Here is a 144,179-nt window from a genome sequence, read left to right as displayed (position 1 = left end):
AAATCAAACGATAGGTATTCTGGCATATAGAAACTTTAAATAAAGCTGCACAGCATGGCTCAGTTTATGTATGCCTCATGTTAATTTAATACCAGTCAAGACTGGTGATGTCCAAAATGAAATCCCCCTCTCTTTTAAAATTGTGCCTTGCAGTACAGACAAAACGTATTCTCATTTTTAAAAAATATTTTAGGATAAAAAAGATTTATTTAAATTTAATTATTCTAATAATCATTGCTCTCAGTTCTTATTGGATGGTGGAAGGACAGGATTGGTCTTGAGTTAGCAATATCATCTGTGATATAATTGGAGTTGTAGGGAGATTTAACTCTATATCACTAATGTAAAAATATCAGGTGAAATCAAGAAAAACCTATTCATTAGGACCCTATATTCCTTCATCATTCCCCCCCGCCCCCGCTCCCAGATTGTAGGGGAGTATAGGCTTTTGGAGGAAACCCTGGTGGCATAATGGTTAAGAGCTATGGCTGCTAACCAAAAGGTTGGCAGTTCAAATCCACCAGGTTCTCCTTGGAAACCTTGGAAATCCTGGTGGCGTAGTGGTTAAGTGTTACAGCTGCTAACCAAAAAAGTCAGCAGTTTGAATCCACCAGTCACTCCTTGGAAACTATGGGGCAGTTCTACTCTGTCCTATAGGGTCGCTATGAGTCAGAATCAACTTGATGGCAATGGGTGGTTTGATTTTGGGTTTATAGGGTTTTGGGAACAGTTGGGACCAGAATTTGTTTATCCTTGGTCAAAGGCTCAACTAGCCAGATTTGGAAGGAGAAATAGGGTAAGAAATAAGACGAAGAAAAATTAAGTTGATGTTTAGAACTTACTGAAGATGAAAAACAGATGGGCGGAGTTCAGACTTGAGACAGAAATGAGTTTAAATCCAAGAAGCCACGCATAGGGTAGGCCAGATTGTTTAACTGTACAGAGTTGGAGTAGATCTTTCTGCTCCTTGTTCCCAGTAACAGTTTCAGTCTAAGAAAACAATATAAAATCACGTTTCAGTAATTCTATTTCCCAGAAACTGAGAGGGATGGAAATCAGGAGGATTGTAGGTGAGCAAAGGAAACAATTTTCTAAAACGACCATGACTATCTGGACTTCTACAGAAATATCCCAGGAGCAATGGTGCTATTCATGCATCATTTTTCAGACTTTCATTTGTACACCCCAATAGGAATGACTACTAAAATTTTAATTCTGTGCTTGATTTACCAACATTTTAAAGTAACAACCTGTGTTGTATAGAACATCACTCACATTACAGTAGCCAATGAAAGAAAGTGTTAATGACACTAATATTATAATAGTAAAATTCATAGAATTTGCTACTTGGAGGATTAGGTAACCCAAGGTAATTTACACCTTTTCCTTCCTCATGTATTCTTGTTTTTAACTATCTGCTGCACTTTAAGGCAGCCAAGAAAGATTTATTCCTGTAATTTTCTTTAAACTGTTCATATATCTTTCTTAAGCTATAAGAAGAGCCTACACTGAAGTTGGTTTTATGAACAAAGCCTTATTCTTGTCATGTTACGTTTTATTGTTAATATATAAAACTTTAATGAAGATACATCATTCTTTTTATTTGCTAGACTACAAGCTTTACTAGCTTTTATTGTATTTTTGTGGGCCTATGTTTTGTCTGATTGCTTTTTGATGTCATGTCACCAAAGGGCTATTCAAATGAAGAGGGTGGCCTCTAGTCTGAAAGCAACAGACAGGAGAAATTGACCTCACGTTTTAATCAGCCCTTTAGTCTTTGTCAAGTATTTAGCATAAAGTTCATCTAGAATGTCGTTGTTACTTGCTGTTGAGTCGATTCCAACTTACGGTGACTCCATGTATTTCAGAGTAGAACTCTAAAAAGTTTTCAAGACTGTGACTTTTCAGAACCAGATCACCAGGCCTTGCTTCCCAAGTGCATCGGGGTGGATTTGAACCACCAACCTTTCAGTTAGTAGTCCAGTGTTTAACCATTCATGCCATCCAGGGGCTCCCAGAATAGCAATACTAAATTATTAATTAGAAATAAAATAGATTCTTTTGGAAATGTTCTTTCCAAACTGCTAATTAGAAAAGTATATTTATGGCATTTTTTATAATAGAAGCATAAAAATAAAAAAACCCAAACCCATGGCCATCCAGTCGATCCTGACTCATAGCGACCCTGTAGTACAGAGTAGAACTGCCCCATAGCGTTTCCAAGGACCAGCTGGTGGATTTGAAATGCCAAACTTTTGGTTACTGCCAAGCTCTTAACCAATATGCAACCAGGGCTATCCAGGTTTAAAAAGTAATAAAAATAAATCCATCAACATGTTAGAAATACCGCATTTTTACACAAATAACACACGCCTTCTATGTTTGTTTGCCAACCACTCCCTCTCCCCGTGAGGTATTTTTGTAAGCTCCGCTATGCCAGTTTTTTTTTTTACATGTTGCTGTAAATAAAATTAGCATAGCACACTTACGAAAATACCTCACGGAGGGAGAGAACAGTTGGCAAGCAAACCTAGGTGTGCCGTTATCTGTGAAAAAGTATGATAGGTGCTGTGAATATATACAGTTTTACTTTCTATTGTATATTCTTCGGTGTTTTCAAATTTTCTGCACGGTACATATATTACTGCATTTATAAACAGGAAGACTATTCTGTAAAATATTAATTTTTTCACTTATAAAAAGAATATATTACTGTCAACATTTGTTTTAAACTTTTCCATTATTTGGGGTATATTTGATCAAACAACTTAATAATTTTTAATTGTGTGTTTAGAAGGGCAGATACCTCTCTAATTATAGAGAAAGCACCTACATTAGGTCACTATATTACTTTTGGTGGGTATTGTATTGTTCTAGTAAACATGAAATGATCTTCTGTTATGTGTTCCCACTCACCACTAGATTATAAACCTCTTAATTCCAAGGGTTCTGTAATATGGTACTTCTAATTATTTCCGACAAGGTCCTAACACAATAGTAAATGTATTACTTGTCCTTTAACTGGTTGATCAGTACAGCTTAGTGCTTAACCTCACAGGATTTGGGGCCAGATACACCTGGACTAAATGCAATTATTAAAATAAAACAAAAACAGGCTAAATAAAGAATTAAAGCATTCAAGAAATTAAAACAAAATAAATCTAAATTTAAAGGAAAGAAATTATACAGGTAGCAAAAATGAACACAGAAGAAAACAAACAAAAAAAATACAGAGATAATTGACAGAATCTAAGCAGGAATTATAAACAAATGAAAAAAGATATGAAGCCCAAGAACACAGGATTAGGCATAGAAAACTTAGACAAAACTATAGCTCCATTAGTATTCCTACGGTGGAGATCTAGGGAGCTGTTGCCTAGAAATATTAAAATGGGTTTATGCCAGTTGCTGCTGAGTCAATTCCAACCCATGGCACTGTGAGCATGGACTGATCACGTCTGAAATGTAAACAAAATAGGGAAATAACGGTAAGGTGTTTTAAATCATAAAATATTACTATTGTAAACTTTATGCCAGTATATTTGAAAGCTTACAGTAAGTGGAATTTTTTGAAGCGTATAAATTATTCTAATCCACTGAAGAATGACAATATGTGATTGGCCCCCACAATGCTAGATAAACTTGAGTAAGTGTTCAGAATTTCTCCCCATGTGCTCCCCACAAATAATCAAAGAAAACCACTTAATTCCTCTCTAGGCTAGACAGATTTATAGAAAACTTCGGTTAAATTTGTAAGGAACAAATAATTTCTATGTTATGCAAAAGAAGAACAGCAACAAAGTGAATGAGGAGATAATTACCTCAACATCAAACCTGAGTCACAAGGGTATAAGAAAGGAAAATTATAGAATGAACACAAATGCTGAAACCTTAAATAAAACCTAAACACTTTAGTTCAACAGTGTATCAAAGAAAATTTACTCTGAACAAATTGGGTCTAGTTTGAGAATTCAGGTGTGGTTAAAAAACAAGCAAACAAACGACATAAAAATCAGTTGCTGTAGGGTCAGTCCCAATTCATGGTGACCCCGTGTGTGTCAGAATAGAACTGTGCTCCATAGGGTTTTCAATGAAACATTTTTTCTCAGATAGATCACTAGGTCTTTCTTCCAGGACCCCCTGGGTTAACTCCAATCTCCAACCTTTTTGTTAGCAGTCAAGCCTGTTAACCTTTTGCATCACCCAGGGACTCCTTTGGTGTGCTGCTTGTTGTGTGCTAGAAGTTAATTCTGATTCACAGCGACAGAGTATAACAGTCCCATAGGTTTTCTTAGACTGTAATCCTTACAGAAGCAGATCACCAGGTCTTTTCTCCCGTGGAGCCACTGGTGGGTTTGGATCAACCAACTTTCTGTTAGCAAATGAGCACTTAACTATTGCTCCACCAGGGCTCCTTGGTATGGTTACTAAGCCAAACCAAACCTATCACCGTGGAGTCGATTCTGACTCACTGTGACCTTATAGAACAGAATAGAACTGCCCCATAGGATTTCCAAAGAGCAGCTTCAAAATGGAAGACCTGAACTGCCGACTTTTTGGTTAGCAGCTGAGCTCTTAACCACTGCACAAATCTGTTCATGTTATTCATTATGTTAGATAAAAGGTGAGAAAAACACAGCCATCCTAATGTATGAAGATTTGCTTTCATAAAATTAATTATTCCGTTATGAGATAATCTAGGAAGAGAAGGAAAAGTTCTTGACCTGCTGAAATTCCTATCATGATATTTAATAATGAAACTTTAGGAGTATTCCCGATTGGTTGCAAAACAAGAAAAGCACACCCCTACCCTTGCTTCTTTTTACTGTTATACAAGTTGTTGTAATCAGTGCAAAGGGGAGAGGGTGTATGTTTTAGAAAGCAGAAAAGCCATTTTCATTATATCGGATGAAATGATTATCTAATAAAACCCCAGTATATTAATTTTAATGGATAAAACATTGACATGTCAATAGCATTTCCATATTCCAGCAACAACTCATTAGAAAAACTAATAATAGAACAGATACCTTCACAATAGCAATAAAAACTATATGATTCAGAGAAATAGATTTAACAAAAAAAAAAAATTTTTTTTGGTAAGGAGAAACTTTTAAAATGTTATTGAAAATCAAAAAAGCAGAATGAATGAACGCAAGAACATATAGCCTATTAAAGGGTGAGAATACGTTAAAGATTCAAATTCTCACGTGATTAAAACACACGTTCGATGAAACCCCAATAAAAATCCCAACAGGCTGCTTTGTGGAAGTTGATTGGTGGATTCTACAACTCACATGGAATTAAAAGCACAAGAAGAGCAAAGACAATTTTGAATGCTAGGAAAAAAGTGGAGGAAATATTGTTAAAATATATAAAGATTTATCTTCTAGTTGTAGAAAGTTGAATATAGCACTGGAAATATGACATAGGAGTCCCTGGGTAGTGAAAATGATTAAAGAACCGGGCTGCTAACTGAACAGTTGGCAGTTCCAGTGCACTCAGAGGCTCCTGGGAAGAAAGGTTCAGTGATCTACTTCTAAAAAATCAGCCATTGAAACCCCCAGGGAAAGCAGTTCTATTTTTGATACACATGAGGTCACCATGAATCCGAATTGACTGGGCAGCCACTGGTTTTAAAGTGTCATAGAAAAATAGATTAATGCAATAAAATAGCCAAGAAAAAGACTCAAACATCCATGTAGTATTGTTGCATAATAGAAGTGACATTAATAAATGAGAGGGAAATTTAGTTAGTACTTGGTATTGTTTCAATTGGCTTTTCATATAAAAAGGCAACATCGAATTAGAAGAATGGAGTAATACTATTTCACATCTTGTCCCAAGAGTATCAGCCTTTGTTATGAAGGAATTTATACCTAGAATAGAAACAAACAAAAATGGACATGTAAGAAACCAATATTTTAATTAAAATCTGAATAATTTTTCATTTGCATATGACCACTGATAGTGAGATTTCTACATTATCACAATTATCTATTTAAAAACCAAACCCAGTGCCGTCGAGGCGATTCTGACTCATAGCGACCCTATGGCTTTAATTGTCAAAAATTAGATTTTTCCCACTACTTTTTTCCAAACTGGAGATAAATGGAAATCTAAAATTCTTAATTCACTTCTCTATACAGTTATAGACTTCCACTTATCAACCATGTTAGAGAAATAAATGTAGTTATTGAAAATATTCTCGTTTCTTTCTGTTGTCATGTTATATCATGTCACTGAGGTTTCACAGGTCTTGAAACCTCATGGTCTTTAAAACGAATGGGTAGCAGGGATTTTGGTTATTATTATTAACATTGGAACTTCCTCTTGAATTCCTCTCTGTCTTCCAGACTGTTGATGAGGGTAAAATAAATGAGTGCCTCCTCTCTACATTCCACTGGCATAAATTCTTGCCTTTTTGAGGTGATTGTCACTATTTTCAAGATGAATTTAACAAGCTATTTTCCTGTTAAGTTTACAGAACAAACATCAAATCTTCATTCAGTTGTAATGGGGCCTATGAGTTTATTTAAAGCTATGAAGAAGAAAATGTTAAATCCCACTATTAGATAGCTTGCTAATAGTTGATTATCATGGGCAGATTATCAAAGTTGGTTTTGAAAGAAAGACTGGAAAAAAATTTGTTTGTAAATATACAATATTTTTAGCTAAAATACACTGGTCGCATTGTTTCCTCATGCTGCACGTTGCTCATCTATACACAACATATAGGTATTGTATTTCTTTTCTGAACATTTGGTGGTTTGTGTTATCCAGATACTGCATTTTTAAGGCAAGGGAAGCATCTGGAAACCCAGAGGACATAAAGCATCCTGGAGAGCTCAACGGAGCTTTCTTGGGGGATTAGGCAAGCCTTCTCTGTTAGTTCGTCTAGCAACAAGCATTTCCAAATGCCCAAGGTGCATCTCATGGGAACTGTGTCAATTTCAGCTATTGGTCCCAACTATTACAGCACTAAGGAAAGATCTAAAGAGAGAGAGCGGGGAGGACAGAGCGAGAGAAGGAAGGAAGGAATGGAGGGAGGGAGGAGAAGGAAGGAAGGAAGGAAGGAAGGAAGGAAGGAAGGAAGGAAGGAAGGAAGGAAGGAAGGAAGGAAGGAAGGAAGGAAGGAAGGAAGGAAGGAAGGAAGGAAGGAAGGAAGGAAGGAAGGAAGGAAGGAAGGAAGGAAGGAAGGAAGGAAGGAAGGAAGGAAGGAAGGAAGGAAGGAAGGAAGGAAGGAAGGAAGGAAGGAAGGAGATACAAGAACTGAACCAAGTCCTTTTAGTACTTCCTCTATTACTCCTCTACTTTTTTTGTTCCAAGTTTGTGACTAGTGTTTCCTTCAATCATCTTTGTCAGTTTTCTCTCTTTTTCAAATCAATAAGCAGTGATTTTATCAGCTAAATAAATCAATGGTTAGAAACAAAATGATGATCAACCATCATTGTCACTCTCCATACGGTTTTATAATGGATTTAACCACTGATGTCTGATTTTGGTTCAAGATATTTTCTTGTACATTTCACATTTAATCTGTGCTACTTTTGTTTATTTGTTTGGCGTCTATGTAATGGTTACCAGGTTTTTAGATATGGATAGTGATTTCCATACATTGTAGAAAATAGACAACTGTATGCCTTGTTAGCACTGAGTTAAAAAATAAGCACATTTATGATTATCATTTGAAAGAATGCTGTATTTTTCAAAGAGTCTCCAGTACAATGTAGTGGTTAAAATGTCAGGTTTCAGTTACTTGTGGGTTCAAACTTCTGCTTTGCCCTGACTAGCTGCTATGTGATATTAGAATCTAAGCAACATGGAAACAAAAATATTTTCTCCTCTCTTTCTAATTCCTAAAGCAATGCCTGTTTCATATATATATATATATACATATGTGTATATATATATGTGGTGCTCGTAGTTAAGCACTTGGCAGCTAACCAAAGGCTGGCTGTTTGAACCCACCCAACAGCTCTAGAGGAGAAAGATGTGATGATCTGTTTCCATAAAGATTACAGACAAGAAAACCCTGTGGAGCAGTTATATTGTGTAACACATGGGGTCACTATGAGTTCAAACTGACTTGACTGCACCCAACGACAAGTTTATGATGTACTATTTTATTTCTCCAAAACTCTGGTGGTGTGGTGGTTAAGAGCTACAGTTGCTAATCAAAAGGTCAGCAGTTCAAATTCACCAGGTGCTCCTTGGAAACCATATGGGGGTATTCTACTCTGACCTATAGGGCCTCTATGAGTCAGAATTTACTGGATGGCAGTGGTTTCGGGATTTTTTGTTTTTTATTTCTTTCTCATTATGGATTTTTTGCTGAACACACTTCTGAAGCAAGAATATGGTTCTAAATATGAGGGAAATATTATTTAGCACAAATCCATGTGATAAAATTGCTTCTAGAAAAGAGAGCGTTAGGACCATTGGGTCTAATTTTAATAATACAGAAGGACAATAATAGAGGAGACACAGGTGCTAAGTGATCTGATAAAAATTTTTTTGCCAAAAGCTAGATAAAAGGCTTTCAAAGGTGGTTACTATTATTTATGTTTATTTGCTTAAAATTTACATTTGAGACTAAGACATACTCTATTTTGAAATCATTTCTTCCTATTTATAAAAGAAAAATTTGGAGAAAAATTGTATTTGATGTTTGAAAGAATCTCTTAAAGCATATTATCTTTAAGCTGTACATTTAACATTTTTCCTACCCAGTGAATCTAATAGCAGATTTTAGTCTTATTTTCTATACCATACTACGTATCAAAAATATTTCTGACTGTGTGGAATGTATAACCATGTGTGGTTTTAACAGACAACATACACAAACCAGGCTTGTAATTATATGATATTAAAAAGAGACAATTGTGAAATATTGCTATAATTAATGTATGGAAGGTACTGTATGGTTACAGTGCAGAAATAATATGGAAAAATCACCATAATATCCATGGTTTACCCATGATTTATCTTTATTATAACATATGGTAATGGTAAGCTGGTTTCCAATAACTAGGCAGAAAAAAGGTAGATGTCAAGCACTCATATTATACAGTAGTTGGTAAAAAAAATTGGTATCGATGGATGCAAGCACAAATTTCTGTATCATGCTTATAAAAGCATTATGAACTTAATTGCATAATTATATAATATCTATTATATAATTATATATTACTTAATATATAATTATATAATAGACTGCTAAAAGTCACAGGACAAATAAAATTTAAACCCACCTGATAGGAACCAGCTAATGGGACTAGCAATCTACTTCACTAAGCTTAGAAGAAAAGAACTGTATTTATCGCCTTCCTTTTTTCCCTCTTATTATAGTGGTTACTGCATTTTGCAATAATGTCTTATACAGAGGATTAAAAAAGCATTGCTATATCTTGACACAGGCTTTTCACATTTATTTCTTGAATAATACAAGATTACATATTTATTCCATACATTTCAAATTAGCCCTGTACTTAATCAATATTATTACCAAATAATGTAAACAAATAGGGGGCAAGGGTGGTCTATAAAATATTTGTCCAGTAGTAAATCAAGGCTACAAGGACACTTGTTTGTGTCACAACTGTTCTGGGGATTGAAAAATATAAGAGTCTCCTCTGTGTATTTGTAATCAGAAGCATGGCCTTATGTAGGTTCATGGTTTGGAGGTATACTCTGTGATTCCAAAAAGTTAGCTCCAAGCTTCTTAGGGTACATAACAGACAGAAATAAAAAGCTTTTCCTGAAGAAATGTTACCTTAACCCAGGACAAGAAAGCAGAATGCTAAATTAAAAAAAGAAAGCCACGGGATAATGATACACTTACAGATTCACGTGTATTTAGTAAACATATGAAAATATACATGGAAAAGATAAACACAAGTAATCTGGCTAATGTTAGGGAAAAAAAGGGCAGAAATGGGATCTGAATAGATGACAGGTCTCAACTGTATCTATGTTACTTTAATTTTTACAAAGAGAAAAGTTCTTTAATATAAGTAGATCTATTATATTTGAGAGAGTTGGATTCTGGGTACATGAGGGTCTCACTATTGTCTCTTGTCATTCCTGAAAAAATATCACATTTAGGAAAAGAAATAGGGATGAGGGATTTCTGGATGAGAAATATTGATTGGAAAAGAGAAAGATGACAATGTGAAAATTCAATCTTAAGAATATTTTATGGTACATAAAATGGTTAATTCGGATTACAACACAGGCTAATCTGCAGTGATTAATAAAATGGGATGATGTAATAAAATGGAGAAGTCAGTAAATCTAGGTTCAAAATGAGCTGAAAGACTTATGAAAAAAAATTATGCATAGTTTGCCTCAATTTTCTTATCTGTAAAATGGGCTAATTAAATCTGTGTTGCCACATGGAGTTGTGTGACTTAAACATGATAATAAATTGACGGTAATTTGTAAAAAGAAAAAATAATGTAATTGAATATATATAAATGGAATCCTATGGTACTTAGGGTGCCTAGCTCACTTAACTTGTTGATTAGCAGAGAATTATCTTTACAATCAGAGTTTTTATTATACGAGGATCTGTATCTATACCATATCTATGTACATACTTATATCTATACCTATATGTGGTACAGTGGTTAAGCACTTGGCTGCTAACCAAAAGGTTGGCAGTTCGAATCCACAGGCCACACCTTGGAAACCCTATGGGGCAGTTCTACCCTGTCCTATAGGGTTGCTATAAGTTGGAATTGACTCCATGGCAGTGGGCTTTTGTTTGTTTTTTGTTAATATTCTTTAACTGCACTTTCATGTGAGAAAGATTTAATAATTGACATTTATTTGATTTAAGCTATCTGGTTCAATTAAAAAGTTTATACTATTTTAATTCTATTTAAAATTTAGTTTTGATAACCTGTAGCATTTAAGTCTCTTTGTAATATCTATGTAACTGTGTAATTAAATATATACCCACTTTTTGAAACTGAAACAAACCCAAATATTAATTCCTTTGGCTCATGGTTGTTAAATTATATGTACATAGTGAACCTAAAGGACAGAGTAGAACTGCCCCATAGAGTTTCCAAGGAGTGCCTGATAGATTCTTACTGCCGACCTTTTGGTTAGCAGCTGTACCGCTTAACCAGTATGACACCAGGGTTTACTGTGTACTTACTCGCTGTCGAGTCGATTCTGACTTATAGTGACCCTACAGGAGAGAGTAGAACTGCCCCATACAATTTCCAAGGAGTGCCTGGTGGATTCAAACTGCCAACTTTTTAGTTAGCAGCCATAGCTCTTAACCACTACACCACTAGGGTTCCCAATCTATATAGTACATTGAAATTACATAGGCTTGCTCCACCAGACTGAGTCCAGTACAACTAGATGATGCATGGCTACCACCACTGACTCTCCTGACAGGGATCACAATAGAGGGCCCCAGACAGAGCTGAAGAAAAATGTAGAACAAAACTCTAACTCAAAAAAAAAAAAAGGACCAGACTTACTGGCCTGACAGAGACTAGAGAAACCCCGAGAGTATGGCTCCTGGACACCCTTTTAGCTCAGAATGAAGTCATTCCCGAGGTTCACCCTTTATCCAAAGATTAAAAAAAAAAAAAATCACCATCAAGTTGATTCAGACTGATAGTGAATCTATAGGCCTGGTGGATTCAAACAGCTAACCTTTTGGTTAGCAGCTATAGCACTTAACCAGTACGCCATCACAGTTTCCATCCAAAGATTAGACAGGCCCATAAAACAAAACGAGCCTAAAGGGGCACACCATCCCAGGGGCAAGGACTAGAAGGCAGGAGGGGAAAGGACAGCTGGTAATAGGGAACCCAAGGTCAAGAAGGGAGATTGTTGACATGTCATGGGATTGTTAACCAATGTTATGAAACAATACGTGTCCTGTTTAACGAGAAGCTAGTTTGTTCTGTAAACCTTTATGTAAAGTAAAATTAAAAAAAAAGAAATTACATAGGTATGAATTACTAGATTCTGTAAAAATATGATTCAAAACTGAGTTCTGCAAGTATTCCCAACATAGCTAACACAGAAGAAAATCCATGTTCTACTCAGCAGCATCGCCGTATTTTTTCACTAGCCAAAACTCAGAACAAGGTAATCTTTGTAAAAGCAACAACTCCAGTTTAAAATGAGGAAAGAAAGATAGAAGGCATGTGGTTACATAAAGTTTTGAAAGAAAAGGCATTTCTTTATCAAGAAGGAGATTGGAAGAGTAACGTCATTTTCAAAAAGTTTCATTGTGGTTTTCAAATAATTTTAATCCACAGTCAGTTTTACTGTACACATTTTAAATATCCTCTGACTCTTCAATCAGAATTTATCAAATGCCTGAAGTATCTGTTTCCGGTTTGGAATAGCAAATAATTGAAACCCTTAACAACAAAAACGATAGCAGCAAGATATTTTGATTAAAGCAGGTTATGATGATTCCTTGCTCTTCTAAGTGTGAAAAGTTTATTGGAATTCTATCCTTTTGCAGTGGATGAGTTAATTTACAGACTGCCCATTTTTACATAGTTTTGTTGTTGTTAGGTGCCCTAGAGTTGGTTCTGATTCCTAGCAACCCCATGTGCAACAGAAGCAAACGCTGTCCCGTGCTGCGCCATCCTCACAGTCATTGCTGTTTAAGCCCACTGTTGCAACCATTGTGTCCATTTATCTCATTGAGGGTCTTCCAGTTTTTTGCTGATGCTCTACCTTACCAAGCATGATTTCCTTCTCCAGGGACTGGTCCCCCCATAACATGTCCAAAATACGTGAGAGGAAGTCTCACCATCTTTGTTTCTAAGGGGCACCCTGGCTGTACTTCTTCCAAGACAGATTTGTTCAATTTTCTGGCAATCCAGGGTACATGCAATATTCTTAGCCCATATCATAATTCAAAGACATCAGTTCTTCTTCAGTCTCCCTTATTCATTGTCCAGCTTTCACCATGCATAAGAGGTAATTGAAAATATCAGGGCTTAGGTCAGCACTCCTTAGTCCTCAAAGTGGTATCTTTGCTTTTCAACTCTTTAAAGAGGTTGTTTTCACCTGATTTGTCCAATGCAATATATTGTTTGATTTCTTACTTTGACAAATATTGATTGTGGACCCAAGTAAAGTGAAATCCTTGACAACTTCAATCTTTTCTCCTTTTATGATGATGTTGCTTATTGGTCCAGTTGTGAGAATTTTCATTTTCTTTATGTTGAGATTGTAATACATACTGAAGGTTTTAGTCTTTGATCTTCATCAGTAGGTGCTTCAAGTCCTCTTCACTTTCAGCAAGCAAAGTTGTGTCATCTGCATATCACAGGTTGTTAATGAGTCTTCCTTCAATCCTTTTGCTGTGTTCTTCTTCATATAATCTAGTTTCACAGATTATTTCCTCAGCATACAGACTGAATAAGTATGGTGAAAGGATATAGCCTTGACATACATCTTTCTTGATTTTAAACCATGCAGTATCCGCTTGCTCTCTTCAAACGACTGCCTCTTGGTCTATGTATAAGGTTCCCCATTAGAACAATTAAGTGTTCTAGAATTCCCATTCTTCACAATGTTATCCATAGTTTGTCATGATGCACACAGTCGAATGCCTTTGCATAGTCAATAAAACACAGGTAAATATGTTTCTCATATTCTCTAATTTCAGCCAAAATCCATCTGACATCAGCAATGATTTCCCTCCTTCCAGGAGTCAATTAGAGGAGTTTGATTTAATTTATGTCAGTTAAACCCCTCTAATTGACTCCTATACTAATAATTGACTCCTATACCAAAGATCATAAAGATAGTGCAGGACCAGGCAGTGTTTTCTTCTGTCATACATAAGGTCTACGTGAGTCAGAGCCAAATTGACTGCATCTAATAACAACAAATCGACTCCTATTGTTCTATATAATGTTTTCTATCTTTTTGATTATTTCTTAGTCTTACTAACCTTCGTTTTTGCATTCCTCTCCCTTAAATGTTATATAGATGTTCAATAAGTATTTCTTCAATAAAAAATTAAAAATATCACAAGCAGAATAGATCATCATATTCCTTCCTTTCATCCTATCTCCCTGCTTCTCTTGTATGTTATGGACAGTAGTAGATATCCATTTTCCCATAAACATAGCACATATTTATGGAGCGTTTGTCATAGATAATATCAATCTACTCACAAGGCATAAAAATAATAAAATGTAATCTTTGCCTTGTGCAAGTCATATTTTAGAATTGGAAATGTATACAAACTAATTAATAATATTCTAATAAATTAATTGACGTTAATTTAAACATCTTGGTAAAGGTATTTTTAGGTCCTTGTTTTTTCTAGGAGGTCCAACTTTATGGAAAAAAAAAAAAAGAAAGAAAAAAAGCCATGTTATTTGCATGAGAATATTAGTAAGGAACATGCAGTCAAAAAGGTGTGGAAGTCTGCCTTAGTTGCCTAGTGCTACCATAACAAAAATAACACAAGTGGGTGGTTTCAAAGAATAGAAATTTATTTTCTCATGGTTTAGGAGGCTAGAAGTCCAAACCAGGGTCTCAGCCATGTTGATTCATTTTATAGGCCTCGCTCCTAGTTTCCAGTGACTCCAGGCAATCTTTGACATTGCTTTGTTTGTAAACTGGTACTCACGAGACATCTGTATTCCCCCTTTGTATCTCTTCTGGGCTTTTTATAACTCACAAGTAACTCAGATTAGGATCAGCCCTATTCTGGCATGCCCTAACAAAAGCAAACCCTATTTTCAAACAGGATCACGTCCATCCTTGCAGGGCTTAAGACTTCAATACATATTTTAGGGGCACACAACTGAACCCATAACAACTACTGTTTCCTCTATTAAACCATTCCTCTGTTCAGGCCATGAAGTTTTTGTGTGTGTGTGTGTGTGTGTCCCAGGAATTAGCATAGAATTTGGCAAGTAAAACCATTCATAAATATACATTAAATTTACTGACAATGTACACATGAAAGAAACAAAGTCATGAAAAAGTGCTGTGAGTTCAGTTGAGGTTGAACATCATAATATGGTAGTAAAACATATTTTGAGTAGAAAATAGGTGGAAGTAAGATGTACTTCAATTTAACATTATTTATAATTCACAAAGTAAAATAAACCTTGGCTACCTATCTGTTAATTACTATAATCCCTAAACTATCTAATTAGGAAATTATCACTAGATGATTATTTCAAAGAAAAATAAGACTTAAAGACAATTAAAAATGTGATCAGAAGTAATACTGTTTTGCTTTTGCATTTCTACGTCTTTTTCCTCTCCTTGACTTACCTTGTATCTTTTTACTTCTCCTGTCACTTTCAGATTAGTTAAAATGTGACCTAGATAATTATTCATTCAACTTAATTGAACATCACTTTAATACACTGTCTCCTACTTTTCTAATTTCCTTATACTTGTTAGAAATAGTTATGAAACCACTGCAAAATGTAGACTCATTTCCTCAAATTTTGTAATTACCTTTCAGGGAGATATTAGAAGTGTGAAAATATTCATTTTAAAAGATAAATATACAGAAAGTGGAGAACAACTTAAAATGAGAGCCTAATGGATGTTTCTATATATATGTATATATATATTTTTAAAATTTTTATTGTGCTTTAAGTGAAAGTTTACAAATCAAGTCAGTCTCTCATACAAGATCTTATACACACTTTGCTAAGCACCCTTTGTTGCTCTGCCCCTAATAAGACAGCACACTCCTTCTCTCTACCCAGTATTCCTATGTCCATTCAGCCAGTTTCTGTCCCCCTCTGCCTTCTCATCTCCCCTCCAGACAGGAGCTGCCCACATAGTCTCATGTGTCTGCTTGAGCCAAGAAGCTCACTCCTGACCAGTATCATTTGCTATCCAGTCTAATCCCTGTCTGAAGAGGTGGCTTTGGGAATGGTTCCAGTCTTGGGCTAACAGAATGTCTGGGGGGCCATGACCTCCAGGGTCCTTCTAGTCACAGTCAGACCATTAACTCTGGTTTTTTTATGAGAATTTGAGGTCTGCATCACACTGCTCTCCTGCTCCATAAGGGATTCTCTGTTGTGTTCCCTGTCAGGGCAATCATTGGTTGTAGTCAGGCACTATCTAGTTCCTCTGGTTTCAGGCTGCTGTAGTCTCTGATTTATATGGCCCTTTCTGTCTCTTGGGCTCATAATTACTTTGTGTCTTTAGTGTTCTTCATTCTTCGTAACTCCAGGTGGGTTGAGACCAATTTATGTATCTTAGATAGCTGCTTACTAGTGTTTAAAACCCCAGATGCCACTCACCAAAGTGGGATGCAGAATGTTTTCCTAATAGACTTTCTTATGCCAATTGATTTGATGTCCCATGAAACCATGGTCCCCAAACCTCTGCCCCTGCTATGCTGGCCTTTGGAAAAAAAAAAAAAAATGAAGCATTCGGTTTATTCAGGAAACTTGTTTGCTTTTGGTTTTGTCCAGTTATGCTGACCTCTTCTGCATTTTGTGTTGTCTTTCCCTTCACCTAAAATAGTTCTTATCTACTATCTAATTAGTGAATACCCCTCTCCCACCCTCCCTCCCCAATCTCTAAACCATCAAAGAATATTTTCTTCTATGTTTAAACTATTTCTTGAGTTCTTATAATAGTGGTCTCATACAATATTTGTCCCTTTGCAATTTACTAATTTCGCTCAGCATAATGCTTTCCAGATTCCTCCATGTTATGAAATGTTTCATGGATTAATCATTGATCTTTATTGATGCATAGTATTCCATTGTGTGAATATACCATAATATATTGATCCATTCATCCATTGATGGGCACCTTGGTTGCTTCCATCTTTTTGCTATCGTAAACAGTGCTGCAGTGAACATGGGTCTGCATATATCTGTTCATGTAAAGGCTCTTATTTCTCTAGGATATATTCCAGGGAGTGGGATTGCTGGATCTTATGGTAGTTCTATTTCTAGTTTTTTAAATAAGTGCCAAAATGATTTCCAAAGTGGTTGTACCATTTTACATTCCTACTAGCCATGTATAAGTGTTCCAGTTTCTGCACAACCTCTCCAACATTTATTACTTCTTGTTTTTTTGGATTAATGCCAGCCTTGGTGGAGTGAGATGGAATCTCAGTGTAATTTTGATTTGCATTTCTCTAGTGGCTAATGATCATGAGCATTTCCTCATGTATCTGTTAGCTACCTGAATGTCTTCTTTAGTGAAATGCCTTTTCATATTCTTTGCCCATTTTTTGATTGGGTTGTTTGTCTTTTTGTTGTTGAATTTTTGCAATATCATGTAGATTTTAGAGATCAGGCACTGATCAGAAATGTCATAGCTAAAAACATTTTCCCAGTCTGTTGGTGATCTTTTTACTTTTTTGATGAAGTCTTCAGATGAGCACTGTTATTTGATTTTTAGGAGCTCCCAGTTATCTAGTTTCTCTTCTGGTGTTTGTGCATTGTTAGTAATGTTTCCTATACTCTTTATGCCATGTATTAGGGCTCTGAGCATTGTTGCTATTTTTTCTTCAAAAATCTTTATCGTTTTAGATTTTATATTTAGATCTTTGATCTATTTTGAGTCACTTTTTGTGCATGGTATGAGGTATTGGTCTTGTTTCACTTTTTTGCAGATGGATATCCAGTTATGCCAGCACCATTTGTTAAAAAGACTGTCTTTTCCCCATTTAACTGACTTTGGGCCTTTGTCAAATATTAGCTGTTCCTATCTGGATGGATTTAAGTCTAGATTCTCAATTCTGTCCCATTGGTCTATGTATCTGTTGTTGTACCAGTACCAGGCTATTTTGACTACTGTGGCAGTATAATATGTTCTAAAATTATGTACTGTGAGGCCTCCCACATTGTTCTTCTTTTTCAGTAATGCTTTACTTATCCAGGACCTCTTTCCCCTCCACGTGAAGTTGGTGATTTTTTTCTCCAAGTCATTAAAAAAAGTCATTGGAATTTGGATTGGAATTGCATTATATCTATAGATCACTTTCAGTAGAATAGACGTTTTTACAATGTTGAGACTTCCTATCCATGAGCAAGGAATGTTTTCCCACTTATGGGCATCGTTACGCAGATGACGCAACCTTGCTCGCTGAAAGTGAAAAGGACTCGAAGCACTTACTAATGAAGATCAAAGACCACAGCCTTCAGTATGGATTGCACCTCAACATAAAGAAAACAAAAATCCTCACAACTGGACCAATGAGCAACATCATGATAAATGGAGAAAAGATTGAAGTTGTCACGGATTTCGTTTGCTTGGATCCACAATCAACAGCCATGGAAGCAGCAGTCAAGAAATCAAAAGACGCATTGCATTGAGCAAATCTGCTGAAAATGACCTCTTTAAAGCGTTGAAGAGCAAAGATGTCACCTTGAAGACTAAGGTGCACCTGACCCAAGCCATGGTATTTCCCATCGCATCATATGCATGTCAAAGCTGGACGATGAATAAGGAAGACCGAAGAAGAATTGATGCTTTTGAATTGTGGTGTTGGCAAAGAATATTGAATATACCATGGACTACCAAAAGAATGAACAAACCTGTCTTAGAAGTACAACCAGAATGCTCCTTAGAAACAAGGATGGTGAGACTGCATCTTATATACTTTGGACATGTTGTCAGGAGGGATCAGTCCCTGGAGAAGAACATCATGCTTGGCAGAGTACAAGGTCAGTGGAAAAGACGAAGACCCTTAACAAGGTGGTTTACCACAGTGGCTGCAACGATGAGCTCAAGCATAACGATTGTAAGAGTAGTTCAGGACCGGGCAGTGTTTCGTTCTGTTGTACATAGGGTTGCTATGAGTTGGAACAGACTCGACGGCACCTAACAACAACAACAACAACAACAGGTCTCTTTTGGTTTCTTTCAGTAGTGTCTGTAGTTCTCTTTGTTTATGCCTTTAATGTCTCTGGTTAGATTTATTCCGAAGTATTTTATCTTCCTGGGGGCTATCGTAAATGGTAGTGATTTGGTGATTTCCTCTTTGATGTTCCTTTTGTTAGTGTAGAGGAATCCAACTGATTTTTGTATGTTTATCTTGTATCCTGATGCTCTGCTGAACACTTCTATTAGTTTCAGTAGTTTTCTTGAAGATTCTTTAGGGTTTTCTGTGTATAAGATCATGTCATCTGCAAATAGGGATACTTCTTCTCTACCAGTCTAGGTGCCCTTTATTTTTTTATCTAGCCTAATTTCTGTGGCTAGGACCTCCAGCACAATGTTGAATAACAGTGGTGATAAAGGGCATCCCATTCTCATGGGGACTGCTTTCAGATTCTTTCTATTTAGGATGATGATTGCTGTTGCCTTGTATCCCACCCAGTGCGTCGAGTCGACTCCGACTCATAGAGACCCTATAGGACAGGGTAGAACTGCCCCATAGAGTTTCCAAGGAGTGCCTGGTGGATTCGAACTATCTACATATATGCCCTTTAATATGTTGAGGAATTTTCCTTCTATTCCTATTTTGCTGAGAGTTGTTATCATGAACGGGTGTTGGATGTTGTCCGTTGCCTTTTCTGCATCAGTTGATAAGATCATGTGGTTCCTGTCTTTTATTTATATGATGGATTACATTGATAGTTTTTCTAATGTTGAACCATCCCTGCATACCTGGTGTGAATCCCACTTGGTCATGGTGAATTATTTTTTTTGACATGTTATTGAATTCTATTGGCTAGAATTTTGTTGAGAATTTTTGCATCTAAGTTCATGAGGGATATAGGTCTGTAACTTTCTTTTTTTTGTGGTGTCTTTACCTGGTTTTTGTATCAGGGATATGCTGGCTTCATACAAAGTGTTTGGGAGTATTCTATCCTCTTTTATGCTTTGAAATACTTTTAGTATTAGTTGTGTTAACTCTTCTCTGAAAGTTTGGTAGAAGTCTTCAGTGAAGCTGTCCGGGCTAGGCCTTTTTTTTTTGTTGGGAGTTTTTTGATTACCTTTTCAATCGCTTCTTTGTTATGGGTCTATTTAGTTGTTCTACCTCTGTTTGTGTTAGTTTAGGTAGGTACTATGTTTCTAGAAATTCATCCATTTCTTCTGGGTTTTCAAATTTGTTAGAGTACAATTTTTCTTAGTCATCTGATATGATTCTTTTAATTTCATTTGGGTCTGTTGTGATATGGCCCATCTCATTTCTTATTCGGGTTATTTGCTTCCTCTCCTGTTTTTCTTTTGTCAGTTTGGCTAATGGCTTATCAATTTTATTAATTTTTTCACCAAAGAACCAGCTTTTGGTCTTGTTAACTCTTTCAATTGTTTTTCTGTTCTCTATTTCATTTAATTCTGCTCTAATTTTTATTATTTGCTTTCTTTTGGTGCCTGAGGTTTTCCTTTGTTGTTCTCTTTCTATTTGTTCAAGTTGTAGGTATAATTCTTTGATCATGGCCCTTCCTTCTTTTTTATATGTGCATTTATTGATATTAATTGACCTTTGAGCACTGTTTTTGCTGTGTCCCAAAGGATCTGATAGGAAGTGTTTTCTTTCTCATTGGAGTCTATGAATTTCTTTATTCCATCCTTAATGTCTGTTTTAACTCAGTCATTTTTGAGCCGGGTATTGTTCAGTTTCCAAGTGTTCAATTTCTTTTCCCTTCTTTGACTATTATTGATTTCTACTTTTATGACCTCATGTTTAGAGAATATGCTTTGTAATATTTCGATGTTTTAGATTCTGCTAAGGCTTGCTTTATGACCTAATATGTAGTCTATTCTAGAGAATGTTCCATGTACATTGGAAAAGAAAATATACTTGGCTGCCGTTGGGTGGAACGTTCTGTATATGTCTATGAGGGCAGGTTGGTTGATTGTGGCATTTAGATCTTCAGTGTCTTTACTGATCTTCTTTCTGGATGTCCTGTCCTTCACCAAAAGTGGTGTGTTGATGTCTCCTACTATAATTGTGGTGCTGTCTATCTTACTTTTCAGTGCTGTTAGAGTTTTTTTATGTATCTCACAACCCTGTCATTGGGTGCATAAATATTTAATATGTTTATATCCTCCTGGCATATTGTCCCTTTAATCGTTATATAGTGTCCTTCTTCATCCTTTGTGGTGGAGTTAACTTTAAAGTCTATTTTGTTAGAAATTAATATCGCCACTCCTGCTCTTTTTTGATTGTTGTTTGCTTGATATAATTTTTTCCATCTTTTGGATGTTAGTTTGATTGTGTCTCTAAGTCTAAGGTGTGTCACTTGTAGGCGGCATATTGAAAGATCTTTTTTTGTTGTTGTTTTTTTATTTATTTTACCACTCTCTGTCTCTTTATTTGTGCATTTAGTTCATTTACATTCAGCATAATTATGGATAGGTACGAGTTTAGTGCTGTCATTTTGATGTCTTTTTTTCTGTGTGCTTGACAGTTTCATTTTCCCCAACTGATTTTTTCTGCTGAATAGTTTATCTTTATATATTGTCTTTTACTCTTATTCATTGTAGTTGATTTTGTTTCTGCTGAGTCTCTATTTTTTTCTTGTATTTTATTTTGATGAGTAGGATAGTCTCCTTTGTGGTTATCTTAATATTTACCCTTATTTTTCTAAGTTTAAACATAATTTTTACTTCTTTATATTGCCTTGTCTTCCTCTACATTTGAAAGATCTATGACTTCATTTCTTAGTCCCTCTTTATTGTTTTAATGTTGTCTTCTTTTACATGGTTACATCACTGCTTCCCTGTTTTGATTTTTTTTTTTTTTTTGGTACATTGATTAATTTTTGTGATTTCCCTATCTGGATTGACAGGTGATTGCTTTGCCTAGTGTCTAGTCTTGGGTTGATATCTGATACTGATTTTCTAACCAAAGAACTCCCTTTAGTATTTCTTGTAGTTTTGGTTTGGTTTTGACAAATTCCCTAAACTTCTGTTTACCTGGAGATGTCCTATTTTCGCCTTCATATTTGAGAGTCAATTTTTCTAAATATATGACTGTTAGCTGGCAATTTTTTTCCTTCAGTGCTTTATATAAGTCATCCCACTGCCTTCTTGCCTGCATGGTTTCTTTTGAATAGCCCGAGCTTATTCTTATTGACTCTCCTTTGTAGGCGACTTTTCATTTATCCCTAGCCACACTTAAAATTCTCTCTTTATATTTGGTTTTGGCAAGTTTGGTTACAATATGTCTTGGTGACTTTCTTTTAAGATCTACATTACGCGGAGTTTGAAGAACATCTTATATAGATATCCTTCTCATCTTTCTCAATATGAGGGAAGTTTTCTCCCAATAAATCTTCAACAATTCTCTCTATATTTTCTGTTATCCCTCCCTGCTCTGGTACTTCAATAACTCGTAAGTTATTTCTCTTGATAGAGTCCCACATGATTCTTAGGGTTTCTTCAGTTTTTAAATTCTTTTATCTGATTTTTCTTCAAATGTATTGGTGCCAAGCTCCTTATCTTCAAGGTCTCCAATTCTGCCTTCCACTTGCTCAATTCTGCTCCTCTGACTTTCTATTGAGTTGTCTAATTCTGTAATTTTATTGTTAAACTTCTGAATTTCTGATTGCTGTGTCTCTATGGATTCTTGCACCTTATTAAATTTTTCAGTTTGTTCTTGAGTCACCTTTTTAATTTCTTCAGCTGCTTTATCTGTGTGTTCTTTGGCTTGTTCTACGTATTGCCTGATCTCCTTCCCGATCTCATTCCTCATGTCTTTAAGGTTTCTGTATATTAATCTTTTGTATTCTGCATCTGGTAATTTTGAAGGCACTTTGATCCAGAAGATCCCTTGATTCTTTGTTTTGAGAGCTTGTTGAAGAGATCATGGTTTAGTTCTTTATGTGATTTGATATTGACCGTTGTCTCTGTGCCATCTATGTTATTGTATTAATTTATTTTATGGTTGCTTACTATATCCTAGCTTCTTGCTTTGTTTTGTTTTGATATTTCTAAATAGGTTGCTTGAGTGAGCAAGTTTGATTATTTTTGCCTTTGAAGCTCTAACATCCTGTTGCCATATGGTTAGAGCTGTTACCAGGTGTATGAGAGTAGGAGTCCATTCTTTTTTCTTGTATGGATTCAGCTCAGGTGTCCAGGTAGTTGGCCATCAAGTGTGTGTTACAGGCTCTGTCCTACAGTCTTAGAGGGGAAGAGGTGATTGGTGTACGTACCAGTTTCTGGTTGCAGCAGGGGGTCACACTCTGAAAAGGCTGGGGGCTGACAACCATCCCCCGAGTGTTTGTGAGGAAAACATGTCCCTGTTGCCTAGAGAGCACAGGTTGGCAGGTTCTACAGATGGACATTGGGCACCCAATGCTTTTGGTTTTAAGGACTGGGCAGTACCAGTTATTCTTGGACCCCTGTCACAGGTGGCTGGGTGACCTAAGGGGGACCACCAGTCCTTAGGTCCCTGATGTGGGTAGGTGAGGACCTGTTTAATAGGCAAAATGGTGTCAAACATCAAACACCCACCTCTGCACCACACAACTGAAACAGTTGCAATCTGTCAACAAGGGCCTATTCTTCTGAAATAGTCCCCTACAGGTTCGTGCCAGGGGGAAAGCTATTCAAAGTCCATGGACCCGCTATGCCTGGACAGGAGCTGCTTCTGTCCTGAGCTCCCCAGCTTAGTGGAGCTGGCAGATTATCTTTTCCCCCAACTGTGAATTTATTCCTTCTCCGAGGCCAGGAGAATGGCTCAGAACATGCAACAGAACCTATATCAGGCCCAGGGAAATTGACAACCGCTGGAGCTGGCTTGGGGGCTGGGGGTGCAGTAAAATATACGCAAGTATTTAGCTTTTGCCGAGAGCACCGTTCTTCTCTGGTTCCGGAGGTGTGAGTAGGCTGTGCAGCTGACAGTTTCTGCACGAGGAAACTGTGGCTGAACGCTACTATCAGCCTGCCATAGCTGCTCCCGGGAATGTTGCCCGGGAATCCCGATGATTAAGTTCTACCAGCTCCACTCCGTTTCTGAACTGTCTCTCCCTTCCCTGCCACTCAGTCTGTTTCCTAACTTTGCCTTTGATGTTCAGGGCCACTGGCTTTTCATAAATGTAATCGTTTCACTTGTTTTTTCAGGTCTCTGTTGTCAGAGGGTTCACTGGAAGCATCTTACTACTCTGCCGTCTTGGTCCCCTGCTCCCGAGCTTATTCTTATTGACTCTTCTTTGGAGGTGACTTTTCGTTTATCCCTAGCCACACTTAAAATTCTGTCCTTATATTTGGTTTTGGCAAGTTTGATTATAATATGTCTTGGTGACTTTCTTTTGAGATCTACCTTATGTGGAGTTTGATGAGCATCTTGGATAGATATCTTCTCATCTTTTATGATATCAGGGAAGTTTTCTGCCAACAAATTGTCAACAATTCTCTCTGCATTTTCTGTTATCCCTCCCTGTTCTGGTACTTCAATCACTCATAGGTTATTTCTCTTGATAAAGTTCCATGTGATTCTTAGGGTTTCTTCATTTTATTTAATTCTTTTATCTGATTTGTCTTCAAATAAATTGGTGCCAAGCATTTTATCATTAATCTTACTAATTCTGCCTTCCTTTTCCTCAATTTTGTTCCTCTGACTTTTCTATTGAGTTGTCTAATTCTATAATTTTATTGTTAATCTTCTGTTTTTTTTTTTTTTTATCTCTCCATGGATTCTTGCAGCTTATTAAATTTTTCATTATGTTCTTGAATAACTTTCTTATGTCTTCAACTGTTTTTATCTGTGTGTTCCTTGGCTTGTTCTGCATTTTGTCTGGTCTCGTTCCTGATGTCTTGAAGAGTTCTGTGTATTAGTCTTTGGATTCTACATCTGGTAATTCCAGGTTGACACCTTCAACCAGAAGTTTCCTTGGTTCTTTGCTCTGAGCTTGTTGAAGTGATCATGGTCTGCTTCTTTATGTGATCTGATATTGACTGTTGTCCCAAGCCATCCATAAGTTATTGTATTAATTTATTTTATGTTTGCTTACTGTATCCTAGCTTCTTGCTTTGTTTTCTTTTGATATGCCCAAATAGGCTGCTTGAGTGAGTTAGCTTGATTATTTTCATCTTTGAAGCTCTAATGTCCTGTCACCAGATGGCTAGAGCCGTTACCAGGCATGAGTTTAGGAGTCCATTCACTCTTCTTATATAGATTCAACTCAGGTGTCCAGGCAGTTGGTTATCAAGTGTCTGGTACAGACTCTGTCCTACAGTCTTAGAGGGGCAGAGGTGATTGGTGTAGGCACAAGTATCTTGTTGCAGTAGGGCATCACACTCTGAACAAGGCAGGGGGCTGACAACCATCCCCTGAGAATCTGTGAGGAAAGTACGTTCCTGTTCCCTAGAGCGCACAGGTGTGTGGGTTCTTCAGCTGGACCATGGGCATCTACTGCTTTTGGTTGTAAGGACTGAGAGGTACCAGTTTTCCTTGGACTTTTGTCCCAGGAGGCTAGGTGACATGGGTGGAGCCACTTGTCCTTGGGCCTCTGATGTGGGTAGTTGAGGACCGTGTTCGATAGGCAAAGTGGTGTCAAACATCAAACACCCACCTCTCCACTGTACAACTGAAACAGTTGCAGTCTGCGAACAAGTTGCTATTCTCCTGAAATGGGCCCACACAGGTCCATGCAGGGGTGAGATGTATTCAAAGTCTATGGACCATTTGTGCCTGGATAGGAGCTGCTTCTGTCCTGAGCTTCCCAGCTTAGTGGAGCTGGCAGATTATCTTTTCCCTCAATTGTGAATTTATTCCTTCTCTAAGGGCACTAGAGTGGCCCAGAGTGTACAACAGAACCTATCTCTGGCCCAGAGAAATCGACAGATGTTGAAGTTGGCTTGGGGCATGGGGATACAGTAAAATAAATGCATGTACTTAGCTTTTGCCGAGAGCACCATTCTTCTCTGGTTCCAGATCTGTAACTAGGCCGCACAGCTCGCTGTCTCTCCTTGAGGAAACAGCATCCAGAATGTTACCACCAGGCCCACTGTGGTTACTCCAGGTATTATGCCTGAGGGTTCCTGCCAAACTAGGTCTGGCAACTCCTTTCTGCTTCTGAACCATCTCTCCCTCTCCCTGCTGCTCAGTCCTTTTTCTAACTTTGCCTTTGAGGTTTAGGGCTCCTAGCTTGTCATATATGTAATCATATCACTTGCTTTTTCAGGCCTTTTTTATAAGAGGGATCATCAGATGTGTCTGCCTACTTCACCATCTTGGCCCCACCTCTCTCTTTATATTATTGTAATAATTCCTTTTCATCATTTTTGAAGGTTAATTTTATGAGTCAACTTGGCTAGGCTGGGTGCCTAGTTGTTTGGCCAAACCCTAGTCTGTTTGTGATTATGAAGTAGTTACAAGTGATTAAATCAGATTACTATCTGTAGTGCAAGTAGGCCTAAACCCATCAATTGATGACCCTAAGAGTGAAAAGGGTTTCCCTTGGGTGTGTTATGTCTCCAGACTCTAAACAGACATTATGCCAGAATTCCTTTACTCTTCACTCTTCCAAGAGCCTGACCTATGGATTTGGGGATACAAACCTTCAGAATCTCTAATCTGTCACTTGGCCTATGGATTTTGGATTTGCCATTCTCCCATAATGGTGTGAGTCAATCCTTTGTAAGTAAATCAATTTCTCTCTCTTTATGTATGTATGTATGTATGTGTGTGTATATATATATATATATGTCTCGGAAACCCTGGTGTCATAGTGGTTAAGTGCTATGGCTGCTAACCAAATGATCGTCAGTTCAAATCTGCCAGGCACTCCTTGGAAACTCTATGGGGCAGTTCTACTCTGTCCTATAGGGTCAATATGAGTTGGAATTCACTCGACAGCAACGGATTTTTTATATATATATATATGTCTCACTGATTTTGTTCCTTTAGAGAACACTGACTGAGACATCATTCTTGTATTCAAACATTTGTTTACTGAATGCCTGGCCTGTACCAAGTAATGTACCACTCTGGGCCACTCTCTGACACTTTTTTTAAAATGCATCTTTAGGCAGTAGATTAACCTAAGTGCAAATTTGGGTAAGGTAACTGGGAATTCTATGTTCAGTTCCATTCTTTTCTTCTTCCTCTTGAGAGTGAAACATCAGTTATGGAGAACAGCAGTTCTTTTTCTCTAAGGCTTTAGATTTTTAAAAGCCTAACTCTTTTGGAAAGTATACTCTATTACAGTGCTATCTCAAATTGGCTGTCTAAATCTGCTTAATTTTAGGGCTTAATTTTCAAGCCTATTGTGGTCTTATGCTAAGCACCATCCTCAATTATGAATAGTAAAAGTAAGATGTAGAATGTATAAAATTTAATATTTGTAATGATATATGAAATAAACATTAAATTTTTTATAACATTGAATTTAGCTAGTTATTTCATTGGAAATTCTATTAAAAGCATAGTTGATACTAAGATATTATTCAGTTATTTCTTACAAAAAAGGAAAGTGTTCCAAGCAGAAAGTTACTACTGACAATGTTTGAAAAAATACTTTTGTTATTAAAAAAAACCCGAAACCAAACCCATTGCCATCGAGTCGATTCCGACTCATAGTGACCCTATAGGACAGAGTAGAACTACCCCATAGAGTTTCCAAGGAGCGCCTGGCAGATTCAAACTGCTGACCTTTTGGTTAGCAGCCATAGCACTTAACCACTACGCCACCAGGGTTTCCAACTTTTGTTATAGACAATTTTAAATCAGATGTCCAGAAGTGTTTCAATTTTAATCTTATTCCCAAAAATATATTTACCTGGAAAAACTTGAACATCTGTACACTTGAAAATTTTTAAATAGCATCTTCTAATCTGATTAAAAATCTTCCAAATAAAGAGCTTAATTAGATTTTAAATTGGATTCTTAAAAAATAATAATTTGTTATATTTTTGAAATATTTTATGACATAATTGTGGTTTCTACTACAGTATTTTTATGCAAATAATGTGTGCCTTCTGCATTTGTTTGCCAGCCTCGCCCTCACCCCACCCCACGAGTCACCCTTTCAAGTGTCACCATGCCAGTCCTCTTCCACATGTTGCTTTAAAAAAATTAGCATAGCACAATTACAAAAATACCTCATGGGGTGGGGGAATGGCTGGCAAAAAAAAAAAAAAATGCAGAAAGCGCACATTATTTGTGTAAAAATACAGTGATAGTCTTTGGATGCATAAACAAAAAAGGGATTGTTTTTTAAGGTAAATTATGTATAGGATCTAATAGTCACCAAGAAAAAACACATGGTAATAGGCTTCAATATTCCTAAATCCTAGAGGCACAGGATATTGGCATAATATTTCAGAAATATGTGTTCAGTCTAGAAAATTGTTCTCTCTCTGGTAAGCTTCTACTCATATTTTTAGGGAAAGCACCAGTGTCAGACTGGAATCCCTTAGAAATATAGACAATTTCTATGTCATTTGTTTAGGACTCTGTCACTTACCATTATGTAATAGAATGCCATAAAGTATAAGATATTTGTTTACTTATCTGACTTCCCACTAGAGTGCAGACTTCTCAAGGACAAACCTCTTGTCTTATTTGTCTTTAGATTTCCATTACCTGGAGCCCTGGTGTTGCAGTGGTTAAGAGCTCTTCTGCTAACCAAGAGGTTGGCAGTTCAAATCCATCAGCAGTTCCCTTGAAACCCTGTCGGGGGCTCTACTCTGTGCTATAGGGTTGCTATGAGTTGGAAATGACTCAATGGCAAGGTTTTTGATTTTCTGGGTTCTTTTTGGTAAAGTACCTGGAAAAAATAATTCTTTGAACAGTGAATGGATAAATCCATGACTAATTTGTATAATTGAAGTAGTACATAGCATTGCTGCACAACTTGTCCATAATAAGTCTCTTATTAGGGCAGATTTTTGTAATTGGGTGTGTCATGGATTAAATTGTGCTCTCCCAAAATACGTGTTAACTTGGCTAATCCATGATTCCCAGTTTTCTGTGATTGTCCACCATTTTGTGATCTGGTGTGATTTTCCTTTGTGTTGTAAATCCTACCTCTATGATGTTAATGAGGCAGGATTAGAGACAGTTACGTTAATGTGGCAGGACTCAATCTACAAGATTAGTATGTGTTTTTAGTCAGTATCTTTTGAGATGTAAAAAAGAAAATCGATTGATAGGGGGATCTCATACCACCAAGAAAGCAGCAGTGGGAGCAGAGTGCATCCTTTGGACCTGGGGTTCCTACGCTGAGAAGCTTCTTGTCCAGGGGAAGATTGATACAAGGACCTTTCCCCAGAGCCAACAAAGAGAAAAACCTTCCCCCGGAGGTGGCACCTTGAATTTGGACTTCTAGCCTCCTAGCCTGTGAGAGGATAAATTTCTCTTTGTTAAAGCCATCCACTTGTATTTCTGTTATAGTAAAAACCCACTGCCATCAAGTCGATTCCCACTCATAGTGACCCTATAGGACAGAGTAGAACTGCCCCATAGAATTCCCATATGGTGGATTCAAACTGCTGGCCTCTTGGTTAGCAGCCATAGCACTTAACCACTACACCACCAGGGTTTCTTCTGTTACAGCAGCACTACATAACTAAGACAGGGTTTTTTTTTTTTTTTTTCACCCACTATAAACAATTGGAATCTTCACAGTGTTTGATATAGAGAACTGTAATCGCTGGGTAATATTTACCTGGTTTTAGTCTCAATCTAGACTTTGAGGCCAAACTGCTTAGGATCAAAGTTTATCATTCACTAACTATTATCTAGAAAACATAGCTTTACCTCTCTCACTTATCTTTAATTGAAAAATTCTTATAATAAGTCATATTTTGTAAGAATTTGTTGAAATTGAATGAATTTCCCCATGAAACATGCCTCCCTCTTACCTTGGCTCTTGAGACCTGCTTGGCCAAGGGATCTGCTTGGACCAATAGGCTAATAGCAAGCATGTTTCAAGAAGAGGCTTGAAAAGAGAATATGCATTGGATCTCTTTCTGCTCCTGGAAACATTGCAACTGCTCCCATGTGAATAAGCCTGAACCAACCTGCTGTACATATGACCAAATTGCCCCTGTCAACTCAGATGATAGCCTTTAGCGACTAACAACACCAACCAACATGCATGTGAGTGAGACCACCCTAGACCAATAAACTCTCATCTGATCCACCAGCTGACTGCAGCTGAGACCAACAGAGGCATCTCCCACCTGAGCCTGGCCCAAACTGCTGAATCACAGAAAAGTGAACTAATATGTAATTGTGTTTTTTAAGCCATTACTTGTGGGAGGTATTCTATAGAGCAAAAACTATACTCTATAACATAGTAGTATAGCAAATTTTATAGTACTTTATATAAAAAAAAAAAATTGCTGTCAAGTTGACAGCGTCCCCATGTGTGTTGGAGTAGAACTGTACTCCATAAGGTTTTCAGTGGGTGACTTTTAAGAAGTAATCACCAGGTCTTTCTTCTCAAGGTACCTCTGGTTGGACTCGAACCTCTAACCTTTTGGTTAGCAGCTGGGCACATTAATCATTTGTACTACCCAAGGACTCCATAATCCTTAACATAATGCCTGTAAACTGTAGCTAACTACTCAATCCATGTTAGCTATTGCTACTGGTATTTTTACATCTATCTAAATGACAATTCCTATGGCGTTTTTTTTTTTTAACCAGAAATTTTAAAATGATGAAAAGGTTTTGCTGAGAATAATATGTTTTTCATTTTTAAATGATATTTAGTTATTTTTGTTGCTATATTATAGGTGCTGTGAAAGTCACTTGATGGATATGTGTGTCTGTGAATATTTATATACATAATTATATAAATGAACTTTTTTATCCATCCCCAGATAACCTTCGTCAATGAGATTTTTTAACCTGTATCATTAAGATAATATTTTTGCTGCTCCATAGATTCTCTTCTATTCTCCTCAGCATTGTCTTATTAAAAAATAGATGCTCCTTTTAAAAATATTTTACTGTAGTCTCCACTAATTGACTCCTAATAGGGTCGCTATGAGTCAGAATCAACTCGATGGCACTGGGTTGGTTTTGGAATCCCCAGCAACACTAGGGTGCTTAATAATAGAAGTTCACTATTATAACTTCCCATTCCTTACTGAAGTCTAAAATGCTTATTGTCAGCAACATAATCAGTATTGTATGATAGTACCTTGTCTTAATTTGACAGGCAGAGGGTGGTTTTCTTTAATTAGTACAAATTCAATTAGAGGCCAAAAGAAAAAAAATATTAATTGAATCATATCTTCATCAGTAATAAGTTTGTCAAGGTATATTGGGGCACATCCAAGCTCTCAACTCTAGGCAAGGTCAATGATATTTTTACACAGTAAGTTACAATTTAGTTGAATTAAAAAACATCAGGGGAATTTTTCTGTAACAAAGAGTGGTGTGAACATATATCAGGAAAAAAAAAATTCCTTGCAGGAATTCTGAGATAAAAAATAAATCGGATTTGATCTGTTAGTTATTTTTATTTTTTTAGTGTGTTAGCTATATTTTACTATAAACGCATTGATTTTTCAAAATATTTACATTTTAAACACATTATATGTAACCACAGCCCTTCCAAACTTATTGGTAAAGTCGTACTGAAGAGAAATCTAACCATATATAATTAGGATATAATGCCTTTTTTCCACCACCTGTCTGTCAATTTGTTGTATTGGGGTGGCTTGCATGTTTCTATGATGCTGGAAGCTAAGCCACTGGTATTTTGAACACCAGCAAGGTCACCCATGGTGGACAGGTTTCAGCAGAGCTTCCAGACTAAGACAGGCTAGGAAGAAGGGCGTGCGATCAACTTCTGAAAAAAAAAAAAAAAAAAGGCCAGCGAAATCCTTATGAACATTGCCTGATATAGTTCTGAAAGATGAGCTCCCCAGGCTAGAAGGCACTCAAAATATGACTGGGAAAGATGAGCTGCTTCCTCAATGTAGAGTCCACCTTAATGATGTGGATGGAGTCAAGCTTTTGGGACCTTCATTTGCTGATGTGGCATGACTCAAAATGAGAAGAAACAGCTGCAAACATCCATTAATATTTGGAACATGGAATGTAGGAAATATGAATCTCGGAAGATTAGAAGTCACCGAAAACGAAATGGAACACATAAACATCTTTATCCTAGGCATTAGTGAGCTGAAATGGACTGGTATTGACCATTTTGAGTAAGACAATGCTATGGTCTACTATGCCAGGAATTGACAAATTGAAGAGAAATGGCAGCACATTCATTGCCAAAAAAAAAAAAATTCAAGATCTATCCTGAAGCACAATGCTGTCATTGATAGGATAATATCCACACACCTACAAGGAAAACCAGTTAATTATTCAAATTTAAGCACCAACCACTAATACCAAAGATGAGGAAATTGAAGATTTTTATCAACTTCTGCAGTCTGAAATTGATCAAACATGCAAGCATGATGCACCGATAATTGTTGGTGATTGGAATTTGAAAGTTGGAAACAAAGAAGAAGGATCTGTAGTTGTATACATATGGCCTTGGCGATAGAAACAATGCTAGAGATCATATGATAGAATTTTGCAAGATCATAGACTTATTCCTTGTAAATACCTTTTATCAACAACATAAATGGCAACTATACACGTGCACCTCACCAAACAGAAAGCGCTGGAATCAAATAGATGACATCTGTGGGAAAAGATGATGGAAAAGCTCAATATTATCAGCTATAACAAGGCCAGGAGCCGACTTTTGAACAGACCATCAATTGCTCATACGTAAGTTCAAGTTGAAGCTGAAGAAAATTAAGACAAGTCCAAAACAATAAAAATACGATCTTGAGTGTTGTCTTAGTTATCTAGTGCTACTATAACAGAAATAACACAAGTGGATGGCTTTGACAAACAGAAATTTATTCTCTCACCATTTAAGATGCTGCAAGTCCTAATTCAGTATGCTAGCACCAGAGGAAGGCTTTCTCTCTCTGTTGACTCTAAAGGAAGTTCTTTGTCATCAATCTTCCCCTGGTCTAGGAGATTTTCAGCACAGGTACCCTGGGTCCGAAAGACACGCTCTGCTCCTGGGACTTCTTTCCTGGTGATATGAGGCCCCTCTCCTCTCTGGTTGCTTCTCTCTTTCACAAAGAGAATTTCAAAAGAGATTTACTGAAGATACAATCTCAGAGGTTGCATTGGGAGTTTGATGGAAACCAAAAACATGAAGCCCAGCTATCTGGAGTTTATTCATTGAAGCAGCTTGGGGCAGAGAGACATGTGCAATGAGCTTAGAAGCTTCTGGGACACTACAAATCAGGTCATGTAATTTGTCCTATTTAGAGTTTATAGACTCATCATTATACTGTTTTCAAAAATCAAAAAAAAAAAAAAAAGAAGAAAAGGAAAAGAAAAGAAATTGCTCAGTACTTCCAAAGCTGAATGTAGAATTTTATGTTACAGTGGTGAAACCTTATTACTGAAAGTTGCCTCCCTCTACAAACTTCCAAAAAGTACTAAATAAAGTGAGTTTGGGTTGATTATACTTTGACAGCTAGAACCAGGAGACATTATTTCACAGCTTCTTGAACCATTGCAGTATAGCTGAGCTCATGCTGTCCATGGTGAATTATTAGAAGTCACTCCGTGTGCTCAATTTCAAAGAAAAATGTTCATTTCACCCAACCTCAGTACCATTGCTTTTTTTGGTTTTTATAGTGTCTAACAGATTACATCATGTGGAAATTTATATTGCTGCAAAACTGGCAGGGAAGTACTGAGAAAAGGGTAGATGAGGCAGTTTAAAGCAACTCTGAATGATGCAAAGCTCAATCAAAGGAGGGCACAGGGGGCCCCACTCATTTACTACCTTAGTCTGACCTGTTTAAGACTTGCTTCCATAGATCCCAGGGACAGTGGCAGAAAAAGAGAATAACAGAATTAGCTCCTCTGCACATCATTTATAGGTTATGGCTAATATTTACAGCTAAAATAATTGAAAGGCTTATATGTATTGTTTGAAAGAGGAATCACTGGGTTTATAAAAGAAGGATCAGCCATATTTCAGGAATGATGGATGCTCGTTATGTACAGCTTCAATAATCTGTGATGACATTAGATATACTTTCCAAGTAGTCAAAATTCATTTATTCATTCAACTAATAAAATCCCTGGTGGTGTAAATGGTTAAGTGCTCAGCTGCCAACTGAAAGACCTGGAAATCTGCTTCCATTAAAGATTATAGCTAGGAAAATCCTATGGAGCATTTCTGCTCTGTTGCATGGGGTTCTTATAAGTCAAAAACAAGCCAACAGTACCCTACAGTAGGTGTGGAGTAGTTATTTTGTGCTAAGTACTGTGCAAAATCTAGAAGAGCCTGTAGTGAATAGAGCATGAATCTAATCCTCACACTGCTTATGGTTCAATATAAAGATGAAAGGAAGCAATACTTCACATGCCAAATTAGATCAGTTGTCAGCACAGTATAGAGTGATGGCAATATACCATTCCTGGTCTGTATGCTTTAATAAAAAAGAAAAAGGATGAGGAGGAAGGATTAGGAGGAGGAAGAGAAGGAGAAAAAAAAAAAAAAAAGAAGGAAAAAAGACGTTTACTTGTAAGTTTAGGTAAGACTACCACTGATAATTTCCTGATCCTCAGCCTCTCTATGTATAAAGTGAAGAAAATCTTTTTTGGCACTGCTACCTCACCTGGTAATTTGGTAAAATATGTGAAATACTTAAACTCAAAATTTGCACACTTAATTTAGGTAGTATTATGATATTTTGCAAGTGAACAGGGCTATTTCTTAGTTCTTCATACCAATTAAGGATATTAGTAGAAGTGTCAGAATGCATGCCAGCTGCACAGGATGTGTTAATGCATATGTTTGCTGGAGAATTTATTATCCCCTTTTATAGAGACCGAGAGATAGTTTGTTCTTTCCCTGGTTCACAGTTTCAAAAGGGTCAGCTTCCATATTTTATAGCACCTAGGGGGAATGTTGGTGACACAGTGGCTAAGCCCTCAGCAGCTAACCGAAAGGTGGGCAGTTCAAATCCACCAGTGGCTCTGCAGGAGAAAGATGTGACAATCTGCTCCTATAAAGATTTACAGACTTGAAAACCCTATGGTACAGTTCTACCCTGTTCTACAGAGTCAGTATGAGTCAGAATCAACTCTATGGCAGTAGGTTTTTTAGGGGTAAAAGTGCACATGAGAACAAAATGAAGAACAATTTTTTTTTTTAAAGACTCTCTTCTTTTTTTTATTTTTCAAATTGTAAAAGGAAAGCAGATAATCTTTTATGCAACGCCATGGTTTAAATATATAAAATCATTTAGATGCTGGAAAATTTACTCAACATATTCATTTAGTCTTTTATTAATTCATTCATTAAATGAATATTTATTGCAAACCCACTGTGTTAGTAAATGAGCAAAATTGAAAATAAATTTAAGAAAATTTCTTGCTATGTAGGAGTTTGCAAACTAACCCAGTTTTGATGTCCACCAAGCAGGAATAAAGTGTTGCAAAGGAGCCCTGGTGGCGCGATGGCTAAGTGCTCTCTGCTAAGCAAAAACTCAGCAATTGGAACAAACCCACCAGCCACTCCGCCTAAGAAGAGAACTGGCGATCTGATCCGGTCAAGATTAAAAAGATTACAGCCTAGGAAATCCGATGGGACAGTTGTACTCTGTCCTATGTCACTATGAGTTGGAATCTACTTGACAGGACACAACAACAATAACAACATGGTATTGTGGTTAAGATCAAAGGCTTGGATGCAGACAGAAGGGGTTTGAATTATCCTAGATAGGCAATGTATTAGGGCATTATCTTAGGGAGGCTATTCCACCTCTATAAGATTCAGACTCTTCTAAATGTCAAGGGGGAGTAAAAATAATACATATATTAAAGGGTTGTTGTCAAAATTAAATTAGGTAATAGATGTAAAGTGCTCAACACAGAATTTGACATACAGTAAGTATTTTATAAATGGTAGTTATTATTTTTATATTATGTCAAGCACATATTTAATCTTTTTGTTCTTTATAAAAAGGGACAATCTATTTTAAAATGAAAAATAACATATGAAGATGAGGAAAGATTCAATGTAATGTGAAATATTAGACATACTTTATATAGTTTCAATTGTATTTTTCATTCAGCTGTGAGAGCATGAAAAAATTTTCAGTTACATAACATTACTTTCTTTTGTTTCCTCTTCTATTAATGGCATAACATCTACTCCCCAGCGTTATATAAAAAGTCAATGACATAAGGTTTATAAAGCATTTTACATAATGAAGGGGACAAAAAGATCCTCTTAAGAAAACTGTCTTTGTTTGAAAAAATACTTAAATATTTTGAAGTAGGAGATGAGATATTGAGGACAGGCATCTAAGCCATACCTCCTTCCCCCAATTGTCTGCATGAGCAAATGAAAAGAAACGTTTCTATTTACTCCTGAGAAGGGAGAGAAATAAATAAATAATAAAATAGATAAAGGGAGGAGGGAAAGAACTAATGAATGGGAGGAACAAGATGTAAATACAGTAAAATATTTATATCATTAGATAATGATGATCCTACTTTTTTTGTTGTCATTGCTGTTAATAAAATTCTTAGTTTTCTCCACTTCCACCATGTTATTGATAAGCCAAAACCAAATCAGTTGCCATCGAATCAACTTTGACTCATGGTGACCCCACGTATGTCAGGAAGTACTGTGCTCATTGCTGATTTTTTGGAAGTAGATATCCAGGCCTTTCTTCTGTGACACCTCTGGATGGAATCAAACTGCCAACCTTTTGGTTAGCAGCAGAGCATGTGCACTACCCAGGGTCTTTAGTGATAATAACTGTGCACAATTTTTGAGAACCTTCAATTAATATTTAGAGCTTTCAAAATACCATGCTTCTATGTTGTGATGCCATAAAGATGTAGAAAAAATAATGGAAAAAAGAAATTCAAAAAAATTGAAATGTATGGTTTGATTAGTATGTTCCATCTAGTCTAGTTTGCCTAATGACCTTGAAAAGGGACATTAAATCAATCAGTTATGATTTTGTATTTATGCTGTCAAATCAATAAGTTTTAGATCCTACCTACCTCCTCACCATTGGCTGGATTTAGTATTAACTCCAAAAAAATGCAAGTGTAGTCATATTTATGTATCCACTTTTTTTTACCTAAAATATTTTTAGACAAACCCCAAACTCTTTTAACACATTTGATCTATTCGAACCAAGTTCACCCCCTTTGAATGAATGTAAGCCACTCACTCAAGCACATTCAGCGAGTGCCCTAAAACTTGTTACAGATGATGATACCAAAATTCAATCTGCAAGTCTTCAACATAACTGTGAGATAAATCCTTTTCAGGACTGTTAATTCCTCAGTCTCTTTGCTCCTTTTTTGTTTGCTTGCTTTATTTTGCTGCTTTCTTTGGAACTCAGCCCTAGTTGTTTAACTTCAAATTTAGAATAATCCCTAAGACCACCCCCACTTCTGACATGAATTGCAAGTTTTAGGGTTCTCAAAACCTTACTCAGTCTTGATAATTATCTAGAAGGATTCACAGAACTCACCGAAAGCTGTTATGCAGACAGTTATGGTTTATTACAGTTTAAGTATTCAGATTCAAATCAGCTAAGATAATAAGTGCATAAGACAATGTCCAGAGAAGTACCAAATGCATGGCTTCTGTTGTCTTCTTCCCCTTGGAGTCACAGACAGTAGTGTTACTTTCCCAGTACTAATGTATGGCAGTATGAGTATGGTATTGCCAACCACAGAAGTTCACCTGAGCCTTAGTGTTCAGAGTTTTTGTTAGGGTTCCATCATGTAAATATGATTTATTGTTCAATTGACTGATCTCAGTCTATGTTCTCCAATCTGTCTTGAGGTCATCTGAGACCTTGTGACCCAAGGCCCCAGTGTAAATCACATTGTTGGTCCTTATGGTGTGGCCAGCCCTCACTCTAAAACTATGCAATTTGACCAGCCCCCATTCTAAACCATATTGTTAGACTGTTTGGAGACTCAAGGTCCCCAGGCAAACAAAGACAGTCCTATCAGGCATGATATTCCAAGGTTTTAAAAATTACCTTCCAGAAGATGAGGACAAAGACCAAAGCTCATTTGGGGTAAACTTAAATTCTTTACTACACAGTATTTTATCACACATGCAATGAACTCTGACAATACTTCCACACAAATTCACAAGGACTTACTCAGAAATAGATGAACCAAGAAATGACAGATACTTAGATTCTCTGTACATATTAGTTTACTTTTGGAGTTGGGGATTTGAGAGTAGATAACAGGCAAAATGTTAGCATATGCACCACCAGTTACCAGATGCCGTTGAGTTGATTCTGACTCCTGGGGAAGCTTTGTGTGTTAGAGTAGAATTCTGCTCCACAGGGATTTGAATGGCTGATTTTTCATTCATACGCACCTCTTTGTGGACTTGAACCACCACCTCTTGGTTAGCAGGCAAGCGTGTTTGCTTCACCCAGGGACTCTAGAATATGCATGGATTACAATAAATTTTTCCAGTTAGTTGCCTTATGTTCTCTTCTTTTTCCTAGTGTCATCCTCTATTGAACAAATGAGGTTTTAGAGATCTTTTAACTCAGAATGTGACAGACCAATCCCTCTGCAATAAGGAGAATTAAATAATACACAGAGAACATTGTAAAGCAATCATATCACTATGTGAACTGAAAAACAAATATCTGACCCATCTGTTAATTTTTCTTAAGAAAAGAACATGCTAAAGTGCACAGAACCAAGGATTTCCAACTGTTCAAAGTGAAATATCAAAAGATTTATTCTGTGAAAGATCAAAAGCTGGTTTTAAGAGCTGAAGAAGAGAGAGCTCTTGAATCATAGAAATAAATCAGTAATGCATAAATTTCAAAGATAGTATAAAGAGACAGTGTCAATCTACAGAAAACGTTGTGGGTAATAGTTTAAAATCCATATAGTTGTATATTTCAACTATATCAAGGTTGAATTCAATTTTGGGGAGACAATAAATCCTGAATTTTGATTGTATCAAAAGGAGAAGTTTGAAAATCACTCTTAGGAGTAGATTAATGTGCATTTATTTTTTAATTCGGCTTTTATTTTGAGATAATTATATATGCACATGTAGTTGTAAGAAATAATACAGGGATATTCCTTGTATTCTTTGTGCAATTATCCTCAATGAGAATATATTGCAAAACTATAATACAATATCACAATCAGAATATTGATATTGAAACACTCTGCTAATCTTGTTCAGATTTCCCCAGTTTTACTTGTATTCTTTTGCATGTCTGTGTGTGTGTTTATTTCTCTGCAATTTTATCACATTCATGAATGCACCACTACAGTCAACATACAGAACAATTCCATCACCACAGGCATCTCTCATGTTGTTACCCTTTTGTAACCACACAAACTTCCCTCCCAGTGTCCTTAATCCCTAGTAACCACTAATCTATTCTCCATTTCTACAATATTGTCATTTGAAGAATGTTATATAAATGAAACTATACAGAAAATAAGCTTTTGATATTGGCTTTTTTTTACTTGGCTTAATTCTCTGGCAACTCATTCAAGTTGTTGCACTTTTTATTATTATATGATTCTTTTTATTGCCAAGTGGTATTCCATTCTAGAGATGCAATACAGTGTATTTAACCATTCAGCTATTGAAGGAATCTGCTTTTTTCCCTCTTATTGGCTATTACAAATAAAACTACTATAAGTACTTATGTGCAAGTTTTTGAATAAACATAATTTTCCATTTCTCTGGGGTAAATGAAGAAGAGTGCAATTGGTGGGTTGTAGGGCAATTGCGTATGTAGTTTTATAAGAAGCTGCAAAACTGTTTGCCAGAGTGGCTATACAATTTTACATTTCCACCAGCAATGTATGAAAGATACAATTTCTCTGCATCTTTACCAGTATTTTGGGGCTGTCAATTAAAAAAAGAAAAAAAAAATGTATCCATTCTGGTACAATTGTAGTGATATCTCTTTGTGATTTTAATCTGCATTTTCATCATGGCTTATAAAGGTGAACATATTTTCATGTGCTTATTTGCCATCTGTATATCTTCTTTAGTGAGGCATCTATCCATGTTTTTTGCCCACTTTCTAATTAGATTGTTTCTTTACTACTGAGTTTTGAGATTTCTTTATATAGTCTAGGGGCTAGTCCTTTCTGGATTATGGTTTGCAAATATTTTCTCCCAAATTTAACGTGCATTGTCATCCTGTTAACAGTGTCTTTTCAGATCAAAAGTTTTTTTTTTTATTTTTATGAGACCCAATTTATCATTTTTTCCTGTTATTGTGTTTTTAGTATTATGTCTAAGAACTTTTTGTTTAGTCTTAGATCTTGAAGATTTTCCCCCATGCTTTTTTCTAGAAGTTTTATAGTTTTAGAGTCCCCAAGTGGTGCAAATGGTTTGCTCTTGGCTAATAACCATGTGTCTGTCAGTATGTCATACTGTGGTGGCTTGGGTGTTGCTATGATGCTGGAAGTTATGCCACTGGTATTTCAAATATCTGCTGGGTCACCCACGGTGGACAGGTTTCAGCAGAACTTCCAGACTAAGACAGACTAGGAAGAGGGACCTGGTGGTCTACTTCTGAAAAGAACTGGGCAATGAAAACCTTAAGAATAGCAGTGAAGCATTGTCTGGTATAGTGCCAGAAGATGAACCCCTCAGGTTGGAAGGCACTCAAACTATGACTGGGGAAGAGCTGGCTCCTCAAAGTAGAGTCAATCTTAATGATGTGGGTGGAGTAAAGCTTTTGGGAAATATATTTGCTGATGTGGCATGACTCCAGCTGAGAAGAAAAACTGCAAACATCTGTTAATAATCAGAACATGGAATGAAAGAAGTATGGATCTAGGAAAATTGGAAGTCATCAAAAAGAAAATGGAATGCATAAAGATTGATATCCTAGGCATTAGTGAGCTAAAATTGACTGGTATTGGCCATTTTGAATCAAGAAAATCATATGATCTACTATGCTAGGAATGACAAACTGAAGAGGAATGGCATTGCATTCATCATCAAAAAGAACATTTTAAGATCTATCCTGAAGTACAATGCTGTCAGTGATAGGATAATATCCATATACCTACAAGAAGACCAGTTAATACAACTATTGGAATGCGAAAGTCAGAAACAAAGGAGAAGGATTTGCCGTTGGAAAATATGGCCTTGGTGATAGAAAAGATGCCATAGATTGAATGAAAGAATTTTGCAAGACTAATGACTTATTCATTGCAAATAGCTTTTTCAACAACATAAACAGCAACTATACATATGGACCTCACCAGATGGAAAACACAGGATTCAAATCGACTACATCAGTGGAAAGAGACAATGGAGAAACTCAATATTATCAGTCAGAACAATGCCAGGAGCCAACTGTGGAACAGATTATCAATTGCTCATAAGCAAATTCATGTTAAAGCTGAAGAAAATTTAAAAAAGCCCAAGAGAGCCAAAGTACAGTGTTAAGTATATTCCACCTGAATTTAGAGACCGTCTCAAGAAGAGATTTGTCACATTAAACACTAATGACAGAACACCAGATGACTTATTGAATGACATCAAGGACATCATACTTGAAGAAAGCAAGGGGTCATTAAAAAGACAGGAGAGAAAGAAAAGACCAAAATGGATATCAAAAGAGACTCTGAAACTTTCTTGAAGATAGAGTAGATAAAGTGAATAGAAGAAATGACGAAGCAAAAGAGCTGAACAGAAGACTTCAAAGGGTGGCTTGAGAAGACAAAATAAATTATTATAATTAAATGTGTAAAGACCTGGAGTTAGAATACTAAAAGGAAAGAACAAGCTAAGAATTTCTCAAGCTGAAAGAACTGAAGAAAAAATTCAAGCCTCAAGTTGCAATTTTGGAGGATTCTATGGGCAAAATATTGAATGATACAGGAAGCATCAAAAGAAGGAAAGAATGCACAGAGACACAGTACCAAAAAGAACTGCTTGTCATTCAACCATTTCAGGAGGTAACATATGATCAAGAACCCATTGTATTGAAGGAAGAAGTCCAAACTGCACTGAAGGCATTAGGGAAAAACAAGGCACCAGGAATTGATGGAATAGCAATTGAGATGTTTCAAAAACAGATGCAGTGCTGAAGGTGCTCACTCATCTATGCCAAGAAATTTGGAAGACAGCTACCTGGCCAACCAACTGGAAGAGATCCATATTTGTGCCCATTTCCAAAGAAAGGTGATCCATCAGAATGTGGATATTATCGAGCAATATCATTAATATCACAGGCAAGTAAAATTTTTCTGAAGACAATTCAATAAAGGCTGCATCGACAGGAATCTGCTAGAAATTCAAGCCAGATTCAGAAGAGGCTGTGGAACAGGGGTCAGATGGATCTTGGCTAAAGGCAGAGAACACCAGAAAGATGTTTACTTGTGTTTTACTGACTATGCAGAAATGTTCAACTGTGTGGATCATTATAAATTATGGATAACACATTGCGAAGAATGAAAATTTCAGAACACTTAATTGTGCTCATGAAGAACCAGTACATAGAACAAGAGGCAGTTGTTCAAAAGAAAAAAAGAGGATACCATCTGGTTTAAAATCAGGAAAGATATGGGTCAGGGTTGTATCCTTTCCCGATGCTTATTCAATCTGAATGCAAAGCAAATAATCTGAGAAGCTGGACTATATAAAGAAGAACGGGGTGTCAAGACTGAGGAAGATTCATTAACAACCTGTGTTATGCAGATGGCACCACCTTGCTGGATGAAAGTGAAGAGAACTTGAAGCACTTACTGATAAAGATCAAAGACTACAGCCTTAATTATGGGTTACAACTTAACATAAAGAAAACAAAAATCCTCACAACTACACCAATACGCAACATTATGATAAACTGAGAAAAGATTGAAGTTGTCAAGAATTTCAATTTACTTTGATCCACAATCAACACCCATCGTAGCCAAACTCAAACCAAACCCAGTGCCGTCGAGTCGATTCTGACTCATAGCAACCCTATAGTACAGAGTAGAACTGCCCCATAGAGTTTCCAAGGAGTGCCTGGCGGATTTGAACTTCCGACCCTTTGGTTAGCAGCTGTAGCACTTAACCACTATGCCACCAGGGTTTCCCCCATGGTAGCAGCAGTCAGTAAATTAAGGGACTTAATTCATTAGGAAAATCTACCTCAAAAGGCTCTTTAATGGGTTGAAAAGCAAAAATGTCACTTTGAGGATTAAGTTTTGCCTGAACCAAGCCATGTTATTTTCAATCACCTCATATGCATGTGAAAGCTGGACAATGAATAAGGAAGACTGGAGAACAATTGATGTCTTTGATTTATGGTCTTGACAAAGAATATTGAATATACCGTTGACAGCCAGAAGAATGAATAAGTCTGTTTTGGAAGAAGTACAGCCAGAGTGCTCCTTGGAAGTGAGGCTGGCTAGACTTTGTCTCACATACTTTGGCCGTGTTAACAGGAGGGGTCAGTTCCTGGAGAAGGACATCAAGCTTGGTCAGGTAGAGGGTCAGCAAAAAAGAGGAAGACCCTCTACAGGTAGATTGACACAGTGGCTGCAACAAAGGGCTCAAACGTAGCAAGGATTGTGAGGATGGTTCAGGATGGGACAGTGTTTTGTTCTATGGTACATATGGTTGCTATGATTCGGAACTGACTCTAGGGCATCTAAGAACAACAACAGTACTAAGCAAAAGTTTAGCAGTTCAAACCCCGAATGGTACCATAGAAGAAAGTCTTGGCGATCTGCTTCCATAAAGATTACACCCAAGAAAACCCTATGGAGCTTTCTACTCTTTAATACATGAGGTCTCCGTGAGTCAGAACAGCAACTGAACAGCAATGGCTTTTGTTTGTTCTTTTTTTTTTTTTTTTTTATAAGTTATATTTAAAGCCTTGATCAATTTGAGTTAATTTTTGTATGAAGCTTGAGACTTGAGTCAAAGTTTGTGTGTGTTTGGATGTCAAATTTCTCTAACACTTTTATTTAAAAGGCTATCCTCCCATCATTGAATTACTTTTGCTACTTTATCAAAAATCAGTTAGACATATATGGGTGGGTGTCTATATCTGTTTGTATCTCAGTCATCTAGAGCTGCTATAACAGAAATGCCACAAGTGAATGTCTTTAACAAAGAGAAGTTTATTTCCTCACAGTAAAGTAAGCTAAAAGCCCAAATTCAGGGCATCAGGTCCCGGGGGGAAGGCTTTCTCTCTCTGTAGGCCTTCTCATCAATGTTCTCCCAGACTAGGAGCTTCTCCACTCAGGGGCCCCGGTCTGAAGGACACTCTCTGCTCCCGGCAGTGCTTTCTTGGTGGTATGAGGTCCCCCCCCCAACCCCGCCCTTTTTGCTTCCGTTTCCTTTTTATCTCTTGAGAGATAAAAGGTGGTACAGGCCACACCCCAGGGAAACTCCCTTTACATTGGCCTGGGCAAGGGTGTTACAATCCCACCCTAATCCTTTTTAACATAAAATTAGAATCACAAAATGAAGGACAACCACAGGATACTGGGAACCACGGCCTAATCAAGTTGGGAGACACAATTCAATCCATGACAGTTTGTTTTATTGTGTTCCATTGATCTATGTATCTGTCCCTACCAATAGTGCACTATCTTGATTACTATAGCTCTATAGCAACACTTAACATCAGTTAGAGAGATTCTTTCCACTTAATTCTTCTTTTTCAAGATTATTGTAGTTTTTCTAGGGCTTGTGCCTTTCCATATAAATTTTAGAATAAGATTGTCTATGTCTGTAAAAGAAATCTTGCTGATATTTGGATAGGAATTGATCAACAGGGAATATTAAAATATTTACAATGTTAAGTCTTCTAATCCCTGAACATGATATTTTAATAACATGCATATTTTAATATTAATATTATGGTTTAAAAAAGTATTTGTATTATGTCGCAATATTCTGCATACCGTATGAGAAGCACTAAATATGTCCCATATTTTTAAGTTAATTTAGTTCTCATAATGTCACTGTGAAAAAGGGAAGACTCTTAACACTTGCATTTTGCAGATGACAAAATGGAGATATATATCGTAATGTAATTGCCCAAATTTATGTGATGGTGTAGTTATAGCATTAGATAAAGTTATCCTCAATGCAAAGCCCAGAGATTACATTATTTGGTGTATTGTATCCATATTTTGGAAACAAAATCATGCTGAGAGGTTCTAGAATTACAATCTGTTCCAATTGTTTATTTCTCAAACATGTTTTTAGTATTATTTGTGGTTGGTTGTTTGTCTGCTTGTTTCCCAAAAAACTCAGAATAGAATATTCTAGCATCAGATGCTACTTCTTGTTCAAAAAAAAAAAAGTTTTTTTTTTTTTTTTTTTTTTTAAATTAGGGACTTCATTACTACTTTGGAAAAAAAGTCAGAAAATAAAGGGGATTGACCTAAGCTTTTCAGGGTATACATGTTGACCAAATCAAAACTGATGGTAACTCTAATTACAATGTATACAATTTGTTACAAGTTTACAGATCACAAAAAAAATTAAGACAATATCCCAAAAATTAATTCAGGAAAAAGATCTTTAAGAAGGCCATCTTTTTAAAACTGTTGAAATAATAAGCAAATAATTATAACATCCTGTGTATAAAAAACCTATGTATAAAGTGCAATATAAATGCAAATGTATAACTGTAATTTTGACAGCAGTTTTAAAGTTTACTATACGGGCGTTCCCTGAGTTATGAGCGTTGCACTTACAGACAACTTGAACTTGCCCTTTAATATGATGTAAATTTGCTCTCACTTTGAAACAATTGAACCAACCCCCTACCTGCAGCAGATCCTTCATCAGAGTCACCTCACTTGCTGTACGTCCCATGCAGCTTTTAAATATTGAAAAGGCTTTGAGCCTCCCCTTGCGCTCCCCCCATCTAAGGCTAAATAAGAACCATATGCACCTGTTTTGACTTACAGACACAGGAACAGATCTCGTTCATAACCTGGAGACCGCCTGGATGTACTATTTAAAGATTCTTAAATCTATCTGAAATTAAATAAGGCCTAGAGGAACAATTCAGTTGCCAGTAAAGAACTGCTGTTTGGAAAAAAAAAAAAAAAAAAGTTCCAAATTTTTAATTGTGCTGTTTGAAAAATGCTAAAATGATCATGGGAGTGATCAGTGGGAGACTTCACACAGCAGAAGCTCCGGAAACAGTGTTTAATATTCATTTTAAGGGAGACAAACAGAATTACGGTGCTTTCTATAAAGAAGAGGTTATTCAAGGATAAGGCTATGAGGGTGATGCTGAGCTCTGTTACCTGCATACGGGAAAGCTGAGACCAGGTGTTTCTGCTGGGAATCTCTATGATACCAATTCTGAATATCCTAAAGGGATTCGGGACTCAAGATATGTCACATGTACAGATGCTCAGTAGATATTGCTTATGATATAAAAGGATTAAAAAAAAATCAAGAAAATAAGTTCACGGTATAGGATAATTTTCTATACATTTTTTTATTGAATGCTTTTTTGAAATATTATTTACTTATGATTTCTGATGGTAACACTATAGTCAATATAATTACTGTATTTACAATAGGTAAAACGTCTTAAAGATTACATTTACTTTGTAAGTAATATGCTCATATTTGTATTCATAATTATACTTTATCAAGTGTAAATAATAACCTTCAATATGTGGTTTTAATCATAAGATAAGCAGGTTTTGAAATAGACGTATAAAATAATTAAACTGTAGGTATGCTATTTTTCCATATTTACAGAGGTTTACTGTCTTCACTCAAGAAATGAAAGCTGTTTTGAATTTCATTCAAAAACAGTATTTTATTGAGGACGTATTAAGAGTCAGATACTGTTGTGTGCTAGAATTATGCGGGCAGAAATGACTGGTCTTTTTTCTCAAGATTTGCAGTAAGAGAAAAGGAGATAAGCATTAATTTTTACAAATCACACAAGTAAATGTAAAAGTATGTGTCATGTATTTTATTAAGTACAAAATGATAAGAGCGGCCAACTCTCTTTTGCATGAGGGCAGCCCTGGTCCTTTTCCCATAGAGCTAAGTTTATAGCAGGCCAAAGGTAACAGCTGGTATCCCTACTTTTTCTCCTCAGCAGATACGCACTACACAAAACAACCGAAAAAAATAAGCAAACACTTAAGTTTAGCATAAAAGTAAAACCTGACTTCAAATTCTTATCCTTATTAAAAACCACTCCAGTGTTACCTGAATACTTAATCCCAAGGACTTTCTGATTTGCTTTTCTGGACTGAGCTTCTAACCATAGAATTTGTTTCGACTGGCCAGTGTACTACCAAAAAAAACAAAAAGAAAAATCTGTTGCCTTCCAGGCACTTCCAACTCATAACGACCCTATAGGACATAGTAGAACTGCCCCAGAGGGCCACTGGTGGATTTGAACCGCCGACCGTTTAGTTAGAAGCAGAGCTCTTAACCACTGCACCCACTCCTTGCTCTGTGCCTTAGCCTCAAATTCTCTTTAGGATCAAATCTTTAAATTAGTTGAGTCAATACCACAAGCCACTGAAACACCAGGCTACTTTATCATGTCTCTAGTCAAGCCTCCTCCCAAAACGCAACCTAAGATAGAGTAAAATCAACATTAAAACACATTCTACAATGGGAAGAAAATATAAATACTTTTGCTAATCGGGATCTGTAATATTAGCGATGACTACTGGAAAAAAATTGGAGCTTCTATGTTCAGGAGTGTCCCAATATCCAAATATATGCAAGTCCCCACTGCTTGCAGAAAATGTGGTGTTCAGAATGTATCTGGATTCTATGGCTGCTAACCAAAAAGTCGGCAGTTTGAATCTACCAGCCATTCCTTGGAAACCCTATGGGGCAGTTCTACTCTGTCCTATAGGGTCGCTAGGAGTCAGAATCAACTTGATGGCAACAGTTTTGGTTTTTTTGGTTGACACTTTTAGAAGACTTCAGGGTATCATTTATGTATTGAAGGAGAAATAGATATACCATCCTCTGAGTTGATTATTCAATTTTATTTTCGGCAGATTCTTTAAATATTAGCTCTCAATATCTTCAAGCCGAGCTTTTGATGAGGTCACAGGTGACTCCATGTATTCTGGCATGGTCCTTATATAGTCAAGTTTCTCTGACTTCACATCGTTTGTACCGATTTGTACTATTACTCCCTAGAAGTTGACCTGATGTGGAGAGACACTATCATCTATCTTTGTAGGAAATTAGACCATCAGCACCAGAGGACATTAAAAATAAAGTTAAACAAAGACTCCTCTTCCTGCTGGTTTAGTTATAATTGTCCTAATGGCTGAGAGATGTACTGTAATAATTAGTCCTTAATTCTCTAAATTGAGAGTAAGATTAAGAGTACAGGTGTCCTCCCACAACCTCCTTTCCGACAGACTCAGGCCATTAAAACCACCTAGATGCCAATCAAACCAAACCAAAACAACACCAACAAATAACAATAACAATATGCCATATAATTGGGCTTAAATGCCCTTTACCATTCTATATAGAGCATGACAACTGTCTCACAAATTTCAGGTTGTCAGAATTTCTCCACATTTATAAAGCATCAAAAATCCTGTTGGGTGTAGAATATAGATTTTTGAGGGCCATGTCAAAAGTTAAAGCAGCAGAAAAACATTTTTTAACAACTGACTTCACTTATCAAACAGCAGAACCTGAAAAAGGTCTCTGGCACCTGAAATCATTTAATGTTTTTATAGCAGTGATAAAAATCACTTCAGGTGTTGCTGCAGCAACAGCTTTGAAAGCAATAGAGTTCTGATGTGGAGAAGATCCATCAAAAATAAATCAAACCTTGTTTCATTGGTGCCAAAAGAAGTATGTGTAATGGAAAGTTATAAAGACCAAAATCATGTGCAGGCTTCGGCCCCAACACAGGGCCCTCTTGCCTGAGTATTTCCCAATCAATCACTGTCCCTCTCATTTCTCCCTCCTGGTATTGTCAGGAGACTCACGTGGCTGTAGATTAGAGAAGGTAAGTGCTTTAAGGCTTTGGGAACCTTTCCTAGCATACTATTTTACCACCACATTAAACACACTCTCACACACATACATAGAGGGAGTGCAGGAGAAAGAAAGAGAGGGAGAGAGAGAGAAGTTACTGCAAACTGTTTCAGAGAACTTTTAAGATTTTCCCCAACAACCATATCACTTACCTATCGTTAGGAAGTCAGTAATGTTTATCTAACATCTCTACTAAGTTCTGGTTACTTTAAGTGATCTCATTTAATATTCACAAAGTCCTAGGTATAATCCTGCACAAAATGTTTTCTTAATCTCATTTTGCAGACCAATTACTAAGGCTATAGAAGTCAAATGTTTTACACACACACAAAAAAACTAACAAATGATAAAAGTGGGTTAATATTTCAGAATCTTTGATTTCATATTCTGTGTTATTTCCATTTGAATTTCTACCTCCAAAGTAAACCTTTAAAAACATATATGTAGATATAATGTATGTATTTCCATACATACATATGTAATATCTACATGTATATGTATTTTTAAAGGTTTACTTTGGAGGTTTGTTGTTAGGTGCTGTCAAGTCAGTTCTAATTCATAGGGACCCTATATACTTAGGAAGTAGGGAAGCTAAAAAAAAAAACTATATATATATATGTGTGTGTGTGTGTGTGTGTGTGTGCGTACAGACCCATATATATCTCTATAGGACAGAGTAGAACTGCCCCATAAGTTTCCAAGGAGCGCCTGGTGGATTCAAACTGCCAACCCTTTGGTTAGCAGCTGTAGCATTTAACCACTACCCCACCAGGGTTTCCTGTATCTATATAGCTATTTTAAAAATAGAAATAATTTCTATTTAAAAGTATTTTACCTGAAAAATGAGTGTTGAATTATTTATTTTTGAAATATATTTTTAAATATGTATAAACATAAAATTAGGTGTGCTGTGTATCATAGCTTTAAAAAAACCACAAAAACAAAGCAAATAAGAGTGTATGTGAAGAAATAAATACAAAATTAAAATGGAGCTCAAGTTAACATGACTAAGGATACTACTTGGCTCTAATTAAGTTTACCTCTCACAATGTGACTATGCAGTTCACTGCTAATAGCAGAAATTCATTTGGGCTCCATATGCCTAAATCCATGTTTGACTGTGTGATGCCACAATTGTCCAATATTTTTCTCTCTTTGAACCACATAAAACCTGTGTTTCTCTGTTATGCTGTGCTGTGCTAGCATTTGGACTTTAGTTAGTGTTTGCACATCTGCCTCTTTTCCTTTCATGTTAAAACTGAAACCAAACCCATTGCCATCGAGTTGGTTCTGACTCATAGCGGCCCTATAGCACAGAGTAGAACTGCCCCATGGGGTTTCCAGGGCAGTGATTTTTATGGAAGCAGACTGCCACATCTTTCTTCTGCAGAATGGCTGGCGGGTTTGAACTGTCAACCTTTTGGCTAGCAGCCAAGCACTTAACTACTGTTCCACCAGGGCTCCTTTAATAATAATAATAAAAAAAAAAAACCCTGATAATTGAAGTAGTTCTACTTGCTTCCAATATTATCCTAAACACAGATAATCTGTGATATTTATTGACGGTATCATCTGAATGATTATATAGAATATAATTGATTTTTATAGTCATAATTAAAAGAAAAACATAAAATTAGAAAAAAATCTCCCTGAAGACTCTTAGTCCCCAGAAAATAAATTGAGGGATAATATATGTTCACAGATTCCAGTGTGAGAAAATACTGATACAAGGGAATGAGATATTTAACACACGTGAATTTTTTTAATAACTGATTTTTGCCATTTGTATGGAAATAATTGCTTTACAATTAAATTGGGAGTCTTAATATAAGGTAATTTGTTTGATGATCTAGGCTGATGATTATAAACATCATGTCCAGATATCTTATTATGTATTTGCCATCTACCTCTGACCTAACTTTCCACCATCAACTTCATCCAGCCTTCCACTTTAGATTATGTCTTAGCCAGTGATTCTCAGTGTTGTTTTCACATTAGAACCACCTAAAGAGCTTTAAAAAAAAAATAAAATAACCATACTCAGACTCCATCCCCAGAGATCCTGATTCGACTGGTCAAGGTAGAAGCTAGACATCGACTTCTTTTAAATGGAGCCTTCATAATTTTAATGTACAGCCAGAATTGAGAGCGCCTGCTCTAGTTAATCAGAAAAGTATTTTATCTTAAAAATATGTCATAGTATTTTTGCACATGTTATGTATTTATTTTGGTTGGTGAATCCCCATTCTTAGAGGATACCTCGCATAACCTGAGATGTCCAAGTCAAACATCAGTTCCCTGTGAAGGCTTCCTAGACCAATGTAGGCTAACTTTACTACTCTCTCCTTTCTTTTCTTGTGGCACTTTAATCAAATAATAAAACACATATTATAGGTTTGCAATCCCTTGTGAACATGACTGTACTCCTTTAAGTCCATTAGCATAAATCTGTGTACTGTATGGACCCACAATCCTATTAACATGTACTAGGATGCACCATGGTTTTTTTTTTTTTTTTTTTAATAAATGAGTTAAGAAAGGAAGTAGAAAATATGAGAAGGAAGTAATGAATCAATCCATCTTTCAAAAATACATTGTGCTCTTTTAATCTAGTGCTGTTCTTAGGTTCATTTTGGATGCATAGAGACACCTTGGTCTGCTCTAAATAGGCTGTAGCTACTATACTGTTGCCTCTGTGTACCCTTATTGTCAGTTATCTCATTAGATCAGATTTACACAGGCTTTGCCTCTAGTTTTTTTTTTTTGGTTTTTTTTAAAACAACTATTTTACTTTTTTTGTTGTTGAGAATATATAGAGCAGAACATACACCAATTCAACAATTTCTACGTGTACAATTCAGTGACATTGATTACCGCAATTTTACTCAAATAACATACTGTGCTAATTTTTTTTTACAACAGCATATAAAAAAATTGACATAGTAGAGCTTACAAAAATATCTCGGGGCGGGGGAAAGAAGGGTTGGCAAACAAGTGTAGAAGGCATGCATTGTTTGAGTTAAAATATGGTACACTGTTTAATTCTCACACTTCTTGTTTGAATTATTCCTCCCCCATTAGCATAAACTTCCTGTTCCCTAAGTTTCCTGTGTAATCCTTCTAGTTGCTGTTGTCAATTTTTTCCCAATACTATATACAACATCACAAAATTGGTTACACTAGTATATAATTCTACTTTAGTAGACCGACTCTCTTTTGTTATAAAAGGTATACATCTTTGGTAGTATTTTTACATGGTACATAACTTATTTACATATAACTTATTTACATTTGCTCTTGCGTTCTTTGAAAATGAGATGACTAAAGGTCCGACCATGGATAAGAAGTCATCCTGTGCTAGTGTCTTTTCAAATTGCCCATGGAATTAAAGAACAAAAAAGGGCTTACATACAGAGCTAAATGTCTAATGCTCACCCTTATAAAGAAAGCACATAAAATAATAAATCCACTCAATGTTATCTGTTGAAAGAGCTGTTCTGACCATTCTATTTAAATAGCAACACTCCCCTAATCCTTTTACTCTATAACTTCATTCTCTGTTTAATTTTCTCTATAGTTCTTATCACTACCTGACACACCAAGTATTTTATTTTTTGACTTTTTCACTGCACTAGAATATATTCATAAAGCCATGGACTCTTTTTTTTCTCTTTTGTACATTGCTATATTCCCGGTGCCTTCAATAGTGCCTGACACAGACTAAGTATTCAGGAAATTATTGTTGTTTTAAAATACAAAACATTTTTGTCCTATAAATCAAATATTATTTAGGAATTATATTCTATTTATGGATAAGTATCATAAACAGAGAATTGGTACCCACAGGGCCAATTATGTCAAGTTAAGCTTTAAATTATCAGCATTGTCTTTATTACTCTGTACTAGCTGATGTTCATGGATGACTATCTTACTTGTTAAATATAATTATTTACAGAATCTCAACTGTTAAGTCTTATTATACCAATTCTTTCTTCCCTTATTTGTGACATTTATTATTAGCATTTTTTAATTCTTAATACCTCATATCTTCCTTATTTTCCTGGGAACAGTCAGGGGCAAGATGGAGCCAAAGAGTTGTGAAACTGAGGTTGGATTTCATACACAAAACAGGCCCTGTAAATATTTACATTTACAAGACTTAGAGTACAATACTGAGACAACAGGTTATTGTGTATCCTTTCATGCTACTGATCTGAAAAAGCTGTTGCAAACGCAGGGAAATTCCCCACTGTCATCTCCAGGACTCTGGCTTTGATCAACATGGTGATCAACATTGGTACAGGATGTGCAGTGAGATATAACATGCAAATTTAAATTGGAAAAAAATGAGTAAAAGGGGTTTTTAAGAGACACAAGATATTTTAAAATCATTAATTTAAAATTAAAGAGATAATTTTAAGGTCTGTATAAGTGAGATAGTCTTAGACCCAAACTTTTCCCTATCCTACCACCAGTTTGATTAATCATAAAAAATCCCATTGAGGACCACTTATGCCATCATCAAGAAAGATTTCAAATTGGATATTTGAGGAGATTTGCGATAAGCATGTTGTGAATACCCAATAATTCTTCCAAATAACCCACAGAAATTTCGTATTTAAAAAGATGATACGTAATGTTTAATTTTTTTTTTTTAATATTACAGCATCATTAAGAAAAGTTGACTATAAAAAATTTCACAAAACAGTATTTCTAAACTATGGTAAAGGTAAGCCCACATAAAAGAATAAAAAATTTACTTGTCAGGAGAAGGTATTTCAGGGTTTTTTTTTTTTTTTTTGCAGAATTCAAACGGACTAATTGTCAATGTGTATGAGGTTTTTCAGCACTGGGTTTTTTTTTAATGGGATTTTTCAGATGAATCGATAAAATATTTGCTTCCGAAGGTGTCAGCAGGGACACTGTATTAGTAATCTACTGTTGTATAACAAATTGCCTCAAAAGTAATCAGCCTAAAAAAAAACATTCCTCATCTCGCTGATACTGTGTTTCAAATCCTTGGGGTCAGGTGAATGGGAACATCTCAGCTGGATAGTTCTGGCTCAGGGACGCTCACGAGATTTCAGTAGAGCTGTTGGCCAGGGCTGAGGTCATACGGAGCCATATGAATGCTCAACTGGGACTAGCAGGCTTGCTTTCCATCCACCCATGTGTTTCTGGCAGGTTTTGTTGCCCAGAGACCATTCACTGGCATGTAGACTGCTCCTTAGGTATGCTGAATGTCCTCATGACAGGGCAGCTGGCTTTCTTCAGAGAAAGAGAGGCTTGCAACTAATACAGAAAACACACTGTCTTCTATAATACAATCTTAGAAGTTACATACCATCTCTTCTGTCATATTCTCTTGGTCACATACACTAGGCTGGTATAAAGTGGGATGGAAAAAAAATTTGTTGCTGTTCAGTGGATTCCGACTCATAGCAATCCTATGGCACAGAGTAGAACTGTCCCACAGAGTTTCCAAAGCTGTAAATCCTTATGGAAGCAGACTGCCACATCTTTCTCCCATGGGACTGCTGGTGAGTTCAAACCACCAACCTTTCAGTTAGAAGCAGAACACCTAACCACAGTACCACCAGGGCTTCTTGGATGGACAAACACAAGGGTATAAACACCAGGAATGGGGAAAATTGGGGGCCATCTTGGAGGCTGGCTGCTATAGACATTATTTACATCTTAACTGGATAATTCTCATTTAGCAGGACTATCTTGTGTATGCGAGGATGATAAGCATTTCTATCCACCCTTTCTCCTGCACTTTGCTCATAAAACTAAATTCCAGTCATTTTGAAAACAAGAGATGCCCCCTTACATTTCCAGAATCCTTCCACTGAGGAGCAATATCTGAAATAGAGGTATCTCTTATTTACAGAGGCTGCTTGTTAAAAAGGAGTCTCTCTAAGCCTATTAGAAATGCAAGAGAAGTTTGTGAATTAGTCAGCAGATCCTTATTTAGAGGCAAGCCAGCCAGCTTGAGCTCCCCGTGTCAAGGTGCATCTGAGTGTATGTAAGGTGATTCATTGTGACAGCAAGAATGTCTACTTATGTGCATAAAAAAATAGCTCACTGAATTTGTAATAGGATACCCTATACATGCAGGGCTTGAAGATATACTCCTGTATAGCAATGTTTGTGTCCATTTTGCCATTCTTCTTCATCAAACAGTGTTAGTGGGGAGACCCTCAATTCAACCTAATGTAACAAAGCTATGATCATGAAATCAATAAGTCCTTAGCCTGTTCAAATTCTATTTACAAGTGTCTTTACCACCGCAGAGTCTACAGACTGCAAATTCTTCATCACTTTTAAAACAAATAAAAGATCAGAGATTAAGTTTGTTTTGCTCTATAAAGAATGATAAAACAAAAAGTCAATTATTTCAGATTTATTGTGCAAGTAACACAATCTTATCCCTTGTTGTATGTTTGCTTTCAGAATGCCAAAAAGCTCCATCAATTATTTATTCATTCATTTATTTATTCATTTATTCAGAGTTGAATGACTGTATTGAGCACACTAACTACTTTAGAAACATGTGCTAGATACCAAGAATGATACAGAGATAAATCTGATCTGGATGCTGCCCTCAAGGGGTCCATATAAAGAATATGCATAATTTTCAGTAATGACAGAGAAATTATCATTTTATTTATTCAAAGTCTAGATGAAGTAAAATACAGATTAAAATCATTCCCAGATATCACACTACCCTGAAAGACCAAATAGACATAAAGCTGAAATTCTCTTAGAGCTTTCAATATTCAGGCACATGAAAGGAAGCAACTAACGATTCAATAACGATGGATGCATAGGCCAAATTAAATGTTGTTTTGGTTTTAGTGGATGTTCTTTGTGACATTAGGTTGATTTAAAATGATGTTGCTCAAAATAGAGTTTTGCATGTGATTTTAAAGGACAGCAATTCATTGGTGTGCTAGAACCACCAAGTACCTCTTAAAAGAGCTAATTGTGAAATATTTAGGAATTTTGCCAGTTGGATGGAATCATAATTGTACCTTGAAATCAACCTTGGTGAGAATATTTATACCACGAAAGTCATTAAATGTTATGAACTTGGGACTTTTTATGTTTTTAATTCCTCATGAAGTGCTGGTTGTTAAACATTTACCAGTACACCACCGTAGCAAACTTCTGGTCCTATGTTAGTGACTAAAAATAAGGTAAGACCATTCTAGGATCACGCTCAGCATCATTTCACTTTCTCAAGTTTCATGGTAAGGCTATGACCTGACCAGCCAAAAGGTTGATAATTTTCAGTCCAGAAGAGCAAAGCTTTCCAATACCATCCAGGCTCCATATCTGGGGGAATATTACGCTTTAGAAAATCAATTTGGTTTCTCATGAAAGAGAATTCTCAATAAAATTGTCTCTTTCATCCTCATTGAGTCTGATAAACAATCTGTCAATTTCAGATATACGGCGATGGAAAAAACAAAACAGTAGGAAAAATTGGGGGATGAATATTTGTGTAGAACAAATTTTACCTTTTCTTTTTTAGGTAGAAAGTAAAGATTATGATTGCTGCTGCAATATAGGGCTCAAAATATTAGAGAATTAGGTACTATTGTTATAAAACATAGAATTTTACTTTTTTAAAAAATTTTATTGATAAGTTACTGGGCCCTTGACAGAAACTGTATGTCTTATGTCAGGAGTTACAAGATGCAAGCTTATGAATGTACATTTATTCAAAACTATCTCATACATTTATTTCTCTAAGCAATCAAATTACTTTTTTCTTCATAAGCTTTGAAAATAAAGCAAAAAAGGAAATGTTTGCCAACAACTATATTATGATTTTAAGACTTTATTGATACACATGGGTCAGAAAATTTTAGTTCATGGTTCCCAGAGTGGAAATAGCTCTGGAAGGCTACATATAGTATACACAAAAAGATATACATATTATCCTGCATGTGCACTGCCAAAATGTTTCATCTGCACACAACGGGTGAGTTCCAGTTGCTGGGGGAGACATAGCTTTCTAATTTACTTACTTTCATGGCTTTCAGAATTTGGTACACTGAAGTCTTTTGTATCGGATGTTTAAATTTTATGAAGTATTGGAAAAATTTTAAGTGATGTAGGAATACTCAACCCAACAAGCTTTTTAATAAAATTATTACTCCCTAAACTCAGACTTGAGAAAAATAGATGACCATGGACAGGATAGATACTAGCAAACCAAGTTATTGAACATTTACCCTATTTCTTGCCCAAAAGCATTTAAGATTTTATTGCACATGAAATAGAGCACATATTAAATATTGATTTCTAACCAGAACCTAATTAACAATCTTAAAATTTTCATTCCAACTAATAATAGCATCCTTCTATGTATCATTGTCATGGCAATTGTACCATATTTTTAAAGGATGATTTAAGTAATACAGTAAAACAATTGCTACCATTTATAATGTTGGCATTTATATAAAATATGGTTACCTTACAAATATCATTATATTCCTTCAGAACTATCCTATTCAGCATGCTGCATTGGAAATTTTCTTCATATTATTCCCCCCTCCTCCACAACACACAGTACGCTTCACATCCCTCTATGTATAAGGGAATCCACCCGGCAGCTCTGTGGGAGAAAGAGCTGACAATCTTCTCCTGTAAAGGTCATAGCCTAGAAAACCCTAGGAGGCAGTTCTACTCTGTCCCATGGGTCAGTTGGATTCAAAATCAGCTCCGTTAACACCTAATAACAAAAAAAGGGACTGTGTATAATTCATGTCGTATAGTCAGACCCTAACAGTCCCTGATACATCATATTATGCATGTCTTCATAAAATGTATAAAACAGGCAATATGATTTTAGACTTTGTACCATAAATTCTGGACAAATGTTCAGTATTTGTACCTTGCCCAATGGCAATTTTCTAAGAGTAATCAGCATCACTTTCTAGACAAGTTTATAGGACTTCACTTAGGCAAAATAAGTCAGGGGGAGTGATACCCTTGTAGCTGCCTATAAACTTGATTAAATCAGAGTTCAGTGTCTTTTTTCTTTATTTTTGACCCTATATGGTACGATTCTATTCATAAGGTTTTCACTGGCCAATGTTTTTAGAAGTAGATCACAAGGTACTTCTTCGTGAGGTACAATACTGTCAGTGATAGGATAACTTCTATACACTTACAAGAAAGACCAGTTAATATAACTATTATTCATATTTACAAACAAACCACTAATGCCAATGACGAAGAAATTGAAGATATCTGTAGTTTGAAATTGATCCCAACCATGCAATCAAAATGCACCGACAATTCCTGGTATTGGAATACAAAAGTTGGAAATGAAGAAGGATCAGTAGTTGGAAATTATGGCCGTGGTGATAAAAAACACACCGGAGATTGCATGATAGAATTTTGCAAGACCAACAACTTTGTCATTGCAGATAAGTTTTCTCAGCAACATAAATGGCAACTGTACACGTGGGTCTCGCAAGAAGGAAAACACAGGAATTAAAATGACTACATCTGTGGAAAGAAACAACGGAAAATCTCAATATCATCAGTCAGAGTAAGGCCAGAGACTGCAGAACAGACCATCAGTTAGTCCTATGCAAGTTCAGGTTAAAAGCTGAAGAAAATTAGAACAAGTCCACGAAAGTCAAAGTACGACTTTGAATTTATCTCACCTGAATTTAGAGACCACTTCAACAATAGATTTGACGCATTGAACAATAATGACTGAAGACAAGTTGACTTGTGGGATGACATCAAGGATTTCACACATGAAGAAGGCAAACAGTCATTAAAAATAAAGGAAAGAGAAGACCAAAATGTATGTCAAAAGAGACCTTGGAACTTGCTCTTGAAGATAGAGTAATTAAAGTGAATGGAAGAAATAATCACATAAAAAAGCCGAACAGAAGATTTCAAAGGGCAGCTCAAGAAGACAAAGTATAATGAAGTGCGCAAAGACCTAGAGTTAGAAAACCAAAAGGCAAGAACACACTTGGTATTTCTCAAGTTGAAAAAACTGAAGAAAAAAAGTAAAGCCTCGAGTTGCAATATGAAGGATTCTATGGGCAGGAAGCATCTAAAGAAGATGAAAGGTATACATAGAAGATGAAATTACAATTCCCAATTTTCAAAAACTGAAGATAGAGGTTAAGTAATTTGTCCATGGTTAGTCAGCTAGTTAAGTGTCATAGTTGGGAATACCAGGCTGTGTGATTCCAAATGGCCATGCCCTTTATACCAATGGACCAGAGCTGGTGAAAATCATTCTCGACCCCAGTATGTATGCTTTCTAAATTTGCCACTTAATGAATTAGACTCTAAGTCTAAGGTCATAGCACAAACTGAAAGTTAAACATTATTTTGTCTGGAGACTAAATTAAATATATATATACATATACATATATATATACATATATATATATATACATCTTGCACTGATCAAAGAAGGGCTACAGAGACCATGCAAAGATTTTTGTTTTAGTGAAGGTAAGTAAATAGTACTAAGATTATATTGCAATAAACTGATATAAATTGCAAACTAAAAGCATTATGTTAACTCTGATGGTTCCTGTAATTCTATTCATTGTTCAGTAAAAATTATTTACATGGATTTTTTTTTTGTGAGTATAGTTATTACCTCATGATAAGAGCTAATAAGACAAGAAATCACTAGAAGAGTTTTGAAACTCATTTTCTTGTTTACTAACTCATTATATTCAATAAGAGCCATACCTTAATTATTTTGTTTTACTGCCTTCCACATTTATAGATAGAGCTGACACTGGCCCAATTAATGGCATACATCTTTGAATGGAAATGTGGAAGACATCCTCTTTATTGGATTTAATACTTATATATGTAAACTTTTCTGCAGTTACCTTTTTTCCATAAAAAACTTATTAGACATTTCCAGATGGAAATAATTGGCTAATTTATTTGGAATAAGCAATGGTAATTTAAAAGTAGGCATTTAGGCTAGTGAGTTTATAGTGCTTCAGCAAATTTTTCCTTTTCTCTTTCTCCCCATTTTTACTTCTTTCATTCTTTTGTTATTCTTCCCCCCCCCCATTCGTTTTCCTGTGTTTCCCAATGGCTAACACCTGAGGTTTCTGTAAGGAAATAATAAGTATTGCTGATAGCATATGTTGTTGTTGTTGTTAGGTGCCATAGAGTCAGGTCTGACTCACAGTGACCCTATGTACAACAGAACAAAACATTCCCCAATCCTGCATCATTCTCACAATCATTGCTATGTTTGAGGCCATTGTTGCAGTCACTGTGTCAATCCATCTTTTTCACTGACCCTCTACTTTACCAAACATGATGTCCTTCTCCAGGGACTGATTCCTCCTGATAACATGTCCAAATTAAGTGAGACAAAGTCTCACCATCCTTGCTTCTAAGGAGCATTCTGGCTATACATCTTCCAAGACAGATTTGTTCTTTCTTCTAGCAGTCCATGGTATATTCATTATTCCTTTCCAATACCATAATCCACATGCACCAATTCTTTTTCGGTCTTCCTTATTCAGCGTCTGGCTTTCACATACATATCAAGCAATAGAAAATACCATGGCTTAGGTCAAGAGCGCCTTAGCCCTTAAATTGACATCTTTGTTTTTCAACACTTTAAAGAGGTATTTTGAAGCATATTTGCTCAATGCGATACATTGTTTGATTTCTTGACCACCACTTGCATGGGCATTGATAGTGGATACAAGTAAAATGAAATTCTTGACAACTTCACTATTTTCTCCATTTATCCTGATGTTGCTTGTTGGTCCAGTTGTGAGGATTTTGGTTTTCTTTATCTTGAGGTGTAACTCATACTGAAGGCTGTGGTCTTTGATATTCATCAGTAAGTGCTCTAAGTACTCTTCACTTTTAGTAAGCAAGGTTGTGTTGTCTGCATATTGCAGATTGTTAATGAGTCTTCCTATTCAATCCTGATGCCACATTCTTCTTTGTATAGTCTGGCTTCTCATATTATTTGCTCAACATGCAGACTGAATAAGTATTGTGAAAGGATACAATCCTGATGCACACTTTTCCTGACTTTAAACCACAGACTATTCCCTTGTTCTGTTTGAATGACTGCCTCTTTGTCTAAGTACAGGTAGCACATGAACAAAATTACATGTTCTGGAATTCCCATTCTTCACAATGTTATGCATAAATTGTTATGATCCACACAGTCGAATACCTTTGGATAGTCAATGAAACACAGGTAAACATCTTTTTGGTATTTTCTGTTTTCAGAGAATACCAAAGATCCATCTGACATCAGCAGTGTTATCCCTCATTCCAAGTCCTTTTCTGAATTCGGCTTGACTTTCTGGCAGTTACCTGTTGATGTACTGCTGAAAACATTTTTTAATTATCTTTAGCAAAATTATACTTGCATGTGATATTAATGATATTGTTCAATTATTTCTGCATTTTGTTGGATCACCTTTCTTTGGAATGGCACAAATATGGATCTCTTCCAGTTGGCTCGCCAGGTAGCTGTCTTCCAAATTTCTTTGTATAGAAGAGTGAGGGCTTCCAGCATGGAATCTGTTTGTTGAAACATCTCAGTTGATATTCCATCAATTTCTGGAGTCTTGTTTTTTGCCAACCCCTTCAGTGCAGCTTGGACTTCTTCCTCCAACACCACTGGTTCTTGATCATATGCTACCTCCTGAAATGATTGAACATCTACCAATTCTTTTAGTTGTCTGCCTCTTGGTCTAAGCACAGGCAGCACATGAGCACAATTAAGTGTTCTGGAATTCTCATCCTTTGCAATGTTATCCATAATTTGTTATGATCCACACAGTCAAATGCCTTTGCATAGTCAATAAAACTTAGGTAAACATCTTTCGGGTATTCTCTGCTTTCAGCCAGGATCCATCTGACTTCAGCAATGATATCTCTCATTTGACATCCTCTTCTGAATCCAGCATATATTGCTGGTAGTTCCACATCAAAGTACTGCTACGACCATTTTTGAATGATCTTCAGCAAAATTTTACTTGTGTGTGAGATTAATTAATTATATTGTTCAATTATTTCTGCATTCTGTTGGATCACCTTTCTTCGGGATGGGCACAAATATGGATCCTTTCCAGCTGGCTGGCCAAGTAGCTGTCTTCCAAATTTCTTGGCATAGGTGGTTGAGCACCTCCAGCACTGCATTCATTGGTTGAACCATCTCAGTTAGTATTCCATCAATTCCTGGAGTCTTGTTTTTCACCAGTGCCTTCAGTGCAGCTTGGACTTCTTCCTTCAATACCACTGGTTATCGATCATATGCTACCTTCTGAAATGGTTGAACATCAAAAAATTCTTCTTGGTACAGTGACTGTGTGTATTCCTTTCATCTTTTTATGCTTCTTGCTTCATTCAGTATTTTGCCCGTAGGAGCCTTCAAAAATACAACTCAAAGCTTGAATTTTTTTCTTCAGTTTTTTCAGCTTGAGAAATACCAAGTGTATTCTTCCCTTTTGATTTTCTAACTCCACATATTTGCACATTTTATTATAATGCTTTTCTTTGTCTACTCGAGCTGCCCTTTGAAATCTTCTGTTCAGCTCTTTTACTTCATCATTTCTTCCATTTGCTTTAACTATTATTTAAATTTGAGAGCAAGTTTCAGTCTCATCTGATATCCATTTTGGTCTTTTCTTTCTTTTCCATCTTTTTAATGATCTTTTGCTTTCTTCATGTATGCTGTCCTTGATGCCATCTTACAACTCATCCGGTGTTTGGCCATAGTGTTCAATGCATCAAACCTATTCTTGAGATGGTCTCCAAATTTAGGTGGGATATACGCAAGGTCGTGTTTTGGTTCCCGTGGACTTGTATTAATTTTCTTCAGCTTCACCTTGAACTTGCATATGAGCAACTAAGAAGTAGGAAATAGCTGGAAGATATCTGAAATAAGGCATAAATTAAAACTTCACTGCTTTTAATTTCCACATGGATGATCCAGTGTCAACACCATTTATTTACTTTCTGCTGTGTACAGGGCTTCCTCTGTAGTCCGACACCTCTAAGACTTTCCAGTGTTTGGGAGAACATTTATTTCTTTATTCATTCAACAAGCATTTATTAACATATTTCAGGCACTTGCTTGAGGGATACACAGTTGAATAAGGTACTTTTCTTAAGGAGATTATATCCCATTTTAAAAGATGAACACATAAAGAAATAGACTATCATACAGTAAGTCAAATGCTATAAAAAGGCAAGAACCAAGTGTGTGTACAGCTTAGGTATTCAAGCGGATGACTTGGTATAGTTGAAACTGTGCTTTACAAAGTAACTTTTGACCTGGTGCTTGAAAATTAAATAGGCTTTCCCAAGATCAGACAGAGGAAATATCATACTCAAATAACTATAGTAATCAAAGAAATTACTTTGTTCAGCAATGTTTGAGAAATGCAGAAAGACTAAGTAACAGGTCAATGATAAGATATTGGACTATAGAAAGAGAGGTTCCACCAGATTGAGGAGAATCTTACATGTCCCACTAAGAGTTTCCATTTAGTTCTGTAACTATTATGGAGCCCCTCCCCTGCTTTTTTTATATAGTGCGTTAGACATTCACCATGAGTTAGCTATGTAAAGTAGTCATATTTCAATACTACTGAACGTACCTACTTATTTGGATAGAATAAAACACTTTAATCCAGACTTTTAAAACATAAAAATAAATGTATTGGGTTTAATGAAGAAAGGAGTGGGTAGGAACTGCCAAACTCTTATTTACCCATCACTTTTTTTTAATACCAAGGTAAGGCATTCTTTAAGATCTGGAAGTTCCCTCTTGACTGCATGACTTACTATGTTACTTCCCTGTACACATTAAGCCTTCTTCTGCTACAATGGGTGTTCAGATTTTTTTATGGTTTAATAATCGTGAACATCTTTTCAAATGTTTATTGGCTGCTTGGGTGTTCTCTTTGGTGAAGGCTCCATTCATGTCCTTTGCCTATCTTGTGATTGTGTTGTTTGTCTTTTGTTGTTGTTGTTGTTGAGCTGTTGCAGTTTTCTATAGGTTTTAGAGATTAGACCCTTTCCAGATAAATCATTCCCAAAGATTTTTTTCTCAATATGTAGATTGTCTATTTACTCTTTTAATAAAGTCATTTGATGAGCCTAAGTGTTTAATTTTTATGAGGTCCCATGTATCTATTTTGTCTTTTTCTATTTGTGTTTTGTTGTAATGTTTGTTATCCTATTTTTACAAAGATTATATCCCATAGTTTTCTCCTTGTGTCCAGGAATTTTATAGTTTTAGGTTTAACATTTAGGACTTTGATTAAGGCATAATTTTCTTAACTAGATCTTGAGTGGAAAATGTAAAATCTGTCTTTAGTATTGTCCATATAACAAATACTAGAATTATCATGTGTCCCTCAAGCTCTTCCAAATCAATTTTAAAAGTCCCAGCTCTCTTAACTTTTCATATACAAGCAAAATAATTTGTAGCAAAGTTGTAGCTTACAAAATTCAGTGTTTCATTGTCTCTGAAAGCAAATAGTCTCTGTAGGAAAAAAAAAGTGTTAGTCTTTAAGACTGTAGGGGTGAAAAAGAAGAAAAATCACTACATGAATTTTGTCTAATCATTGACATTTTAGATTTAAATTGCTAATTCCCTAGAGGAATTTCAAGTAATATGGAAGGAATGGCTAAAATTAGATCATACCAGAGCAATTTCACTTATGCTTATTCTAAGGAAGTAATTTTATATTTAAACTCAATTTTCATAACAATTTTTTTTTTTAATTCTATGTTACTATTGGAGAAACTTTTGTGGGGGGATGTTACTATTGGAGAAACTTTTGTACTCACTTTTCAACCTGTTGCTACAGCCTAGTGATTTTATTTTTGTCCACTCTGAACTGATCAAAAAATTATTATTGTGCAGGCCTGTACATACTGTATACCCACCATTAGAAGAAGCAGTTTAATATTCTTGTGCAGTTACATGAGAGCTGAATATTAAGGGTGAAAGCGTGTGGATTTATGCCCACAGGTTAGACATTGTGTTGACCTAAGTAATTTGGGAATCTGTACCCCAGAGTAATTATGCAATCATATAGATATTGCAGTCCAGTCAATTCTAATTCATAGTCACCCTATAGGAGAGAGTAGAACTGCCCCCATAGGGTTGCCAAGGAGAGGTTGGTGGATTCAAACTGCCTTTGTTTTGGTTAGCAGCCAGGCTCTTAACCCTTGCTCCACCAGGTCTCTATTAAGGAGGCAGTTATTCCACACAGAAGGACTGATATCAAAATATTATGAGTTTTAAAATTATAAACATGTTTGTACACATATTTTAGGCTGATTTCCCTAACTATGACCATCCATTTATCCATTTAGACAGTTCTAAAGATTTAGATTGAGTCTACACAGCCTCTGTGGGAGGCTCTAGATAAAGAAGGCACATACATGCATAGGATGAGTGAGAATGCTACCCAGTAATTTTTAACTTAAATATATATATTTTAATTGTGTAAATGCATATGTAACAAAACATTTGCCATTTCAACATTCTTCACATGTACAATTCAGTGATATTAAATTAGGCTCATCGTGTTGTCATTCTTTGGGTAAAGTTTCTAAAATGCAGACTAATAAAGCACATTGCAAAGCCGTTCAGATGCAGCCAGATGCAAGGAATCTATTTAGTCATCTCCAGATTTATAAGGAGTGAATTTTCTCATAAATGTGTGCTCCAAGGACAGAGTGGAAGACTAAAGAAGGAGAAGTGTCTTATTTCTTGTTGATGCTTGAGGAAGTTTCTTTTATGTCTGGAAGCAATTTCTTGTAACTAGGGAGGCAGTATGCACATGGGTTAGACCGTGGATTAAAGCCTGTGCTTTGAACTGAAGCTCTGCTTCTCACTTATTAGTTCTGTGACACTGGTTGATTACTTAACAGATTCTTGTTTCAAAACTACAAAATCTGGATAATTATAGTAAGTTACTTCGAGGAGAAAGTCCTGGTTCTTTTCGGTGAATAACGACAGTCTGGGCACTAAGGGTATGATGTCAGGTTTTTATCATATTGCATCACTGGTGTGATGACAGACCTACTAGGTAATTTCATTATACAGATCTAGAAAGGATTCACATTATTTTAAAATCATGAGTTAACAGTGGCATTTCCAATGCTCTTCTAATATCACACCACTCCTTTATTTCTTAGATTCTATAATATACATCAGTTTCTCCAATATGGAATATGTCAATTTAACAGAAAAATATCATAATCCTAATTCTGTACATATGCTTAATATTGTTTGAAAAATTAGTTAAATTTAGATAGAATTAAAAGAAATACAAATCCATAATCATAGCCTTAGCATTTAACATATTGCTTTGAATGACTGATATAAAAAAGATAAAAATCATTAAGGACACAGAAGATCTTAACAGCCAAAATTATCAAAATTGATTGAAGTGACATAAATTGAATATTGGGCCTAATTATGGTAGAATCACTTTTTTGAATTTACATGGAACATTAAAAAAAATAGATCATATGCACATCCACAAAGAATCCACAATAAAATTGAAAATTTTGAAGTGATTTGGAGTACATAATTAAACTAGATGCTTTATGATTCCATCTTAAGATGGTTAAAAAAAAAACTAGCAAATAAAATTAAAAAAAATAAAAAATAAGGAAAAAATAAATGTAAGAACAGAAATAAATAACAAATAACTTCAGTAACATACTATATTTGCTTTTCCTTCTTCCCTGCCTAACTTCCCTGACTCTTGATTCCATGATATGGGGTTGTTCAATGAAATCTTAGCATGTAAGTTTTCCTATTCATTTCTGGCTCCTAGGAATATAATTATATTATATATTAAATATAATTATATTGCTGAATATGCAACTCGATTTTATGGGTAAATTTTGTGAGAAGTGGGCTCTTTTAACATTCTGTCCAATGGATGCCACATGCCACATTGGTGGAACTTGAGAATGTGGTCATAGAGGTTTCAGCAAATACAGAAGTCAACATCCTAGTGTTTTTTATGGGTCAAAACTGGATCTAAAGAAATCTTTTGTGTGCACTTTATTAAAAGAGACAGTTAAACTGCCACAGTTAGTGTCAGAAGTGAGGACAGTCTTGCTGACTGTGTTCCCACTAACATTGTAGATGTCCTAACTTTTGCAAGTATCAGGACACTTAATCGGTCATGTGTGAATGCGTATAGGAAGATATCGTAGGGCAGAATATTGGAAGCACAGACTTTTCCGGGAAATATAAACCATAAGATAACTGTTGCTATTGCTGGTCGGTGCCTTTGAGTCATAGTGACTCTATGTACAACAGAATGAAACATTCCCAGTCCTGTGCCATCCTCACAATCACTGCTATGTTTGAGCCTATTGTTGCACCCACTGTGTCAGTCCATTTCATTGAGGGTCTTCCTCTTTTTTACTGACCCACTACTTTACCAAGCATGATTCCCCCTGAAAACATGTCCAAAGTACCTGAGAGGAAGTCTTGCCATCCTTGCTTCTAAGGAGCACCCTGACTGTACTTCTGCCAAGGCAGATTTGTTCATTCTTCTTCATTACCATCGATTCTTGATCACATGCTACCTCCTGAAATGGGAGAACATTGACCAATTCTTTTTGGTACTGTGACTCTACGTATGCCTTCCATCTTCTTTTGATGCTTCCTGAAGTGTTCAACAATTTTCCTATAGAATCCTTCAATATTGCAATTCAAGGCTTTAATTTTTTCTTTCGCTCGTTCTTTCAACTTGAGAAATGCTGAGTGTGTTCTTCCCTTTTGGTTTTCTAACTCCAGGTCTTTGCACATTTCATTATAATGCTTTACTTCTTCTTGTCAAGTTGCCCTTTGAAATCTTCTGTTCAGCTCTTTTACTTCATCATTTCTTCACTTTAGCAACTCTATTTTCAAGGCCAAGTTTCAGTCTCTTCTAATATCTATTTTTATCTTTTCTTTCTTTTTAATAACCTTTTGCTTTTTTTTTTCAATTGTGATTTAAGTGAAGGTTTACACAGCAAATTAGTTTTTCATCTAGTTTTGCTGGACTCAGTCTGGTGGAGGTTTTGGTAGTTGTGGTTCATTAGTCCTTTGAACTAATCTTTCACTTATGTCTTTGGTGTTCTTCATTCTCCCTTGCTGAATGTGGGGTGGGAACAGTGGAGTATCTTAGATGGCAACTCACAAGCTTTTAAAACCCCAGAAGCTACTCACCAAAGTAGAATGCAGAACAATTTCTTTTATGAGCTATGTCATGCCAATTGAGCTAGCTGTCCACCAAGATCATGGTCCCAGCCCTAAGCACAGTAATTTGGTCCTCAGGGAGTTTGGATGTGTTTGTGAAGCTTCCAAGACTTTGCCTTGCTTAGGTTGTGCTGACATACCCAGTATTGTGTACTGTTATCATTTACCAAAGTTACCACTTATCTGTTATCTGGTTAATGTTTTTTCCTCTTCACCCTCCCTTCCCTCATAACCATCATAGACTGTTTCTTTCTGTGTGTAAATCTTTTCACAAGTATTTATAATAGTGGTCTCATACAGTACTTCTCCTTTTATGATTGACTTATTTCACTTACCGTGATACCCTCCAAATTTATCCGTGTTTTGAAGATTCATGATTGTTCTTTATCAGTGTGTAGTATTCCACTGTGTGTATGTACTATAGTTTATCCATTCATCTGTTGATGTGAAGTTAGGTCATTCCTATCTTTTTGCTATTGTGAATAATGCTGCAATGAACATGAATGTGCATATGTCTGTTCATGTGATGGCTCTTATTTCTCTAAGATATATTCATAGGAGTGGGATTGCTGGATCAATGGTATTTCTATTTCTAGCTTTTTAAAGAAGCGCCATATCATTTTCCAAATGGTTACACCATTTTGCATTTCCACCAGCAGTACATAAGAGTTCCTATCTCCCCATAGCCTTGCCAACATTTTGTATTTTCTGTTTTTTTGATTTGTGCCATTAATGTTGGGGTATGATGGTAAAAAAAAAAAAAAAAAAAAAATTTTTTTTTTTTTTTTTAAAGATGATACCTTGTTGTAGTTTTGATTTGCATTTCTCCCTAATGGCTAGTGATCATGAGCATTTCCTCATTTGTCTGTTAGCCACCTGAATGTCTTCTTTGGTAATGTGACTGTTGATATCCTTTGCCCATTTTTTAATTGGAGCTTTTGTCTTTTTGTTGTAGAGGTGTTGGATTTTCTTATAGATTTTAAAGATTAGACCTTTGTCAGATATGTCATAGCCAAATTTTTTTCTCCAGTCTATAGGTTTTCATCTTAATCTTTTGGTGAAATCTTTTGATGAGCATAAATGTTTAATTTTTAGAAGACCACAGTTATCTAGCTTATCTTTTGGTGTTTGCATTGTATTAATTATGGTTTGTATCCTATTTATGCTGTGTATCAGGGTCTCTATCATTAACCCTATTTTTTCTTCTATGATCTTTATAGTTTTTTGTTTTATATTTAGTTCTTTGATCCATTTTGAATTAGTTTTTGTGCGTGGTGTGAGGTACGGGTCCTGTTTTATTTTTTGACAGGTGGATATCCAGTTTTGCCAGCACCATTTGTAAAAAAAGGCTGTCTTTTCCCCATTTAACAGAATTGGGGCCTTTGTTGAAGATCAGGTGATCATAGGTGGATGGGTTTATAGCTGGGTTTTTTATTCTGTTCTGTTGGTCAATGTGTCTATCATTGTACCAGTACGAGGCTATTTTGACTACAGAAGCTGTATGAATCTGTTGCTTTTGAGTCCATTCCGACTAATAGCTACCCTATAGAAACCCATAAGCTTTACAAGGAGCAGCTGGTGGATTTGAACTGCTGACCTTTGTTCAGCAGCTGAGCTCTTCATTATTGAGCCACCAGGGCTTCCCATAGCTGTATAGTAGGTCCTGAAGTCAGGTAGTGCCAGGCCTCCTACTTTATTCTTCAATAGTACTTTACTTTTCTTGGGTGTCTTTCCTTTTCCATATAAAGTTAGTGATTACTTTTCCCATCTTCATAAAGAATGCTGTTGGTGTTTGCATCATGACTGCATTGTATTTGTACATTGCTTTGGGCAGAATTGACATTTTCACAATTTCGAGTCTACCTATCCATGAGCATGGTATATTTTCCCATTTTTGTAGGTTCATTTGGTTTCTTGCAGTAGTGTTACATAGTTTGCTTTGTAGATGCTTTTACCTAATTGGTTAGATTTATTGCTAAATACTTTATTTTTTTAGGGGCTATAATAAATGGTATTACTTTCCTGATTTCCCTTTCATAGTTCTCTTCATTGGTGTATGGGAGTCCAACTGAGTTTTGTATGTTGATCTTGTATCCTGCTTCTCTGCTGAATCTTTCTTTTAGTTCCAGTAGTTTTCTTGTGTAGTTCTTTAGGTTTTCTATGTATAGTATCATATTATCCACGATTAGGAATACTTTTGCTTCTTCCCTACCAATTTGGATACTCTTTATTTCTTTTTCAGGCCTTAGACAGGACTTCCAGCACAGTGTTAAATAGGAATGGTGATAAACAGCATCCTTCTCTTGTTGCTGTCCTCAAGGGGAATGTTTTCAGCCTCTCCATTGAGAATGATGTTGGCTGTTTTGTATAGATGCCCTTTAATATGCTGAGGAATTTCCTTCCTATTCCTTTTTTATTGAGAGTTTTTTTTTTTTAATCAACAATAGGAGTTGGACTTTATCAAACACCTTTTCTGTGTTGATTGAGATGATCATGTGATTCTTTTGTTGTATTTATGTGGTGGATTATGTTGATTGATTTTCTAATGTTGAACCATCCTCACATACCTGGTATGAATTCCACTTGGTCATGGTGTATATATACATATATTTTTGATATGATGCTGAATTCTATTGGCTAGAATTTTGTTGAGAATTTTTTCATCTGTATTCATGAGAGATATTGATCTGTAATTTTCCTCTTTTAAAAAAAATTTTTTTTGTGGTGTTTTTGCCTGATTTTAGTATCAGGGTTATGGTGGCTGCATAGAATTAATTTGGAAGTATCCTTTCCTTTGCTATATTCTGAAATAGTTTGAATAGTACTGGTATGACCTCTTCTCTGAATGTTTGGTAGAATTCTTCAGTGAAGCCATCTGTGTCAGGGCTTTTTGTTGTTGTTGTTGTTGGAAGCTATTTTTTTTATTACCTTTTCAATTTCTTCTTTTGTTATGGGTCTGTTCAGATTTTCTACCTCAGTTTGTGTTAGTGTAGATATGTTTCTAGAAATTTGAACATTTCTTCTAGTTTTCAAATTTGTTGGAGTATAGTTTTTCATAGTACTCTGCTATGATCCTTTTTATTTCAGTTGGATCTGTTGTAATGTCTCCCATTTCATTTCTTATTTGGGACAATTTGGCCAATGGTTTGTTGACCCTTTCAAAGAACCAACTTTTGGTTTTGTTGATTTTTTCTAATGTTTCCCTATCCTCTAATTCATTTATTTCCGCTCTGATCTTTATTATTTCATTTCTTCTGGTGGCTATGCCTTCTTTTACTGTTCTCTTTCTATTTGTTTGAGTTGTGTAGCTAATGTTTTGATTTGGTCCCTTTTTTTTTGATGTGTGCATCTATTGCTATAAATTGACTTCTGAGCACTGCCTTTGCTTTTCCCAAAGGTTTTGGTATGATGTGTTTTCATTCTCGTTTGATTCTAGGAATTTTTTTGAGGCCATCTTTGATTTCTTGTATTACCCAGTGGTTTTTAAGCAGGGTGTTGTTCATTTTTCCATGTATATGATTTATTTTCATTTCTCTTCTTGCTGTTAATTTCTACTTTCATGGTGTGATCAAAGATGCTTTGTATTATCTCAGTGTTTTGGATTTTGTTGAGGGTTGCTCTGTGACCTATTCTGGAGAAAGCTCCATTTGTATTGGAAAATAATATATACTTTGCTGCCATTGCAGGAATGTTCTATATATGTCTATGATTTCAAGTTGGGGCATTTGTGGCACAAACTGGAATTAATGGGGTAGGGTCCCAGAGTCCAGTAGACTGTACCAGTGCTGCTTGCGGGCATGGTGCTTGGAGGGAAGGGAGAGGATGTGATGTGCAGAGATAAGTGGCTGAGAGACAGACACGAAAGGAACAAAAGCAAAAAGAGAAGAGAAATAGTAAATAAAATTGTGACATGGTGGGATTAGGAGTTGAGGGTGGGTTCAGACCTGGGAAGGACATGTGCCAGTGGCTCTTTAGCTGAGCAGTGTGGCCCAGCCCTTCAAGAAGGGGCAGAGAGAGCACACTGAGCTAGGTGGGCAGGAACAGAAAAGGAAAGGAGAGAGAGAGAGAAGAAACAGAAAAGAAACTAAAAAAATATGGCACTGAGGGAGCTGGCCAGTGGGGGTGGCTTGGAGCCAGGAAGGCCATGTTCTGGTGGCTCTCTAGTCAAGTGGTATAGAATGGCCAGGGATGGCACATGGGGCTAGGTGGGCAGGAGAAAGGAAATGAGGAATAGAGAGATAAGAAAATATATGTACATGGGGCTGAAGGAGCTGGCTAGTGGGGGCAGCACAGACTTGGAGAGGCCATGTTCTGGTGGCTGTCTAGATGAGTGGTATAACACATCCCATCAAGAAGGGTCAGGGGCAGTGCATGGGGCTAGATGGGAGGGAGAAAGTAAAGGAAAGGAGGGAGAGAGAGAGAAGAAACAACAACAATAGCAAAATATGGCACTGAGGGAGCTGGCTGGTGGGGGTGATGCAGACCCGGGGAGGCCATGTACAGGTGGCTCTCTAGCCAAGCAGTGCAACACGGCCTATAAAAAGCGGTTGTTTTCTGTCTGCTTTTTGTTTGTTTTTAGAGAGAAATGATTGGCCCTCAACCTTACATAAATTAAAACCAAAGCAACTATAAGAAGAAATATTTGGGACACCAAGTGAAAATTAAGGCAAAAAGCAGTTGTTAAGAGCTATGGCAAGCTATTGCTACTAACAAAAAGGCGGGAAGTTCAAATCCACCAGTGGCTCCTTGGAAACTCTGGGGTATTCTACTCTGTCCTGTAGAGTCACTATAATTCAGAATCAACATGACGGCAATGGGTTTTTTTTTAGTTTAATCAAAATTAATTACAGAAGAGTAACCATGTCAAAAATATATCTGAAAACCTGTAGAGGTTGCCAAAGCAATAGCCAATGGAAAATATAGACGAACAGTTTTTTTTTTTTTTTTTTCTGTTTATAAAAGTAAATGAACCTCACTGTTGTAGGTGAAGTTGAGTTGGTTCCTATTCATAGTGACCTTATGTTTAACAGAACAAAGTACTGCCCAGTCCTTTGCCATCCTCATAATCACTACTATGATTGAGCCCATTGTTGCAGACACTGTGTCAGTCCGTCTTGTTGAGGGTATTCCTCTTTTTCTTTGACCCTATACTTTGCTGAGCATGATCTCCTTCTCCAGGGATTGGTCCCTTTTGATGACATGTCCAAAACAAGTGAGACAAAGTTTCACCATCCTTGCTTCTTAGGAGCATTTTGGTAGTATTTCTTCTAAGACTGACCTGTGTCTTTTCTGGCAGGTCACAGTCTATGCAAAATTATTCCCCAGCACCACAGTTTGAATGCATCAATTCTTCTTCTGCCTTCATTATCCAGCTTTCACTTGCATATAAGGCAATTGAAAATACCATGGCTTTGATCAGGTGCACCTTAGTCCTCAAGGTGACATCTTTCTGTTTTCACACTTTAAAGGTCCTTTGCATCTGATTTGCCCACTGCAATATGTCATTTGATTTCTTGATTGCTGCTTCCATAGGTGTTGATTGTCGATCCAAGTAAAATCAAATAATTGGGAGCATCAATATTAAAAGAGCCTTGTATCTCCAAAACTTGTAGAAATAAAAATAAGGAAACATTCTTCAGAAAGAGTGGTAAAAATATTTAACTCATAAATTGTTTCACAAACAGTAGAATTGACAAATGATTTTGAGAGTTAGTTCTTTGACAAAAAAAAAAAAAAAAATCCTCTTCCCAGTATATTTAAGAAAAAGGTTTAAAAAAAAAAAACAAGTATATAAAATCAGGGAGCAGATCTAATCACAATAAGGCATAAGCTGAAAAATCTATAAAATACTTCATGAAGATATATGTTATTAATTTGAGTAGAATACAGAAAAATAATCTTTTTTTTTTATTGTACTGAGCTTCAAGTGAACGTTTACAAATCAAGTCAGACTGTCACATATAAGTTTATATACACCTTACTCCATACTCCCACTTGCTCTCCCCCTAATGAGTCAGCCCTTCCAGTCTCTCCTTTCGTGACAATTTTGCCAGCTTCCAACTCTCTCTATCCTCCCATCCCCCCTCCAGACAGGAGATGCCAACACAGTCTCAAGTGTCCACCTGATATCATTAGCTCACTCTTCATCAGCATCTCTCTCCTACCCACTGTCCAGTCCCTTTCATGTCTGATGAGTTGTCTTCGGGAATGGTTCCTGTCCTGTGCCAACAGAAGGTTTGGGGACCATGACCGACGGGATTCCTCTAGTCTCAGTCAGACCATTAAGTATGGTCTTTTTGTGAGAATTTGGGGTCTGCATCCCACTGATCTCCTGCTCCCTCAGGGGTTCTCTGTTGTGCTCCCTATCAGGGCAGTCATTGGTAGTGGCAGGGCACCATCTAGTTCTTCTGGTCTCAGGATGATGTAGGTCTCTGGTTCAAGTGACCCTTTCTGTCTCTTGGGATTGTAATTACCTTGGGTCCTTGGTGTTCTTCATTCTGCTTTGATCCAGGTGGGTTGAGACCAATTGATGCATCTTAGATGGCCGCTTGTTAGCATTTAAGACCCCAGACGCCACATTTCAAAGTGGGATGCAGAATGTTTTCGTAATAGAATTATTTTGCCAATTGACTTAGAAGTCCCCTTAAACCATGGTCCCCAAACCTCTGCCCTTGCTCCGCTGACCTTTGAAGCATTCATTTTATCCCAGAAACTTCTTTGCTTTTGGTCCAGTCCAGTTGAGCTGACCTTCCATGTATTGAGTATTGTCCTTCTCTTCACCTAAAGCAGTTCTTATCTACTAACTAATCAGTAAAAAGCCCTCTCCCAACCTCCCTCCCCTCTTCGTAACCACAGAAGTATGTGTTCTTCTCAATTTATACTATTTCTCAAGATCTTATAATAGTGGTCTTATACAATATTTGTCCTTTTGCCTCTGACTAATTTCGCTCAGCATAATGCCTTCCAGGTTCCTCCATGTTATGAAATGTTTCACAGATTCATCACTGTTCTTTATCAATGTGTAGTATTCCCTTGTGTGAATATACCACAATTTATAACGATATAAATTTCTAAACTTGGACCAAGGGAGATAAACAGCAAATAAACTTGAGAAATAGAGAAGTCTATTGTCAAAGTCAAAATCAAATTCAAACAAAAGAAAATATCCCTGCAAATATCTACAGGACTAGACAGTTTCATTGGTCTTTTCATTGTTTTCAAACATTAATTTCTCTACCATTGCCATGTGGACCATTCCAGGACAAAAGTAAAATAAAAAACTCCCGTATCACTTTATAAAAATCACCACCATGATAGAATATAAAAGTCCTGATAGAATATGAAAACACAATATGTCTCATGAATATAAAGTAATTTTTTAAAATAATATAATGGAAATAAAGTGCTGCACAGAACAACGACCATCAGTGAGAGTATAATTGATTTGGCAATATACAACACTACCGTAACCATGTTCTTTCTCTATAATGCAGTTTTTCCACTCCTGGACTTTTAATCAAAGGAAATAATCAAAGATGCCTAAAAATATTAAAGTATGATGTGTTTGTAATAATAGTGATAAATTGGAGCTAATCAAGATCTCCCACACTATATTGTCTAAAATGAGCATGTCTTTGTTAGAAACATTAGAAGCAATTAGCAATAATTACATACTCAAAAAAATTGTATATTTTATAATTAGAAATAATCATTAAATATTTTAATGTTTTCATTTCCAGCTATAATACCTTTATACTTGAGGTGACATGTTGATAACTGGGAGAGTACGGGAATTGTTTTTTTTTTTGTTTTTAATTTTTATTGAGCTTTAAGTGAAAGTTTACAAACCAAGTCAGTCTCTCACGCAAAAACTTATATACACCTTATATACTCCTAGTTGCTCTCCTTCTAATGAGACAGCACACTCCTTCCCTACACTTTCTATTTTCGTGTCCCTTTGGCCAGCTTCTGCCCCCCTCTGCCCTCTCATCTCTTCTCAAGACAGGAGCTGCACACATAGTCTCATGTGTCTACTTGATCCAAGGAGGTCACTCTTCACAGGTATCATTTTCTATCCCATAGCCCAGTCCAATCCCTGTCTGAAAAGTTGGCTTTGGGAATGGTTCCTATCTTGGGCTAACAGGTTATGTGGGGAGCATAAACTCTGGGGTCCTTCTGGTCTCAGTCAGACCATTAAGTCTGATCTTTTTACAAGAATTTGGGGTCTGCATGCCACTGCTCTTCTGCTCCCTCAGGGGTTCTCTGTTGTGTTCCATGTCAGGGCAGTCATCAGTTGTAGCCAGGCATCATCTAGTTCTTCTGGTCCCCAGGGTGATATAGTCTCTGGTTTATGTGTCCCTTTCTCTCTCTTGAGTTCATAATTACCTTGTGTCTTTGGTGTTCTTCATTCTCCTTTGCTCCAGGTGGGTTAAGACCTATTGATTCATCTTAGATGGCCGCTTACTAGCATTTAAGACCCCAGACACCACTTTCCAAAGTGGGATGCAGAATGTTTTCTTAATACATTTTATTACGTCAATTGACTTAGATGTCCCCTGATACCATGGCCCCAAAATCCTGCCCCTGCTACACTGGCCTTCAAAGAGTTCAGTTTATTCAGGAAACTTCTTTGCTTTCGTTTAGTCCAATTGTGCTGACCTCTACTGTATTGCGTGTTGTTTTTTTCCTTCACCTAAAATAGTTCTTATCTACTATCTGATTAGTGAAAACCCCTCTCCCTCCCTCCCTCCCTCCCTCCTCCCCTCCCTCCCCAATCTCATAACCATCAAAGAATTTTTTCTTCTCTGTTTAAACAATTTTTCGAGTTCTTATAATAGTGGTCTCATACAATATTTGTCCTTTTGCAACTAATTTCACTCAGCATAATGCCTTCCAGATTCCTCCATGTTTTGAAATGTTTCACAGATTCATCATTGTTCTTTATCGATGCATAGTATTTCATTATGTGAGTATACCATATTTATTTACCCGTTCATCCCTTGATGGGCACCTTGGTTGCTTCCATCTTTTTGCTATCGTAAACAATGCTGCAATGAATATGGGTGTGCATATATCTGTTGGTGTAAAGGCTCTTATTTCTCTAGGATATATTCCAAGGAGTGGGATTGCTGGACTGAAAGGTAGTTCTATTTCTAGCTTTTTAAGGAAGTGCCAAGTTGATTTCCAAATTGTTGTACCATTTTGCTTTCCCATCACAAGTGTATAAGTGTTCCAGTCTCTCCCCAACCTCTCCAACATTTATTATTTTGTGTTTTCTGGGTTAATGCCAGCACAATGTTGAATAAGAGTGGTGATAAAGGGCATCCTTGTCTGGTTCCTGATCTCAAGGCGAATGCTTTTAGACTCTCTCCATTTATGATGATGTTGGCTGTTGAATTTGTTTAAATGGCCTTTACTATGTTGAGGAATTTTCCTTCTATTCCTATTTTGCTGAGAGTTTTTAATGATGGATGGGTGTTGAACTTTGTCAAATGCCTTTTCTGCATCGATTGATAAGATCATGTGGTTCTTTTATTTATATGATGGATTACATTAGTTGTTTTTCTAATAGTGAACCATCTCACTTGGTAATGGTGAATTACTTTTTTGATATGTTGTTGAATTTTATTGGCTAGAATTTTGTTGAGGATTTTTGCATCTAAGTTCATGAGGGACATAGGTCTGTAATTTTCTTTCTTTTTTTTGTGCTGTTTTTACCTGGTTTTGGTATCGGGGACATGCTGGCTTTATAGAATGAGTTTGGGAGTGTTCCATCCTTTTCTATAACTCTGAAATACCCTTAGTAGTAGAGGTGTTAACTCTTCTCTGAATGTTTGGTAGAACTCTACAGTGAAGCTGTCTGGGCCAGAGCTTTTTTTGTTGTTGGGAGTTTTTAAATTACCTTTTTGATCTCTTCTTATGGGTCTGTTTAGTTGTTCTACCTCTTTTTTTGTTAGTTTATGCAGGTAGTGTGTTTCTAGGATTCATCCATTTCTTCTAGGTTTTCAAATTTATTAGAGTACAATTTTTCACAGTAACCTGATATAATTCTTTCAATTTCAATTGGGTTTGTTGTAATATTGCCCATCTCATTTCTTTTCAGGTTATTTGCTTCCTCTCCTCTTTTTCCTTTGTCAATTTGGCCAGTGTTTTATCAGTTTTGTTAATTTTGTCAAAGAACCACCTTTTGGTCTTGTTAACTCTTTCAATTGTTTTTCTGTCCTCTATTTCATTTAATTCCGCTCTAAATTTTATTATTTGTTTTCTTCTGGTGCCTGAGGGTTTCTTTTGTTGCTCTTCTTGTATTTGTTCAAGTTGTAGGAATAATTCTTTGATTTTGACCCTTTCTCATTTTTGGATGCGTGCATTTATTGATATAAATTGACATCTGAGCACTGCTTTTGCTGTGTCCTAAAGGTTCTGATACGAAGTGTTTTCATTCTCATTGGATTCTATGAATTTCTTTATTCGATGTCTTCTATAACCCAGTCGTCTTTGAGTAGGGTATTGTTCAGTTTCCAAGTGTTTGATTTCTTTTCCGTCCTTTCCCTGTTATTGATTTCCACTTTTATGGCCTTATGGTCAGAGAAGATGATCTGTAATATTTTGATGTTTTGGATTCTGCTAAGGCTTGCTTTATGACCTAATATGTGGTCTATCCTAGAGAATGTTCCATGTACACTAGAATAGAAAGAATACTTGGCTGCTGTTGGGTGTGGCGTTCTGTATATGTCTATGAGGTCAAGTTGATTGATTGTGGCATTGAGATCTTCCGTGTCTGTAATGAGCTTCTTTCTGGATGTTCTGTCTTTCACCGAAAGTGGTGTGTTGAAGTCTCCTACATAATTGTGGTGCGGTCTACCTCACTTTTCAATGCTGTTAGAGTTTGTTTTATGTATCTTTCAGCACTGTCATTGGGTACATAAATATTTAATATAGTTATATTCTACTGGTATATTGTCCTTCTCATACATAGTGTCCTACCTTACCCTTTGTGGTGGATTTAACTCTAAAGTCTATTTTGTCAGAAATTAATATTGCCACTCCTGCTTTTTTGTTTTTTATTGTTGTTTACTTGATGTGTTTTTTTCCATCCTTTGAGTTTTAGTATTTGTGTCTCTAAGTCTAAGGTGTGTCTCTTATAGGCAGCATATAGACGGACCATGTTTTTTTTAATCCATTCTGCCACTCTCTGTCTTTTTATTGGTGCATTTAGTCCATTTACATTCAACATAATTATGGATAAGTATGAGTGTAGTGCTGTCATTTCGATGCCTTTTTCTGTGTATTGTTGACAGTTTCTTTTTCCCACTAAATTTTTTTTGTGCTGAGTAGCTTATCTTTGTATAATGTCTTTTCCTCTTATTCGTTGTAGTTGATTTTGTTTCTGCTGAGTCTCTATATATTTTTCTTGTATTTTATTTTGATAAGTAGGATTTTTGGCCTCATTTGTGGTTACCTTAATACTTACCTCTATTTTTCTAAGTTTAAACCTAACTTTTCTTTCTTTATATTGCCTTGTGTTCTTCTCCATATGAAAGATCTATGACTACATTTCTTAGTTCCCTGTTTTTTGTTTGAATGTTTTCTTCTTTTACATAATAACATTGCTGTTTCCCTGTTTTGAGCATTTTTTTAATCTTGATTTATTTTTGTGATTTCCCTCTCTGGGTTGACATCTGATTGCTCTGTCCAGTGTTCTAGCCTTGGGTTGATATCTGATATCAACCAGAGAACTCCCTTTAGTGTTTCTTGTATTTTTTATTTGGTTTTTATGAATTCCCTAGACTTCCGTTTATCCAGAAATGTCCTAATTTTGCCTTCATATTTGATAGACAGTTTTGCTGGATACGTGATTCTTCACTGGCAATTTTTTTTCCTTCAATACTTTATATAAGTCATCCCACTGCCTTCTTGCCTGCATGGTTTCTGCTGAATAGTCCAAGCTTATTCTTAGTGACTCTCATTTTTTGGTGACTTTTTGTTTATCCTTAGCTGCTATTAAAATTCTCTATCTTTGGTTTTGGCAAGTTTGATTATAATGTTTGTTGTGAATTTCTTTTAAGATCTACCGTATATGGAGTTCGATGAGCATCTTGGGTAGATATCTTCTCATCTTTCGTGATATCAGGGAAGTTTTCTGCCAACAAACATTCAACAATTCTCTCTGTATTTTCTGTTCTCGCTCCCTGTTCTGGTACTCCAATCACTGGTAGGTTATTTCTCTTCATAGAGTCACACATGATTCTCAGCATTTTTTCATTTTTTAAAACGCTTTTATCTGATATTTCTTCAAGTGTATCCGTTGCGAGTGCTTTATCTTCAGTCTCACCAATTCTGCCTTCCATTTGCTCAATTCTGCTCCTCTCATTCTCTATTGAGTTGTCTAATTCTGTAATTTTATTGTTAATCTTCTGAATTTCTCTTTTCTGTCTCTCTATGGATTCTTGCAGCTTTTTAAATTTTTCATTATGTTCTTGAATAACATTTTTAATTTCTTCAGCTCCTTTATTTGTGTGTTCTTGGCTTTTTCTGTGTATTGCCTGATCTTGTTCCTGATGTCTTGAAGAGTTCTGTAAATTAATCTTTTGTATTCTGTATCTGGTAATTCCAGGAAGGCACTTTCATCCAGAAGATCCCTTGATTCTTTGTTTTGAGAGCTTGTTGAATCGATCATGGTCTGCTTCTTTATGTGATTTGATATGGACTGTTTTCTCTGAGCCATCTATAAGTTATTGTATTAGTTTATTTTATGTTTGCTTACTGTACCCTAGCTTCTTGGTTTATTTTGTTTCGATATGCGCAAATAGGTTGCTTGAGTGAGCTAGCTTGATTATTTTCATTCTTTGAAGCTCTAATGTCCTGTCACCAGATGGCTAGAGCTGTTACCATGTACATGAGCCTAGGAGTCCATTCACTTTTGTTATATGGATTCAGCTTAGGTGTCCAGGTAGTTGGTCATCAAGTGTGTGGTACAGGCTCTGTCCTACAGTCTTAGGGGGGCAGAGGTGATTGGTGTAGGTACAGGTATCTGGTTCAGCAGGGGGTCACGGTCTGAACAAGGCAGGGGGCTGACAACTGTCCCCCAAGTTTCTGTGAGGAAAGAGTGTCCATGTTCCCTAAAGTACACAGGTGGGTCAGTTCTAAGGACAGACCTTGAACACCCAATGCTTTTGGTTGTAAGGATTATGTGGTACCAGTTATCCTTGGACCCCAGTTGCAGGTGGCTAGGTGACCTGAGTGGAGCCAGCAGTCCTTAGGCCACTGATTTGGGTAGGTGAGGACCCTGTTTAATAGGCAAAGAAGTGTCAAATATCAAACACCCACCTCTCCACCACGCAGCTGAAACAGTTGCAGTCTGCCAACAAGGGCCTATTCTCCTGAAATAGGCCTGCACAGGTCCATGCAGCAGGGAAAGGTGTTCAAAGTCCATGGACCCCCCTATGCCTGGACAGGAGCTGCTTCTGTCCTGAGCTCCCCAGCTTAGTGGAGCTGGCAGATTATCTTTTCCCCCAATTTTTAATTTATCCCTTCTCCAAGGCCAGGAGAATGGCTCAGGTAGTGCAACAGGACCTATCTCAGGCCCAGGGAAATCAGCAGCCACTGAAGCCAGCTTTGGAGTGGCAGGCGTGGTAAAATATATGCAAGTACTTAGCTTTTGCCAAGTGCGCTGTTTTTCTCTGGTTCTGGAGGTGTGAGTAGGCTGTGCAGCTGGCTGCTTCTCCCTGAGGAAACTGTGGCCAAATGCTACCACCAGCCCACTGTAGCTCCTCCTGGGAATGGTGCCTGGGGGTTCCTGGGAATTCAGGTCAGACAAGTCTTCTCTGCTTCTGAACCATCTCTCCCTCCCCCACCACTCAGCCCATTTTCTAACTTTGCCTTTGATGTTCAGAGCTTCTAGCTTGTCATAAATGTAATCTTTTCAGTTGTTTTTTCGGGTCTTTGTTGTAAGAGGGTTTACTGGAAGCATCTGACTACTCCACCATCTTGGCCCTGCCCAGGAATTTTTTCTTAATTATAATACATTTATTGATTATTGATTTAAGAATGGAACTGTCTCATGCCTGTCTCCTAATCTCTAATGGCTGCCAGCAATCATTGGCATTTCACTAAGACATCAGTCTTCCAAGTGTGGTTTGCAGAGTAATTATATTCAGATACCTTTTACCTCTTTTCCTGAGTTCATATTTGCACTGATGTTGCAAAAGTAATGGTGGATAAAATTGCTATTAAATTAGCACAAATCAAGGCAGTGCCCCTAAACTGTAGTAGTATCATTGTATTCTTCCTCACCAAACTTGCCAGAAAAAAAAAGTTAAAATTTTCCTTTCACTTAAGATTGCCCTTGAAGAAGCAATAAGATATTAACTTTATTATATCTGGATGCTTGAGTATATGTCTTTAACATTTTTTATGACAAAATGAGAAATATCCTTAAAGTGTTTCTACTGTATACTGAAGTGTGATGGTTGTCTCTCGGGAAAGCACTGTGTGATTTATGACTCGGAACTGACTGAAAGGCAACAGGTTTTTTGTTTTTTTTGGTTTAGCTGAACAAGTTACTTTTTTGTGTGGAACACCATTTTTCCTTAAAATCTAACACATACCTTTTGGTGTTCAGACGTGGATATTTGCCACACATTTTCTGAGCAGGGATAAAAGTGAGACTGTAACTTTATTTTTTCTTTATTTTTGTCAATGATAAAATTTAGGCTTTCAAGTGAAAATTAGAATTAGAATTTTGAAAATTTTTAATCACTGTAGGTTTGACAACTACCTGAGGCTTAAAGGCTTTAGTGATGAAAAAGATGGCAATTTTTAAAAAATACAGCTTTTTGTGACTGTATAGTGAAATGTGCCAAACATTTGGATGAGTTACATAACTCAGTGAACCAATATCTTCCAAATAATCAGTGCCTGTTGTTACAAAATCATGTATGAATGAGAGGTCCATGCAAAATCAATGGATTTTACAGAGCAAAATTAACTGATTGTTTTAGATTCCCCATTGCAACTAACCTTTAAGAAGCTACCACTTGTTGAAATTTCCTATGATATCAATTATCACATTTTAATTCTTCCATGTAATACCCCATTATCACATTTCTGATCCCATATTCATCTGAGTATGGATTTTCCTTATTTACTTCAACTAAAACAATGTATGGTACAGATTGAATGTAGAAACAGACATGACAAATCAACTGTTTTTTATCAAGCCAGGCATTACAGAGATATGAAAATATGTAAAAGAACTCCACTCTTCTCAATAAAATATTTGTTTTGGAAAATATTTATTTTTTATTAAAAAGTTATGTATACCTGCATATAATAATTTTATTATTTTTAATTTTTTTATATGTAAATATTTTTAATTTTTTCAACTTAATTTTAACATGGTAACTATTAATAAATATAGCCACACAAACACCACTTCTTTAGGGTCTTCAGTAATTTTTATAGAGTTTAAAAGGATCCTGAGACCAAAATGTTTGAGAACTACTGCACTAAGTTTTTATTAATACAGTTATTAGTAGTTTATAATATTGACATTTGCCAGGATCAGAAATTTCCCACAGTTCAGTCAGTGTAGTTGTCCTTGAGAAAGAACACCACATCTGCTTTTTGTGTCTTTGCTAAATTATGGAGCCATAGTCTGTCCTTTCACAGGTGGAATTAAATGAGTGTTCAGTTTCTTATTGAAAAAAGAACAACTCTAATGAGTTTCATATGACTTCAAGAAATGAAGAACATCTAAGTCAGGAATTATTTACCTCTGAAACTTGGACCCATGTCCATTCTGGCCCATCTTCTAGCCCCCGGTTATTTTCTCCTTTTTTAGAATTTAATTTGTGGCAAGTCTCTTCTCTTTTTTTTTTCTCTGTCTCTCTTTCTCTGTCTCTCACCTTTCTCTAACCTCCATTTTGTACCACTCTTTCCATCTCTTTTTTTCTGAAATATCAGTGGATTCAGTTTAAAATGGCCTGTGTGTAAGATCACAGTCTCAGAGCAATATTGGATCATTGGAAACTCTATTTTATGCAGTCCCATTAAGTGGTGGTATAGACAAATCAAATAGCAATAACAACATCATATAATAACTGCTTGATATGAAAATCACATTGTATTGGTTATCTAGTGCTGCTATAACAGAAATACCACAAATGAATGGCTTTAACAAGAGAAATTTATTTCCTCACAGTAAAGTAGGTCAGAAGTCCCAATTCAGGGTGTTGGCTCTGGGGGAAGGCTTTCTCTCTCTGTTGGCTCTGGAGGAAGATTCCTTGTCCTCAAACTTCCCCTGGTCAAGGAGCTTCTGAGGTGCAGGGACCCCAGCTCCAAAAGCTGCACTCTGTTCCTGATGCTGCTTTCTTGGTGGTATGAGTTCCCCCAATCTCTGCTTGCTTCCCTTTCCTTTTATCTCTTGAGAGATAAATAAAAGGTGGTACAGGCCACACCCCAGAGAAACTCCCTTTACATTGGATCAGGGATGTGACCTGGTAGGGGTGTTGCAATCCCAGCCTAATGCTCTCTAACGTAAAATTACAATCACAAAGTAGAGGACAACCTCACAATACTGGGAATCATGGCCTCACCAAATTGATACATACATTTTTGGGGGGACATAATTCAATCTATGACACACATAATCCTACTGAAGCACACAGTAGACCCCTTGATATAGTCTAAGGGACAATCAAGAGTCAAGAATACTTATCCAAGCCTAATTTATAATAGATGCTAATATACAAATACAATATAGAAAATTGGCCAAAAAATACACTTATGCAATGAAATTCAATGAGACTATTGAAAGATACCCTAGGCTAACACAATGTTTACATTTGTGCAAGTGGTAAAACCTTAAGTATGTTCAGAATGTATATATATATATATATATATATATATATATATATATATATAAAGGGCACTAATAAGTGAGGAAAATACACTAAAATGTGGCAATTTGGGGGTAGAATATTTATAAATGTAGTAAATGTGTGCTGCTTTTTAAGTCTGGGGAAAGCGTGATAATAAACAATTCTAAAAGAGAGCAAGACAGTTAATAGTATGCTTCACTCCCCAACTGGAGCTGAGACAATGTTTTACATGGAAACAAAATCCAGGGAGGTAGCTCCTTGTTATCTGGTATGCCTCTGGAGTGTGCTCTTGCAATATGTAGTTTAAATCTTGAGTATTTCAGGATTTTTTTTTAACACAGTTTTTAGTGTGAATTCTGGGCCCTTGCTTTGCATTTCTTTTTCAGGGTCTCCTATTTTTTTTATTATGCGGCAGTTCTACTCTGTCATATAAGGTCAATATGAGTCAGAATTGACTCAACAGCACACAACGACAAACAGCAATGTTATCTATATACTGCTTATACCAGTATTTTCACTTTCTTTTTTTTTTCTTGAATTACTTTTACCTCTGTAGTCTTAATATTTTATGTAAATTTTTTCCCTTGTACCTTCTCTTTTACTTAAAGCATTTGTTGTAGTGGTGGTGGTGGCTATGGTTTTATTTAATCACTCTGTTTCCTCTATTTCATTTATAAAGTGATTTTTAATTTATTTCTAATGAGCTAATGAGTTCTGGCAATTCATTTCCGAGTTTTGAAAATTCTGATTTAGGCTGTTCTTTCTGATGTTATATGATTTTCTTTTCTTTTTTTTGGACATTTTGATTGTGTTTTAGGTGAAAATTTATATAGAAAATTTGTTCCCCATTCAACAATTCATACACAAATTATTCTGTGACATTGGATGCTATCCCTGCAATGTGTCAGCACTCTCCCCATTTCCATGCTGCCTTCCCCATTTCCATCTCTTGAGTTTCCCTGCCCCTCATTGCTTCCCATCTTTGCTTTTGGCAGATGTTGCCATTTGGTCTCGTAGAGATGATTGTCCTAAGGAGCATATTGCTCATGGGTATTATTGTTTATTTTATAGGTCAATCAATTATTCTGCTGAAAGGTGACCTGCAGCAGTAGTTTCTGGTTCAGGTTAAAAGAGTGTCTTAAGGCAATAGTTTTTGGGGTTCCTCCAGTCTTTATCAGTCCAGGAAGTCTGGTCATTTTTATGAACTTGAGTTTTGTTCTACATTTTTCTCCCATTCTAACCAAGACCTTCTATTGTGTCCTAATGAGAGCAGTCTGTAGTGGTAGCTGGGCACCACCTAGCTCTGATCTCTGGCTAGGGGAGGCTATAAGTCCTGTAGACCATTAGTCCTGTGGACTAATTGTTTCCTTGAGTCTTTGGTTTCCTTCACTCACCTTTGCTCCAGATGGGAAGAGACCAGTAGACGTATCTTTGACAGCTTCTTGCAAGCTTTTAAGACCCCAGACACTACTCACCAAACTAGGATATAGGACATTTTCCTTATGAACTATTATGCCAATTGACCTAGATGTCCCCCAAAGACTACGGTCTTTAGCCTTCAAGCTCAGTAACTCAGTCCCATGAGGTATTTGGATATGTGTAAGAAGTTTCCATAACTGTGCCTATGTGCTCTACTACATATGTGAATATATTTGTAGCACATGAGAGAGACCAGTTGATATTGAGTTGATTCTGGTTCATAGTGACCCTATAGGACAGAATAGAACTACCCCATACGGCTTTCAAGGAGTGACTGATGGATTCGAACTGACAATCTTTTGATTAGCAGCCAAACTCTTAACCACTGTGCCACCAGGGCTCCATATATAACATATACAAATATGTGTATACAAATGCTCACAACTATACCTATATATGTACATACATGTACTCCCATATGTTCTCCCACACCTATATAGCATACATCTCTACCTATGTAACTGCTCACAAATTTTTGGTTGTTATTTCTGTTGTTGCAGAATTGTAAATGTTATAGCATTTACTAGAGTTGTCCTATATTCTTCCGTACCCTCAATGTCTTCATTTACCTTGGTCATGTTGTGCTGACTTCCCCCATATTGTGTATTTGCTTCCCCATTCACTAGAATTAGCACATGTCTACTATCTAGTACAGGACCCCTCCTGGCACAGTGGTTAAGTACTCAGGTGATAGCCTAAAGATCGACCATTCAAACCCTCAAGGCCATCAGGCTTGGTAGAGGAGAGGGTTAGCTAAAAAGAGAATGACCCTCAATGAGATCACTTGACACAGTGGCTACAACAGTCGGCTCAAACATAGGAAAGATTGTGAGAATGGCGCAGTACTGGGCAGTGTTTTGCTCTGGTATACATGGGAGTCAGTGTGAGTCGAAACTGACTTGAAGGCACCGAACAATAGCTAATGATTGTGAGTATTTCTTTGTATATTTGTTAGCAGCCTGGATGTCTTCTTTAGTGAAGTGTCTGTTTATGTCCTTTGCCCATTTTTTAAATTAGATTTTTTGTCTTTTCATTGTTGTAGTTATATGGTTTTCTTAATGTGCTATTTTACTTTGAAGCTATGGAACATTATAGTTATGATCTGATTTTTCAACACATCTTTCTTTCATGCTTCCATTTTTTGTAGTGGTGTCATTCTGTTTCTTTTTTTCTTCCTTTTAGCAACTTATGTAGGATTTGGCCTTAGCAGTTTTCAATTGCTCAATTTAATGCAAATGTAGCCTTCTTGAAATTTTAGGAGACACAGTAGTTTTTTCTAACTTTACAGAGCATCCTCCTTTGTTGTTTTCATGCTGTATTAAAAAAAAATACTGCCACTTACTTTCTGAGATTCCCTGACACTGTGGTCCTCTTTTGCCTCTGTTTTTTTTTTTTTTTTTTTCTTGTTCTTCATTTTAATTCTACTCACAACATTTTCTCTTCAGTATTGGGTTTGGTCCTGGAAGGTGTCCTGGTAGTTTAGTTTAAGGAACTAGGGGTTAGGTTGCTCCTGCACTGTCCTACCTTCTAAAGGGTTGAGGAAAACCTTTCCAGTTTCAGCTGCAGTTCTCACAACTGCCTGCCCGGATTAAAAGTTTAAAGCTGGGGAACATCATTAGGGTTCACCTGTTCTCAGCTATCAGATGGTGCCTTGCTTCTATCTGCCTTTCCTACATAGATGCTAGCACTACACCTGCCTTTAGGGCTACTTCTTCTCCCCTTTTGGTGTTCATTGGATTCATTGTCATCTAATTTTGTTTTAAATGTTTCCATGGATTTTGTTTTTTCTATTTTGTTGATCTGTGTGATTTTATATGACAATTCAAACTTTCTCAAAAATGATGCTTCCACTGCCACTTTCCCAAAATCTGCTACAGATAATTTAGATTAACTAGTTAACTTGAGAAATAAAATTTTAGCTCCCGGTCCTTACTCAGGGCATTTCAGTTTATAGAGAAAATTATTTGTGTTCAAATTTCTCTTATCATATTCAATTAATTTATTATAATTCTGTTGTACCTGTCAAGGAAAAATTCATACTGGCCAATATTAAAGCAGACAAGGATGACTTTATTCGGAAGGATTATTGTAAGAGAGAGGAAATTCTAATGGAAAGGAAGGAAGGAATACCACAATAGGAGAAGGGATACTATTGCAGTGGAGAGAGAGAGACCAGCTCCTACTCTGCTGGAAAAGAATTATAAGGTTTTCAAAACAAAGTGAAGATGGGGGAGTGGTCACAGGAATGACTAAGTAATTTACCTTGTTTACAATTAGGGCCATTTGACAAAATATTTTCTTTCTTTGTGATAATGACACCTCAATCCTGGAAGACTCAGAGGGAAGGAGAGAGGATTCTCCGGGTTAGGTACCTGGAGATTGTGAAGTCTGAGGCACAGAGAAAGGTCAGGGAGATATTTAAACTGAGGAAATCATGAAGACTGTCTTGGTCAGGCCTTTGATGCATTACATTATATCTAGGACAATGAAGAAGTATCTTAAGCATATTATTCAATTCATTTCATCTTTTGACACTTTCTCTAGCCAATCAATTAAGACTATGACACTTGAATTTAAATTTACGGCTGCTAATCAAAAGTTCGGCAGTTTGAATCCACCAGGTGCTCCTTGGAAACTCTATGAAACAGTTCTACTCTGCCTTATAGGGTCACTGTGAGTCAGAATCAATTTGATGGCAGCTGGTTTAGTTTTATATTTTATGAAATAATTTTGCTATTAGTAACAAAAAAAAATAATATTCATATCCATTGCTCTTGTAATGCCACTTCTAGGAATTTATCATGAATGCTGTTAAAAATGCATTTAAGTATACAGGTCTAATATTTATTACAACATAATTTTAGACAGTAAAAAAAAAAAAAAAAAAACTAGCTTCATGACCAACAATGGAGTCAGTTAAATGTATAAAGGACAAAGGGTATGTAATTGGGTTGTATGTGGCCGATAAATAAGTCTTGGAAGAATATTTAATAATATGGTTAAAAAAGGATTTATGACATAGCAACTAAAAAACATTTTACCAAACAATATGCACAGTATGATTGGAATTATGTAAAGTAAAATATAAATTTGCATGCGTATGTGAAAAAGATAAGAACAGTATATGACCAAAATGTGTATTATGTTTTTATGTGTTGGAAATTATGAGATATTTTCATTTTCTTCCATATATTTTTCTATATATTCTAAATTTCCCTTAATGACCATGTATTACTTTTATTAAATAAAAACAGAAAGAAATGTTATCATGACAAGCTAAATAAAAGGCCACTATTTTATGGTGTATAACACTTTTTAAAGCCAAAATTAAATGAGAATTCCTCATTAAAAAGTTATCCCAAAGTTGTTTTTCAGATATTATTACTGTAAATATGTAGCCCAACACAACTTCGACATTGTGTTAGATGAGTGGGAACCATTTTCTAAAATGTTTTTAAGGATCTGAACTCATTACAAATAGGCCGCCAAGCTTCTTATTCCTTTTATTTCTTTATATATGATTCTTTTGTAATCCAAATAGGGTAGCAATGACTCCATTCCTGTGTTGACAACACACTACATGGCTGCCATTTGTTACCAACTCCAAACAACCCCCCAACCTCCTACATGAAATATATGAGATTATACAGCAATGTAATGTGGAGGGCCTTGAAGATTTCTGTTTTTAAATGCATGAGCGTCTCCTCAGGTACTCCTCCTTTTTAGGAAAAACAAGGCTGGCCTCCTTTGTTTGACAAGTTTAGAAGTCAGCAGTTTCTTTTAACCTTCTTCACCCAAAGACATAGTCCTCCACTGATAATAAACAGATGTCCTAGAAGAGCCACACACTGTATAATGGATTCTTCTACCTTTGTTACATGGGAAAGATTATAAAATGAGATGAAACGAAAGCCCTATAAATATCCAGTATGAGTGATTTAGAAGAAAACGTAGCGGGCATTTTCTGGGTTATAAGTTTCCCACTCATTAATACTAGATAATAATAGCAAAATTGTTTTTATTCATCATCCTCAAAAGAATCAAAGATCAAACAAGCAGTATGCAGTATAAAACACCTATTCCTTCTGGTTTTCTTATATTCACTTTTTTTTCTCCTGAATGGGCATGTTAGGTGGCATAACCTGCATATAGCTTTTCTGAAAGTAACAGTGGCTAGGCAAATGTTACTGCAACTATGTGGACAGAGAAGCTTACTTGCTACTATTTTATCTAATAATACCTGCTAAAGTTGTTTGTAATCAAGTAATCCTAGGGAAAAGACAGGAACATTTAGGGAGATTATAGGAGAAGGAACCAGGTTATGGTGGTGGTGGTTTGTGGTGGTGGAGGTATGGTTAAACAAAGACTCTAAGTGCAGGTTGTCTGATTTGTGTCCTGATTTCCTCATTAGTGAGTTGTGAGATTTCTGGGAATTGTTATAATCTCTTTAAAGTTTCAGGCTCCCATCTGTAGCAACATACCTCCCTACAAAAAAAAGCATTATGGAGATTCAATGACACATGTATGTAATGACAGGCAATAAGCAAATAGTCATTCAATATTAACCAGTGGTACCAGGGGTGGTACTAATGGTAGTAACAGCTATAGTACCAGTAGAAACATTAAAAGTAGTATTAAGAATTTATTAATCCCCTATACATGATGGACTCTATATTGTTCTTGGGTACCATCAAGTCAATTTTTGACTCATAGTGACACTATGTTACAAAGTAGAACTGCCCCATACAGTTTTTTTAGGCTGTAATCTTTACAGGGCAAGGAGTCCTGGTGGCACAGAGGTTAAAGTGCTAACTGGAAAGGTCATTGTTTTGGCTTTGTAGAGATTTAGAACCTTGAAAACCCTATAGGGGAGTTCTACTCTGTCCTGTATAGTTGCTACCAGTCAGAATCAACTCCAGGGCAAAATTTTTTTTTGTTGTCATTGTTGTTTTCTGTTTTTAATCTTTACAGGAGCAGATCACCAAGTCTTTCTCCTGTGGAGCCACTGGATGGGTTTAAATCATCAGCCTTTCAGTTAGCAGCGTAGTGCTTAACCATTGTGCTACCAGAGCTCCTTTATTAAGTCTATAAGTAATCATGTCATTTAATTCTCAAAGTAAAAAGAAAAAGGCCATTGTCTTGGTTCTTAGGGCTGCTGTCACAAAATACCATAAACTAAAAAACAGAAATTTATTCCCTCAGAGATTTAGAGGCTAGAAGTCCAAATTCAGGGTGTCAGCAGGGCTGTGTTCTCAAGAAGTCTCTAGAGAAATATCTTTCCTTGTCTCTTCCAGCTTCTGGTAGTCCCAGGCATTCCTAGTATGTGCCAGTGTGGCTCCAATCTCTATCTTTGTCTTCACATAACCATATTCCCTCTGTGTCTATTTATCTCTGTGTCTCTTCTCCTCCTCTTATGAGGACATCAGTCATATTGAATTAGTCTACCCTACTACAGTATAATGCGTCTGTCAGTTTGTTGTACTGTGGGGGTTTGTGTGATGCTGTGATGCTGGAAGTTATGCTACCAGTGTTCAAATACTAGCATGGTCACCCATGGAGGACAGGTTTCAGCTGAGCTTCCAGACTAAGACAGGCTAGGAAGAAGGATCCAGCAGTCTACTTCTGAAAAAATTAGCCAGTGAAAACCTTACGAATAGCAGCAGAACATTGTCTGATATAGTGCTGGAAGATGAACCCCTCAGGTTGGAAAGCACTCAAAATATGACTGGGAAAGAGCAGCCTCCTCAAAGTAGAGTCAACCTTAATGACGTGGATGGAGTCAAGCTCTCGGGACCTTCATTTGCTGATGTGGCACAACTCAAAATGAGAAGAAACAGCTGCAAACATCCATTAATAATCAGAAACTGGAATGTGCAAGGTATGAATCCAGGAAATTGGAAACCATCAAAAATGAAATGGAACACAAAAAGATCGATATTCTAGGCATCAGTGAGCTGAAATGAACTGGTATTTGTCATTTTGAATGAGACGATCATATGGTCTAGTATGCAGGAAACAATAACTTGAAAAGGAATGGCATTGCGTTCATCGTCAAAAAGAAGATTTCAAGATGTATCCTGAAGTACAATGCTGTCAGGTGTTAGGACATTATCATTATGCCTACAAGAAAGACCACTTAATATGACTGTTATTCAAATTTACTGACCAACCATTAAGACCAAAGATGAAGAAATTGAAGATTTTTACCAACTTCTGCAGCCTGAAATTGATGGAATTTGCAATCAGGATGCAATGATAATTACTGGTGATTGGAATGCGAAAGTTGGAAACAAAGAAGAAGGATAGGTAGTTGGAAAACACGGCCTTGGCGATAAAAAATATTGCCAGAGATCAAATGATTGAATTTTGCAAGACCATTGACTTCTTTATTGCAATACCTTTTTTCACCAACATAAACAGCAACTATACACATGGACCTCACCAGATGGAATACAGGAATTAAATCGACTACATCTGTGGGAAGAGATAATGGAAAAGCTCCATATCATCAGTCAGAACAAGGCCAGGGACCAACTGTGGATCAGATTATCAATTGCTCATATACAAGTTCAAGTTGAAACTGAAGAAAATTAGAACAAGGTGATGAGAGCCAAAGTATGACCTTGAGTATATCCCACCAAATTTAGAGACCATCTCGAGAATATATTTGACACATTGAACAGTAATGACCAAAGACCAGCCAAGTTGTGGAATGACATCAATGACATCATACAGGAAGACAGCAAGAGGTCATTAAAAAGACAGGAGAGAAAGAAAAGACCTAAATGAATGTTAGCAGAGACTCTGAAACTTGCTCTTAAATGTCAAGTAGATAAAGCAAAAGGAAAAAATGATGAAATAAAGAGCTGAACAGAAGATTACAAAGAGCGACTCAAGAAGACAAAGTAAAGTATTGTGATGAAATGTGCAAAGACCTGGAGATAGAACATGCTCAGCCTTTCTCAAGCTGAAAGAACTGAAGAAAAACTTCAAGCCTCGAGTTGCAGTACTGAAAGATTCTACAGGGAAAATACTAAATGATTCAGGAAGCATCAAAAGAAGATGGAAAGAATACACAGAGTCACTACACCAAAAAGAATTGGTTGATGTTCAAACATTTCGGGAGGTAACCTATGATCAGGAACTGATGTTACTGAAGGAAGAAGTCCAAGCTGCACTGAAGGCATTTGTGAAAACAAAACTCTGGGAATTGACAGAATACCAACTGAGATGTTCTAACAAACGGATATAGTCTTGAAAGTGCTCACTCATCTATGCCAAGAAATTTGGAAGACTGCTACCTGGCCAACCAACTGGAAGAGCTCCATATTTATACTATTTCCAAGAAAGGAGATGCAACGGAATGCAGAAATCATCAAACAATATGATTAATATCACATGCCAGCAAAATTTTGCTGAAGGTTATTCCAAAGCACCTGCAGCAGTATATCAACAGGGAACTGCCAGAAATTCAAGCCGCATTCAGAAGTGAACATGGAACAAGGGATATCATTGCTGATGTCAGATGGATCCTGGCAGAAAGCAGAGAATACCAGAAAGATGCTTACCCATGTTTTATTTACTATGCTATGGCATTTGACTGTGGGGATCATAACAAATTATGGATAACATTGTGGAGAGCTGGAATTCTGGAACACCTAATTGTGCTCATGAAGAATCTGTGCATGGATCAAGTGGCAGTCATTGGAACAGAACAAGGGGATACTGCATGGTTTAAAGTCAGGAAAAGTGTGCTTCAGGGTTCTATCCTTTTATCATACCCATCCAATCTATATGCTGAGCAAGTAATTCAAGAAGCTGGACTATATAAAGAAGAACGGGGCATCAGGATTGGAGGAAGACTCATTAACAGCCTGCGTTCTGCAGATGACACAACCCTGCTTGCTGAAAGTGAAGAGGACTTGAAGCACTTACTGATGAAGGTCAAAGACCACAGCCTTCAGTATGGATTACACCTCAACATAAAGAAACCAAAAATCCTCACAACTGGGCCAATGAGCAACGTCATGATAAACAGAGAAAAGACTGAAGTTGTCAAGGATTTCATTTTACTTGGATCCACAATGAACATCCACGGAAGCAACAGTCAAGAAATCAAAAGCCGTATTATATTGAGCAAATAGGCTGCAAAAGACCTCTTTAAGTGTTGAAAAGCAAAGACGTCACCTTAAAGACCAAGGTGCACCTGACCCAAGCCATGGTATTTTCAAATGTCTCATATGCGTGTGAAAAGTGGACAATGAATAAGGAAGACAGAAGAAGAAATGATGCCTTTGAATTGTGGTGTTGGTAAATAATATTGAGTATACTATAGACTGCCAAAAGAATGAACAAATCTGTCTTGAAAGTACAACCAGAAGCAAGGATGGCCAGACTACATCTTAAACATACTTTGGACATGTTGTCAGGAGGGATCAGTCCCTGGAGAAGGACATCATGCTTGGTAAAGTAGAGGGTCAGCAAAAAAAGAGGAAGACCCTCAAAAAGATGGATTGACACAGTGGCTGCAACAATGGGCTCAAACATAGCAACAACTGACAGGATGGTGCAGGACTGGGCAATGTTTCTTTCCATCGTGCGTAGGGTCGCTACGTGTCAGGACCAACTTGATGGCACCTAACAACAACAACTAACAACAACTCCAGTACAACCTATGTTAACTAGTTTCATTTGTAATGACGCTATTTACAAATAAGGTTACTTTCACAGGTGCTGGGGGTTAGGACTTGAGCATATCCTTTTGGGGGACACAAATCGACCCATAACAGCGATGAAGTGAAGCACTCTAGTTATATTCATTATACAGATGAGGGAAATAAAGATCACTGAGGTTAAGTAATTTGTTTGAGGTCAGAGAATATGCAAATGGAACTGGAGAAAAAATCAGATTTGTTTAGCTGCATATTTACATACAAAACCAGAGTTCAGTTGCAAGCTTTTTCCATCTTCTTATTTTCAAGCTGCTGAATCGTAGATTCAAAATGCCCTATGGAAATAAAATTATGAATATCCAGTACCAAAGAAAATAGCTGTTGATGTCATTAAAAAGGAAACCCTGGTGGCGTAGTGGTTAAGTGCTACAGCTGCTAACCAAGAGGTCGGCAGTTCAAATCCACCAGGCGCTCCTTGGAAACTCTATAGGGCAGTTCTACTCTGTCCTATAGGGTTGCTATGAGTCGGAATCAACTCGACAGCAGTGGAGTGGGGTTATCATTAAAAAAAAAACTGAGCTGAATTAATAAAATCTTCCGCATTTTTAAAGTAATCAATTACATATTTTTAGATGAAAAGTAGTAAGAAAGAGGAATAGAGTACATTTCTTTTTGAGTTACAGCCATTCTTCAAGGAAAATAAATCTCACAACGCTGAATATTAAAAAAAAAAAAAATCCTATGACAAGGTCAAGAAACAACACAAAGTAAAAAACAACAACAGCAAAACCTTTGTATCAGTAATTTACTTGTATTTTAATGTCATTTTTTTTAGTACAAATACTCTTCACATGATGTTTCAACACAACAGATAATCTTGATTTAGGGCTTCCTGCCAAGATGACTTCAGGGTCATCCTGGAAGCAAGCCTGACTTTTTTATACAGGAGGTCCTTACTCACAGAGTTGAAAAACAGTGTATTGCCTGAGTATGGCAGAGACAGTAAAGGATAAGGTTGCAATTGCATGTTTAGGTTTCTTTTTATCCTAATGCTTTTTTTTTACTTGGCCTTTATATATATATATGGTAACCAGTATTGTACTCTATTTATGTCAATGTTCTTGAAATTTTGCAATCTTCCCAGAGTCATTTACCTTCTGCCAGCTATCACAGCTTTAAACCTAAATAATCTTATGTTAAGTTTTCTTCTTTCTTCTTCGAAAGTCAAATGATATAAAAATCTTTAGGAATACTCTGAAGAGTCAGTGTCCCTGGTATGATAATCTGATATAAAACATTAATTCAGATTAGCCACCCCCCCCCCCCCCCACAGTATCATGAGAGAAGACATAATGTCCTGGTAATCTTTATTTAGTGCCATTCCACATTGTTATTTGTGCTGGGTCTAGCTGTCAGCAATAAATAAATTACTCGCCAGATAGTAAATCACAGAACTCTCTTGAGCTCCTCAGAGGAACAAAGCAAAATGATGAATCTGTAGCCCAAAGAAGTTTATTCATAAATATCCATTTTGTTTAAGGCACTTTGAGTCTACTCGATGGAAGATCAGTTTTCTTCTGTAAACCACTGGAAAAGTGTTTACCTGGAAAGAAATACAAGTGAAGTAGTGTTCACTGTCTGATTTCTATTGATTTTTAAGATTTTCTTATGACATTAACTGTATGAAAAGAAAAAGTTTAATTTGTTTTTGAGTGGATATTTTAAGTAAGAGTAAAAAAAAAAATTAAAAATTAGGACAAAAGAAACATTCCTTTCACAAACACACAAATTGAGAGATCATTGATTTTCTTTCTCTCTCAGCTTTTCCCACCTTTAAGAAACATTCCCAGATCTTCTGAGAGAGAAATAGCTCTCATTTATTCATATTTGAAGTGAAAAATAGAGAAAGTACTGGTAGTCAGGGCCATATATCTTAAGTGACTCAGATAATAATTTTAGTAAGTGGCTTTTTCTTTAGAGATTCAAGCCTAGACTGGGAGAAACTAAAAGCCTTTCCTCATTGACAATGTCTGGGCTCACATGGGAAATATATTCTGTCACTGTGAACTTATTCCCAAGTGGGATAAAATTTTCTGACTAGCACTCAGCTTCTTAAAATTCAGTTGACTAGATACAATATTTTATGATTGCAAAGCATAAATCATGTCAGCAAGGCAGTCCTAGATATTACTACAGTATGTTCTAAATTTCTAGGGAAGAGAAACTTATAGAAAAAATTAGAGAGGCATTTGTTTTAAGAAATAGTTTGCTTTAAAGTCTGTGTTATTGATATGTATGATACTTAGAAATAGTTAATGGTGTCATATAAACATCATACGAATTAATTTTGTATATTACATGGCCTAGTGACAATTTTGGAGCCCTGGTGGCACAGTGATTAAGACGTACGGCTGCTAACCAAAAGGTTGGCCGTTCAAGTCCACCAGCTGCTCCTTGGAAACCCCACGGGGCAGCTCTACTCTGTCCTCTAGGGTTGCTACAAGTTGGAGTTGAATTGATGGCAACAGGTTTTGGTTTTTGGAGTAACAACTTAAAAGTTTCCTGGGTTTGTGCTTGGCTAATAACCAAAACCTTTCGGTTAGTAGCCTAAGCTCTTAATTACTGTGCCACCAGGGTTTTTATAGAGTAGCATCACGATGATCAATAGCATAAAATTACTTCAACAATTTTATAAGAGAATTCCTTTAATTTTTTTCAGTCAAACCACCTCTTACTGAAGAGCTCATTATATCCATATTTATATTCATTGTTTTGTACTTCAATTTTTAGCCTGTCTCATCTCCAGAACTTCATTTGCTAAAATCCCTATGTGTGGTATAATCTATTCTCTAAGACCACTTGAGTGAATTTCTAGATGACCAAACATTTGCAGATTTTGCAATTTCATTATGTAGCTGTTTTCGGTTGATATATATTTTTTTCCCTTTTAATATTTAATATTTCTGCAATTTCTCCAAATCAACTAAAAGTGTCCTGTTGTTACTAGGTGCTCTCAAGTCAGTTCTGACTCATACTTACCCTATGTACAACAAAACAGAACACTACCTGGTCCTGTGCCTTCCTCACAATTATCATTATGTTTGAGCTCATTGTTGCAGATATTTTGTCAATACATCTCCTGGAGGGTCTTCCTCTTTTTCCATGATCTTCTAACTTACCAAGCATGATGTCCTTCTCCAGGGACTGATCAATTCTGATAACATGTCGAAAGTGTTTGAGACATAGTCTTGCCATCCTTTTTTCTAAGGAACATTCCAGTTGTTCTTCTTCCAAGGCAGATTTGTTCATTCTTTTGGCAGCCCATGGTATATTCGGTACTCTTGGACAACGCCGCAATTCAAAGGCATCAATTCTTCTTTGGTCTTCCTTGTTCATTGTCCAACTTTCACATGCAAATGATGTGATTGAAAATACCATGGCTTGGGTGAGGTGCACCTTAGTCTTCAAGGTGACATCTTTGCTTTTCAACACTTTAAAGAGGTCCTTTGAAGCACATTTGCCCAATGCAATGAGTCTTTTGATTTCTTGATTGCTGCTTCCATGTGGATCCAAGTAAAATGAAATCCTTGACAACTTCAATCTTTTCTCTGTTTATCATGATGTTGTTTATTGATCCAGTTGTGAGGATTTTTGTTTTCTTTATGTTGAGGTGTAATCCATACTGAAGGCTGTAGTCTTTGATCTTCATCAGTAAGTGCTTCAAATCCTCTTCACTTTCAGCAAGCAAGGTTGTGTCATCTGTATAACGCAGATTGTTAATGAGTTTTCCTCCAATTCTGATGCCCGTTCTCCTTCATATTGTCCAGGTTCTTGGATTATTTGTTCAGCATACAGATTGAATAAATGTGGCAAAAGATACAATCCTGATGCACACCTTTCCTGACTTTAACCCACATAGTATCCCCTTGTTCTGTCTGAACAACCACCTCTTGATCTAAGTACAGGTTCCTCAGGAGCACAATTAAGCATCTGGAATTCCCATTTTTCACAATGTTATCCATAATTTGTTGTAATCCACACGGTCAAACATCTTTGCCTAGTCAGTAAAACACAGGTAAGCATCTTTCTGATATTCCCTGATTTTTGCCAGAATCCATCTGACATCAGCAATGATATCCCTTGTTTCATGTCCTCTTCTGAATTCGGCTTGAATTTCTGACAGTTTCCTGTCAATATACTGCTGCAACCACTTTTGAATGATGTTCAGAAAAATTTTGCTTGCATGAGATATTAATGAAATTGTTCATTAATTTCTAATTTGATTGGATCACCTTTCTTAGGAATAAGCATAAATAAGGATCTCTTCCAGTTGGTTGCTGGGTAGCTGTCTTCCAAATTTCTTGGCATAGATGAGTGAGTACTTCCAGCACTGCATCCATTTGTTGGAACATCTCAATTGGTTTTCCATCAATTCCTGAAGACCTGTTTTTTACCAATGCCTTCAGTGCACCTTGAACTTCTTCCCTCAGTACCATTGGTTCCTGACCATATGCTGCCTGCTGAAATGGTTGAACGTCGATCAACTCTTTTTGTTTTAGTGACCCTGTGTATTCTTCTGTCTTCTTTTGATGCTTCCTGTGTCATTTAACAGTTCCATTATAGAATCCTTCAGTACTACAACTCGAGGCTTGAATTTTTTCTTCAGTTCTTTCAACTTGAGAAATGCTAAGTATGTTCTTCCCTTCTGGTTTTCTAATTCCAGGTCTTTGCATATATCATTATAGTACTTTCCTTTGTCTTCTGGAGCCACCCTTTGAAATCTTCTGTTCAGCTCTTTTACATCATCATTTATTCCTTTCGCCTTAGCTTCTTGACTTTCAAGAGGTTTCAGAGTTTCCTCTGACATTCGTTTTGTTCTTTTCTTTCTTTCCTGTCTTGGTAATGACCTCTTGCTTTCTTCATGTATAATGTCCTTGATGTCATTCCACAACTCATCTAGTCTTTGGTCATTAGTGTTCAATGAGTCAAATCTTTTCTTGAGATGGTCTCTAAATTCAGGTGGAATATACTCAAAGTTTTACTTTGGTTCTCATCAACTTGTTCTTATTTTCTTCAGTTTCAACTTGAACTTGCATATGTGCAATGGGTGGTGTGTTCTGCAGTCAGCCCCTAGCTTTGTTAAGACTGATGACGTTGAGATTTTCCATCCTTTCATTCCACAGATGTAATTGATTTTATTTCTGTGTTCCATCTGGGTACATGAGTATAAAAAAATATATATATATATATTATGTTGGTGAAAAAAGGTATTTGCAATGAAGAAGTCGTTGGTCTTGCAAAATTGTATATTTGACCTCCCACATCATTTCTATTGGCTAAGGCCCTATTTTCCAACTATGGATCCTTCTTCTTTGTTTCCAACTTTTGCATTCCAATCACCAGTAATTATCTATGTATCCTGATTGTATGTTCAATCAATTTCAGACTGCAGAAGTGGATAGAAATCTTCAATTCCCTTATCTTTGGCCTTAGATGTTGGTATGTAAATTTGAATAATATCTGTATTAACTGGTCTTCCCTGTAGGTGTATGAATATTATCCTATCACTGACAGCATTGTACTTCAGAATAGATCTTGGAATGTTCTTTTTGAGGATGAATGCAAAGCCATTCCTCTTCAAGTTGTCATTCCCTGCATAGTAGACCATAGGATTGTCTGACTCAAAGTTTCTAATACCAGTCCATTTCAGCTCACTAGTGCTTTGATATCAGTCTTTATGCATTCCATTTCATTTTTAGTGGTTTCCAGTTTTCCTAGATTCATACTTTGTACATTCCAAGTTCTGATTAATGGGTATTTGTAGCTGTTTCTCCTCATTTTGAGTTGTGCCTCATCAGCGAATGAAGGTACCTAAAGCTTGACTCCACCCATGTCATTAAGGTCCACTCTACTTTGAGGAGACGGCTCTTCCTCAGTTGTATTTTGAATGCCTTCCAACCTGAGGGGCTCATCTTCTGGCACTATATCAGACAATGTTCCGCAGCTATTCATAAGGTTTTCACTGGCTAATTCTTTTCAGAAGTAGACTGCTGGGTCCTTCTTCCTTGTCCGTCTTAGTCTGGAAGCTCAGCTGAAACCTTTCCACCATGGATGTCCCTGATGGTATTTCAATATCAGTGGCATAGCTTCCAGCCTCACAGGAACATGCAAATCCCCATGTTATGACAAACTGACAGACATGTGGGGTGGAGAATGGCCTATGTATAAGTTATTTGGGAAGTGAGGGTAGATTTCATTGTTATGTTGGAAGAGAAATATTTCAGAAGAGAATGTTTCATACGCAGTCTGGAAGCATTCACTTGTCTATGACAAGAAATTTGGTGGACAGCTATCTGGCCAACTGACTGGAAAAGATTCTATATTTGTGCCCATTCTAAAGAAAGGTAATCCAAAAAAAAAAAAAAAAAAATCCAAAGGAATGTGGAAATTATTGAACAATACCATTAATTTAATATCATATGCAAATAAAATTTTGGTAAAAATACTTTTTAAAAAGTTGCCCCAGAACATCAACAAGGAACTGCTAGCAATTCAAGCCAGATACAGAAAAGGACATGAAACTAAGGATATCATTGCTGATGTCAGATGGATCCTGGCTGAATGAGAACACCAGAAAGATGTTTACCTGTTTTTTATTGACTATTCCAAGGAATTCGACTGTGTGGATCATAACAAATTATGGATAACATTGTGGAGAATGCAGAATTCTGGAACACTCAATTTTGCTCTTGAAGAATCTGTACACGGATCAAGTGGCAGTCGTTTGAACACAATAAGAGGATACTAGGTAGTTTCAAATTAGCAAATGTGTACTTCAGGGTTGTATCCTTCCACCATACTTATTCAATCTGTATACTGAGCAAATAATCTGAGAAAGTGGGCTATATGAAGAAGAATGGAGCATCAGGATGTGAGGAAGACTCATAATAACTCAATATGCAGATGATAAAACCTTGTTTGCTGAAAACGAAGAGGGCTTGAAGTATTGACTGATGAAGATCAAAGACTACAGCCTTCGGTATGAATTACACCTCAACATAAAGAAAACAAAAATCCTCACAACTGGATCAATGAACAACATCTTGATAAACAATGAAAAGACTGAAGTTGTAAAGGATTTCTTTTTGCTTGGATCCATAGTCAACGCTCATAGAAACAACAGTCAAGAAACAAAACAACATACTGGATTTGACAAATCTGCTGCAAAAGATCTCTTTAAAGTGTTAAAAACACTAATGTGTGCCTGACCGAAGCCATGGTGTTTTCATTAGCCTCATATTCATGTGAAAGGTGGACAATGAATAAGAAAGACTGAAGAATTGATGCCTTGAATTGTGGTGTTGGTGAAGAATATTGACTGTATTGACCATACCATGTTTATGCCAGAAGAATGAACAAATCTGGAAATCTTGGAAAAATACATCTAGAATGCTCCTTAGAAGCAAGCTTGGTGAGACTTAGTCTCACACAATTTGGACATGTTATCAGGAGGGACCAGTCCCTGGAGAAAAACACCATGCTTGGTAAAGTAGAGGGCCAGAGAAAAAGAGGAAGACCTTCAAGGAGTTGAATTAACACAGTGGTTGTAGTGGTGGGCTCAAGCATGGCAACAGCTGTGGGGATGGCACAGGACCAGGCATTATTCCATTCTGTTGTACATAGGTTCGATATGGATCAGAGCTGACTCAACAGCACCTATGAACAGCAACAACATGGCTCAATAGCTTTTTCTCTGGACCCGCCAGGTTTACCAAAGCTGTAAATAGAAGCCCGGTTAAGAGTAGTATAACAAAAAATCTAGAGGGGCTAGTATCTTACCTGTGTGGCTCTTCAAGTATAATTTAAGAAAACTCTAAATCTTTTTTCTATTTATATTACACCATAATTAGTACACGGTTTTTAATTTCAAGTGTGTAATATGGCTATTGTACCTCTAGTTAAGTTGTCCTCATTGTGATTAGGAAGAAAGATAAAGAGAAAAATTGAATATCAGCAGACTTTCACTTACATCTCATTGGGTAAAAGGGTTTAAAATAGCCACGCCTTTACCAATTACTTGCTTACTAGGAGATGCAGTAAGCTCAAGAATGACAGAGTAAATACCTAATAATTCTTTACCTTTAATTATCTTTTTTTTTTTTTCCTGGACGATGTTAGTTCCCTAGCATTCTTTAAAGTTAACCAATGAGTTTGCTTTAGTTTTTTAGTAATGTTATGAAATTGAGAAATTTAACATAGTTTTTGTGTTTCAGTCCAATGTAGTTACTGTTTTTATTGATGCTTCAATTGTCACTACTTTGGCAATTTGGCTCCTGAGTGTACCTGAAAAAAACTCTAATAGTATTCTAAAGCTTTCTGGCTTACTTGAACATTTCATGCCCCAGACTCAGAATATGATATTTTTCCAAAAGACCCTGACTCCTTTCCATATTTACAGGCCAGAATATGGGTGGTAAGCCTTCTCATTTTTAACACAGCAACAATTGTTAGGATGGTGCAGGATCGGGCACTGTTTCCTCCTGTTATACATAGGGTCATTATGAGTCAGAACCGACTTGACAGTGCCTACCAACAACAAGAACTGATCCCTAGAGAATATTTTAATGTGATGACAACTTTAATTCCATTTGCACACTGGTACTTTCATATGATCATTTATGTAATAAAGACTTTTCTTGCCCTAAAGTTCTCTTATTCACTTTGATGAATAAGAATGTGTGTCAACTTGACTGGGCCATGATTCTCTGTGGTTTGGCAATTATAATGTGTTTTGGCAGCTGTGGAATAATGTAATCATCTCCATCATGAGATCTACTATGAACAGCTAATCAGTTGAAAAGGAGTTTCCTTGGAGGTGTGCGCTGCAAACAATATATGTGGACTTTTTAGTCAAGCTTGCTGGCTTTTGCTCTCCCTGGATCCTACAGCTGGCTCGCCATCTGACCTCCAGTTCTTGGGACTTGAGGTAGCAGCTTAACTGCCAGTCTTGGGATTCATCAGCCTCAGCAGCCTGTGAGCCAGTGGCCTGCTTCCTGACCTGCCGATCTCGGGGTCACCAGCCCCTGCAGTTATGTCAGTCTGGAGAAGCTTCTGGCCTGAACCATGGACTTGAGACTTCCCAACATCTACAGCCACATGAGCCATTTCCTTGACATAAATCTCTGTCTATGAATATATGTGTGTGTGTGTGTGTGTGTGTATATAAATGAAGATACAGGGAAATATTCTGAGTAATTTAGGGGGAAAAAGAATTCTGTGGTTTGTTTCTTTAATCTAATCAATGAAGACTAAACCAAATATGACACTTGAAATATCTGGAAAAATTTCTTTATACTGTGACTACTTTTTCTAAATACCTCCTATAATTAAAATCCAGAGTTATAATAAAAATACACAGCCATATACTGGACCTGCTTTCTGAAAACCAGAAAAATAAAGAGAAATTTAGATGTATATCTAAGTACAATTTCTTCCATAAACACATTTGTAAACAATCAGCTGTGTTTGTAAAATTAAATATAAGTGATTTGGTACATAAGTTAAAATTTATTAGTCTTTACAGCACATAAAGGTAACAAAAATGTGAAAATTATCAGTTTAATGTCAAAGACGTGTACATTGGTCAGAAAATAAAAACAACGTTGCTATGGCTTTAGACTGTCCTTTTTCTGATACAACTAGAAAGTTCGTGATATGATTAAATGGAGTATATGACATAGAGAGTTAGATAGTGTTGTGGATTTTCATGCTTTAAGGAAGCACATAGTACATGGCAATCATCAGTTATGCAAAAAATGCAGGTATAAGATCTCTGGCAGCCTATCTGATTACATTAGGGTTTAGGCATAGCACTGCTCTCTCTAGTACAGAGCAACCTTTAGGTGCATCCACACACTGTTAGGTAGAGCAAAGTGTGGGATTTGCAGAACAGAGGTCAAAGCTTACCCCCTTTGCAAAGATATCAACAAGATGGAGCAAAAAGACAAAGTAAGTTTCTGAAACAAGCCGGATTGTGTGTGGAGAAATAGAAAAAAAAGACAACACATTGTACATTTGGAAAGTTATAATGTATTCTGGAACTTTAGAATAGCATAGATAATATTCATCTTAGAATACAATAATAAAAATGAAGTCTTTCTGAAGGAACTAGAATGACTAGCAATTATCTGTCATCATTTCTAGCCCTAAAGTTCAATTTTACAATGCACCTGGAATACCAAATAAGTATCATTTTAATGAACCATTACTAAAGGAAGAATTGTATACACATTCAAAATAATAAAATGTTTATGTAATGTTAAAATATTGGTTACCTATTGAGTCATTTCATGTTACACAATACTTTGATTTTTTTTTTCTCATTCAGTTGGAGAAGCTGCTATTTCTTTAATATTTATAACTTCTCTCCAAGTTGTACACACAAGGATGATTTTTTTTCTAAAAGTTAAAAAAAGAATTCATTTATGAAAAGCATTCTTATTTGTCCAAATTGCATATATTTTTTATTTCTATATTCATCTTTTCTTTTACTAGTTAAGATGACTGCAAAAATTGCTAAGTTCATGATTTGGGCATTCTTCCTCTTTCTTAGCTATTTATTATTTGGTTCAGGAAAAAACCATATATCTAAAGCTTGCAAGATTTTGTAATACTATAAACCCAGTGCCGTTGTAATACTATGTTAAATTAAAATCCATAATGGTCTTCTGAATGTAACTCTTAGCTCTCATAGAATAACTCAGAGAATTTTTATCCGTCTATCTTCTGTTTTCTTGCATCATGATTTAAATAGGGTTAATTTTAGCTCTAAATACCAGCAACCCAGTTTCTGGGTTCTCAGAAGCCTGTGGATAAGCAGGGGTATCTGGATGGAACAAATAGCTTCTGAACTGACTTTCAGGAGTGTCTCTTCATCTGACGGACGTGTTTGTGAGGCCTGTATTTGTTGTTAAGCTATCAATTATATATATATATGTTCTCCATCTTTAAAATTGTAGGAGATGGATTTAGTGCCTCAGAGCCATGATTAGATTCAGAAGTTGGGAAGCAGAAGGGCAAAACAGAGTTTTTACAGTGAAAGGAATTTTGCTGACTCAGCCATCATCCATCCACTTTGTCTTCATAGGCTCATCTAATGCCATTTAGTTTTGGCACAAAGGGATCCACTTTAGGTGGACTGAAGGAGTACTAAAGTCTCTTTATTCTTTTTAAAAAAAAAAAAAAAGTATTAGGAAATAAACAAAGATGATAGAAGTGATATTTCATTTCAAGCTTTTAATAACTAACCATATTTTTTTCAATTTTTGTGGCAAGAGTTAGATTTGAACTATGTATGATTAGGCCAAAGAATCCAGATAGATTTGTGCGACTGATTTCCTTTTTTGCTATAGTCTTCTGTATTAAAGTAATACTGAGATTAAAATTATTGACAAGTGTGAAATTAGTATTTAAGTGTAATTCAATATTATTATAAAAAATATTGATGTTTGTATTAAACAGGCTGAGTTTTAATCCCAATAACAATATGATTCTTTACTCAGTGAAAAAAACGATCATTTGAATTTTAAGTAATTAGTGCCAGAAGCACAATTACAATACTTAGAAAAAAAATAATGACGACTACAAGTCTGATTAAAGTTTCCACTGACTAGCTTTTGACGGAGCCTCGAATTATTTGTTATTTTTGGATGTCAATATCATGGGCCACTTCCTTCTGTCACTGAAATGAAACCAAGTACTTTTATTTCACAATTGGATAAAATGGAAGTTATTAAAAAATCACTTCATAAACTATGGAGAAGAAAGAGGTTGTCTTAGTTTCCTGGTGCTGCCATAACAAAATATTATTCTCTTTCTCTCTGTGAGCACACACAAACAAGGGGAAGATCCTTCTCTGCCCTGTCTCCATGTTGATTTCTCCTGAGGGCTTTGAGAGAGGAACAGTTTCATATCTCTCTTGTAGCTTCTAGTGGCTGATGCCAATCCTTGGTGTTTATATGCTGCTGTAGATGCATCTTCACAAGGCATCCTTCCCTTGTCCATGTGTCACTCTGTGTTTATTCTCCCCTTTTATAAGAAACCACTCAGAAGGGATTAGGACAGGACCCACCCTACTCCAGTCTGACTTGACTGATAATATCTTCAAAGGAAGGCCCTATTTCTGCAAACAGGTTCATATTGACAGGAACAGAGCTTAGGACTTTAACATATCTTTTTTGGAGGGCACATTAAATCTATAGCAAAAGTATTCCCCTCAAATTATATATTTGTTAATAGAGCGTAAATAGATTTTTTAAATGCAATTTTCTAGGTACCAAGGTAATTTTCTCTCAACTTTCAGTTTTTACAAATGGATAAAATTTATTACAATTAGTTTTAGGCAAAATTACTTAAACATACTATTTGATAAGATACTAAATACTGATATTTTTTGCTAAGATCATGTTGTATAGTGCATGTTGTCTAACATCTGGATAAACAAAAGCACAACTCCTTTTTTTTTAAAAAAAAAAAGTCATGCTATCATCCTATGTTGAAAGCACTTAAACAATCTTAAGTGCTCAGTCAATTTTTCATTAAAAATGTGATTACTTTCTCTGAAAAGATATTTTACCAACTGTCCCAAAAATTGATTCCCTGCAGAAAATGTGGTAAGTCTTTCAAGGAGGCATTTTTAAGGTTGTTGTATAAAAATGCAAATTTTAGCTAAGTGTTGGGGTAATGGTCAAGAACAGGGTTGAGGTCATAGTTAGAATCAGGTTTAGGGCCGAGTGGGTTAATTTACTGAATAGCTTTATGCTACCAGTGTTCTTTGTAACGTGTTCGCATCACCTTACATCATTGGGCCTCATTTTCTTTCTCTGCAAAATGAGAATAGAAAAAATTATTTTTTTTGACCTTCAGCTTATATGATAAAGTAGATTTTAACGCCAGGCCCAACACAACGCACAACAAAAATCTAAGTGCATAAAATTTGGAGTCAGAAAATCTGTATTTATGTCCTGGTTTCAGTGCTTATTGACACTGTGATCCTGAGTGGGGTATCTGACTTCTCTAAATCTTCTCACTCTCACCTTTAAAATGAAGACAATAAACCAACTTTAGAGACTATGAGGTTAATTCCAGTCATGTATTTGGAAGTACTTTGCACAATTTAAAGTAGTTCATTCTGGTTCCACCTTGCCTTATTATAATTTTGTCAGATGATTAAGTTTTGTTATTATGTTGAATAAAAGTTATCTTGATAGAATATTTATATTAGATAAATGCAGTTCGAAGAGATAAAAACAAAAAAATCAGCAATAAATGATATGAAAGAAATCAGAGTAAGTACCGAAAATTTATGTGATGATAACTTGAGACTTAATATCTATGTCAGTTTTAATATTACATCCTTCACCAGATCTTCAAACAGTAGACACCTGGCTGCTAAAGAAACCTCTCAAAACAAAACCCACTGCCATCGAGTTGGTTCCAACTCATAGCAACGCTACAGGACAGAGTAGAACTGCCCCAGAGGGTTTCCAATGCTGTAGTCTTTACCAAAGCAGACTGCCACGTCTTTCTTCCACGGAGTGGGCTGGAAGGTTCAAACCACCAACCTTTTGGTTAGCAGCCTATGCTTTAACCACTGAGCAACTAAGACTCTTAAAGCAACCTCACATAGTGGAAATTTGTAGTTGAAGCAGACCGTTTTTGTTTTTATGCATTTGAGCGCCTCAGTAAACCCAATATGTACTTTTTCAAGATTATGTTGCTTTCAATATGTGTTGGCCACAGCCAGGTCTATGCCAAAATGTATCTTCACAAATGGAATAAATGGTATTACTAGTTGCATTCATTCACTGTTACCTACTAGAATGGTGAATAGTTTTAGCATCACAATCTAGTATGAATATATACATGTGTGTAATGTGAAAGCAGTAACTCTTAGTTATAGAGCACTCACTAAGGCCAAATAGGTTTGACTTTTACATGTCTCTTCTCCCATCTGCCTGCCAGAAACATAAGACCTAGTGAAGCACTTCTGGGCTTTAGAAGATGACAGAGCTGTAAGACAGAGGAGATACGGTTTCCTGAATGTTCTCATCAAAACTTCGCCTGAACCAGGAACATTCCTATTGGGCTTTGTTTAATGTTGAAATAAAATATTATTGTGTTAAGCCACTGATAGTTAGGACTTTGTTACTTATTACAAATTCCTTTTTTATTTCAGTTAGATGTCAGAAGGGAGCAGAGATTAATAGATGTTCTCAAATTCCCTGTTCCAAATCCCAGACCTTTTTCACTTTGAGAAAATATTTCCCTGGGCTTCAGTTTCTTTCGCCATAAGAAAGGATGATTATATTAGATGATATAAATGGCTCCTTCCAGGACTAATCTTCAGTGATTCTATTGTTTAGATATAAACAATATTATTTTAACAAATTTAGCAAATAGAATCTGTGAGCAAACAGAAAGTAGTTTAACATTATTATCCAGTTTCCACATTCAAATTCCCTATTTTAATATGGGATTGGATGGTTTTAGAGTGTACAAAGATATTAACTGAGTATTGCTATTTGGTAAATCTTCTTGATAGATATGACTTTAGGAAAAAAAAATCCAAGTCTATAAAAAAAAAAATTTTTTTTTTGAGAAAAGAATAAAAATAAAATGTAACTAAAACTAGATAAGCAAAATTTATTGCATGCCTCATACTTGATCTGCTTACTGTTTAAATTTTTCAACAGAGGTGAAAAGTATGATTTTTCTCAAGCATTGGTAATGGATTATACTGTTCAAGTATCAAAAATCATGTTTCTACCTTAAATAAGTTATATGTATATATAAAACCCATTGCCATCCTGTCGATTCCAACCCTTAGGACAGGGTAGAACTGACCCATAGAATTTCCAAGGAGTGCCTGGTGGGTTCAAACTACTGACATTTTCATTAGCAGCAGTAGCATTTAACCACTACACCACCAGGGTTTCCTATATATGTGTGTATATATGTATATGTGTTGCCATCGAAGTGATAACGACTCATAGCAACTCTGCAGGACAGAGTAGAACTGTCCCCCATAGAATTTCCAAGGAATGGCTGGTGGATTCAAACTGTTGACCCTTTGGTTAGCAGCCAAGCTCTTTATTCACTGTGTCACCAGGCACAGTGTATCATACATGTGTGTATATATATATATATATATATATATATATATATATATATATATATATATATATATATATATGAGTCCCTGGGTGGCACAAATGGTTCATTGCTTGAAATTGCTTGACTACTACCAAAACTTTGGTGGTTTGAACTCATTTAGAGGTACCTCAGAAAATAGGTCTAAGGATTTGCTTTTGAAAGGCCCCTACCTTAAAAACCCTATGAGGTAGTTCTACTCTGTACACACAGGGTAGCCATGAGTCAGAATCAAATTGATGGCAACTAACAACAAATATATACATATATATACATATATACATATACATATATATGTATATATATATAGCAACACACACACACACATATTTAAAACATACAGTTTGCACAAGCTTTGCAACAATTTTTGTAATTTAGATAGCTACTTTATTATTATACGTGCTGTCTTAATCACCTAGTGCTGCTATAACAGAAATATCACAAGTGGATGGCTTTAACAAACAGAAATTTATTTTCTGAGTCTAGTAGGCTAGAAGTCCAAGTTTAGGTTATCAGCTCCAGGGGAAGACTTTCTCTTTCTATCAACTCTGGAGAAAGGTCCTTCTTATCAAACTTCCCCTGGCCTAGGAGCTTCTCCATGCAGTAACTCCAGGTCCAAAAGAAGTGCTCTACTCCCTGTGCTACTTTCTTGGTGTTATGAGGTCTCCTGCCTCTCTGCTTCCTTCTCTCTTTTATATCTCAAAAAGAGATTGGCTTAAGACACTATCTAATACTGTAGTTCTCATCAATACCACTGTCAATAATCCATCTCATTAATATCAGAGTGATAGGATTTACAACACATAGGGAAATCACATCAGATGACACACTGGTAGACAATCATACAATACTAGGAATCATGACCTAGCCATTTGACAAATATTTTCAGGGGACATATTTCAATCAATGACAGGAGCCCTGGTGGCACAGTGGTTAAAACTCTTGACTGCTAACCGTAAGGTTGGCTGTTTGTACCCACCAGCTGCTCTGCAGGAGAAATATGTGGCAGTCTGCTTCTATAAAGATTACAGTCTTGGAAACCCTCTGAGGCAGTTCTACTCTGTACTGTAGGGTCACTACGAGTTGGAATTGACTCAGTGACAAAGAGTTTTATTATTATAGTATTTTAATCCTGACACATAGAATGAAATATGAAACCAAGACCTGAATATCTTATATTTCCTTGGAATCAGAAACAGAATGAAAATGGATTATGAAGTTGCATGCTCTGGGCATTTTATTTACATACTGTGAGCGAAAATTAAAAGAAAAAAGGTACAAAAAGAAGAGAAATAGAAAACAAAGGAAATAGATCAAAAAGTTTTCTTCCAGCTTCAATGATTCCTACTGTTTTGTCTTGCAAGACTACGAATAATTAACTAGATGATTTTGTCTTATTTCTTAAGAAAAGTTGCCTTTTTGAGTCCTCTTTCCAGTTATTAATTTATTGCCTCTCAGTCCCAAATTCACCTTTCATTGCCTGCTCCAAGAAAATTAAGATGAGCCCTTTAAGTATTTTTACTTTTCCTTTTAGCATAATGTTAAGTTTTCTCAGCAGAAGATACTGAAGAAATACTGGAGAAGGTTGAAGGTTGTCCTTCCTGGTTCTGATGTGCTGTCATCTTCTCTGGCATCTACTCTCTACAGCACTTACACTTTCCCACGTCCAGATCCTTCGGAGCTCATGTCTGCCCCAGCACTTGACTCTTACAGCATGGAGATCTTATTTAACACTAAGCTATTAACACATACACAGCTTGTTCAGTCTCTGGCTACTCCAGTATGTGTGTCTTCCCCAGAGTTCAGTTCATGCAGGACAGAAGGCTTCTTCGGCAACTGGTTTTAGCAATGTATAGAGGTCAGCAGCCGTCAGTGGCCAGTGTGTTCCACAAGCACCCTTCTTGTGCAGTTTCATAGTAGTTGTTGTTGTTAGGTGCTGTTGAGTTGGTTCTGACTCATAGTGACCCTGTGTACGACAGAGGGAAACACTGCCTGGTCCTGAGCCATCCTCACAACTTTGTTATGCTTGAGCCTATTGTTGCAGCCACCATCTTGATCCATCTAGATGAGGGTCTTCCTCTTTTTTGATGACCCTCTACTTTACCAAGCATGATTTCCTTCTCCAGTGACTAAATTCCTTGTGATAACATGTGCAAAGTACGTGAGATGTAGTCTTGCCATCCTGGCTACTAAGGAGCATTCTGGTTGTACTTCTTCCAAGACGGATTTGTTCATTCTTTTGGCAATCCATGGTATATTTAGTATTCTCCACCAACACCACAATTCAAAGGCATCAATTCTTCTTCAGTCTTCCTTATTCATTGTCCAGCTTTTGCATGAATATGAGGCAATTGAAAACACCATAGCTTGGGTCAGGCACACTTTAGTCTTCAAAATGCTATCTTTGCTTTTCAGCACTTTGAAGAGGTCTTTTGCAGCAGATTTTCCTGATGCAATGCATCTTTTGATTTCTTGACTGCTGCTTCCATGGGTGTTGATTGCAGAGCCAAGTAAAATGAAATCCTTGACAACTTCAATCTTTTCTCCATTTATCATAATGTTGCTCTTGGTCCAGTTGTGAGGATTTTTCTTTTCTGCATATTGAGGCGTAATCCATACTGAAGGCTGTGATCTTTGATCTTCATCAGTAAGTGCTTCAAGTCCTCTTCACTTTCAGCAAGCAAAGTTGTGTCATCTGCATAACACAGGTTGTTAGTGATGCTTCCTCCAATCCTGATGCCATCTTCTTCTTCATATAGTACAGTTTCTCAGATTATTTGCTCATCATACAGATTGAACAGGTATGGTGAAAATACAACCCTGATGCACACCTTTTCTGACTTTAAACCATGCTGTATCCCCTTGTTCTGTTTGTATGACTGCCTCTTGATCTATGTACAGGTTCCTCATGAACACAATTAAGTTTTCTGGAATTCCCACTCTTTGAAATGTTATCCATAATTTGTTATGATCCACACAATCAAATGCTTTTGCATAGTCAATAAAACATGGGTAAACATCTTTCTGGTATTCTCTGCTTTCAGCCAGGATCCAATTCCATAGTGGTGTGCCTCTAAGAAGACACCTTTCCAGGTCAATTTTCTGCCATTCAGTGAACCACAGTCATGACATCTGTAACAAGATCTAGATCTCAGCTGTGGGAACACTCTACCTTGGGATTTCTATCTCAGCCTGAGGGTAGTGGTTGCTCCTTGTATTTGTTACTCCCAAATTCTTTAATGTTCCCTTTGCTTATTAGTAGCCAATCCTAATGAAGCCAACCCCTTGTTATAGTCAATAATTACCTATTAAATTATTAACTTATTAAAGTTAATAAACTATCCATGTTCAAACTACTTTGCAATGTCTCTCTCCTAATTAGACCTTGACTGATACATCCTGATAGTAAATATTTCCACAAATTTTATTTTGTAAAATGTCATCACCACGACTTTTTAGAATGACATTCATTCAGAGGAATTTTGAAGACTTCCAAAATAAAATACTTAATGTATAAACTTAGATATTGAAGAAATTTTCATATTTACTTGTCATAACTTCTCCTTTTAGCTAATACTATGGTTATATGTAAATATTATGATTAAAAGTAATTTATAGGTATTTCCAAAGCTTAATTTAAACTTATTTTACTAATAAACATTTTGCCAGTTCTGCTAACAAAAAGCTAAACAGGCACGTAAGAATATTATTTTTTTTCAGAATATCTGAGAGCAAGAGTTCATTAAAGAATTTACCATTTAAATACATCAACTGTCTAACATATGTGAAAGACCTAGATAATAGTTAATTTATGGAAGCTGATTCATTACTTTCATCTGAGAAGCCTAAACTGTCAATCGTTTTGGTCTGAATTGTGTTAACAAAGCACCTCTTAGACTAGACACCAAAATTAGATTTTATATTGTTTTCAATGAGATACATTTTGGAATTAGAGAAGTTGCCAAAATTTAGCATTATGGGGCATTAGCCCAGAAGTAGAGCTGGTAAGAACATGTTAGTTTTCATTTGGTATGAGAATAAGCACTTAAAAGAGGTACTGTATTCTGATTATTTCTCTTAATGCTCCATAATCCTCCCTTAAATGTCTTTTCACTATAGTTTTTTGTTTCTTTTTTGGTGAAAATTTATACAGAGCAAAACATACACTCATTCAACAATTTTTACACATACAATTCAGTGACACTGGTTACATCTTCACATTGTGTCATTGTTTTCGCTATTTCGACCCAAATTATTTCACCCTGTTAACTTAGACTCACTGCCCTCTAAACTTCTCATCTATACTTTAGAGTTGCTAGTGTCAATTTTTTGTGGGTTTTTTAGTGTCAATTTGATCTCCTATAGATAATTCTTTAACAGAGCACAATGCTTAAGGTAAATATTTTTTACTAATTTATTCAAATTGTTGTTTGGTTTAGTGATGACTTTAGGGGACAGTTTTGGTTCAAGGTTTAAAGATTATTTCAGGGCAATATATTCAGGGATTTCTCCAGTATCAATGTGTCCATTAGGTCTGGATTCAATAGGAATTGGAAATTCTGTTTCACGTTTTGCCCTTTTAATCAAAACCCCAAAATATTTTGAATTAATGTGCAATAATAGTAAACAAAAATTTATTTGAGTGGTATTCTCTAAAGATGCTAGCTTGAACAAGCATATCTGACATTCTCTTTCTTGCTTCAAATTTGAAAAGTGAGCATCCTGGTGGAAAATAGAGATAAGGATTCATCGGCTACAATGGATTGAAAATGCTAGGAGAGAGAATAGGCTTTTGTGTCTTTTTGTGGAAGGCAAATAATCAGTTTGGTGATGAAGCGACTCTGTTCCTATGTTTCCCTGAGAGAATTTCAGACTTTGAAGACTTTTGAATTCCTTCAGGTAGCTGAAGCATTTGATTGTGAGAAGCCATGGACAAAAAGGAGGGCACGGCACTGGTGCACTAAGTTGTTGCTGGTTCCGAAGTTTGGGAAAGGGACATTACTAATACCTGGAGAAACTTTGAGGATACGAAAGCTTCTTCCCAAACCACAACAAAAGTTTCAAACATTTTCAGTCTCTTTATTGCATAAAAAAGGAAATTGCTATGTGTATCATCACTAACTCATTTCAGGATATTTGAAAGAGCTGATCAGATGACTTGATCATTGATCCTAAACAGCATACTAATAACAAGGACTGATTTAAGGAGACTCAACTATCAGAAAGAATGGAATGAGAGAAATGCTTAAAGGTGGTTCATTTCCATTAAAATAGAACTGTTGATAGAGTTGAGTAGAATCTTAAACAAAAAATCAATGAAGATTATCTGTGGAGAAAACTGAGAATATCAAAAAGATTTTTGAAACTAAAATGTATGATTTGGAATAAAACAGATAAATAGAGATGTAAACATTTTTATGGCAAAAAAAGTCAGGAGACAAGAGTCAAATCCACAAAAATTCAACATTAATGACAGAAATAATTTTAATATTCATAATATACATAAATTCAAGAAATTTGTGAGAAAAATTCAAAGAATGTGAAGGAAATATAACTAAAAGTATCAAAAGACAATTTACATTGGCAGTAAAAAAAAATTATCAATACAAAAACAATTATCTAAAATTTGGAAATAAGGCAGGAAAGCAGTTGCCATACCATTTTAGTATTATAAGAAGAAAAATACACCCAAAGACTACCTAGATAGTTGTACTTAGATTGAGTCACTATTCCATTAATAATTCCACCACTCTTATAGAAGAGTTTGCCTTACTGTGGTAGCTGTTGAGTTGCTATGATGCTGGAAGCTATGCCAACAGTATTTCAAATATCAGCAGAATCACCCATGGTGGACAGGTTTCAGTGGAGCTTCCAATTCAGATACTCTAGTAAGAAGGTCCTGGCAGTATACTTCTGAAAAATTGGCCAGTGAAAACCTTACAAATAGCAGCCGAACATTGTCTCCTATAGTATTGGAAGTTGAGCCACTCAGGTTGGAAGGCACTGAAATAGACTAGGAAAGAGCTGCCTCCTCATAGGAGAGTCAGTCGTAATAATGTGGATGGAGACAAGCTTTCTGGACCTTCATTTTCTGATGTGGAGTGACTCAGCATGAGAAAAAACAGCTGCAAACACATATTAGTAATAAGAACGTGGAATGTAGGAAGTTTGAATCTCGCAAAATTAGAAGTCATCATAAACGGACTGGAGTGCATAAAGGTAGATATCCTAGATATTAGTGAGCTAGAGAAAAGAACTGGTATTGGCCATTTTGAATCAGGCAATCATATGGTCTACAATGCTGGGAATGGCAAACTGAAGAGGAATGGTGTGGTGTTCATGGTCAAAAAAAACTTTTCAAAATCTATCCTGAAGTACAACACTATCAGTGATATGATAATATTCATATGCCTGAAAGAAAAAACAGTTATTACAACTATTACTCAAATTTATGCACCAACCAACAAGGCCAAAGATGAAAGATGAAAAAATTGAAGTTTTTGCCGACTTTCGCAGTCTGAAATTGATCAAACATACAATCAAGATGCATTGATAATTACTGGTGATTGGAATGGAAAAATTGGACTGGTAGTTGGAAAATATGGCCTTGGTGATAGAAATGACTCCAGAGATCACAGGATAGAATTTTGCAACAGCAACGATTTATTCATTGCAAATACCCTTTTGAACAAAATAAAAGGTGACTATATACTTTTTTTTTTTTTTTTTGGACCTTGCCAAATGGATACGCAGGAATCAAATCGACTACATCTGTGGGAACAGAATGTGGAGAAGCTCAATATCATCAGCCAGAACAAGGCCTGGTGCCAACTGCAGAACAGACCACCAATTGCTCAAATGCAAGCTCATTTTGAAGCTGAAGAAAACTTCAGCAAGTCCAGGAGAACCAAAACAGGACCCTGAGTATGTCCACCTATATTTAGAACCATCTCAAGAATAGATTTGGCACATTGAACACTAATTACCAAGAACCAGACAAGCTGCAGAATGACATCAAAAGCATCATTCATGGAGAAAGAAAGAGGTCATTAAAAAGACAGAAGAGAGAGAAAAGACCAAGATGGATGTCAAAAGAGACTCTAAAACTTGTACTTGAACGTACAGTAGCTAAATTTGAAGGAAGAAATGAAGAAGTAAAAGACCTGAACAAAAGACTTCAAAGGCAGAGTTGAGAAGACAAAATAAAATATTATAGTGAAATGTGCAAAGACTTAGCATTAGAAAACTAAGATGGAAGAACACACTGGGCATTTCTCAAGCTAAAAGAACTAAAAAAAAAAAAAATCAAGACTCTAATTGCAGTATTGAGGGACTCTACGGGGAAAATATTAAATGATGCAGGGAGAATCAAAAGATGGAAGGAATACACAGAGTCTCTGTATCAAAAATAATTGATCAATGTTCAGCCATTTCAGGAGGCAGCATATGATCAAGAACTATGGTAGTGAAGGAAGAAGTTCAAGCTGCACTGAAGGCATTGGGAAAAACAAGCCTTCAAGGATTGAGAGAATACCAGTTGAGATGTTTCAACCAACAGATGCAGTGTCAGAGGTGCTCCTTGTCTATGTCAAGAAATTTGGAAGACAGCTACCTGACTACCAGCTAGAAGATATCCATATTTGTGCCCATTCCAAAGAAAGGTGATGCAACTGAACGCAGATATTATCGGGCAATATCATTAATATCCCTCACAAGTAAAATTTTGTTAAGATCATTCAAAAGCAGTTGCAGCAATACATCAACAGGGAACTGACAGAAATTCAAATCAGATTCAGAAGAGGGCTATAAAGACTGATATCATTGCCAATGTTAGATGTATCTTGGCTCAAGTACCACAAAGATGTTTACCTGTGTCTTATTTGTTATGCAAGAGCATTTGACTGTGTGGATCATAACAAATTATGGATTCTATTGCAAAGAATGGAAATTCCAGAACATTTAATCGTGCTCATGAGGAAACTGTACATAGGCCAAGAGGCAATCCTTCTAATATAACAAGGGTATATTGCATGGTTTAAAATCAGGAAAGGTGTGCATCAGGGTTGTCTCCCTTCCCCATACTCATTGGAACTGTATGCTGAGCAAATTATCCGAGAAGCTGGGCTATATTAAGAAGACTGTGGCATCAGGTTTGGAGGAAGGCTCATTAACAACCTGTGATATTCAGATGACACAGCTTTGCTTGCTGAAAATAAAGAGGACTTGAAGCACTTATGGATGAAGATCAAAGACCTCAGCCTTCAGTATGGATTACACCCCAATATAAAGGAAACAAAAATCCTCACAATTGGACCAATAAGCAACATCGAGACAAATGGAGTAAATATTGAAGTTCTTAAGAATTTCATGTTACTTGGATCCATGATCAGTGCTCATGAAAGCAGTAGTAGAAATTTACATTGGGCAAATCTGCTGCAAAAGATTTCTTTAAAATGTTAAAAACCAAAGATGTTATTTGAGGACTAAGGTAAGCCTGACCCAAGCCATGATATTTTCAGTCACCTTGTAAGTATGTGAAGGCTGGACAATGCATAAGGAAGATCGAAAAAGAATTGATGCCTTTGAATTGTGGTGTTGGCAAAAAATATTAAATGTACCATGGACTGCCAGAAGAACAAACAAATTTGTCTTTGAAGAAGTACTGCCTGAATGCTCCTTAGAAGCAAGGAGGAGAGATTTTGTCTCACATGCTTTGGATATATTATCAGGAGGGACCAGTCCCCGGAGAAGGACATCATGCTTCATGAAGTAGAGGGTCAGTGAAAAGAGGAAGCCCCTGAACAAGATGGATTGATCTGGCTGTAACAATGGGCTCAAGATGGTGAGGGTGGTGCTGGACTGGACAGTGTTTCATTCTGTTGTACCTAGGATTACTGTGAGTCAAAACTGACTCAATGGCAGCTAACAACAACAACGTTAGGTTATTTTGGTTTTGGTTTTGTTTTCAAGGATTAAAAATCCATTGCTAAAGTTAATATGAGCAAAAAATTACTTCACAAGCATTCTGGAAAAATAACCTGACAAAGCCAATTAAAGTTTAAAAACCACATCTTCTAGGCCTATCTAGCCTAATTCTATGATGCCATCTTATCATCCCGTATAATTATGACACAAACACAAACATAATGTAGTTAATCCTCACAGTTGTTTGTAGTGTTAAAATAAAACAGCAAGTACTCTGAGGAAATGGACAGAATAATAACAAACCAAAACGAAACCCGGTGCTATGGAGTCGATTCAGAATCATAGCCTACCTATAGAACAGAGTAGAACTGTCCCATAGGATTTCAAAGGCTGTAATCTTTACAAGGAGCCCTGGTGGTGAAGTGGTTAAGAGCTCAGCTGCTAACAAAGGTGGACAGTTTGACTCCACCAGCTGTTCCTTGGAAACCCTGTGAGGGCAGTTCTACTCTGTCCTATAAGATCACTGTGAGTTAGAATCGACTCCATGGCAATGGGTTAATCTTCGCAGAAGCAGACTGCTCCATCTTTCTTCTGAGGAGTGGCTGGTGGATTTGAACCACCAACCATTTGGTTAGCAGCAGAGCACTTAACCACTGCAGTTATCAAGGCTCCTAACACACAAAGAAACTCCCCAAAAATGACACCCCCCAAAAATAACAACAGAATTAAATAAATTTTCAAAAATGTGAATTAATTAAAAATATGGTATACAATTTTTAAGCATACCATTACAGGAAATAGAACAGAATGTCTTTTTGTAGAAAGATTAAAAGATATCATGGACAATCGAAAGACATGTTTTCAGCGATGGCTTGTGAGTAACTTTTTCTTAGATTTTTTTTGGAGGGGGAGTATTTTAATGTTAATTTTGAAATAGCATTGCATTAAATATTAGGTTTTCTAAATGGCATATTCATACTTCTGGTTACATTCCCCAAATCTGCAGTCAGTATGAAGGAGAATACGGCTTTATATAAAAGAAATAAATTAGGTTTTACATATATAAACACAATTCACATTAAATGTAAATTTTATAAATAATTGTACGTGACTATTAATAATCGTATAGACTATTAATGTGAAGTAAAAAGGGAACATGGATCTTTTAACGATAACCCACCTAAAACCTACTGCCTTAATGATAGACATGCCCAACTCTGAGAGAGTCTAACAGCCCAGTTGCAACGCAGTAAATATTTACGCTAACTTGCACAGAAAGAAGTCTATAAATGAGGCCGATATTTTATTGACCTGGGGGATTTCACTGAGGCTAGAATTTTTCTTTGATGTCAGTCAGTTTTCTTGATCAGACACATGGCTGCTTAGTTTATCAGCTTTCGACTTTGGATCTTCTACAATTCAGCTTCCTAAACCATACAGTGGAGATAATAAGTTTCCTATGAGAATTAACAAAATAATATATGTACATAACCTGGCTCTTAATAAGCACTACACTAAAAAATAAAATTAAAAGCAAAGAACTAAATGCATTAAATATATCCCTGCTTTTTTTTTTTTTTGGTACTGGCTGTAATAAATTAGGGAAGCATAAAAAGGCCATCTAATTGAATGAACCTATTTGCTAGGTAACATGGTAGCTTTCCAATTCGTCCCTTCAGTAGGGTCCTCCCCACCCCAAGGGATTAAGATTATACAAATTATAGTATGAGTACTTTACCTGAGTCTGCAGCTTTACAAAGGGCAAGAGTCATTTAGCAATAACTGTTGATATTATTGCTGTCTGTGCTTTCTTCCATGGAATATTACTTTTTTTTTTTTCCCAAAGTATGCATTCATTTTGTGGTACGTAGGGTCACTATGAATTGGAACTGACTCAACAGCATCTAACAACAACAACATTCATTACATTGATTAAAAATTTGATAGTGATTTCTCCAGATGCATATTGAAAGGTACCTACTTTATACATGTTCAGGTCATATTACCCAATGTTGAGACTTGATTTGCCTTTTTTTTTTTTTTTCAAAAGCAAAGCTAATTCCTGATACCTTTTCACTCCTTAGCAATTCTTCTCAGAACAGTTAAGTACGTTGGTGCACCCATTGAGTCAAGGGGTAAATGGCCTTCTATTGTGAAAAACCTTCACTCATCTGTTAGTTTGTCATACTGTGGTGGCTTGCATGTTGCTGTGAGACTGGAAACTATGCCACCAGTATTTAAAATACAAGTTGGGTCACTGATGGTGGACAGGTTTCAGCAGAGCTTCCAGACTGAGACAGACTAGGAAGAAAGGACCCAGTGATTTACTTAAAAAACTGACCAGTGAAAACCTTATGTGTAGCAGTGAAGCATTGTCTGATATACTGCCAGAAGATGAGCCTATCAGGTTGGACCAAAAACCAGACCAAATCCATTTCTGTTGAGTTGATTCTGGCTCATAGAGAACCTGTAGGACAGGGTAAAACTGCTCCATAGGGTTACCAAGGCTCTAAATCTTTAGAGAAGTAGACTGCCATATCTTTCTCCTGCAGATCTGCTGGTGGGTTTGAACTGGCTGCCACTCAGTTAGCCCCCAAATGCTTAAACCACTGTGCCACCAGGGCACTCAAAATATGACTGAGGAAGAGCTGCCTCCTCAAAGTGGAGACAACCTTACCGATATAGATAGAGTAAAGCCTTCCAGACCTTCATTTGCTGATATGGCATGACTCAAAATGAGGAGAAACAGCAGTAAACATTCATTAATAATGAGATTAGTGAATGTGCAAAGTATGAATACAGGAAAATTGCAGATTTTCAAAATGAAATGGAACGTGTAAAGATCTGTATCCTAGGTATTAGTGAGCTGAAATGGACAGCTATTGGCCATTTTGAATCACACAACCATATGGCCTAATATGCTGGTAATGACAAATTGAAGAGGAATGGCATTGCACTCATTGTCAAAAAGAACATTTCAAGATCTATCCTGAAGTACAATGCTCTCAGTGATAATACCCAATGCCTATCAGGAAGATACCCCATCACTTGTCTGTCAGTTTATCTACTGTGGTGGCTTGCCTGTTGGTGTCATAATGAAAGCTTTGCCACCAGTATTTCAAATAATAGCAAGGTGACCCTTGGTGGACAGGTTTCAGCAGAGCTTTCAGACTAAGACTAGGAAGAAAGACCTGGCAGTCTAGTTCTGGAAAAAAAAATTGGCCAGTGAAAACCTTATGAATAGCAGCAGAACATTGTCTGATATAGTGCCCAAAGATGAGCCCCTCAGGTTGAAAGACACTCAAAATACGACTAGGGAAGAGCTGGTTCTTCAAAGTAGAGTCTACCTTAATGATGTAGATGGAGTCAACTTTTCAGGAACTTCATTTCTGATATGGCATGACTCAAAAAGAGAAAAAACAGTCACAAACATCCATTAATAATAGGAAAGTGGAAAATACAAAGTATGGATTTAGGAAAATTTGAAGATGTCAAAATGAAAAGGAGTTATAAAGATCTATATCATAGGCGTTAGTGAGCTGAAATTCACTGGTATTGACCATTTTGAATCAGATAATCATATGGTATTCTATGCTGGGAATGACAAATTGAAGATGAATGGCATTGTGTTCATCATCAAAAAGAACATTTCAAGATCTGTCCTGAAGCACAACACTTTCAGTGATAGGAGCATATCCATATGCCTACAAGGAAGGCCAGTTAATAGGGAAGAAAGAAAAGATCAAAATGAATCTCAGAAGAGACTCTGAAACTTGCCCTTGAAAGTAGAGTAGCTAAAGTGAAAGGAAGAAATGATGAAGTAAAAGAGCTGAACAGAAAATTTCAAAGGATAGCTCAAGAAAACCAAGAAAAGTATTATAATGAAATGTGTAAATATCTGGAGGTAGAAAACAAAAAAAGGAAGAACATGTTTGGCATTTCTCAAGCTGAAAAAAACGAAGAAAAGACTCTAATTGCAATATTGAAGGATTCTACAGGGAAAATATTAAATGACACAGGAAGCATCAAAAGATTGAAGAAATACACAGAGTCACTGTACCAAGAATAATTGGTCAACAGTCAACCATTTCAGGAGGTAGCATGTAATGAAGAACCAATGGTCGTGAAGGAAGTGGTCCAAGCTACACTGAAGGCATTGGCAAAAAACGGCTCCAGGAATTGAAAGAATACCAACTGGGATATTTAAACTATTGGATGCATAGCTGGAGATGCTCACTAGTCTATGCCAAGAAATGGGAAGACAGCTACCTGGTCACCCAGAGATGGAAGACTGAGAAAACAAAGTATTATAATGAAATATACAAAGACCTGGAGTTAGAAAACCAAAAGGGAAGAATGGGTTCAGCATTTCTCAAGCTGAAAGAACTGAAGAAAATATTTAAACCTCGAGTTGCAATGTCGAAGGTTTCTATAGGCCTGGTGGCGCAGTGGTTAAAGTGCTCAACTGCTAACCGAAAGGTTGACAGTTCAAATTCACCAGCCACTCTGAGGGGAGAAATATGTGGCAGTTTGCTCCATATAGATTTACAACCTTGGAAAGCCTATGGGCAAGTTCTACTCTGTCCTATAGTGTTTCTATAAGTCAGAATTGACACCTGTGGGTTTTTATGAGGAAAATATCAAAAGATGCAGGATGGAACAAAAGAAGACGGAGAGAATACACAGTGTCACTGTATCAAAAAGGGTTGCTCAATGTCCAACCATTTCAGGAGGCAGCATATGATGAAGAACTGATGGTATTGAAGAAAGAAGTCCAAGTTGCACTGAAGGCACTGGCAAAAAACAAGGCTTCAGGAATTGAATGAATATCAATTGAGATGTTTCAACAAAAGGATGCAAAGCTGGATGTGCTCACTTGTCTATGCTAAGAAATCTGGAAGACAAGATACCTGGCCAACCAACTGGAAGAGATCCATATGTGTGCCCATTCCAGAGGAAGGTATTCACACATAATGTGGAAATTATTGAAAAATATCATTAGTATCCCATGTAAGTATAATTTTGCTGAAGATTGTTCAAAAACAGTTGTATCAGTACATTGACGGGTAACTGCCAGAAATTCAAGCCAGATTAGAAGAGGATTCTGAAATCAGATTTATCTTGGCTGAAAGCAGTGAATACCAGAAAGATGTTTACCTGTGTTTTATTGACCATGCAAAGGCGTTCGACTGAGTGGATCATAACAAATCTGCATAAGCTTTCAAATAATGGGAATTCCAGAACGTTCAATTATGCTCATAAGGAACCTGTACATAGAACAAGAGGTAGCCATTCGAACAAAACAAGGAGATACTACCTGGATTAAAATTAGAAAAGTTGTGCATCAGGGTTATACCCTTTCACTGTACTTATTCAGTCTGTATGCTGAGCAAATAATCTGAGAATCTGGACTATATGAAGAAGAATACAACAGTAGGATTGGAGGAAGACTCATCAACAAACTTTGATGTGCAGATCATAAAACCTTGCTTACTGAAAGCAAAGAGGACTTGAAGCATTTACTGATTGTGATTGTTAATGTTGTGTGTCGACTTGGTTGGGCCAAGATTCTCAGTGATTTGGCAGTTAAGATGTAGTTTGCAGTCCTATGATGATATGATCACTTCTGTGATGAGATTTGATATAAGGTAATCATCTCCATGGTGGGATCTGCTGTGAGTAGTCAATAAGTTGAAAGGAAGTTACCTTGGGGGGTGTAGGCTTCATCAAATATAAGTGGACTCTGGCAAGGCCTATGGGCTTTTGCTTACTCTAGATCCTGCAGCTGGCTCCTATTCATCTGACTTGGGCTAGCAGCATAACTTCTGTCTTGCCTACTGATCTTGGGGTTTATTGATCTTTGCAGCCTGTGAGCAAGAGCCCTGCTCTCTGACTTGCTGATCTTGGGTTTGCCAGCCCCTGTGGCTATGTAAATCAAGGGAAGCCTCCAGGCTGACCCAAGCATTTAGAACATTCCAGCTTCTACAAACCCGTCAGCCATTTCCTTTATATAAATTTCTCTCTCTATATATTTATATGCTTTACTGGTTTTGCTTCTCTAGAGAAGCTAGCCAAACAAGCTGATGAAAATCCAAGATTACAACTTTCAGTCTGGATTACACTTCAGCAGAAAGAAAACAAAAATCCTCACAGCTGGACCAATAAGCAACATTATGATAAATGGAAAAAAAGTATTGAAGTTGTCAAGGATTTCATTTACTTGGATCCACAATCATTGTCCGTGGAAACAGCAGTCAAGAAATCAAAGAATGTAGTGCATTGGGCAAATCTACTGCAAAAGACCTCTTTAAAGTGTTAAAAAGAATAGATGTTCACTTTGAAGACTAAGGTGTACCTGACTCAAGCTATGATATTTTCAATATCCTCATATACATGAGAAATCTGGACATTGAATAAGGATGACTGAAGAAGAATCGTTATTTTTAATTATGGTGTTGGTGAAGGCTACTGAATATAACATGGACTGCCAGAAGAAGGAACAAACCTGTTTTGGAAGAAGTACAGCCAGAGTGGTCCTTGGAAGTGAGGATGGTGAGAATTTGTCTTATGTACTCTGGGCATGTTATCAGGAGGGACCAGTCCATGAAGGATATCATGCTTTGTAAGTAGAGGGCCAGGAAAAAAGAGGAAGACACTCAATGAGATGAATTGACACAGTGGCTGCAACAATGGGCTAAAAAATTGTAATGATTTTGAGTATGGCACAGCACCAGGCAGTGTTCCCTTCTTTTACACATAGGGTAGTTATAAGTAGGAACTGACTCCAGGGCATCTAACAACAACAACTACATTTCTAAAAAGGAACCAAAAATTACAATTGTTAAAAATGATTTTTTTTTTTTTTTTTTTTTTAATAGAGGCAAGTATTAAAGTCACTTCCCTCGGCCAAGAACCAAACAAAAATTAGACATAAAACTATTTGCAAGAAACAGATTAGAAACTTAAGAAATTTTAACTTATCAACATAAATTAGTATGAGATGATAATTATCAGCTTGAGTTAGCAACACTCATCCAATCAAGGTTAAGGTAGCCTAGCATTTAAAATTAAAAAAAAAAAAAAAAAAAAGCATTTAGTGCCCCCTAAAAAAAAGAACAATTAGATGTAATTAACCAAACTAAGAAAAGGGCAAGATAATTACTTACTTAAAGCTTTAAAAAAGTATTGTAACTGTATAAACCCCTTGGTTAGGGTGCCCCCTGTTCTTGAACAGTTTTCTCATTCAATAAATCCTTTTATATCATTTTCTTTCTAACAAAAGTGAGTGTAACACGATCTTACACAATGCCTCTTTGGGGGGAGCAATAGCTTCATCACTAATATATACATGCGCAGTGTTGCAAAATTTAAGTCATTTTTGATATTGTAGTGACTATAATTAACGGTGGCGTAGTGGTTGAGTACTACGGCTGCTAACCAAAGGGTTGGCAGTTCGAATCTGCCAGGTGCTCTTTGGAAACTATGGGGCAGTTCTACTCTGTCCTATAGAGTCGTTGTGAGTTGGAATCGACTCGATGGCACTAGGTTTGGTTTGGTTTATAATTAATAAACACAGTTAGGAATGATTCAATTTAGGTACTTCATTTCCCAATGTCCTCATGAGCTGATTTCTATGAAACCACAACATTTGCCCCTCATCCTGGGCTGAGAAACCTGTGACTTTGTAAATCCACAATCCTCATTAGCATTACTTTACTTTCCCAGGAGCTTTGTGCCCAAGCAAATGGTTTCATTGTTCATTACAGGAATTTACAGCCAGACCCATCAAAGAATCAACAGAACAGGTCATTCTTTAAAATTCTTTGAATCTCTCATTTCACTTTACAGCTTTCCGTTATCAACCCTACTCTTGATTATGATTGATTGTCCAATCCTAATCAAGTCCATACCTCTACTAGCATTGAAAAATGCTCCTTAAACAATACTTCAAATTCTCAATAAATTCAGACCTTGCCTTTCCCTCTGATCACTGCCAGATTTCTGAGGAGGTGATGTTTTCCTTTACCCTGGTAAACAACAAACTCAGCTTTGTCTTATCAAGAGTTTATGTTGGTGATATATGGGAAATCAGCATTCCACAACTATGTGGCAATTTAGAAGAAAAAAAAAAAATAGAGACCGATAAAAGCATACCTCAGAGATATTGTGGGCTTGGTTTCAGGCCACCATAACAAAATGAGTCACATGAATTTTTTGGTTTCTAAAATGCATATAAAAGTTGTATTTATACTCTACTGTAGCCTATTAAGTATGCAATAGCATTACATCCAAAAAAACAAAGTACGTACCTTGAATAAAAAATACTTTCATGCTAAAAATGCTAACTACCATCTAAGCCTCCAAGAAATCATAATCTTTATGCTGGTGAAGGGTCTCACGTTGATGTTGATGGCTGCCAACTGATCAGGGTGCTGTATGCTGAAGGTTGTGGTGGCTGTAACAGTTTCTAAAAATAAGACAACAATGAAATTTGCTTTATCGATGGACTCTTCCTCTCATGGAAGATTTCTCTGAAGCATGAGATACTGTTTGCCAACAGTAGAACTTCTTTCAAAATTGGAGTCAAGTAGCATTTTACCAACAGTAGAACTTCTTTCAAAATTGGAGTCAAGCCTCTCAAACTGTGCCACTGCTTTATCAGCTAAGTTTATGTAATATTCTAAATCGTTCATTGTCATTACAACAAAGTTCACAGCATCTTCGCCAGGAGTAGATTCCATCTCAAGAAACCACTTCCTCTGCTCATTCATAAGAAACTACTCATCTATTAAAGTTTTATCATGAAATTGCAGCAATTCAGTCATGTCTTCAGGCCCACTTCTATTCTAGTTCTCTTGCTATTTCCACCACATCTACAGTTACTTCCTCCACTGAAGTCTTGAATCCCTCAAAGTCATCCATGAGGTTGGAATTAATTTCTTCCAAACTCCTGCTAATGCTGATATTTTGAACTCCTCCCATGAATCAAAAATGTTCTTAGTGGTATCTAGAATGGGGAATCCTTTCTAGAAGATTTTCAACTTTGGTCAGACCCATCAGAAGAATCACTATCTCTGACAACTATGGCCTTACAAAATGTATTTCTTAAATACTAAGACTTGAAAGTCAAAATTTCTCCTTGATCCATGGGCTGCAGAATGGGTGTTGTGTTAGCAGTCATGAAAACAACATTAATCTCCTTGTACCTCTCCATTAGAGCTCTTGGGTGACAGGTGCCTTGTCAACAAGATGTAATTTTTTTTTTTTTTTTGAGCAGTAGGTCTCAACACTGGGCTTAAAATATTTAGTAAACCATGTTGTAAATGGATGTGCTGTCATCAGGCTTTCTTGTTCTGATTATAGAACACAGGCAGGGTAGATTTAGCGTAATTAGTAAGGGCTCTGGGATTTTCAGAATGGTAAATGAGCATTGGCTTCAACTTAGAGTCACCGGCTGCATTAGCCCCCAATAAGAGAGTCAGCCTGTCCTCTGAAGCTCTGAAGCCAGGCATTGACCTCTCCTCTCTAGCTATGAAAGTCCTAGGTGGCATCTTCTTCCAGTATGAGGCTGTTTCATCTACACAGAAAATCTGTTGCCTAGTGTAGCCACCTTCGTCCATTATCTTCGCTAGATCTTCTGGATAACTTGCTGCAGCTTCTCATCAGCACTTGCTCCTTCACCTTGCACTTTTCTGTTATGGAAATAGCTTCTTTCTTTAAACCTCATGAACCAACATTTGCTCGCTTCAAACTTTTTTCTGCAGCTTCCTCACCTCTCTCGGCCTTCATAGAATTAAAGAGAGTTGAGGCCTTGCTCTGGATTAGGCTTTGGCTTAAGGGAATGTTGTGGCTGGTTTGTTGTCTTAGATGAACTCAGATCCTGATGCCCTAAAACAATTACAACAGTAACACCAAAGATCACTGATCACAGATCACCTTAACAGATGTGATAATAATGAAAAAGTTTGAAATATTGTGAAATTTACCAAAATGAGACACAGAGACAAGAAGTGAGCATATGCTGTTGGAAAAATGGAACTGATAGGCTTGCTTGAGGCAGGGTTGCTACAACCTTTCACTGTGTAAAAAAATGCAGTATCTGCGAAGTAATAAGACAAGGAATGCCTGTAACACTTAACAATGACGAAAAAGGGATGCCTGAGGCCTAATGTAATAAGGGGAAAAAGTTAACCTTCTTCCCTAAAAGGGAGTATAGACTTCACTGACTTTACAACAAATCTGATTTTAAAATCTGTTTTAACTTAGCAGCAGCAACCACAAAAAACATACATTAGGACTTTAAAAAATTGTCATGTTTGTTGATTTTCCTTTGTTTAGCTCAAAATTTTATTACCAAAACTCAAGTGTATCGATTTACTTAGATAAATCATACTTCTTGTTTAATATTATAAATGACAAGCTCAGAATTGTGAAACATAATAGGACAGTTCCATATGGAAATTTAATTTCTTTCCCTGATTTAGTTGTTTTCATATCCCCTGAAGTCTGTGCTGTGTCTTTGTTTTCCAAAATATTAAGCACTGATTATAGCATATATTATATTAGCATTTATCAGGTGTTTAATCATGAAGACTTCACTAAAAAAAAAAGCTTCTCCATGGGTGCAGAATTTTAAATGACTGGTCAACAAGTTATAACGTAAATGATTCTTTACACTTACAAAAGTTTCCTAGTGCATCTGTCTCTTGCTTGATTAGATGTCTATTTTTAAATATAGAAGCACATAAAACAACTACTACTTCCAGGAGTAGCCTTATCAGAGGGGAAATAGAGTGAACAAATTTACAAATTGTATTCATTGAAATATGGTAAGAGGTTTTGGGATTAGAAGCAGGAGCCTTATTTTTATCACTGGCAATTAGTAGGCATTGTGAATCAAGGGTACCCAGTTAATGCCTTTTTGTTCTCAGGAAATTACAGCTCAGAAGGAATGCTGGCACCTTTGGTTCACTAATCTGCATGGCTTTGTGTGTTCCAGTCTTTCCTCCACAATCAAATAATCATTTCCTCTTGTTTGTTTTCATTCACTTCCTGCCTCTTCCTTGGATTTAACTATGAAATGTCCTTTGATTTTGACGGAGGCTCTTCAACAAAAGCCCTATAATTTCTGACATCATTATTCTTTTGTAAAAGCAATGTCGGGGCACATACTAAGGTAAATATTTTTCCCCCTTAAGTTACAGGCTAGTGTTCAACATATTGTACCCATATACTTATAACTACTTATCAGACTTCATTCCAAGATGATATCATAAAGGGATCAGGAAACAGTAGCTGTGAAGAGAAAAAGTGCATTGTGAATAATTTTCTTTTGATATTTCATCAAATCTGAAATCTTCAGCTAGTTTTAGTTTTTTTTTTTAATTTGTCTCAAAGCAAACTACAAAAGTATATTATTTGTATTTATCTATATCTATCTGCATTTATTTATTTACTTTTATTTGAAAAAGACCAGTTTTATTAAGGCTTTTTGCTGGCACCAAGGTCTTTGTTCTACAAATATCCACTTCTTACCATGTCACGGTCCCTCCAAAACAGCAATCTATGGAGCAGAGAGGGGTCCGTTTTCAAAGTGGTGTGTAGGAGGTATAAGCACAAATCCTGTTATACATGAACAGAATTTTTGCACTTAACTCCCTCACAGTTCTTTAAAAATGTACGCTTTCATATAAAAATATCTGTAAGGAAGCTAACAAACTAGAACAAACTTCTTTACATTTTAACATGATGTCTTGCCTGTGCAACTCAAATTAACCTTTCATGTTACTTACCCCCCCCAAAAATCTGTAGTGGTCCAACTGTCCTGTGTGTGTTTAATTTGTTTGTATCATATTTTATTAGCTACAATGAAGATTTGGTAAAAAAAAAAAAAAAAAGAAGGAAAAAAATAACTGTAAATATACATTCTGTATATTCATAAAAATTCTTTGGGCATTTTCTTGTATTTATATGTTATCACATGGCATTTTCTTTAAAAAAGGAATGATAAACAAAAAGAAATTAAAAAACATTCCCAGTGTTTCAAATATTTTAAACCATGAGGAAATATTTGTTTTATTTTGTTAAAAATAAAATTTTCACAATATTAAATTTGTGTGTGAACTCATAACTTTATTTTTCATTTTATTCAGAAAGTCTGGTCCGGAAGTCAAACAAGAATTCCAAAGAGTGGTATGAAGCAAAAGATTTTTCTAGTCACAGATGCACAGGAACCAGGAAGCTATATTGGGCAAATTTTGGATTGGCTGGTTGGCTTTTCCTTTCCTTATTCGGGATAAAGGGAATATTTTTAACTGGGTTAAACTTAGTAGAAAAGTTCTAATAGGTTAGCTTAGGTTTCTGTTTTCACAGGAGAGTCCATTGATTAATCTGGGTTTTTGCTCCTAAGAAGGTTGGGTATGTACAAGAAATAGAAACCTAGTTAGGTTTCAGTTTGCTGATGTAGGACTAATATTAAGTGACTTCATTTTTGGCCTAGAATAGTCAGGTTAGAAGTCCTAGTGGCACAGGACTCAGCTGCTAATGGAAATGTTGGTGGTTTGAATCCACCAGCCACTCCATGGGAGAAAGATGTGGCAATCTGCTCCCATAAAGATCATAGCCTTCGAAACCCTATGGGGCAGTTCTACTCTGTTGTTCAGGGTCCCTATGACTTTGAATTGACTGGATCAACTCAACGATGACAATAGTCAAGTTTACATTTTCTTTTGAATTTTTTTTGAGCTATTAAGACATTTAACTATGGTGAAATCATTTTCATACTTTACATGCTATGATAGCTTCAAAGAAAACATATATGAAAACATAGCTAAAAATATGTAAGTTTTTAACAACCAGGTTGATTAAAGTTTAGAGGACGTTGTGGGATAGACCATAGCCATCATGGTTGTGTTCCAGACAGCAGGTTTTGACTTTGGCAAAGTGTGATCCAGATTACCTTAATGCTGTGTATAATATTGGTGTTCTAAAAGAATAATCCAGCTGACATTAATGTTACATGAACAAGATTTTTACTAGCTAAATAACAGATTGAAAAATATCCCTATAACAATGCAACTAATAAATAGCAGAGTCTTTACTAGCAGTTAATTCAGATATAGACTAATAAGTATGAGCCATGTTAGAAATTAGCTTTGCTACTATGAAGCAACTGAGGCATGGAATCTTTTAGACACCAATATTTAAAGTAAATGCCAAATCGCAAATGTTCAGTGTTGTGGGCCAAAAAATGCCCCTCCAAAATACCCACATAGCCTTAGTTTCTTAGCACTGCTGTAGTAGAAATACCACAAGTAGGTAGCTTATAAAAAACAGAAGTTTTTGGGTTTTTTTTTCTCACAGTTTAGGAGGCTAAAGTATGAATTTAGGGCAATGGCCACCCAGGGGAGAAATTCCTTCTCTTAGCTTCTCTAGCATTTTTCTTGGTGAACCTTGGAGATCTCCACGTGACATCTATTTTCCCCCCATTCATGTTTGCTTCGGGAACCTTTCCCCCCATTCATGTTTGCTTCGGGAACCCTGGTGGCATAGTAGTTAAGTGCTACAGCTGCTAACCAAGAGGTTGGCAGTTCGAATCTACCAGGCGCTCCTTGGAAACTCTATGGGGCAGTATTACTCTGTCCTATAGGGTCGCTATGAGTTGGAATAGACTCTATGGAAATGGGTTTTTTGTTTTGCTTTGTTTTAATGTTTGCTTGCTTCTGTGGCTTTTATATCTGCTCTTTTTACGTCTCAAAAGTGATTGGTATAAAACATACCCTACAGTGGTATGGCCTTTTAACATAACAAAGGAAACCCTATTCCAAAATGTGATACATTCACTGGTATAGGGGTTATAACACATATTTTTGAAGGACGCAATTGCAGATGTTATTAAATTAAGGATCTAGAGATAAAATCATCCTGGATTATCTTGATGAGTATCAAATTCAATGACAAATATCCTTGTGAGAGACACACAGAGATGAACAGACCCTCAGAGGAGAAAGAGATGTGAAAACAGAGGCAGAGATTGGAATGAATGTCTAAACCAAGTAATGCCAATAGCCACCAGAACCTGGAAGAGGCAAGGAAGGATTCTCTCCTAGAGATGCCAAACAAAGTTCAGCCCTGCCAACGTCTTAATTTCCGGCTTCTGAACGCCAAAACTGTGAAATAATAATTTTTTTTTTTTTTTTAAGCCACCCACCCACCCAATTTGTGGAAATTTGTTTTGGCAGCCATCATAGGAAACTAATACAATCAAGAAAGTTGACTTAAAATCATAAAGATAATTGGAATCACCTGTTTAAAAATATCCCAGAGAAATTTCTGTCAAGGCTTCTGGTCTTACAGAGTTCTATAACCTAGGAACACTTATTATCTATTAGAAGTCATGGCATATTCTTATTGTTTATTACTGGTAAATATGATGGTAAACAGACATAAAACAGTGTATAAATTTATGGATCTAAAAATACAAAAACTATTATTAGCTCTGTTTTTTTCTATTAAGCTTGACTATTTCTGGATAGGAAGTAAGACTTGGGCATGCTTTTGGTAGGTAGAAAAGGAGCTCATTTTATCCTAAACAGTAAATCCCAAACGCCAGCGTTAAGATGTGAGGAAACATTTTCTGTGTCATAAAATACCTTTTATACAATGTGATCCAACAGAATTTGGAAATTATAGAACAATACCATTAATATCACAACAAAGTAAATTTTACTGAAGATAATTCAAAAGCGGTTACAGCAGTACATTGACAGAGAACGGCCAGAAATTCATGCTGGATTCAGAAGAGGATGTGACAAGAGGGATATCATTGTTGATGTCAGACAAATCATGGCCGAAAGCAGAGATTACCAGAAAGATGTTTACCTGTGTTTTATTGACTATGCAAAGGTATTTAATTGTGTGAATCGAAACAAATTATGGGTAATATCTCCAAGAATGGGAATTCCAGGACACTTAATTGTGCTCATGAGGAACCTTTACATAGATCAAGAGGCAGTTATTCAGACAGAACAAGGAGATACTGATTGGTTTAAAGTCAGGAAATGTGTGCGTCAGGGTTGTATCATTTCACCATACTTATTCGACCTGTATGCTGAGCAAATAACCTGAGAAGCTGGACTATATGAAGAAGAACGTGGCATCAGAATTGGAGGAAGACTTATTAACAACCTGCGTTATGCAGATGACACAACCTTGCTTGCTGAAAGTGAAGAGGACTTGAAGCACTTACTGATGAAGGTCAGAGACCATAGCCTTCAGTATGGGTTGTATCTCAACATAAAACAAAAATCCTCACAACTGGATCATTAAGGAACATCATGATAAACTGAAAATATTGAAGTTGTCAAGGGTTTCATTTTACTTGGATCCTCAATGCCCATGGAAGCAGCAGTCGAGGAATAAAATGATGTATTGCATTGGGCACATCTGCTGCAAAAGACCTATTTAAAGTGTTAAAAAACAAAGATGTCACTTTGAGGACTAAGGAGGGCCTGACCGAAGCTGTGTATTTTCAGTTGCCTCATATATATGCAAAAGCTGGACAATGTATAAAGAAGACCCAGGAAGAATTGATGCCTCTGAATTATGGTGTCTTTGAAGAATATTGAATATACCATGAACTGCCAGAAGAACGAAAAAATCCATCTTGGAAGAAGTACAGCTAGAATATTCCTTAGACAGAAGGATGGTGAGTCTTTGTTTTATGTACTTTGGACTTGTTGTCAGGAAGGACCAGTCCCAGAGAAGATCATTGTGCTTGATAAAGTAGAGGGTTGGTGAAAAAGAGGAAGATCCTCAGTGAGATGGATTGACACAGTGGCTGCGACAATGGGTTCAAACATCGCAATGATTGTAAGGATGGTGCAGGACTGTTAGTATTTCCTTCTGTTGTACATAGGGTCTCAATGAGTCGGAACAGACTGGATGGCATCTAACAACAACACCACAAACTTCTGTCCAGCCAATATTGGAAAGCCTAGTCCCGAACTTCTCAAGTACCAGAAGCAGCAATGCAGTACATGTTCTGTGTTCTTTTGCATACATCATCTATTTCTTTTTTTAAGCCCAAAGAGGGTAGGGAGGGTTGGTGGTGAAGGGATACTAAGGAAGATGGTTGCTAAAGCTGGTTTTCAGTTTTTCCTGAATATTAAAAATTAAATGAAATAAGTTTAAGCCAGTGTTTCTCAACTTCAATATACTATTGACATGGACCAGGTGTCATGTCAATTTGGACCAGACAATTTTTTGTTTGTATGGGCGATTGCCTAAACATTGTAGTATATTTAGTAGCATGTCTGGTCTCTTCCTAGTAGACACCAGTACCCCATCGCCCAGCTGTAAAAATCATCTGTCCCCTGAATGGATGACTTGGGGGTCAGGAGGCATGGTAAAATCACTCCTGGCCAAGAACAGTTGGTTTAAGCATACTGCTTTCATATCTATTAAAATTTCTATGTGAAATTTGAATTTTGACCCTAATTAGATTTAGGTGGTCATTTGTGCTTTACTTTTCTATTTCTGTGTAATGGAGAAATAATGGTTAGCAAGTCATTCTCAGACCTTGACCTCACAGAGGTCAGAGTCTCATGGGGAAGGCACACAGGAACTAAACTGCTATGAAAACAGATGTATGCTGATAAATGTTGGCAGGCATCGTTAGCTGCCAAATCACAATCCCTCCCATCTTTACTAAACCAAAAAAAACCCACTGCTGTCAAGTCAATTCCAATTCATAGCAACCCTATAGAACAGAGTAGAACTGCCCCATAGAGTTTGCAAGGAGCACCTGGTGGATTCGAACTGCCAAATTCTTGGTTAGCAGCCGTAGCACTTAACCACTATGCCACCAGGGTTTCCTTCTTTACTAAGAGAGCTTAATTTTGTTCTGGGTGGCAAACCACCCAGCCGATGATGTTGCAACATTCCTCTTTTCCCAAAATGCACTTTGTGCCTTCCATTTTAAGGTAGTCATTTGCCTAATTCTGTTAAATGAGATAAAAGTTATTTGCTGAGAGGTTTATAAGAAATATTTTGTTTCTGCTATAAAGTCAATTTTTCTGCCCTGCTCCTATCCCCGCCCCCTTTTTTTTCTTCTACGTTTGCAGTTATAAAAGAATGTGATGCTGACTTGTAACAGCCATCCTGTTACATTCAGGGATGAACCAAGAGACTCAAAGAGATGTTGACTTAGATACTTGACAGAATTGAAATGGTAAGCTGAAAATAGCAACCACTACCTACAGTTTCCTTTATGTGAGAAAAATTATTTTAAAGTAACTTTTAATCAGCTATCTTATCTAAAGAAGCAAAAATATTTCTAATTTACAAATGGTGAAGTGTGGTGAATCTGAGGTATGAGTTGGAATTAACTAAGGGGAAGTTGTGGTAGAGTATAGTGTACCAGATAGAGAACAGATGATGCAAAGGTCCTGAGGCATAAATCCAAAGATTGAAAGAAAGCCTCCATGGGCAGAGTTTGCAGAAAAAGTGTGATAATGATATGGCATTGGCTGAAAAGCTAGGCAGAACCTTAAAAGAATGCTGTCTTTTTTCTGAAAGTCAATGGGGAGGCATTCAAGGGTTTTAAATCAAGGAGGAAAACAACCAGTTTTGCATTATTAAAGCAAATATAGAAGAATGGGTTAAGAGCAGATGAAGAAATATCAGTTAGAAAGATGTAACAGGAATTCAATTATATGTTTCCATCTAAGCAGTTGAGTCCAAAGTGATTCAAATATGCAGAAAGACTTAAAGTCAATTAATTTCAGAGTTTGATAATCAAGCGTCCAATGAGAAAAAATGCCAATAATCACATGATGATCAGATTGATCCAGTGGTGTTTTACTTGTCGCCTAAAATGTTTGTTTTCTACCTATTTCCTAAGCCTGTCTTTGCTGTTATTAGTTGCCATTGAGTTGATAACAACTCAGCGACCTCATGTGTACAAGGTAGAACTGCTCCATAGAGTTTTCAAGACTGTGCCCTTTCCAAAGCTGATCACGAGGCCTATCTTCTGAGAAGCATCTGGGTGGGTCCTAGCAGCCAACTTTTTGGGGAGTAGTTGTGCTACACAGGTGCCTTTTGTAGCCTAGTTCTCTAAATTCCTAAGAATGGTGGCTCAGTGATTAAGAGCTCAGGCTGCTAACCAAAAGATCAGCAGTTTGAACCCACCAGCTGCTCCTTGGAAACACCATGGGTCAGTTCTACTCTGTCCTATAGGGTCGCTATGAGTTGGAATCCACTGGACAATAGGTTCTTTTGGTTTAAATATCCTTCTAATGGAATTTACATTAGTCAAAGTTCATAATAATGCAATAAGTAGTTCTGACCTGTTTTGTGCCTAACTATTCTGGGGTCTAAGTAAAAAGGACCCCAACTAAGAAACTTGCTCTTGAACATCAAGTAGCTAAAAGAAATGGAAGAAAGGGTGAAGTAAAAAAGTTGAATAGAAGATTTCAGAGGCCGACTCGAAAAGACAAAGTAAAGTATAATAATGACACGTGCAAAGACCTGGAGTTAGAACACTAAAAGGGAAGAATATGTTTGGCATTTCTCAAGCTAAAAGAACTGAAGAGAAAATTCAAGCCCTACGTAGCAGTATTGAAGGATTCTATGGGGAAAATATTAAATGACTCAGGAAGCATCAAAAGAAGATGGAAGGAATACATAGAGTACTACACCAAAAAGTATCGATCAACATTCATTCAAATCAGGAGGTAACATAAGATCAGGAATGGATAGTATTGAACAAAAATGTCCAAGCTGCACTGAAGGCATTGATGAAAAACAAGGCTCCAGGAATTCATGGAATATCCTTTGAGATGTTTCAATAAGCAATATAATGCTGGAAGCTCTCACTCATCTATGCCAAGAAATTTGGAAGACAGCTACCTGGTCAACTGACAAGGAGAGATTCATATTTAAGCCTATTCCCAAGAAAGATGATCTAGCTGAATGCAGAATTATCATTATCCTGAAAGGCGGGGCTAAGATGGTGGAGTAGTCAGATACTTCCTGTAGTTCCTCTCACAAAAAGACCCCCCAAAAAACAGGTGAACCGATTATATATGACAACCTAGTCCTGAACATCATAGACAATGTCGAGGAGTTGCACTGAATGGCGGGGGGAGGGAGAGAGTTCAGTAGTGAGCATTTGCCAGATCTGACTGGGCTAGCACTCTGGAGGCTGCATAGGCTGGCGCACACAGGCTGAGGAAAGCAGTAGTGCTCAGAGTGCTTTTTCTGCCCTGGGAGAAACTGAGCAGTTGGGAGTCTGCACAAGCCTCCTGAGCCACAGAAATTTGATGCTGAATCTGTGAAAGTTAAGTACAAGTGTCTAACCTACCTCTCGGGATCAGAAAAACCCTTCCCTCTCTGGGAAGTACCGCTTTTCCATTCACCCACCCCTCCTCACTCTGCTCCAGTCCCGGTCCAGATTCAGCAATTACCATGCCCAAGTGGTCAGAAATGGGACCCATTGCATGCCTCGAGCCACTCTCCTGGCTTTGGAAAGGAAACAAATTAACAAACAGAAAAAAAAAATCTGCCAGCTCCCCTAAGCCAGGACCTCAGGGGAGGCACAGTCCCTTTGCCTAGGCACAAGTGTAAGGGGTCCATGGACTTTGAATGCCTTTCATCCATGCCTAGACCTGTGTGGGCCCTCATTAGTATAGTACCACAGTGTAGGCCCTCATTAGTATAGTACAACAGGGTATATATCTGAAGCCTATTTTCAACTGCAACAGCTAAGGTGGAGTGCAGATTCATGACATTTGACAACACCCTGCCCATTAAGCAGGGTCCTCACCTACTCACATCAGGGAGCTGAGGATTGGTGGCTCTACCCGCTCCACCTAGCCACCCAAGACAGGGGTCTGAGAATAAGTGGTGCCTCCCAGTCCTTACAGCCAACACAACTGAGTGCCTAAAGTCTGTCTGCAAAACCCACCCACCTACGTGCTCTAGGGAGCAGGGAAACACATTCCACCTAGGCACTCAGGGGCAGCCATCAGCCCCCTACCTTGCTCAGAACATACCCCCCTACTGCAGCCAGATACCTGTGCCTCCTCCAATCATCCCTATGTAGTCCTGCCCATCCAGGACTGTAGGTGAGAGCCTGCACCACACAGTTGGTGCCAACCTGGACACCTGAGCTAAATCCACACAAGGATTCTGGGACTCACATACCTAGTAACAGCTCTAACCACCTGGTGACAGGACTTTAGAGCTTCAGAGATGCCAGTTATCAAAGTAGCTCACACAACCAGCCTATTTGGGCATATCAAAACAAAACAAGAAGCTAGGACACAGTAAGCAAACATAAAATAAATAAATATAATAACTTACTGATGGCTTGGAGACAACTGTCAATACCAAATCACATGAAGAGGCAGACCATGCGGGCTTCAGCAAGCAACCAAAACAATTGAACAAAAAATCTCCCAGAGGAAGAGAATTCAAAATAATATATAGAGTTCTTCAAAAGATCAGGAGGGAGATTAGGCAAAATGCAGAACAAGCCAGGGAACACACAGGCAAAGCAATAGAGGAACTTAAGAAGATGAAAGAAGAGCACAATGACAAATTTAACAGGCTGCAAGAATCCAAAGAGAGACAGCAAATGGAAACCTAGAATATTAAAATTTCAGAAATATACAACTCAATAGAAAGTGGTAGGAGCAGAATTGAGGCAATGGAATTCAGAATTAGTGAGACTGAAGATAAAGCACTTGACACCAATTCATTTGAGGAAAAATCAAATAAAAGAATTAAAAAAAAAAAATAAACCCTAAGATTTATGTGGGACTCTATCAAGGGGAATAACCTATCAGTGATTGGAGAACCAGAACGTGGGTGGGGGGAGATAACAGAAAATGCAGAGAGAATTGTTGAAGATTTCTTGGCAGAAAACTTCCCTGATATCATGAAAGACAAGAAGATATCTATCCAAGAAGCTCAAAGAACACCACACAGGGTAGATCCCAAAAGAAAGTCACCAAGACATATAATATTCAAACTTGCCAAAGCCAAAGAGAGAGAATTTTAAGAGTAGCTGGGGATAAATGAAAAGTCACTTAAGTAAAATAAGTTTCTTTTTAACAATTGAATATTTTTAAAACAAAATTAAATCTAGAGACAATGCAAATAGCAATAAAACCATTTAAACAAAACAATGCAAATTTCGCATTTGCTCTCACATGTTAGTTGGTAAATATCAATAGGCACCTATGCATTCTTGTCAAAACCAAAAAAACCAAACCTGTTGCCATCAAGTAGATTCTGACTCATAGTAACCTTATAGGACAGAGTAGAACTGCCCAATAGAGTTTCCAAGGAGTGCCTGGTGGATTCAAACTGCAATCTTTTTGGTTAGCAGCTGTAGCACTTAACCAGTATGCCAACAAGGTTTCCATTCATGTCGAAATGCCACTTTATTTCTGACTTAAAAAAGTACCACTTGGTATTCTTATCACCCAGCAGCTGAAAAACAAAACAAAACGGAGGTGTCAAGTGAGTCAAATGATAGAACAAGGGCAATGGTTAATTATCTCTCTTTTAACAGATAAAACAAAAATCCCAATTTCAATTCTGTTACTCAGTTTCAACCACAGTAGGAAAGGCTCTGATTTGAAATTTTGGTAAAGTCAAGGAGCTCCTATTGATACAGGAGGATAGAGGAGAAGAGAATGAGTGAGAGAGAGAGACAAAAAGAGACAAAGATTGAAGAGAGAGAGAAGGTGAGACGGGAGAGTTCTAGATAGTGAGGGTGTGCGAAGAGAAAACCTGTAAGAAAAGAGAAACAGAGACACAAAGAAAAGAACAGTGTGAGATTGAGAAACAAAAGAGAGGGAGGCCAAGATATTTGGTGGACAGTGTGGGAGGCAATCCCCTCTATTAACTTGGTTTTTACCCTTTTTGGTCCCCCTAGTTGCTATACTTCTACTTCTGATTTTTGGCCATTGTTTCCTCAAGCTTCTGATAAAGTTTGTGCCCTCTAGGTTACAATCGCAAGATGATGAAGGGTTTCCACCCCTTCCTGAAAGTGAGACCGCCAGTCCTTATAAAACTTTAGATCAAATAGGGAGGGATTTCTACTCTAATAGGCAGGCCAACAACCCAGTGTCAGCTTGAAGAAGTTACAGAAGATGAGACCTCTGCCCCTACGCCTCATAAAGAATCATGAGCATGAAATCTCTTTGGAGGGATTGAGACAGATAGGGTTAACTGTGCTGGAGGAACAAAAGAGCTGTTAAAAGGTTACCATCTAGAAGTTGGGTAACAGGAACCACACCCTGTCAACATGAAATAAGGTTGAAAAAACATGTGACTTACTATCTCCTTCTTAGTGTTTTTCAATCCCTTCCCCCTTTACAGCTTCCCTCATGTGCTGAAGAACAAAGTGTGACCACTGTTCAGCTTTCCTTAGCCCTCCAAAGATGGTGATGTAGTGCCAAAAATCAGTGCTCTTGTGCTATAATAAGTGATGCCAAGGGCTGCCAAGAGGACTGCATCTTGAATATCAGCAGGTTCCATCTTATATTCCAGATGCAAGCACAACTTAATTAACATACACCGCCATTCTGAGAAGTACCCGCACTTTGAAAGAAGCACACTAAATATTCATTACTCTCTTGTCTCCACAGAACCCATATAAGCTCCAGCCTTGCTTCCCTTTTCGAGTCAGTCTTTTGGAGAGGCTTAGTACCCCACTGACTCCTTTTGCTTGGCTCAAGCAAAATAAAGCTTGCTGAAGATAAAGTTTGTCTTTCGTGTGTATTCTTACTCGGGAAAAGGCAAGGACCCTTTGTGTCAGATTGGCAAATGGTAACACTATGATTATTTCAAGGGCATGAGGCTTTTAAAAGTAAAAATGGGTTTTCTGGGGGCTCTCTCAGCAGAGTATATGACACAGAGATAAATTCTATTCCCTAAACTAGAGTATAAACTCTTGGATTTGAATCCTCTCCTGCCCTAGTATCCTGTTGTTTTTAAGTAGATTCTGACCCATGGTAACCCCATGTGTGTCAGAGAACTGTGATCCACAGGGTTTTCAGTGACTGATTTTTCAAAATTAGATTCCTTAAAGGAAGGAATAATAATTAGCAGAATTTACAAAACAATATCTACCTCATAAAAAAGTTTTGTCATGACCAATAAAAACAATACCTGCTGTTTACATAGCATTTATACCAGGTTATATGCTTTGTTCTTTGTATATAATACTTAATTTTAATTCACTTTAGTTTCCCTATGTGTAAAATGATAGGTTATTATTTTGCTATTGCAGGGAAAAGAGGACTAAGATTTAGTGGCTTAAGTATATCACTGAAGATGATACAGCAAGTACAGATATATCTCTGACATATTGCAGGTTTGGTTCCAGACCACCGCAATAAAACCAATATTGCAATAAAGCAAATTGAATAAACTTTTTGGTTTGTCAATGCATATAAAAGTTATGTTCAAACTATACTGTAGTCTATGAAGTGTGCAATAGCATTATGTCTAAAAAGCAACGTACATACTTTAATTAAAAAAATACTTTATTGCTAAAAAGTGCTAATCATCATTGAGCCCTCAGCAAGTTGCAATCTTATTGCTGGTGGAGAGTCTTGCCTCCATGTTGATGGCTACTGACTGATCAGGGTGGTGGTTGCTGAAGGTTATTGTCGCTGTAGAAATTTCTTAAAATAAGACAACAATCAAGGCTGACACATCAATTGACTATTCCTTTCATGAAAGATTACTTCTTACAAAATTGAAGTCAATCCTCTCAAACCCCGCCACTTCTTTATCAGCTAAGTTTATGAAAACTTAAATCCTTTGTTGTCATTTCAGCAATGTTCACAGTGTCTTCATCAGTAGATTTCATCTTAAGAAACCACTTTCTTTGCTCATCCATAAGAAACAACTCCTCATCTGTTAAAATACTATGAGATTGCAACAATTCAGTCACATCTTCAGGCTCCACAACTAATTCTGGTTCTCTCGCTATTTCCACCACATCTACAGTTACTTCCTCCACTGAAGTCCTGAACCTCTCAATATCATCCATGAGGGCTGGAATCAACTTCTCCCAAACTTCTGTTAATGTTGATATTTTGACCTCCTCCCATGAATCACAAAGGTTCTCAATGTCATCTAGAATGGTACATTTTTTCCAGAAAGTTTTAAACTTACTTTGCCCATATCTATCAGAGGAATCACTATCTATGACAGCTGTAGCCTTACAAAATGTATTTCTTAGATGATAAAACTCAAAAGTCAGAATTACTCCTTGATCCATGGGCTACAGAATGGGTGTTATGTTACCCATTGCCATCAAGTGAATTCCCACTCACAGTGACCCTGAAGGACAGACTAGAGATGCCCCATGGGGTTTCTAAGGAGTGGCTGGTAGATTTGAACTGATGCACTTTTGGTTACAGACTTAGCTCTTAGCCACGGCATCACCAGGGATGCTATGTTAGCAGGCATGAAAAACAGCAGTAATGTCTTTGTACATCTCCATCAAAGCTCTTGGATGACCAGGTGCATTGTCAATGAGCAGCAATGTTTTGAAAGGAATCTTTTTTTCTGAGAAGTAGATCTCAACAATGGGCTTAAAATATTCAGTAAACCATGTTGTAAACAGGTGTGCTGTCATTCAGGCTTTGTTGTTCCATTTATAGATTACACCAGAGCAAATTTAGCATAACTATTAAAGGCCTTAGGATTTTCAGAATGGTAAATGAGCATTGGC

At 36.7% G+C, this 144,179-nt stretch overlaps 1 pseudogene; it reads right to left on the bottom strand.

Moving 5' to 3' along the window:
* Window positions 1-142,986: 142,986 nt before the first annotated feature.
* Window positions 142,987-144,179, bottom strand: part of LOC126076450 (tigger transposable element-derived protein 1-like) — a 3,957-nt pseudogene continuing 2,764 nt past the window's right edge.

The sequence above is a fragment of the Elephas maximus genome, chromosome 4 (assembly GCF_024166365.1).
Source record: "Elephas maximus indicus isolate mEleMax1 chromosome 4, mEleMax1 primary haplotype, whole genome shotgun sequence".
Classification (NCBI taxonomy): Eukaryota; Metazoa; Chordata; class Mammalia; order Proboscidea; family Elephantidae; genus Elephas; species Elephas maximus.
This window is presented reverse-complemented; position numbering and strand designations above follow the sequence as displayed.